The sequence below is a fragment of the Lithobates pipiens genome, unplaced genomic scaffold (assembly GCF_037356315.1).
Source record: "Lithobates pipiens isolate NorthernLeopardFrog02 unplaced genomic scaffold, aLitPip1_a1.2 Scaffold_16, whole genome shotgun sequence".
Taxonomy (NCBI): Eukaryota; Metazoa; Chordata; class Amphibia; order Anura; family Ranidae; genus Lithobates; species Lithobates pipiens.
The window spans coordinates 80,772,301-80,899,054 of NW_027507748.1; the positions used below are offsets into that span (position 1 = coordinate 80,772,301).

General features: G+C 46.0%; 1 protein-coding gene across 1 annotated transcript; it reads left to right on the forward strand.

Moving 5' to 3' along the window:
- Window positions 1-56,866: 56,866 nt before the first annotated feature.
- BTG3 (BTG anti-proliferation factor 3) lies at window positions 56,867-105,418 on the forward strand. Its single transcript, XM_077480056.1, has 5 exons — window positions 56,867-57,032; window positions 82,410-82,652; window positions 84,588-84,725; window positions 97,008-97,215; window positions 104,315-105,418. Exons 2-5 carry the CDS (start codon window positions 82,480-82,482, stop codon window positions 104,537-104,539), a joined length of 744 nt encoding a protein of 247 aa, XP_077336182.1. The 5' UTR covers window positions 56,867-57,032; window positions 82,410-82,479; the 3' UTR covers window positions 104,540-105,418.
- The last annotated feature ends 21,336 nt before the right edge of the window (window positions 105,419-126,754 follow it).

Below are 126,754 nucleotides of genomic sequence, written 5' to 3' on the forward strand. Positions count from 1 at the left end.
AGAAAAAAATATTTCCCTCTGGGTGATCTATGTACATTGCAAGGATTTGAACAAACTTTTGCAAAGTCCTACCTTTTGTTATAATGAAGATATAGCTGTTTGTCTGTGGCCATGTGCTCAGTGAATCTGTATGGAACTGGTTTTGTTTTATTATCAATCAATTATCAATCATCTGCTGCACCTGCAGGGCTCTAACGCATGTTCTATTTCTAGGTCCCTCAGAATGTTTGAAAAAAAGAGTCCAATGAAGCCCACACATGATCAGAATATCCAATGAAGTGATTCTGTCGGACCTTTTCTGCCGGAAAGTCCAATCGTGTGTAAGCGGCATAAAGCTGGGTTTGAAACGGAGAACAGGGATGAACAGCGTTGCTGTGCAATCTGCGGCCGGTTTAGGTGTGAACCGAACCTCAAGCTGAAACAAGGGAACAAATATTTAAGGAATTAATATGAAAATACTGTGCTATACACATAAATAAACAATAGCAGCCAAAACTACAATCTTAACAAAAATTGTGTGAATAAATAAAGTGAAAACTGTGCAGCGCTAAGAATCAAATGTTGGACCCCCCTACCCTTGCCTCGTGGAAGCGATTGGTGAGCTCCCCCGTATAAGCTGACCTATGAAAGTAGGCAATGCCCAGGGAAGTTTGATAAAATCTGGTCCTCCTGGATAGATGCCTCCGCTGACCTTGATCCCCCCCTGCTATGATTCGGATCGGGCCAGTTGAGAATCCCCCTTTCCTGTTGACCAACGTATCTCCTCTCCCCCATCCATTCCCACCCTGACCTCCCTGCCCCCCCCCCCCCCCCCCCCGGAAGGAATCCAGTAGTGTAGGCCTAATGCCCTGTACACATGACCGGACTTTCCATCAGACTAGGTCCGACAGACTTCCGGCTGAGTTCCGACAGACTTTCCGAACGGGCGGACTTGCCCACACATGACTGGACTTTCCGGCGGACTAGGTCCGCCAGTCTTCCCCACGGACTTTCAACGGAGTTACGGAGGACTTCCAAATGAATGGACTTGCCCACACAAAAAGTTTGTTCATTTTGAACGCGATGAGTTACGACAGTTATGCGAGATGTATAGTACTCTGCAGCCGTCAGCAAGCACAATAGTATCGTGCTGGAAACATTCTTGCGGGCAGGTGCTGGAGCTGCCCTTGCATCATATTTGGTCCGTCGGACCAGCATACAGACGAATGGGTTTCCTGCTAGGAACTGGGTTCGGCGGAGTTCCAGCGGAAAAATGTAAAACATGCTCTATTTCTAAAGTCCATCGGATTTTTGGCAAGCAAAGGTCCGATGGAGCCCACAAACGATCGAATTGTTCGAAGGATTCGTTCCGTCGGACATTTGCTGTCAAAAAGTTTGGTCGTGTGTACGTGGGATAAAGGAGTCACCGCCATGTATGCATCCACCACCCAGGGGAGAAGATTAAATATGCTTACCAGAAGGTAGAATCAATCAGACATGTGATATCAAAGCTCTGGATAGCTAGTGGTGCAATTCCTCCTCAGCTCAGCCACCTCAGGCAATCTCGACTCGACATGTGAGAACATGGATCAGGATGGCAATGTCCCAGATGGTAAAAAAAAAACCTTCTTCCACCACAGAACCGTTTGGTAGGTTTATGGTTAACAGCATCCACAAAAAAACAGAAAGCCTCGTACAGCATTTTTGCTTGCACGTGATTGGATGTTGGAAGTCAGCAGAGCTTCTGATCATTTACCAAGCTCTGGAGCAGCTGCAAAATGCACAGTCTATTTTCCTTTAGTAAATCAACCCCTATCAATCAGATGATGGTGTTATGCCCCGTACACAAGATCGGATTTTCCAACAACAAATGTTGGATGTGAGCTTGTTGGCTGAAAGTCCGACTGTGTGTATGCTCCATCGAACATTTGTTGTTGGACTTTCCGCCAACAAATGTTGGCTAGCAGGTTCTCAAATTTTCTGCCAACTTGTGTGTACACAAGTCTGTGGCACAAAAGTTCACGTATGTTCGGAATCAAGTACGAGACAGAAGCGATTGGTCTTGTAAAACTAGCGTTCGCAATGGAGACTACATTAGTAATTGTTGGCCAACATTTGTGTGACCGTGTGTATGCAAGACAAGTTGGAGCCAACACCCGAACAAAAATCACGTTTTTTTTTTGTTGGAAAGTCCGATCGTGTGTACGAGGCATTCAAGTTTTTTGTATAATGACAATTTATTTTGTATATCACAGTGAGGGTTATTTACTAATGGCAAATCCACTTTGCACTATAAGTGCACTTGGAAATGCAGTCACTGAAGATCTGAGGGGGACATGCAAGGAAAATAAAAAACAGCATTTTAGCTTGCATATGATTGGATGATAAAATCAGCAGAGCTTCCCCTCATTTCACATATACCCCTTAGATTTACAGTGACTGCACTTCCAAGTGCACGTTCAAGTGCACTTGTAGTGTACTTGTAGTGCAAAGTAGATTTGCCTTTCGTAAAAAAAAAAAAACATTATGTTGATATGTCAATACTCAACGTTTGATTCTTAGCGATACACTGTTTTCACTTTAACAAATATTTAAATAAAGGCCTATATAAATGCAATTAAAACTTGTAGTAACCACATATATTTATCAGAATGCATTTTTTTGTTATTTGGGTGGATTTACTAAAGGCAAATAGACTGCGCACTTGGTAATGTGCAGTTGCTCCAGAGCTTAGTAAATGAGCTGACTCATTTACGATGCTGAGTTCCATCATCCAATCATGTGCAAGCAAAAATGCTGTTCTTTGTTTTTCTTGAATGTGATTGGGTATTCTTTGCAAAGTGAAGCTTTACCTCATTTACTGAGCTCTGGAGCAACTGCACTTGCAGAGGGCTTTTCAAAGTGCACAGTCTATTTGCCTTTAGTAAATAAACCCCTTTGCTTCAATTATGACTCTGCAGGCTTACTTTAGTTACATATATTTTTCTCTCTATTTACATATAGACTGAAGTCATCAGTTTTGGTTTGGACAAACTTGAAAAAAAACAAAAAAAACACGATCTTTGGTTGCAGTATAGGAAACATCCATCCTAATTAACTTTTTTTCAGTGGTGCAATGTAGCACCTTATTTGCCATCAGGAATGTCCACTTGGTGCAACTGATGCCGCGTACATATGACCGGACTTTCTGGTAGACTAGGTCCGACGGTCTTCCCAACTGACTTTTCGGCGGAGTTCCGACAGACTTCCAAACAAACGGACTTGGCCACAAACGAATGGAATAAGTCTTATTCCATTCGAAAGTCTGTTCGTTTTGAACGTGATGACGTAAGAAGGGACTAAAAAAAGGAAGTTCAATAGCCAGTAGCCGCATGGCTTCACTTCCTGATTCCCTCACCAAAGATAGCGGCGGCAGCTGCCAAGAGCTGACAGACAGATCGGCTTCGGCTGCCGACATCGCAGGCTCCCTGGACAGGTAAGTGTCCATATATTAAAGTATTTGTAGCTGTTGGCTTTTCATTTTTTTTTTTTTTGGCGGACCTCCGCTTTAACTCCCCACTAGCAACAATAAGCTCCCACACAAAAGATAGATCTCCACCAGCGACAATAGAATTCCCAGCAGTCAGCATCAATAGACACTCCAGCACAACCTGAGTTTCCCCCTTTAAAGTTTCAACCAGGCATACTAAGATAGAACACACAAATGGCCACTGCCCCCACCTATAACTGACCTTAGCGGCAAGGAGCACATGGAAGGGCAATGCATGTAAAACAAAACCAAAGAAAATTCCCAGCTCAACTTGTCAGCCAGTCTGCAACCAACTGAATTGTCCTGTCTTATGCCCTGTACACACAGTCGGACATTCCAACTACAAAATCCATCTGATTTTTTTCCAATGGATTTTGGCCCTAACTTGTCTTGCATACACACGGTCGCACAAAGTTGTCAGAAAATCCGATCGTTCTGAACGTGGTGAAGAAGAACACGTACAACGGGAATATAAAGAGGGCAGTAGCCAATAGCTTTCGTCTCGTAATTTATTCTGAGCACGCGTGGCACTTTGTCCGTCGGAATTGTCTACACACGATCGGAATTTAAACGACCAGATTTTGTTGTCAGAAAATTTTAGATCCTGCTCGCAAACTTTGTGTGTCGGAAATTCCAACGGAAAAAGTCAGATGGAGCCCACACATGATCGGATTTTCCGACAACAAGATCCTATCACACAGTTTCCGCCGGAAAGTCCGACTGGGTGTACAGGGCATAAGAATATACGTTAAAAACACACATTTTCAAATACATACGTAATCTGTGGAAGCCGCAACAAGGCACCCCAATATTATCTGCAGTCATAACTCTATACATTTTCGAGGAAGCACATGCATTATAATAGATAGGCAGAAGGCAGGTGAGCCTGGAGGAAGCCCACCCCTCCTTAAAAGCACAAAGGCTCACTGGACACCCAGCATATAGCACAATGGCAGCAAAGGTGTCACCAGGCCTCACCAGTATTCTAACAGTACCAATGGCTGCACATATATGCATAAGCTGCTGAGGCCGCAACACGGCACCTCGTTATTATATATACACTAAGATGGGTAGAACTTGATGCTCATGGCAGTCAAACTGAGGGTGCTCAAGCAACAACAGAAGCAGATATAAGGTAGAAGCTGCCTGTGGAGCAGCCTTTGGTCCCTTTCTCCTAGAGGACTTACTTATGGAAAGCCAAACTGGCAAAAGTAATACAGAATTCAGATTCTGCATGGTATATTCAAGATGATTAAATATTATTACTAAAACTGGTTGACACAGAATCTGATGCAGCTTTGCATAGTAGCTTCTAACTTCAGCTTGTTCAATTAAGCTTTGACAATAAAACCTAGAAGCTGATTGGTTACTATTCAGAGCTGCACCAGATTCTGTGTGCACTGGTTTTAATAAATCTCCCCCATTACATTACTGCCAGGGGTGCTTGCAGATGTGGAGACAAAATGTTAATTTGTGAAATTAGAACCACTTCAATACCAGGCACTCCCCCCCCCCCCCTTCCTGCCCAGACCAATTTTCAGCTTTCAGTGCTGTTGCATTTTGAATGACAATTGCGCGGTCATGCAACACTGTACCCAAAGAAAATTGTTATCATTTTTTCCCCAAAAGTAGAGTTTTCTTCTGGTGGTATTTGATCACCACTAGGGTGTTTATTTTTTGTGCTAAAAATAAAAAAAGACTGAAAATTTTGAAAAAAAAATGTTTTTCTTTTGTTTCTGTTACAAAACTTTGTAAATAAGTTTTCTCCTTCACTGATGGGCACTGATGAGGCTGCACTGATGGGCACTGATGAGGCAGTACTGACTGGCACTGATGATGAGGCACTTATTTGCAGCACTGATAGGCAGCACTGATAAGCACTGATATCCGGCACTGATGGGCACTCATAGGCGGCACTGGGCAATGATAGGTGGCACTAATGGGCAGCACTGGTAGATGGCACTGTTAGGCAGCACTAATCAGGAGGCACTGGCAGGCATCACTGATGGGCACTGAGTGCCATCCCTATTGGGCATTGATTGGCATACCTGGTGGTCCTGGGTGGGCATCCTGGGGGGGAGCTGCAGTGATATTCAATCAGCGCAGACCCCAACTGTCATGAGAGCAGCCGATCGGCTCTCCTCTACTTTTGTCAGTCAGTGCGAGTGGAGGAAAAGCCGATAAAGGGCTCTTCCTATTTAGACTGTGATCAGCTGTGATTGGACACAGCCGATCATGTGGTAAAGAGCCTATGTCAGAGGCTCTTTACCAAGATCGGAGATGCGGTGTGTCAGACTGACACACCACACCACTGATTGCTGCGCCGCAATGCGCGGCGCATGCTAGCGGCTTATCCTGCTGGACACCCAGTCAGGATAACTGAACCACTTTCCAGCCATCATTCTGCATACGGCAGGCTGAAGTGGTTAAAAAATTGGACATACCACTATGGATAAATATTACCAACATAGGTGTGCACAGCCTCTTGCATTAGCGTGTGTACCCTGTTATGGAAATTTTGGCCGTACGCAGAGCACACAGCCAAAATCTGCTGTTTCCCATAATAATAACATTTCCGTCTTAATGATATAATACTTTAGCTTACCTTTCAACCCATTCATCCCAATGAACAGACATGACCATCCTTCTTACATCCTCAGTTCCATCAGCCTGACTGCCTTCACACCAGTCAGCATGGCCTTTTATTATCACAAAAGCTTTCACAAACAGGAAGTGCAGATTCTAGCCAAACACTTCTTACATGGGAAATGACATCACAGGAAATGACATACATTAAAGGGGAGGGCACTCACAAGAGGAAGTGCACACGTCCCCTTTTAGTCAGCATGCAGCACAGCAGCTACTGTTTCAAAGTAAACAGTATCTAATAAGCTCATTCTACTGGTTCTTACAGGCTTGAGACAATCTGCGGGGACATTGCTATTGGTGTTGTCAATATACGGTACGAGTATATTAACAAGGCAGATACCAATGTCCTCTTATTAAAGCAGATATGTATCCAAAAAGGGATAACGTAGCCACACAGAGATAAAATAATATGTTTATCTCGTTATGTGGACTTTGCTTCTCTAATGCGCATAGTCATTTGAAGGCAATAAGCCCAGGGCATTGCGCTTGGTACCTACAAACCAACAAACATCCACAGACACAGAGAACACATCTCAAATCCCATGAGAAGGTTTTCATACTGACCATTTTTACCACTGGTCTTGATTTAACCCAAGTGCACTCTGCTAGAGTGCTCCTCAATTAAACCAGACACAGGGAGACAGATGACAATCTATAAAACACATATCCTAGAATAAAATGTTCACATAAATGTTATACAATCAAATTTCCACAACAACCCCAAAGCTCAAACACACATACCTTTCTCTGCATCCTCAGCTGCATGGGACAATGACTGAATGGGAAGTGCTCTGTGCTGAGCAGCTTCATGTTCATTCACAAACTGAAGCATAGTAATTTACTATGCTTCAGTTATGAATGAACACAATGAGAAAGTGTGTTCACTGTGTTGATTTAGAAAAGGAAAGTGCTGGTAAATGACATTCGCTAGCCCCTGTCGGCACTCTCCATCCTGAAACATCCCCCACAGCAGCTGGGGGGAGAGGCGAGGAGCCAGCAGCACTGCTGGGGGGCAACATAGAGAAAGCCCAGTAGGGGGAATCGGCACTGCACATAGTGATTAGGCACGCTTATGACTACCAATACATGTATACAAGTGGCTCCTGAAGAGCACATGCTATGCGTTTTTCAAAGTTAAGGTTATACCTAAACTGCAGTTTGGTTTGGGAACAATTGTCTAAATTAGGACTTCAGAATGGAACTATGGTCGGGTTGGGTGCTTAAGTTACTCTCTCTCGGAGCCCGCCCAGTGGGAGTGGCACTCTTGCTGTGCTTTCTGGGAGAGGGTATTTAAGATGCGGACGTCACATGGTTCGGTGTTCCAGTCCAGAAGGATGTACTGACTTCATGGTCCTGGTCCTCCTGACCAGCCCCCAGGAAGGCTATGGCCTGGGGTTGCATATCCACCCGATCTTTATGTCTCGGGGCTGGCTAGCCCGAGGCAAAGAAACTAAAGGAGGATTCTGAGGTGGTTGGGTGCCGTCTCTGGTTTGGGAGAGACCCAGTGACTTCAAGCATTCCAGGAGAGGACTCTTCAGAAGAAGGCCACGTACGGGTTGGTTTCTTAGTAAGAGCTTGGAAGGGCTGAAGTACCCAAGAGAATCCGCTCTTGTGGATATCGCCAAGCTGGCTGAAAGATCCAGGTATCCTACGAATGTTCTACAAGTTTCGTTTTCCTACGTGTTCTACAACAAAGTCTGTGGCAGAGACTTGTTCCTGAGTTAAGCACCTTGTTGGCTGCTAGGCCTTGTGAGAGAGGGACTGTCCAACTTGAGTGAACATCCAGTTGCGAATGGCTATTCTCTGGATGCAGTCAAAGTAAGCAAGTTCTTCAACATTTGACTTTGACACGAAGAGTACCTGAACTTCCTTTCCAACCCTCTGATCCCAATTTAAGAGACTGTTTCATTGTCTACATTTTGCAAATAAAATCCATTCAAGTGGATCTGTTGTCAGTCTCTCGAGTTTCTGGGCCATCTAACATGGGACACCCCTAGATGTGAAGAGTGGAGAGAAGAAGGTAACGGTAAGCCCAAATCTAACCAGCAGTTCCTTGAGGGGTAGTGCTACACATGTATTACCCACCTATAGTATCAAATTATTATCTTATCATCATATTACAATAGTGTTCACATACGTGCACATATAAGGCTGAATATTCCGATTCTTGTCTAAACCCAGTGGCATGACTGATTCTTTTTGATGATGATATATAAACTATTCTAATTAGACATAAAATGTGTTAACTTTGAACACAGTCAGAAAATAACTGAAAAGCTCTCTTCTGTACAATGAATGGCGTGAAGGTCCAGCTTTACACTTCATTCATCATGTGCTCCTATGCTTGGTTGTTCCTTCAATGTATCTTCATTTTGTCATGGAGATTTCGACTACTCATCTCCTGTATGCAAATCGTTGTCTTGATGAATCATGCGTGCCCTCACACCCACACAGGATAACTATCATTATTAATGAACAATAGCTCACAGCGAGCCCTAACTGTACCAGCGCGGTACTGGGAGGATAAATGTGCTCAGCTGAACATTTTGCAGAGGGATTTGTCAGTCTATTTGTGTTTAATAAAGCTACTTATTGCCTTTTTAGCCTGAAAAGGTTCAAGTTTCAGATATCTGCACATTATGCAGTTATATCCATGTCCCCCAGTGTTAAATCTCCAGAAAACTGCTCTCATTTTATCATTGCAAATTCTGTTTTCTGCTAATGTGAAAGTATTTTTTCATGGAAGAAGGTTAATGATTTGTCATTGAGCAAAGGTGCCATCTTGTGGATAAAGAATGTTTTGCACTGCAGAAATTTTTCTGTAGTCCTTCCCTATAAGAATGAGCTTAAAATATGAGTTTAACCTCAACCCAAATGATTCGCAGTTTGGGGAAATTGCAAATAAATGTGGTTATTTGCTAGTACAGCAACCAGGTTTCTATATTGTACTTCCTGGCCTCTGAATTGTGGTCAGGTGGCTTAATAGGGCCAAAAATGTTCCAGTGGGTTGCCACCTGTCTGGGATCCGGGTTTTGAATCATGTGTTCGGGTTTTAGTCCACCTTAAACCTGGACACATTTAGACAGCAATGTGGCTCAGAGCAAGGCTTTGCAGGAGGGTGAGGGGGCACCAGGGGCGGACTGACCATTGGGCCACTCAGGCACTGCCCGAGGGCCCCATGCCACTAGGGGGCCCCATCAGGGTTGCCAGCCTCAGTAAACCAGAGACAGTATGAAAAAACATTTTTTTTTTTTTTTACATCTGTCTCTGAAATGTCCCTTACGGACATCCTTTTGGTCTAAAAATCCTGAGATTATAGCTGCCCCACCTCTCCAGTACCTTCTCAGCCAATAGAAATGTGTCTGTGTATACTGTGTGATTGTATACTGTGTGTGTGTGTGTGTTTGTGTCTACTGTGTGGCCCCATAATCTCTGATTTCCTGGGGGCCCCATAATCTCCTATTGCCCGGGGGCCCCATAATCTCCTATTGCCCGGGGGCCCCATGAGTTGCCAGTCCGCCCCTGGGGGGCACTATGTACTCCACATTATTATCCTCTTTGGAGTGCCGAAAGGTGTCCCGGGTCTGTTATCCTATAGTAGCGTATGCTACAAATAAAAATAAAAAAATGATATTTACTGCGTGCTGCTAAAGTGTTTGGGTTCGGCTCAAAGAAAAAGTTGCAAGCCTATATAAAAGTCAAGCTTTGCAGCAGCCTTCTGTCAGGGTGTGAAGGAGACACGGGTGAAGCCCACTATACGTGGGAAGAATGTCGGGAGACATTTACCGATTAAAAAAACAAAGAACGGCTGACATTCTGCCCATGTGTATGCTGTTTGTGCATACTGGTAAACCAGCAGCTGGCCGACTCTCAATCAGCGCTCTCGGCCAATGGCAGAGAGAGCTGATCGGAGTGTTTTGGCGAGGAGGGGGCAACCCAGCAACCTGATGGGTTGCATGAAAAAAAATGAATAATGTCTACCTGGCTTTAGATAGGAAGAGATGATAGAGTATTTGCAGGGAGAGATAGCTGCTACTATGCAATGCTGCTGAAAAGTGTGATATGCAGCCATATACAGTACATTGTCAGTGTGTTTTGGAGGCTTGGAGTAAATAGGGGAGCTGATCATGTCAGATATTTGCATATTTGAGAGATAGTTGCTGCTATACTATACAGTTCCCAAGAGTGATACACACAGTGCTGTACTGTGCTACATTATACTTTTTTTTTTTTTGGTGTTTTATTGCTTTTTTATTACGTTTAATTGTTTTAAACTTTTAGTTAGGTTTGGGGCATTTCTGGGATAGGTTTTATTTTTATTTTTTATATAATTCTGCTAGGGTGTTTTAATTTCAGGATCAGCAGATGAGCACATGAACTTCTTCTACCTGACACAGACAAAGCTGCCTTTGTTTGCAGCACATCAGCACATACTTGTGCGGTACAATTTAGGGCACTGAATCACCACTTTGCTAAGTCCACTAAACTAGCGCATTCTCAAATCTCTATTGTCATAGTTACTTATGCAATCCCCTGTATTAATAAAGTCTTGTAGGCCTAAAGGGAAAAGCAGAGGTTCTGCATTTGTAGCTAATAGGGTTCAAGCAGGTTTTACATATGTAAATGAAAAATGCACCACTGGTGCCCTGTACACATGACCGGACTTTCCAGCAGGCTAGGGCCGACGAACTTCCCACCGGAATTCCGGTGGAGTTTCGATGGCCTTTTCTGAACAAACGGACTTGCCTACACATGACCGGACTTTCCAGCAGACTAAGTCCGCCGGTCTTCCCAACGGAGTTCCGACAGAGTTCCGGCGGACTTCCAAATGAATGGACTTGCAGTCACACTAACTAAAATTCGTTCATTTTGAACGTGATGAGTTATGACATGACTAGAAAAGGAAGTCAATCTCGCCGCTTTTATTGGCGAGATTGACACCTTGCGAGCCCCCTTTCCTGACCGGCCAGGCTGCGTGCTCGGATAAGGGTCTGGAATGGATTTTGGGGGGAACCCCACAATGTTTTTTTGGCGCAGGGGCTTCCCCTTAAAGTCCATACCAGACCTAAAAGGGACATTGTCGCCTCTCGTGCTCCCTGCAATAGGAAAATGTGGTTTTCCTATTGCAGCGAGCGCGAGATGTACAGTACCCTGCACCCGAGAACCAGCATGATAGGATTGCGCTGGAAACATTTTCGCGGGCAGGTGCAGTAGCAGCCCTTGCGTCGTATTTGATCCATCGGAACAGCATACAGACGAACGGCATACAGACGAACTGGGTCCGGCGAAGTTCCGGTGGGAAAATTTAAAACATGTTCTAGTTCTAAAGTCCATCGGATTTTTGGCAAGCAAAGGCCCAATGGAGCCCACACACGATCAAATTGTTCGACGAATTCGTTCCGTCGGACCTTTGCTGTCAAAAAGTCCGGTTGTGTGTATGTGCCCTTAGAGGAATTGCTGTGGAAGAACATCTTGGCCTAATTTCCAGATGGTGGTAGGATCGCTTCCCATCAGGGCCGTCTTTAATATAGATTGGACCCTGGGCAAAAAATTTCCATGCAATTTCCCTCTCCACCTGCTCTGAGACATACAATAAATAGCAGCTGACTTAAAATCAGTTTTCTGTATCAGATCAGGCAGCAATTGAGATTGGTTGCCAGCAGTTACTGTATATCATTACTGCTTACTGATTAGTTGCTAGAGGTTACAGCACATCACCTCCTCACAGCAGGGGAGCATGATATAAGTAGGAATGCCGCCTTTCTTTGCATATCAATGCCGCCGCCCGCAACTATTTACTTAGTATTGTCGCCACTATTTACATAAGAATGCTGGTAATTTACATGTAAACATAGGATCTGCAGGTGAGTCATCTGCACACAACAATAGGGCAGAACTGGGCAGCATTAGTACCAGCACTGCACACTGAGATATTGGGACACAGCACAGGAATAAAACTTCAAGGGACAAGGGAATTTAAACCTGCATAGTTGGCAAGTATGAGGCAGCTGTTTTGGGCCCCACAACAATGACAGGGCCCAGGGCAGCTGCCCCTTTTGCCCTGCCTTAAAGACGGCCCTGCTTCCCATATAGCATGCAAATACCGCTGCACACTGTATGCAACTCTGGTGTGGAGGGAATGAAAGATAAGCTTAAGATCCAGTGGCAGCCACTAATGCAGGGCGCAGTGGCGCCACACCCCCCCCCCCCCCCCAAAGCACCTGGCACCTAATCTACATGCAGGGCGCTGGATGCATGGATTTTTTTTTCTAAGCACATGATTAGAGCCGGAGGTTGGGCTCAGGGCATACTGTCACCAGTACAGTACAATGCCATCATAAAACTGGTGTGGCGGTGATCAGGGACACTTACTGGTTACAGTATTTAAAAATAATAATAAAATAATAATACTTTTTAATTTCTTCATTTTCCATAAAATTGTGACAAAAAAAAATTACAACTTCCAGAAATTTGCCATGCATCTTACTAAATACCCTGGACTGTCTACTTTCCAAACATTTGGATCATTTGGGGGGTATTTGTACTGTCCTGGCATTTTTGGGCCTCAAGAAATGAATACATCAGGATTGATCGATTTTAAGATATATAAACCATAGTTTGTGGACTGTATAACTTTCCTACAGACTAAATAATATACACTGATTTGGGTTATTTTCACCAAAGAAATGTAGCAGTATACATTTTGGCCTAAATGTATGAAGAACAATTATTTATTTGCAAAACTTAACAGAAATGAGAAATGATTAATTATATATACACTATATTGTCAAAAGTATTGTCTTATGCCGCGTACACACAACTGGTTTTCCTGTCGGAATAAACTCTGAAGGTTTTTCCGATAAAATTCCGCTGCAACTGTCTTGCGTACACACGATCATACCAAAGTCCGATCGCTAAGAACGCGGTGACGTACGACAGGACTAGAAAAAGGAAGTTCAATAGCCAGTAGCCAATAGCTGCCGTCTCGTACTTGCTTCAGCGCATGCGTCGTTTTTGGTCCGTCGGAACAGCATACAGACGAGCGGTTTTCCCGATAGGAATTGGTTCCATTGGTAATAGTTAAAACATGTTCTATTTCTAGGTCCATCAGAATTTTTGTAAAAAAAAGATGAGGCATACACACGATTGGCATATACAATGAAAAGCTTCCTTTGGACTTTTTCTGCCGGACATTCCGCTTGTGTGTACGCGGCATCAGTCTGTAAGGTTCAATATTGAGTTAGCCCATCCTTTGCAGCTATAACAGCTTCAATTCTTCTGGGAAGGCTGTCCAGAAGGTTTAGGAGTGTGTCTATGGGAATGTTTGACCATTCTTCCAGAAGCGCATACTATATATGAGGTTAAGCAATAAGCACCGACGTTAGATGAGAAGTCCTGGCTCCTAGTCTCTGCTCTAATTCATCCTGTTTTGTCAGGTTTAGATCAGGACTCAGTGCAGGCCAGTCAAGTTCCTCCACCCCAAACTCACTCATCCATGTTATTATGGACCTTGCTTTGTGCACCGGTGCGCAGTCATGTTGGAACAGGAAGGGACCATCCCCAAACTGTTCCCACAAAGTTGGGAGCATGAAATTGTCCAAAACAGGGCCTAGACAAGGGGTGGGCAATAGGGACGGCTGCCCTGGGCACTATGTTATCATGTAAGATGGGAGTGCACCACAAAGAGGTTGGGGGAGGGGATTTGTGTCAGGAGGGGGAATTTGGAGGCGTGTGCTAGGAGTGGTGATTTATTTTGGGAGGGGGGATGGGGGGAAGAAGATTTGTGCTAGGAGGCAGAATTTTGAGGGCGTTTGTGCTAGAAAAGATAATATGGTAAGAGGAGAGGGGATTTGTGCTAGGAGGGGAGTTTTTTGGGGGGGCGGAGATTTGTGCTAGCAGGGATGATTCTGTACTAGGAGGGGAAATTTGGGGGGGATTTATGCTAGGATGGGGAATTGGGGAGAATTTTTGCTGGGGGTGGGGATTTGGAGTGGGGTAGGAGGATTTGTGCTAGAAGGAGGGAATTTTTTGAAGGGAGGGTGGATTTGTTCTGGGGATATACAGTATGGGGAATGAGAGGATTTGAGCTGGAGGGTGGGGGCAAAGATTTGTGCTGGGAAGGGGATTTCAGCAGAGGGTGTTTTTTTTACTGGGAGGAGGGGGAATTTATGCTTAGGGGGTAAGCATGCAGATTAGTGCTCAATTTTTTTTTGGGGGGGGGTGATTTTTGCTGACACATAATGCTTATACATCTTGCAATTTGGCATGTTCGTCCTGGGCTCTAGGTGACCTTGTCTTGGCACTGGTCCAAGATGTCTTGGTATGCTGACACCTTAAGAATTCCCTTCACTGAAACTAAGGGACCAAGCCCAACACCTGAAAAACAACCCCACACCATAATTCCCCCTCCACCAAATGATTTGGACCAGTGCACAAAGCAAGGACCATAAAGACATGGATGAGAGACTTTGGGGTGGAGGAACTTTACTGGCCTGCACCTCAACCCAATAGATTACGTTTGGGATGAATTGGAGTTGAGACTGCGAGCCAAGCCTTCTCGTCCACATCAGTGCCTGACCTCACAAATGCGCTTCTGGGAGAATGGTCATAAATACTCATAGGCACACTCCTAAACCTTGTGTACAGCCTTGCCAGAAGAGCTGAAGCTGTTATAGCTGCAAAGGGTAGGCCAACTCAATATTGCACCCTACGGACTAATGCCGCGTACACACGTTTGGAATTTTGGTCGGGAAAAGCTCTGTTGGTTTTCCCGACGGAATTCCAATGGGATTTCGCTGAAGCTGTCTTGCATACACACGGTCACAACAAATTCCGACCGTCAAGAACGCGGTGACGTACAACACATACAACGGGACTAGAAAAAGGAAGTTCAATACCCAGTAGCCAATAGCATCCATCTCATAGTTGAATCTGAACATGCGTGAGTTTTTGCTCATTGGAATTGCATACACATGTAGCGCTGGCTCCTGACAAGCATGCGCTATATGTTTTTGAAAGTTAATATTCCTGAAACCACAGTTGGGTTTTAGGGCTAATTTTACTAAAATATGATTTCAGTACCAGTCCAACTGGGTTGCACTGGGTTCTCCTTGGCCGCAGGTGTTGCTGTCACAACCGGCAAGTGGTAGAACGCAGTTTAGCTGGGTGTATTGAGTGCCATGTTTTTCTCGGAACCAGCCCAGTGGGAGTGTTCTCCTGCTGTGCATTCTGAGAGGTGGTATTTAAGGTACTGACATCACGTGCTACGGGGTTCCGTACCAGAGGATTTTTCTGTCTGTTTGGTTTTGGTCCTCCTGACCAGCCCCCATGGCCCTCCAGGCCTGGGCTGCGGTTCCATGCATTTCCAAGTCTCGGGGCTGGATAGCCAGAGGCGAAACAACTGCAGGGACAGGCCTGAATGGATATCGGGGCCTGGTGATTCAAGGGTGGTCCAGTGCTGTCTCATCTAAGGAGGGGCCCAGCAACTGGAGAAGCATCCAGGGGAGGACTCTCTGGGAGGGGGCCATGCACAAGGCTGGTTTCTCTGGAGGAGCCTGGAGGCTCAGTTGAAGGACACGTCATGGATCTACACTCATATGGTATCGCCGGACTGGCTGGAAGATACTGGTACCGTATGATAGCTCTATAAATTTGTCTATGTCCTTCAGTTACGCTCAAGTCTGTGGCATAGACTTTTTCTCAAGTATTCTACGCTCAAGTCTGTGGCAGAGACTTTGCTTTACTTAGCACCCTATCGGCTGCTGGGCCTAGTGGGAGGAGGTCTATCCAGGGGTTGTGATAATCCAGCTGTGAAACAGTTATTCTCTGGACGGGACAGTGACGGGAAAATTTGGAAATAGAAAACTTCTTAGTCAAAGGAAATTTTCAGACAATGTATGTGGTTTTCGTTCAGAAATTACATTCATTTTAAAAACAGAATGTTAAAAACAAGTGAAAATTTCAAAAAAATTCTTTCATTCAGCGAATGTACAAAGATTTTTCATATGAATATTCTCACCTGAAAATTGATCTGTGTGGCCAGCATAAGGCTCGGTTTACACCTATGCAGTTTGCTTTTGATCTGTTTCTGCTGTGCTTTTTGCTGTACGTTTTGATTTTTGCGCACATGATTTTACTGCAATTTGTATTTTTGCATTTTTTTTGGACAGATTAAAAAACACAAATTGCTGCAAAAACGCATTACATGCTTCTCTGCAGCTTCTCCATTGAAGTATATTGAACCAATAAAGAAGCATATTGCGTTAAAAGTCCCTGACCCTTTCAGATGTGAACGTGTCCCATAGAAAACCATGTAAATGAACTGTAGTGCATTTCTGCAAAAAGCACCAATAGACACATAGATGTGAACCAGGTCTTAGCCCTTGTACACACGGCCGGAGATTCCGACGGAATGTGTCCTATCGGACCATTTTGTCTGATAATGCGACTGTGTGTGGTCTCCATCGGACTGTTTCCGTCGGACCAAGTTTTCCAACTTGTCCGTAAAATTTTCAGACAAAATGCTCCAATCGGACATACTCCGATCATGTGTAGCCTACTCCGACGGACAAAGTGCCACGCATGCTCAGATCTAATTCCTAGACCAAAGCTATTGGCTACTAGCCTGAACGTAGTCCCGTCGTAACAAAATAACATCATTACGTTATGTACAATCGGATTTTCCGACAACTTTGTCCGACCGTGTGTATGCAACAGTTTCAGACAAAATCCGTCGGACAAAATCCAACAGATTTGGTTGTCAGAATGTCAGACCGTGTGTACAAGGGCTAAGACGTTTACTAACATAATGGGGTTATAAAAAAAAAAAACTAAAATTAACCCTTTATAGTAGAAAAAAAGCAGATAATCACTACTATAAGGGGTTAATTTTTTTACTGTAGAACAGTAAGAGTAATGTTTTCAGTGGCGATTATTTGCTCTTTTTGTACTATAAAGGGCTAATTTTAGTTTTTTTAACCATATTATGTTACTGGCCGATTAATCGATTATGAAAATAGTAATCGATTAATTTCATAATCAATTAGTTGTCGATTAATCGATTAGTTGTTTCAGCCCTACTCCTAACCCTCTACCCTAAGCTGAGAGACTCTGTTTCTATTTCAAATAAATAACCCAAAAGAAGATTCAGTGTCAGTTTCTACATTTCTATGAGCCATCTACCACAGGAAACCCTAGACAGAGACAAGGTCAAAAAGGTACCGGTAAGCCCAATAAAACCAGCAGCTCCTTCAGGGGTCACTGCTACATGTGGGGGCTCGATTCTGGGATTTACCGTTACCCTTCACAACAAAAAAAATAGCTGTCCACGTGGAATCTATATGGTAGAGGGTTATGTTTTTGGACTGCGTTATTTCTGCAAGGAATGATTGACATCCACTGTTGGCACGTAAGCTGTGGGCGGAGTTGGAAAAAGCCAGCGAGTTGCGTGACCGGAGGAACCAGTGGGAGGAGTCTTGCCTGTTTCTTTTCCCTGCACAAGGCACCACGTGAGTGTTTCGTAGGAGAAAGAGGAAATAGGTTGTGTTTCATTGCGGAAGGAGGAAAAATAGAAAAAGTTCAGAGTGCCAGGGACATCGTCCATCATGGGACCCTTCGGTGGGGAATACCACAAGTGTGAGACTGCCTGGGACTTTATTGACGGATACGGGAATTCACCTGTTACCGCAAGGGCGTTTTGTCCTGTACACGACGGGGGACGTCGAGGCCCTGGGAATGCTTTGCAGCAAGTGGGAGGAACTGGTCGCAAATCCCCAGCCGTTTGTTCGTTGTCTGCAGTGTGGAGAGGATTTGTTCAAGGTAGAGAAACCCACCGTACCACCTCGGGCGTACCGCATGGACTGGACCATGGGCGTTGCCACCGAGGAGTCTGCTGTCTACGCTCCTGTGGCGAGGTCTACAACCTCTACGTTGTCTACTGCTACCAGTGTCCTGGAGGGAGATGCTGTCGCCACTGTTACAGGAGGAGTTACTCCAGATGTCATGGATGCTACTTGGTCCACCGTCACCACCACTACTGTGCCTGCTTCAAAAAGAGTGGGCTAGGTCAAGGCTTCCTGCGGCCGCAGCAGAGGACCATTCCAGAGTTTACCTGGATCGTATCAGAGGAAGGAGATCGTTCCCGAGAAGTCCATCACAGATACCGGTAAGAACTTAGGGGAAATTGTGTTGAGAGGGGCAGTACATAATTATTTACCAGCAGAAGAGTTGCGGGACACAGAGATAGATTCCCTCTCCAATGTTTCAGGGGATGATGATCTGATTGAGACTTTGTCCCAGGAGATGTTGTGGGCAAACTCGGATGATGTGGCCGCAACTTGCAGTGTCTCTGGCTGGCTAGCCCTTAATTCGGGGAGTGCATCGCTTCGGGCAGGAACCCCAACAACTATTGACTTGACTTTGCCGAAACCTGTTAGTTTACCTGAGCCCAAGAAAATGTCCTTTGCAATGGTGCGCAAATCACCAAACTACTGTGTGCCTCTCGGGGATGGAAGGGCTCGAGCTCTGCCCAGGCTCGCACGGTCACCAGCGGCTGCTGAATAAGTGGGTGGCAACAGAGTATGGACTGGAGTTCCCCTACGTTCCTAAAGAGATTATGAAGGAAATTGAGGAAAATCGAGAGAACTGGTATGCAAATGATGTATGGGACTATTTGAAGGTGCCTAAACCATTCAGGAAGCAAGGATGTTCCCCTGCTATGTACGAGCGTTTCACCGGATGTCTTCAGCATTGGAGCTTTGGGAGACACATCTACTTAGACAAGGTTGTTATTTGCCGGCCGGAAAGGACAATGTTGTCTATTTTATCACTACGGGGGCCGCTCAGGGAAGAACACTAACTTTGCCTGATCCAAGATTTTATTGGTAGAATAACTATCAAGACTGTGTTTTTCTTTTTTCAAAAGAGATTTTTTTCAGAAATACAAGGACTGTGGGGCTAGCTAGATAGAGTTAGGTTCGGTTCGCACCAGAACCTTCGAACAGACCAAAAATTCATACGAACTTTAGAACCCTATTAAAGTCTATGGGACTCGAACGTTCGAAATCAAAAGTGCTAGTTTTAAAGGCTAATGTGCAAGATATGCAACAGACAACACCAGCAATAAGGGGTATCTTCAGGTGTATACTGTGCTGGAGGCACACAACACCCACTTTAACTCCTGCAGATGCCTGTATTAGAGAACACCAGCAGAAAAGGGTAGATGCAGGTGTATACTGTGCTGGAGGCACACAACACCCACTAACTCCTGCAGATGCCTGTATTAGAGAACACCAGCAAAAAAGGGTAGATACAGGTGTATACCGTGCTGGAGGCACAAAACACCCACTTTAACTCCTGCAGATGCCTGAGAAAAGAACACTGCCCCTGCCTATATTGCTCTTTCCCTGCATGCCGGAACACACTACTCAAGGCCGCTGCGCTGGCGGCCTAATATAGTGTGGGGTGTGTACTAGACCCCTGAGCTATAATTGGCCACAGGCAATTATGGCTCTCCTCACTGCCGGTGTTGTGATTGGCCAAGCATGCGGGGTCACAGTGCATGCTTGGCCAAGTATAAGCCAGCAATGCACTCTGATGGCTTAGTGCATTGTGGGCCGTCCACAAAGTTCTGAATTCGCCGAACAGACGAGCGGCCGATGTTCGAGTCAAACATGTGTTCGAGTCGAACACCGAGCTCATCCCTATCCTCGGGCCACAGCACTTGTTTTAAAGAAGGACTTGCATTTCATTACTCTTACCACTAGGTGGTGTGGGTTTGCACAAAAGCGCTTGGATTGATGCACACATACTTGTCGGTTTTCAGTATTAAGGAGAGAGAGTCTCATTTTCTGATGAGAATGAGATTCTGCCTTCTAGGAATATGGTCATAGCATGTGTTTTGTTGTTCTTTTGTGTGTTTTTTCTTTCCAGGAGTCACCAAGAGTGTCTATCAAACTACCGGAGAGTGGGTGGTGTAGTCAGGAATTGGGGCTTGGGGTGTAATATGTAACCTGCTTGTGTCCACCGTTAAGAGTATTACATGTTCAATGTTTTTTTGTGTGTTTCCTTTGCATCTCCCATTTCTACCTTAAAGTGGATGGCCACCCTGAAAAAAAAAAAAAGAGCATTAATATTATTAAAAAAATTTGAAAAAAAACATTTGAAAAAAAAAATTGTTTTAACCTGGTCAGAAATCCCTGTTGCTAGGCAGTCTTCCTAATCTGCCTTCTTCCTGGTCCTCGTGATCTTCGGTCTTCTGGGTAATGGGGCGCCCTGTGTTCTGGGAACTGTGTGTTCCCTAACACAGTGCGTCCCATTCACAAAGTGCCGCGCGACTCGCGAAGTAGGAAACAGGCAGTGAAGCCGCAAGCCTTAGTACGAATGGCGGCGCTGGGAACTGAGAGCCGAGGGACATGTCGGCCTCGGCGGCCAACATCGCGGGCACCCTGGAAAGGTAAGTCTCCTTATTAAAAGTCAGCAGCTACTTTTTTTTTAGCTGCTGACTTTTAAAACAAATTTTTTACAGCTGAAACACTGCTTTAAAGTTCAGGTACTTAATTTTTCTAGGACTGAAAAGTGTTTTTTTCTTTCTTCCCAGACGATGAAGACATTGTCTAAATGGGAGGGGCGAGTATGTAGCGCTGGCTCCTGATGAGCATGCGCTAAATGTTTTTGAAAGTTAATATTCCAGAAACCACAGTTGGGTTTTAGGGCTAATTTTACTAAAATATGATTTCAGTACCAGTCCAGCTGGGTTGCATTGGGTTCTCCTTGGCTGCAGGTGTCGCTGTCACCGCTGACAAGTGGTAGAATGCAGTTTAGCTGGGTGTATTGAGTGCCACGTTTTTCTCAGAACCAGCCCAGTGGGAGTGTTCTCCTGCTGTGCATTCTGGGAGGTGGTATTTAAGGTACTGACATCACGTGCTAAGGTGTTCCGTGCCAGAGGATTTTTTCTGTCTGTTTGGTTCTGGTCCTCCTGACCAGCCCCCATGACCCTCCTGGCCTGGGCTGCAGTTCCATGCATTTCCAAGTCTCGGGGCTGGATAGCCCGAGGCGAAGCAACTGCAGGGACAGGCCTGAATGGATATCGGGGGCCTGGTGATTCAAGGGTGGTCCAGTGCCATCTCATCTAAGGAGAGGCCCAGCAAATGGAGATGCATCCAGGGGAGGACTCTTTGGGAGGGGGCCATGCACAAGGCTGGTTTCTCTGGAGGAGCCTGGAGGCTCAGATGAAGGCCACTTCATGGATCTACACTCATATGGTATCGCCGGACCGGCAGAGAGATACTGGTACCGTATGATACCTCTATAAATTTGTCCCTCGCTCAAGTCTGTGGCAGAGACTTTTTCTCAAGTATTCTGCGCTCAAGTCTGTGGCAGAGACTTTACTTTACTTAGCACCCTATCGGCTGCTGGGCCTAGTGGGAGAAGGTCTATCCAGGGGTTGTGAAAATCCAGCTGTGAAACAGTCATTCTCTGGATTTCTTCTATAAAAGACTTTCAATTTTTGACAGTTCAGGGTGCCTGAACTTCCTCCTAACCCTCTACCATAAACTAAGAGATTCTGTTTCTACTTAAAATAAATAACCCAAAAGAAGATTCAGTATCAACGTACAGCCAAACAGCTTACACATAAACAGGAAGCATCAATGAACTACCGCAGCACTCAACAGCACCGTGGTAGTTGTTCTGTCTCTAGGGCAGATAGCTAAACTTTCTTGTCCCAATAACTTCAGATACCATATTTCTTTGATCTCAGTTTTATTAGAACAAGCCAGGAGAAACTACAAAATAACAGAAATAGACCTCAATAAGTACAATATTGCATACAATACAGCATACATTACAGAAACATATGATAGTAAAAACTGACTTTTTAAGTTCTCTAAGCGGTGATGGTGATAAATTGATAAATACATGTGCTGCTTGCTGAGTATCTTCTCAAAGATTGGTGGCTGCTTCACTTCCTGTGAAGATTCTACCTAGAATTCCCTGCTTATTAACATCTTCCTTAACTACAGATAAAAAATCAAATAAAACAGAACAACTGCAGCTATACCAAAAAGGAACGCTAGATGGAGCCTGCACACCACTTATGATTGTCTTATGTAAATTTCACACATTACATGTAAATTTAACAACACAGGTACAAATAATAAGCATAGACATCTGGTGGACAGAACAATAGTTCATTGAGAACCACAAGCCACAAATAACTTTGTGAATGAATGATGCGGCCTGGCAGTGGAGCCCCGCATGGCAGTGTTCTCTGCAGATTCTGACAGAGAGCAGAGGGAAAGGATCCTCCCGCCTTTGACATCAGGGAGCCAGGGAGGTACGGGGGCCAGTGGATTTGTAACATGTTACACCCTGAATATGGGTGTGACATATATGTCACAAAAGGAGAACTTATACTATCCTATGTCCTCATTTATAAAGTAATTTTTCTCCCAGTACAGACCTCTCAGTACAGAGCTCCGCTCCCTAGACCAGATGCAGTGGCAGATAGCTGTGTCAGTTGCTCCTCTGTAGCCAATGAAACAGTTGTTGATTGCTTTAGTCTGCTCAGTGTCTCACAGGCTGCTGGTTGGCTTACTTCCCCCTGCTTTCTAGAAAGTTATGGAATCACAGTGGGAGGAAAGATAGAAGGGCATCCTGAATATTTAGCCCATAAATAGACTGAAGCCTGCAGCCAGAATTAAATTGGTCATCCTCCTGGAGGAGCCCCAGCCCAGAGGGACCCTGCCCCTAGGGGCAATCTGCTGGAACGTTGCCAGAGGGTCATCAAGGTCTCAGCTGTAGCATAGCTGAGGGGCCTATTTCTCAGCCTGGTCTGGGATTTTGGTCTGGAGAGATTGCCGAAGAGTACTGGTGGAAGTTAGTGTAGGGTATCCAGCTTTCCTGTGTTATTGTGAGTCTGTGCCTTCCTCACTGAAGAGTGCCCGGTGGATATCGGAAGGAGGCAACCGATGGTCTTGTGGCATTTTGAATTCAGAACTTTAGTGACTTGTATAGTTCTTTACTCTTAAAAAGCCCCTAATCACTATTTAGTATGCAGAGATCTTTGCAGGAACTTAAAGTGGTTGTAAACCCTTACAAACCACTTTGACCTACAGGTAAGCCTAGATTAAGGCTTACCTGTAGGTCCAAGAAATATCTCCTAAACCTACACGGTTTAGGAGATATTTACTAAAAGGCAGTGACAGCTGTCTACGGCGCATGCGCCGTAGACAGCAGCACGCAGGCGCACTATCGCCGTTAGCAGCATGCCGCTGCTAATGGCGATATGCCGTTAGTGGCGGCTCCCTGCCCATGTGCGCGAGTGACGTCATCGCTGCTCCGGCCCTGTGAGTGGCTGGAGCAGCGATACCTGGAAGAAGATGAATGCTCCGGACTACAGGGGACAGCAGTGACATCGCTGGCTCCTGTGTCGGGTAAGTGACACATAATGGGCTACTATCCGATGCATAGTAGCCCATTATGCTTTACCTTTGCAGGGAGACAAAGAGGAAGTAAACCCATCAGGGTTTACTTCCTCTTTAAAGTGGTTGAAAAGGCAGAAGGTTTTTATATCTTAATACATTCTATGCATTAAGATAAAAAGCCTTCTGTGTGCAGCTGCCCCCCTAATACTTACCTGAGCCCTATCTCTATCCAGCGTTGTCCACGTGTCCCTCAGCCATCCTGGACTCTCCCTCCCGATTGGCTGAGACACAACAGCAGTGCCATTAGCTCCCACTGCTGTCATTCAAAGTCAGTTAGCAAATCAGGAGAGAGATGGGCAGGGCCAAAGCAAACTGCTTGCTGTGGGAGCACTCAACAGCAGGGAGGGACCAGGAGCAGCGAAGAGGGACCCGAGAAGAGGAGGATCCAGGCTGCTCTGTGCAAATCCACTGCACAAAGCAGGAAAGTATAACAAGTTTGTTATTTTTTATTTTTTTAAACAAGCCTTTAGAATCACTTTAATCTCCTCTCCCCTCCACTTGCTCTGTGACACAAAACAGTGGAAAGAAGTGTCCTCTAGTTACTTTCTGGGGTATCCCATTCTCCCTCCACCCTATCCAAGTTTAAACTGCAATAAAAAGCATAAAAGACATTCCCTAGACTGTATTTGAGCCAGAAAGAGAGAGAAAATGTTGTGTACCTGGCTGCTATTGCAGGTTTGGGGAAGGGACCAGTTTATCGCAGCGGTCCATCGGGCGGTGGGCTACATATATAGGGCTGGTGAGGAGCCCAGTAGAAGAATAGCCATGTAGAAGCAGTAGAGTTCAAGAGCTTCCCTCTGGCAAAGACGCTCACTGTGTGAGAATGCCAGGAGACGAGTGCAGTTTAGTGGCTGCAAATATAGCAGAAAGGCAAGGAGTGACAGTTGCCTGGGTCCCCCTGTTGCACTGATGGGGTCTGGGCCCTGTACAGAAGGATAGGTGGTACCCACTTATCAGCAGCCCTAACAGTACCATAACTTCCAACTTTCTGAGATGGCAATGAGGGACACCTATTAGCAAAAGTATGCAGGCACAGGACACACCCTCTGCCACGCCCCCTTAAAGGAAAATTGTACAAAAAAACAATTATTGGTTTAACCCGCAAGTACTTTTTACCATTACTATTCCTTTATATTGGCTTTTGGAATTTACAAATGCAGCAATTTAGAAATTGAAAGAAAGGTTTAGCAGTGGGAAACACTTTTTGAAAGATAAATAGTGCATTTTATATACAACTATATAGATCAGACCAAAATGAGGGTCAAATGAGGAGGAAAGAGGGACAGAGGCACTTTGTTCTGAATCAGGGACAGTTCCTCAAAATCAGGGACAATTGGGAGCTATGCAATACCCAATCCTAGTTTGTAACCAGTGCAGCTTTCCCAAAACAGTACTTAGCAGCCGGAATCGGTTGTGAACAGATGGTGGCCCAGAGACAGAGGGCTTGTCCGTGCAGTGGAAGGGTAGGTTCCCCAGGACCCAGGTGCGCTAACATCATATCTGGGTAACCACTCTGTGGACCTCAGGTAAGGATGAGTTTCCGGCTTAGGGACCAGACCTATAACTAATGGAGAAATCAAGGCCTTGAAAATACATAGTGTATAAGTCTGACTCCCGACCAGGCCTTGGGCCAACAAGCTTCTAAAACCTTTTCACATGTATAGATCTGGTGGTGTGGGGTTTAGGCCATGGCGCTCCACTCCTGCAAAACTGCAATCAAGGCATCGGGGCCAGGAACTGTCTTAAAGTGGACCTCTTTCCTCGGCCAGGTAGCGTGCCCAGGTAAGGGTCTGATATGGACCTGGGGGGGACCCCCACGCCGTTTTTTTCACATAGGGCTTCCCCTTTAAGTCCACACCAGGTGACGGGGCCAGCGACGTGTCAATCTTGCCACCGAAGGCGGCGACATTGACTTCCTTCGCTAGTCCCGGCTACCTAGAGAGAGCGTTCAAAATGAACGGACTTTCCTCCGTGTGTGGGCAAGTCCGTTAATTTCAAAAGTACGGCGGATAGCCCCCGGCGGACTAGGTCCGCCGAAACTAGTCCGCCGCAAAACTCCCACGTGTGGGCAGGTCCGCTTGTTCGGAAAGTCCGCTGGACAGTCCGGCTGTTTGTTCGCCAGAATAAGTCCGCTGGATAGTCTAATCGTGTGTACGCGGCATAACTTAAAAATTTTTTGCTATTACTTACAATTACTGTTTTTCCACTTCCTGGTTGAGTGAGGCACTGGCGATGTAACCACTGACCTCACAGATCCTGACCCATCCTGGGAAATTTTTGTCTCATGTTCCAGGAAGCAGACCCAGACTTCTAAGCAGAATTATAGGAAGTAATAGAAGATCAATTCCTCTGCTCTTAGTAAAAATGGCCACCATGAGAAAAACGGGGAGGAAAGGAATGTAAAAGATAAAAAGCTTGCAAACATTTATGAGTTTGTAGATTTCCATTACCTAACATTACTAAAAGTGTGAGCTCTTTCTCCAATTCAAACCCCTTCACATGTGCTTTCTCTCCCCTGAAGCCATAACACTGTTAGAGAGCTCATTCCTGTCATGGTGAAGGTGAGCATGTAAGGGGGGTCCTCCATGTTTCCCTCTCTTTTTGGGTGTCAAGCAAGGGTCACATGAGAAGTTCCCCCTCGGGGTGGGTCCTTTGGTCACTAACCCTTGCACGGGGTAATACTTAACCCGGGGGTGTGCTGACCAATGCCTGGGGGCCAGGGAAGAGCTGCAGTTATGTGAAAAGTCAAACATTAAGGCAGTCGCCCAATTCCATGATAAGCCACATTTGTGCAGTACCCAATATATGGAGTTCCTCCTTAAAGATGGATTCCACTTACAAAAAAAATATTAAAAGCCAGCAGCTATAAATACTACAGCTGCTGACTTTTAATAAATGGACACTCACCTGTCCCGGGTTCCAGCGATGCCGGCAGCCGAGGCCGATCGATCGCTCGGCTCTCGGCTGCTGCCGCCACCATTCTAGGTGAGGGAATCAGGAAGTGAAGCGAATCGGCTTCACTTCCCGGTTCCCTACTGCGAATGCGCGAGTAACGCAGCGCAATAGGAATTGTCCGCTCTGTCTCTGAGACCCGTGTGTGTCCCAGCAGACATCGCGGCAGGACAGGAAATGCCGTAGACTCCCACGGGAGTCTATGCCCGGAAGTGGGTGTAAATACCTGTCTTTGACAGGTATCTCCACCCCCCTCCCCCCTGAAAGGTGCCAATTGTGACACCGGAGGGGGGGAGGGTTCCGATCAGCGGAGGTTCCACTTTAGGGTGGAACCCCGCTTTAAGCTTCTTTGTCCCACATTATACACACTTGCTCTGATGTATGTGTTGCATTCAGAGAGACAGACTGAGCCTCTGCCCACTCCTCCAGTCAATGTACCTTGGTTACCGCGCTCTCAGTAACAGAATGAGGTCCTGCCAAGTTCATAGAGCGGACCCCATACGTGCTGTCACTTAAAGCGGAGCTACGGACTTTTTTTTAATTTTAAATCACCCACGTAATAGTTTCAGCTTATAAAATATAAATCGGCATATGCTGCATATGAAAACGTTTGCTGTCTTAGTTAGTTTATTTATACTCACTGTAAAGAGGATGGGATGGAGCGCTAGCAGGAGCCACAGGAGCAACAGTTTTAATTTACTTTAAAATGCACTCACAATATGTCAGTGATAATCAGGCATTGGATTGTGGTGTGGTTGAAGGTTCTTCAGCTGTGCTGTGTAGTCCTTCGGTCCTTACATGCTGGGGAGTGGTGATACGTCAGTCCCCGGTCGCTCCAGTGACGTCTGTAGCTCAGAGGCTGGAGGGTGCCACGGCAAGCTCATCAGTAGGTAACTTCCACAGGGCACGTCAGACGCTGTGTCACATACCTGGTTGTTGAGCCCACGGATGCTGGGAGCGGCAACTCGTATTCCTCTGGCTCAGGAACTCCTGGTAGAGAGGACAGAGGTTCGAGAGCGCAGAAGGGGCACAAGCGCCTAGCAGGACACCAGTGCAAGGGCTAGTCCGGCTCCAGGAACTGAGGAGGACCAGATGCAGGCTGGAACTGAGGTCAGCAGGAAGCAGGAGCTGCAGGAACACACATGCTGGAGAGGCGGGGAAGGAGTCTTGTAGTACGGATCACTCTGCAGACCTTCAAGCAGGTAGAGTAGAATACTGGAAGGCAGGAACAGTAGTGGAACAACAGGCTAGACGTAGTCGTGGACAGGCCGGGTCAGGAACAGGCAGGCAGGTAAGGCACCGAATCAGCAGGCAGGAGAATTGTCAGACAAGCCGGGGTCATAGGCAGGCAGCAAGCAAGGAGTTGTCAGGGGTAAGCCGAGTCACAAGAGTAAGCAGGAATCAGACAGGTACAGGGGGGTCTCTTCAGGAACGCTATAGACCAGACAGCAAGGAGGCAAGGTAACAGGTCCCTTTAAATAACCCCTTTGGCGCCAACAGCTGTTACGCCGTGTGCCTGCGCATGTTCACGCGCACGCCCGCGCACATGCCCGCACGCACACACCAACCTCTCCGCGCACCCGCGTGTGCCCAACATCACTAGCGCGCACCCGCGTGTGCCTGGCAGCAACAGCGTGCGCCCACCAGCGTTAATGCGCACCCGCGTGTGCCCACCAGCATTAATGCGCACCCGCGTGCGCCCATCAGAGCAACCGCGCACCCGCGTGCGCCCACCCGCGTTAGCGTGCACCCACGTGCGCCGACTGGCACTTTTACCAAGGACTTTGCGGATAGAACCTCCGGGGACAATCGGACGATTGGGCCGACCTTCTTGACATTGCCCCCCCCAAGGGGCAGCCCCCGGATGCCCAATTGAGCCAACATAGCTGGGTGCCTCTCTTGAAGGCCAGGATCAGTCTCTCAGCATGAATGTTGGATTCTGGTTGCCAAGAATTATCTTCAGGACCGTACCCCTTCCATTTCACCAGGTACTGAACCTGTCCACGTCTCCTCCTGCAGTCCAGAATCGATTCCACTTCAAACTCGACTTCGATCAGAACAGGCTCAGGAGGACCAGTATCTCTGCCAATGAAGGGATCCGGGACAACGGGCTTGAGTAGAGCCACATGGAAGACAGGGTGGATTCGGAAAGACTCTGGCAGTTGTAACTCATAAGTCACGCTGTTGATCTTCCTCTTAACCGGGAAGGGACCAATGAACTTAGGACCCAGCTTCCTGGAGGGACATGCCAGTTTTAAGTTCAGGGTTGACAACCAAACTTGCTCCCCAGGCTCCAAGTTAAATTCATACAAGTATTATGGCGCTTATAAAAACACCCACCCGCCCATCACTATTTTTCAAGAAGTGAAAAACACTTAATAAACACAATATTTAACCACTACAGATCCGCGCTATTGCCAAATGACGGCATCAGCGCGGACCTACATTTCCGGGACTACGTCTATTGACGTCGTCCCGGATACGAGCGGCCTGCGCGCCCCCTGAGGGGCTCGCGCGGCGCGCTCTGTGATCGGCGAGTCCGTGAGACTCGCCTGATCACCGATCCGTGCAAGGGGTCGATCCCGACCCCTTATCACGTGATCAGCTGTCAGCCAATGACAGCTGATCATGTGATAGAACGGAGCCGGTAATCGGCTATTATTCCTCCTCGCGCTGACAGCGCGAGGAGAGAAAAAAAAAGCCGATCACCGGCGGCTGTGATCGGGACATCAGTCCCGATCACGGCCAGCAATACAGCTGACCACCTGCCCCCTGCCAGTGCCCACCTGCCCACCGCCGTGCCATCCTGAATAAAAGTAAGTGCCCCCCATCAGTGCCCCCCATCAGTGCCCATAGTGCCCACAGTGCCACCTACAGTGCCACCCACAATGCCACCCACAGTGCCATCCAGCAGTGCCACCAACAGTGCCACCCACAGTGCCCACAATCTGCCTCAAAGGTGCTGCGACCCAGTGCCGCCCATCAGTGCCCAGCAGTGCCGCCCATCAGTGCCCAGCAGTGCCGCCCATCAGTGCCCAGCAGTGCCGCCCATCAGAGCCACCTATCAGTGCCACCTATCAGTGCCCATCAGTCCCATCTATCAGTGGTACCTATCAGTGCCCATCCGTGCCACCCATCCGTGCCACTTATCCGTGCCACCCATCCATGCCATCTTATCTGTGCCCATCTTTGCCCATCAGTGCCGCCTTATCTGTGCCCATCGGTGCCGCCTTATCTGTGCCTATTAGTGCCGCCTTAACTATGCCTATCAGTGCCCACCAGTGCAGCCCATCAGTGCCCACCAATGCAGCCCATCAGTGCCCACCAATGCAGCCCATCAGTGCCCACCAATGCAGCCATCAGTGCCGCCTAATCAGCGCACTTCAATGAAGGAGAAAAATGACCCGTTTGCAAAATTTTATAACAAACTATTAAAACATGATTTATTTATTTATTTTTTTTGCATCTTTTTTTGTTTGTTTAGCAAAAAATAAAACTCCGAGCTGTAACTAAATACCACCAAAAGAAAGCTCTATTTGTGGGAAAAAAATGATAAAAATTTCATTTGGGTACAGTGTTGTATGCCCGCGCAATTGTCATTCAAAGTGCATCAGCGCTGAAAGCTGAAAATTGGTCTGGGACTGAGAGGGGTTTAAGTGCCCAGTAAGCAAGTGGTTAAAAAACATATTTAAAAGGCATAATGATAATGCTGCAAGTAATAATGCTATCAGCACCAGAGGGGGAATGGAAAGGGATGGGGGGATGGGAGTGAAAGGGGCGGAAGTAAGGAGAGGATCCCTTCCTTAGCTAGGACTAAAATCCGACAGGGAAGGGGTTAATCACTCTCGGGGGGGGGGGGGGGGGGGTAAAAACTCTCAGGGGGGTAAAAGTACGGTCCAAACACGGCAGCCATCCAGTGGAAACTGAAACAGGTTCCCAATTAGTACTGTAAAGATAAGAGAGAGAGGCGCCTCTGAGTGTAGACTGTAAAATTCTTATTTAATGCACAGGTGGTTAAAAACACTCACATTAAGTAGTACATTAACAGGCAATGTAAAGATTCCAAACCGGAGGGAGACCCTCGATGTGTCATCTGTATCCCTTGCGCTGGGGGAGTCCTGTTGGTGTGTGTCCGCTCCTGGGGGCTGTATTAGATGTGCAGAGCCGGCCGATGTAGAGCCGTGAGCGTTAGTCCGAGGCGTTGCATGCCCTGTGACATCATCTCCCATCGCCCGGAGTTCCTCGTGCGTTCCACGCCTCGAACTAACGCTCACGGCTCTACATCGGCCGGCTCTGCACATATAATACAGCCCCCAGGAGCGGACACACGCCAACAGGACTCCCCCAGCGCAAGGGATACAGATGACACATCGAGGGTCTCCCTCCGGTTTGGAATCTTTACATTGCCTGTTAATGTACTACTTAATGTGAGTGTTTTTAACCACCTGTGCATTAAATAAGAATTTTACAGTCTACACTCAGAGGCGCCTCTCTCTCTTATCTTCCAAGTTAAGTTCCCCTCTCCTCTTCTTGTCAAAAATTTGTTTATAATATTCCTGTGTCCTGGAGATTGTTTCTTGAAGAAGCTTGTTGTTGGCACGGAAGAAGGCCAAGGTTTCCTGAGCAGCAGGCACCGAGCATTCCGGAAGGTTATTCGTTAGAAACAGGGGATGAAATCCATAATTCACGAAGAATGGAGTTTGCTTGGCGGCAGAGTGAACAGAATTATTGTAAGCAAATTCAGCGAGAGGTAAGAGAGGGACCCAATCATCTTGGGAGAAGGCGGAGAAACAACGTAAGTATTGTTCCAGAGTCTGGTTCGTTCTTTCCATCTGGCCATTAGTCTGCGGATGGTAAGAAGAAGAAAAGGAAAGGTTAATCTCCAGGGAACCGCATAATGCCCTCCAGAACCTCGAAGTGAACTGCACTCCCTGATCAGAAACAATATCCACAGGAATCCTATGAAGCCTCACAATTTCTCTGATAAACACCCTGGCAGTCTCGGCAGCAGAGGGGGTACCTTTCATGGGAAGAAAATGTGCCATTTTTGAGAGTCTGTCCACAACCACAAAGATGGTAGAATGGTCTTCAGAAGGAGGCAGCTCAACAATAAAATCCATGGAGATCATCCTCCAAGGTCTTTCAGGAACGGGCAGAGGTTTCAGCAGACCCCAGGTCTTGGATCTGCTGCCCTTGTTTTTCGTGCAGACCGCGCACGATTCCACATAATCTTTGCAGTCCTTCGCTAATTGTGGCTACCAAAAAGTGCGCTGGAGAAGTTCAAGTGACTTGTGTACCCCAAAATGACCGGCTAACTTATGGTCATGGCAGGCACCGAGGACAGCTACCCATGCCCCCTGGGGTACAAAGATCTTATCCAGCTGCCACAATAGATTGTCTCTTGCCTGCAGAGTGACACCAGAAGGAGGAGAGACATGGAGCGAAGCCCGTTTGATCTGATCCAGCAAGTTTTCCTGAAGTAAAAGTAAATTTCCAGGAGGCAGGATGGTATCTGGGGATGAAGAGGCCTCGGATCCGCTAAACATTCTTGAGAGGGCATCTGGCTTGGTGTTCTTTGACCCCGGTCTGTATGTTATTGTCACGTACCTTACAGCGGAGTCAGACTGTTGAGGGTGGCCTCTCGCACGGTTCCGGTCTCCACGCCCCTGGAGGTGGGAACAGGGAGCGTGAGGACAACGAAAGGGTGCAGGGGCCTGCAGGTGGAAGTTGAAGACCTGGAGACGCTGGGTCCTCACGGAAGAAGAGGTGTAGACTGGTCACGGAGGTAGGCAGCGGAAGTTCAGCAGGTATGCAGGAAGCACTGCGTGTCTATAACAGGCAAGGTCGGCAACTGGCGGGCAATGCGGTACAGGAACAAGAGGCAGGTGCGTAGTCAAGGACGAGCAAGGGTCTGGTAACGTGCTAGCAAATGAGGTACAGAATCAGGAAGCAAGCCAAAGTCGAAAGTCCAAGCCGAGGTCAGTGGTAGTCCAGGAGATCGTAACAAGGGGTATCCAAGGAATGGGTATCAGGAACAAGGTCACAGGAACAAGGATCACAGGAGCAAGGTCACAGGAACAAGGATCACAGGAACAAGGTCACAGGAACAACGATCAGGTCTTTCAGGAGTAGCTGAAGACGATCCAGCACTGGTGTCAGGCCAGGATCCTGTTTATATAGAGGGAAGTGAGCCAGGATTGGTGGAGGTGGCCGTCCGTGCGTGAATACGTACATACGTTCAGTTTGCGTGGGTGCCTCCGCGTGTTCGGATTGGTGTACGTCCACATGTTCGGATTAGCGTGCGTCCGTTCGTCCCGGAACTCGTACGCCTCTGACGGGGACACCGTGCATGGCGCCTGGAACGAAGAGGAACTGCTGCTATACGGGGACGGGCATACAATTGGTGAGTTCCCTGACAGTGCCCCCCCCTTAAGGGCAGCCTCTGGGTGCCCCTTTGAACCGACCTTTGAGAGTGATGAAAAGCCCGTATAAGCCTCTGGGCATGAAGATTTGCTTCGGGTTCCCAGGAATTTTCTTCAGGACCAAAGCCTTTCCACTTAATCAAGTATTGGTTTTGTCCTTGACGTTTCCTGTAGTCCAAAATGGCTTCGATCTCGAACTCCTCCTCCCCATCTATCAATATAGCTTCTGGAGAGCCTAACTCCCGATCTGGAAAGGAATTAGGTACATCAGGCTTAAGTAGAGAAGTATGGAATACAGGATGGATTTTGAATGAGCCGGGAAGTTCAAGTTCATAGGCCACTGAATTAATTTTCTTTTTAATTGGAAAAGGTCCCAAATATCTGGGTCCCAATTTTTTAGAGGGACACGCCAGTTTCAGGTTTGCGGTTGAAAGCCATATACGATGACCGACCTTTAAATCCAATTCTCCCCTTCTTTTCCTGTCAAAATTTTTTTTATCGTCCTCCTGTGCCTTGAAAAGGGTTTCTTTAAGTACCTGATTGTTGGTAACAAAGAAATTCAGCCTATCCTGGACGGCTGGTACAGGAGAATCCAGTATGGATGTTGGCAGGAAAGAGGGATGAAAACCATAGTTAGAATAGAATGGTGACTGGTTTGTGGCAGAGTGAGTAGAGTTATTGAATGCAAATTCTGCCAAGGGTAGTAATGAGGCCCAATCCTCCTGAGAAAAAGAAGTAAAACAACGTAAATATTGTTCCAACGTTTGATTAGTGCGTTCGGTCTGCCCGTTTGTTTGGGGATGGTAGGCTGAAGAGAAATTTAATTTGATACCCAGAGCTTCACACAATGACTTCCAAAATTTTGACGTAAACTGGACTGCACGATCAGAGACAATATCACCGGGAATTCCATGGAGTCTAACAATTTCTCTAATGAATATTCTGGCTGTCTCAGTTGCAGATGGAGTTCCCTTCATGGGAATGAAGTGTGCCATTTTAGAAAAGCGATCCACCACCACGAAGATAGAGGAGAATCCTTCAGAGGGAGGAAGCTCAACAATAAAGTCCATTGCGATCTTATCCCATGGTCTTTCAGGGATAGGTAATGGCCTCAACAATCCCCAGGCTTTATTTTTGCTATTTTTATTCCGGAGACAGGTTGAACAAGAGCTAACATAGTTTCTGCAGTCCTTTGCAAGGTTTGGCCACCAGAAATGTCTTTGAACTAAATTTATAGTCTTGTGACCCCCAAAGTGACCTGCCAGGGGATAGTCATGACAAGCCTGTAGAACGGAGGTGCGAAGGTTTTGAGGGATGAATAGTTTACTCCCTCGCCAGAGGAGACCATCTTTTTCTTGGAGGTTAGTATCTGGAGGGACTGATGCTCCTCGAGATGACTGCCGAACCTGTGATAGAAAACTGGTTTGTGTTAATAAAAAGTTCCCAGCTTGCAAAATAGTGTCCGGAGGGGATGAGGCTTCAGTTTCAGAGAACATACGGGATAATGCGTCAGGTTTACTGTTCTTGGATCCTGGTCTGTAGGTTATATGAAAATTAAAACGGGAGAAGAAAAGAGCCCATCTTGCTTGCCGGGGCCTGAGACGCTTGGCTGTTCTGAGGTATTCCAAATTTTTATGATCTGTATAGATCAATATTGGATGTGTTGCCCCCTCCAGAAGATACCGCCATTCTTCTAAAGCCAATTTGATTGCCAGAAGTTCCCGATCTCCCACATCGTAGTTCCTTTCTGACGTATTTAGTTTTTTGGAAAAGAACGCTACAGGATGCATTAATAACTTAGGCCCTTGGCGTTGGGACAGAATGGCGCCTACAGCATTCTCTGAAGCGTCCACTTCCAGAGTGTAAGGTAGAGCAGGGTCAGGGTGTTTGAGTATTGGGGCAGATGTGAATAGTCCTTTTAGTTTATCGAACGCAGCTTGAGCCTCGATGGACCATTGAAAACGGTTTTGTTTGCTGGTGAGTTGCGTGATGGGGGCTATAACGCTGGAAAAGTTTTTGATAAACTTCCTGTAAAAATTGGAGAATCCAATGAAGCGTTGTACCCCTTTTTTGTCAGTTGGAGGTGGCCAGGATAAAATGGCTGAAACCTTTTGAGGATCCATTTCTACTCCCTCTGTTGATATCACCAGACCAAGAAAGTGAATGGTCTGACGTTCGAACTCGCACTTCTCGGCTTTGGCATAGAGCCCATTTTGCCTTAATCTCAGAAGAACTTGTTTTACATGGTCACGATGGGTTTCTAGAGAGTTTGAAAATACCAAAATGTCATCCAAATAAACAATTACAAACAAATCCAAAAAGTCCCTGAAAATATAATTAACAAAATGTTGAAAAGTAGCTGGTGCGTTGCAGAGTGCGAATGGCATGACCAGATACTCAAAGTGGCCAAAACGTGTCCGAAAAGCCGTTTTCCATTCATCCCCCTTACGGATTCTGATTAGGTTATAGGCCCCTCGTAAATCCAGCTTTGTAAATATTTTTGCTGATCGAAGTCTGTCACGTACCTTACAGCGGAGTCAGACTGCTGAGGGTGGCCTCTCGCACGGTTCCGGTCACCACGCCCCTGGAGATGGGAACAGGGAACGTGAGGACACGGAAGGGTGCAGGTGCCTGCAGATGGAAGTAGAAGGCCTTGAAGATGCTGGGTCCTCACGGTAGAAGAGATGTAGATTGGTCACGTAGGTAGGCACCAGAAGACCAGCAGGTGTGCAGGGAACACTACGTGTCTGAAACAGGTAGGATCAGCAACTGGCAGGCAATGCGGCACAATGACAGGAGACAGGTGCGAAATCAGGAACAAGCAAGGGGTCTGGTAACATGCAGGCAAAACGAGGTACCGAATCGAGAGACAAGCCGAAGTCAAAAGTCCAAGCCAAGGTCAGAGGTGGTCCAGGAATCCAAGAGTGAGTATCAGGAGCGGGTCAAAGGAGCAAGGATCACAGGAGCAAGGTCACAGGAGCAAGGTTTCAGGAACAAGGTCACAGGAGCAATGATCAAGTCTTACAGGAACAGCTGAAGACGATCCAGCATTGGTGTCAGGCCAGGACCCTGTTTATATAGAGGGAAGTGAGCCAGGATTGGTGGAAGTGGCCGTCCGTGCGTGAAGACGTACATCCGTTCAGTTTGCGCGGGTGTTTTCGCGTGTTCGGATTGGCGTACGCCTCTGACGGAGACACCTCGCATGGCGCCTGGAACGAACGGGAACTACTGCTATACGGGAGCGGGCATAAGTACGGTGAGTTCCCTGACAGTGCCCCCCCCTTAACGGCAGCCTCCGGGTGCCCCTTTGAACCAACCTTTGAGAGCGATGAAAAGCCCGTATAAGCCTCTGGGCATGAAGATTCGCTTCGGGTTCCCAGGAATTTTCTTCGGGGCCGAAGCCTTTCCACTTAATCAAATATTGGTTTTGTCCTTGGCGCTTCCTGTAACCTAGAATGGCTTCGATCTCAAACTCCTCCTCACCATCTATCAAAATAGCTTCTGGAGAGCATAATTCCCGATCTGGAAAGGAATTGGGTACATCAGGCTTAAGTAGAGAAGTGTGAAATACAGGATGAATTTTAAATGAGCCGGGAAGTTCAAGTTCATAGGCTACTGAATTAATTTTCTTCTTAATTGGAAAAGGCCCCAAATATCTGGGTCCCAATTTTTTAGAGGGACACGCCAGTTTCAGATTTGCGGTTGACAGCCATACACGATCACCGATCTTTAAATCCAGTTCTCCCCTTCTCTTCCTGTCAAAAAATTTTTTATCGTCCTCCTGAGCCTTAGAGAGGGTTTCTTTAAGTACCTGATTGTTGGTAACAAAGAAATTCAGCCTATCCTGGACAGCTGGTACAGGAGAATCCGGTAAGGATGTTGGTAGGAAAGAGGGATGAAAACCAAAGTTAGAATAAAATGGTGACTGGTTAGTGGCGGAATGAATAGAATTATTAAATGCGAATTCTGCTAAAGGTAGTAACGAAGCCCAATCCTCCTGAGAAAAAGAAGTGAAACAACGTAAATATTGTTCCAAGGTTTGATTAGTGCGTTCGGTCTGCCCGTTTGTTTGGGGATGGTAAGCTGAAGAGAAATTTAACTTGATACCCAGAGTTTCACACAATGATTTCCAGAATTTTGACGTGAATTGGACTCCACGATCAGAGACAATATCACCGGGAATTCCATGGAGTCTGACAATTTCTCTAATGAATATTCTGGCTGTCTCGGTTGCAGATGGGGTTCCCTTCATGGGAATAAAGTGTGCCATTTTAGAAAAGCGATCCACCACCACGAAGATAGAGGAAAATCCTTCAGAGGGGGGAAGCTCAACAATAAAGTCCATTGCGATCTTATCCCATGGTCTTTCAGGGATAGGTAATGGCCTCAATAATCCCCAGGCTTTATTTTTGCTGTTTTTATTCCGGAGGCAGGTTGAACAAGAACTAACATAGTTCCTGCAGTCTTTCGCGAGGTTTGGCCACCAGAAATGCCTTTGAACTAAATTTGTTGTTTTGTGACTCCCGAAGTGACCCGCCAGAGGATAGTCATGACAAACCTGTAAAATGGAGGCGCGAAGGTTTTGAGGGATGAATAATTTGCTTCCTCGCCAAAACAGACCATCTTTTTCTTGAAGGTTCATATCTGGAGGGATTGATGCACCTCGGGATGACTGTCGAACCTGTGATAGAAAACTGGTTTGTGTTAATAGGAAGTTTCCAGCTTGCAAAATAGTGTCTGGAGGGGATGAGGCTTCAGTTTCAGAGAACATGCGGGACAATGCGTCGGGTTTACTGTTCTTGGATCCTGGTCTGTAGGTTATGTGAAAATTAAAACGGGAAAAGAAAAGAGCCCATCTTGCCTGCCGGGGCCTGAGACGCTTAGCTGTTCTGAGATATTCCAAATTTTTATGATCTGTAAAAATCAATACTGGATGTGTTGCCCCCTCAAGAAGGTACCGCCATTCCTCCAAAGCCAGTTTGATTGCTAGGAGTTCTCGGTCTCCCACATCGTAGTTTCTTTCTGATGTATTGAGTTTTTTGGAAAAGAACGCTACAGGATGCATTAATGATTTAGGCCCTTGGCGTTGAGACAGAATGGCACCTACGGCGTTTTCTGAAGCGTCTACTTCCAGAGTGTAAGGTAGAGCAGGATCAGGGTGTTTGAGTATTGGGGCTGATGTGAATAATCCTTTTAGTTTATTGAACGCAGCTTGGGCCTCGATGGACCATCGAAAACGGTTTTGTTTGCTGGTCAGTTGCGTGATGGGGGCAATAACACTGGAAAAGTTTTTGATAAACTTCCTGTAAAAATTAGAGAATCCAATGAAGCGTTGTACCCCTTTTTTATCAGTTGGAGGTGGCCAGGATAAAATGGCTGAAACCTTTTGAGGATCCATCTCTATTCCCTCAGTTGATATTACCAGACCCAGGAAGTGAATGGTCTGCCGTTCGAACTCGCACTTCTCGGCCTTGGCGTAAAGCCCATGTTGCCTTAATCTCAGGAGAACTTGTTTCACATGGTCACGATGGGTTTCTAGAGAGTCTGAAAATACCAAAATATCATCCAAATAAACAATTACAAATAAATCCAAAAAGTCCCTGAAAATGTCATTAACAAAATGTTGAAAAGTGGCTGGGGCGTTGCAAAGTCCAAATGGCATGACCAGATACTCAAAGTGGCCAAAACGTGTCCGAAAAGCCGTTTTCCATTCGTCCCCCTTACGGATTCTGATTAGATTATAGGCCCCTCGTAAATCCAGCTTTGTGAATATTTTGGCTGATCGAAGTCTCTGGAATAATTCTGGAATTAATGGAAGGGGGTAGCGGTTTTTAATCGTTACTTTATTTAAATCCCTATAATCCACACATGGGCGGAGCGAATGGTCTTTTTTTTCAACGAAAAATATTCCAGCACCGGCTGGAGAAGATGAATGTCGAATAAATCCTTTCTTGAGGTTCTCATCAATGTATTCTTTGAGGACCAGGAGCTCGGGTTCTGATAGAGGGAATATCCTCCCGAATGGAATTTCGGCTCCAGGCAATAACTCGATTGGGCAATCGTAGACCCGGTGAGGAGGTAGTGTGTCCGCCTTTCTTTTGTCAAACACGTCCAGGAATTTGTGGTATGTGGTTGGGACCAACCCCTGGAGCTCAGATGTAGGACCCGAACAGGCAATGACCGGAACCAGGTTGTTTGAGGTCCTGACACAATTTTGGAGGCAGTAAGTGGACCGAAACACTACCTCACCGGTTATCCAGTTTATTTGGGGATTATGGGCTTGTAACCATGGCATTCCCAAGATGATTGGAAAGAGTGGTGAAGAAATGACATCCAAGCAGATTAATTCTTGGTGACCGGATAGAATGTTGGCGAGCAGTGGTTGAGTCTCATGGGTAATGGGACCTGATCTGATGTTGGATCCATCTGCTAACCGTATAGAAAGTTGGCGTTGCTTGAGTGCCAATGGAATGTTGTGTTGCAGAACGAGAGTATGGTCAATGAAGCAACTACAGGCGCCCGAATCAATTATAGCTTGGACCTGTAGTGTTCCTCCTGGCAGCTGTAAGGAAAAAGGAACAGCTATATGAATTGATTTCGTCAGAGGTAATGCATTGGATACAAGAGGTGAGTCTTTGAACTTACGATTTTTATTGGGACATGCATTCGCATAGTGACCAGTTTCCCCACAGTAGAGGCAAAGGTTATTCTGACGCCGGCGTAGCTTCTCCTCTGAAGACAATGGTGAGCGAAGTAATCCTAGTTGCATTGGTTCTGGAGCTTCGGAGATGGGAGCAGGTGTAGAGGTAGGAGGATAATTAGGAACCTTGGGTAACATCCAGGTGGGGCGAAACTGACCAACTCTTTCAGCTCTCCGTTCCCTAAGACGGCGGTCAATTTGGATTGATACCTGTATGAGGTCTTCCAAAGAACTGGGAACTTCGATGCGGGCTAATTCGTCTTTTAATGGTTCGGACAGTCCAATGCGGAATTGGTAACGTAGGGCGGCGTCGTTCCATTGAGTGTCAGAACTCCACCGCCTAAAGTCCGTCACGTAATCCTCTACAGGTCTGCGACCCTGTCGTAGAGCATGGAGACTGGCCTCAGCAGTGGTGGCACGCTGAGGATCATCGTATAATTTAGCCATCTCATTCAGAAAAGAGTCCGTGGTATCAAGCAGGGAGCTGGCCTGTTCCAAGAGGCGATGGGCCCAGGTCTGAGGTTCCCCGAGAAGCAAGGAGACGATGAACCCAACTTTTGTGCTTTCCAAGGAGAAGGTGCGAGGCTGTAGCAGGAAGTATAATTGGCATGCATTACGAAAAGCACGGAATTTGCTGCGATCTCCGGAAAACCGCTCTGGTATAGGAACTCGAGGCTCCGGGGATGGCACCACTATTGCAGGCATGGATGCTGGAGTTGCCGGACTGGCGGACCGAGACGCTGTAGCCCCTTGGGAGGCAGTAGTGTTTGGAGATAATGACTCCACCCTCTGCTCGAGTTGATGGTAACCATCTTGCAAGCCTTGAACTGCTTGGGTAAGGGCAGAGATCTGTTGGCACAAAGCGTCCAGAGGTGAGGCCCCCCTGTCTGACTCCATGTTTCTGGCTGGATCGTACTGTCACGTACCTTACAGCGGAGTCAGACTGCTGAGGGTGGCCTCTCGCACGGTTCCGGTCACCACGCCCCTGGAGATGGGAACAGGGAACGTGAGGACACGGAAGGGTGCAGGTGCCTGCAGATGGAAGTAGAAGGCCTTGAAGATGCTGGGTCCTCACGGTAGAAGAGATGTAGATTGGTCACGTAGGTAGGCACCAGAAGACCAGCAGGTGTGCAGGGAACACTACGTGTCTGAAACAGGTAGGATCAGCAACTGGCAGGCAATGCGGCACAATGACAGGAGACAGGTGCGAAATCAGGAACAAGCAAGGGGTCTGGTAACATGCAGGCAAAACGAGGTACCGAATCGAGAGACAAGCCGAAGTCAAAAGTCCAAGCCAAGGTCAGAGGTGGTCCAGGAATCCAAGAGTGAGTATCAGGAGCGGGTCAAAGGAGCAAGGATCACAGGAGCAAGGTCACAGGAGCAAGGTTTCAGGAACAAGGTCACAGGAGCAATGATCAAGTCTTACAGGAACAGCTGAAGACGATCCAGCATTGGTGTCAGGCCAGGACCCTGTTTATATAGAGGGAAGTGAGCCAGGATTGGTGGAAGTGGCCGTCCGTGCGTGAAGACGTACATCCGTTCAGTTTGCGCGGGTGTTTTCGCGTGTTCGGATTGGCGTACGCCTCTGACGGAGACACCTCGCATGGCGCCTGGAACGAACGGGAACTACTGCTATACGGGAGCGGGCATAAGTACGGTGAGTTCCCTGACAAAGTCTCTGGAATAATTCCGGAATCAATGGAAGGGGATAGCGATTTTTAATCGTCACTTTATTTAAATCCCTGTAATCGACACATGGGCGGAGCGAATGGTCCTTCTTTTCAACGAAGAATATTCCAGCACCGGCTGGAGAAGAGGAATGTCGGATAAATCCTTTCTTGAGGTTCTCATGGATGTATTCTTTGAGGACCAGAAGTTCAGGTTCCAATAGGGGAAATATCCTCCCGAACGGAATTTCGGCTCCAGGCAATAACTCGATTGGACAATCGTAGACCCGATGAGGAGGGAGCGTGTCCGCCTTTCGTTTGTCAAACACGTCTAGGAAATTATGATATGTGGTTGGGACCAGTCTCTGGAGCTCAGATGTAGGGCCTGAACAGGCAATGACCGGAACCAGGTGGTGTGAGATTTTGATACAATTCTGGAGGCAGTAAGTGGACCGAAACACTACCTCACCGGTTATCCAGTTTATTTGGGGATTATGAGCTTGTAACCAGGGCATTCCCAAAATGATTGGGAATAGTGGTGAAGAAATGACATCCAGGCGGAGTAGTTCTTGGTGATCGGATAGGATGTTGGCGGACAATGGTTGAGTCTCATGGGTAATGGGACCCGATCTGATGTTGGATCCATCTGCTAACCGTATGGAGAGTTGGCGTTGCTTGAGTGTCAATGGAATGCTGTGTTGCAGAACGAGAGCATGGTCAATGAAGCAGCTACAGGCGCCAGAGTCAATTATAGCTTGAACCTGGAGTGTTCCTTCTGGAAGCTGTAAGGAAAGGGGACAGCAATATGAATTGATCTTGTCAGAGGTAATGCATTGGATACAAGAGATGAGTTTTTGAACTTACGAATCTTATTTGGACATGTATTTGCATAATGACCAGCTTCCCCACAATAAAGGCAGAGATTGTTCTGGCGTCGGCGTAGCTTTTCCTCTGAAGACAACGGTGAACGAAGCAATCCTAATTGCATTGGCTCTGGAGCTTCGGAGATGGGAGCAGGTGTGGAAATGGGAGGATGATTCGGGACCTTGGGTAACATCCAAGTGGGATGAATCTGGCCAATTCTCTCAGATCTCCGTTCCCTGAGACGGCGGTCGATTTGGATTGATACCTGTATGAGGTCCTCTAAAGAACTGGGAACTCCGATACGGGCCAACTCATCTTTTAATGGCTCGGAAAGTCCAATGCGGAATTGGTAACGTAGGGCGGCGTCATTCCATGGAGTATCAGAACTCCACCGCCTAAAGTCCGTCAACTAATCCTCTACAGGTCTGCGACCCTGTTGCAGAGCATGGAGACTGGCCTCAGCAGTTGTGGCACGCTGAGGATCGTCATATAATTTAGCCATCTCGTTCAGAAAAGAGTCCATTGTATCAAGTAGAGGGCTGGCCTGTTCCAATAGGCGGTGGGCCCAGGTCTGAGGTTCCCCCTGAAGCAAGGAGACGATGAACCCCACTTTTGTGCTTTCCAAGGAGAAGGTGCGAGGCTGTAGCAGAAAGTATAATTGGCATGCATTACGAAAGGCACGGAATTTGCTGCGATCTCCGAAAAACCACTCTGAAGTAGGAACTCGAGGCTCAGGGGATGGCACCACTACTGCAGGCATAGATGCTGAAGTTGCCGGACTGGCGGACCGGGATGCTGTAGCCCCTTGGGAAGCAGCAGTGTTTGGTGTTAATGACTCCACTCTCTGCTCAAGTTGATGGTAACCATCTTGCAGGCCCTGAACTGCTTGGGTAAGGGCAGAGATCTGTTTGCACAAGGCTTCCAAAGGTGAGGCCCCCCTGTCTGACTCCATCTTTTGGCTGGATCATACTGTCACGTACCTTACAGCGGAGTCAGACTGTTGAGGGTGGCCTCTCACACGGTTCCGGTCTCCACACCCCTGGAGGTGGGAACAGGGAGCGTGAGGACAACGAAAGGGTGCAGGTGCCTGCAGGTGGAAGTTGAAGACCTGGAGACGCTGGGTCCTCACGGAAGAAGAGGTGTAGACTGGTCACGGAGGTAGGCAGCGGAAGTTCAGCAGGTATGCAGGAAGCACTGCGTGTCTATAACAGGCAAGGTCGGCAACTGGCGGGCAATGCGGTACAGGAACAAGAGGCAGGTGCGTAGTCAAGGACGAGCAAGGGTCTGGTAACGTGCTAGCAAATGAGGTACAGAATTAGGAAGCAAGCCAAAGTCGAAAGTCCAGGCCAAGGTCAGTGGTAGTCCAGGAGATCGTAACAAGGGGTATCCAAGGAATGGGTATCAGGAACAAGGTCACAGGAACAAGGATAACAGGAGCAAGGTCACAGGAACAAGGATCACAGGAACAAGGTCACAGGAACAACGATCAGGTCTTTCAGGAGTAGCTGAAGACGATCCAGCACTGGTGTCAGGCCAGGATCCTGTTTATATAGAGGGAAGTGAGCCAGGATTGGTGGAGGTGGCCTTCCGTGCGTGAATACGTACATACGTTCAGTTTGCGCGGGTGCCTCCGCGTGTTCGGATTGGTGTACCTCCACATGTTCGGATTAGCGTGCGTCCGTTCGTCCCGGAACTCGTACACCTCTGACGGGGACACCGCGCATGGCGTCTGGAACGAAGAGGAACTGCTGCTATACGGGGACGGGCATACATACGGTGAGTTCCCTGACAGTTATATTAAAAGAAAATCTAGTAAAAAAGAGTGCCCACCTGGCCTGACGTGGTTTCAACCTCTTAGCGACCTTCAAATACTCGAGATTCTTGTGATCGGTATAAATGAGGATGGGGTGTGCGGCTCCCTCCAGAAGGTATCTCCATTCCTCGAGTGCCGATTTGATGGCCAACAGTTCCCGATCTCCCACATCGTAATTCCTCTCGGCTTCAGAAAGCTTACGGGAGAAGAACGCCACCAGATGAAGAAGAGCCTTGGATCCTTGTCTCTGCGAAAGTATTGCCCCTACCGCAATTTCAGAAGCGTCGACCTTTAGAATGTAAGGCAGCGCCGGATCAGGATGCTTCAAGATTGATGCCGAGGTCAACAGGTTCTTGAGGGCCACAAAAGCTTCCTGTGCTTCAGATGTCCAATGGAAACGACAGCCCTGCTTCGTGAGCTTCGTAATGGGGGAGATGATAGTAGAGAACCCCTAATGAATTTTCGGTAGAAGTTTGCGAAGCCCACGAAACGCTGAATGCCCTTCTTATCTGTGGGAGCAGGCCAGTCCAAGATGGTGGAAACTTTCTGTGAGTCCATCTAAATGCCTTCCACAGAGATGATCAGGCTCAGAAACTGAATACTCTGTTGCTCAAACACACATTTCTCGGGCTTCGCATACAGGCCATGACAACGTAGTCTTGTTAACACCTTTTTAACGTGTTCTCGGTGCTCGGACAGAGAAGGAGAAAAGATCAAGATGTCATCAAGGTAAATAATAATGAACAGATCGAGATAGTCCCTGAAGATGTCGTTCACAAAGTGCTGGAACTTAGCAGGTGCATTGCACAAACCGAAGGCGTGACCAAGTGCCCAAACCGGGTGCGGGAGGCAGTCTTCCACTCGTCGCCACTCCGGATGCGGACTAAGTTGTAGGCACCGCGGAGATCCAGTTTAGTGAATATTGCCGCCGTCCCCAGTCTCTGGCACAGTTCGGGTACCAGAGGTAGAGGATACCGATTCTTGATAGTAATCTTGTTGAGTTCTCGATAAGCAACACAGGGGCACAGCGAGTGGTCTTTCTTTTCCACGAAAAAGATTCCGGCTCCTGTAGGGGAGGTAGAAGGTCGGATAAATCCCCTCTCCAAGTTCTCATCAATATAAGTCTTTAAGGTCCCCAACTACAGCTCTGTTAAGGGAAGGATCCTCCCGAAGGGGATTTCGGCTCCTGGAAGGAGCTCGATCGGGCAATCGTAAGGCCTATGTGGAGGGAGAGTTTTCTGCACCTTTCTTGTTGAAGACGTCCAGGAACTCGTGATAAACTTCAGGGACAGATTGGTGAATTTCCTTGTCAGCTTCCAGGCATAATAAAGATGGAGAAACATTGGTAGTCTTTAACAGGCAATGCCGGTTACAATAGGGAGAGGAGAAGTTGATATTTCAGGTGCGCCAGTCTGTGGGTTGTGGGCCTTCAACCAGGGCATGCCTAGGATGATAGGGAATAAAGGGGAATCAATAATGTCCAGGCATAATAGTTCTTGATGGTTCTCGGAAATGGTGGTTAACAGGGGTCTTGTCTCCTGCGTAACTGGCCCGGATTTAAGAGCAGAACCGTCGGCCAAGTGTACTGAATGTCCCTTCGCCCTGGGCCGCAAAGGAACATGGTTCTTGATGGCAAAGGTCAAGTCCATGAAGCCACTGCAGGCTCCAGAATCAATAATTGCGGTGACCCGGATACTCCCTCCTGGAAGCTGTAAGAGAGCAGAAACAGCCAAATGAGAAGCATTGTCAGGTAAAGTGGATACAGGAACAGAGGTAGTGGCTGGGCACTTACGGAGCTTGGCTGGGCAGGTCCTTACGTAATGCCCGGGTTCCCCGCAGTACAGGCACAGGTTGTTAGTCCTCATGCGCAGACGTTCTTCTGATGTGAGAGAAGGCCGCAGGAGGCCAAGTTGCATGGATTCAGAAGAATCGGTGGTAGAAGTCATCGGAGCAGAAGAAGCTGGTTGAGGGTAGCTGGTAACTCGGGGAAGCATCCAAACTGGACGGGAAGGATCGGCAGAGCGTTCTGACCTCTGCTCCCTTAACCTCCTATCAATCTGTATGGAGAGATTAATGAGAGCTTCTAAAGTCTCTGGGATGCCCACTCGGGCCCGCTCGTCCTTCAGGTTCTCAGAGAGTCCCACACAAAATTGGTAGCGCAGGGCGGCGTCGTTCCAGTTGGTATCGGAACTCCAGCGCCTGAACTCAGATACATAATCCTCTACAGGTCTGCGGCCCTGCTGTAAGGAGTGCAAAGCCGCCTCTGCAGTAGCCGTCAGTTGTGGGTCCTCGTAGAGCTGGGACATGGCCTGGAAGAATGAGTCCAGATTATCAAGGGAGGTGTGCTTTTGCTCAAGAAGGCGGTGGGCCCAGGACTGTGGCTCACCCAGTAGCAAAGAAATGACGAACCCCACTTTAGTGGATTCAAGCGAGAAAGTTCGGGGTTGCAGGGCAAAGAACAATCCACAGGCATTACGGGAAGTCCTGAATTTGCTTCGGTCCCCCGAGAACCTCTCAGGCGTGGGGACCCTTGGTTCGGGTGGCAGCATCACCACGGAGGGAGCAGGGGCTGGTCCTGATGAAGAAGGTGAAGGCGCCGACAGAGCTTGAACTTGCCCCTCCAGTCGATTGTACCCTTCTTGCAGGCTCTTCACAGCCTGAGTGAGCCCGGCTAGATGACAGCAGAGTTCATCCATCGGAGAGGCTCCCGGCGTGGGCTCAGACATGGCTGTCCTGTACTGTCACGTACCTGGTGGTTGAGCCCACGGATGTTGGGAGCGGCAACTCGTATTCCTCTGGCTCAGGAACTCCTGGTAGAGAGGACAGAGGTTCGACAGCGCAGAAGGGGCATAAGCGCCTAGCAGGACACCGGTGCAAGGGCTAGTCCGGCTCCAGGAACTGAGGAGGACCAGATGCAGGCTGGAACTGAGGTCAGCAGGAAGCAGGAGCTGCAGGAGCACACACGCTGGAGAGGCGGGGAAGGAGTCTTGTAGGACGGATCACTCTGCAGATTTTCAAGCAGGTAGAGTAGAATACTGGAAGGCAGGAACAGTAGTGGAACAGCAGGCTAGACGTAGTCGTGGACAGGCCGGGTCAGGAACAGGCAGGCAGGTAAGGCACCGAATCAGCAGGCAGGAGAATTGTCAGACAAGCCGGGGTCATAGGCAGGCAGCAAGCAAGGAGTCGTCAGGGGTAAGCCGAGTCACAAGAGTAAGCAGGAATCAGACAGGTACAGGGGGGTCTCTTCAGGAACGCTGTAGACCGGACAGCAAGGAGGCAAGGTAACAGGTCCCTTTAAATAACCCCTTTGGCGCCAAGAGCTGTCACGCCGCGCACCCGCGCGCACACTCGCACGCCCGCGCGCACACTAACCTTTCCGCGCACCTACGTGTGCCCAACATCACTAGCGCGCACCCGCGTGCGCCCGTCAGCAACAGCACGCACCGCGTGCGCCCACCAGCGTTAATGCGCACCCGCGTGTGTCCATCAGCGCAACCGCGTGCGCGCACCCGCGTGCGCCGACTGGCACTTTTACCAAGGACTTTGCGGAACCTCCGGGGACAGTCGGACGATCGGGCCGACCTTGACATGCTGAGAGTAGATGGGGGTGGCTATATTGAATGAATATATGAATATTCTTTGATCTAAACCATTCCATTGTAGCTTCTGATTCTAACAGGTTTTCTTCTAAGAATGCCCTGTATTTGGCTCCATCCATCCTCCCATCATCTCTGAACAGTTTCCCTGTCCCTGCTGAAGAAAAGCATCCCCACAACATAATGCTGCCACCACCAAGTTTCACAGTGGGAATGGTGTGTTCAGGGTGATTTGCAGTGTTATTTTTCCACCACATATACCATTTTGCTTTTAGGCCAAAAAGTTCAATTTTGGTCTCATCTGACCTGAGCTGTGGATCTCTGCAGATCCTCCAGAGTTACCATGGGCCTCTTGGCTGCTTCTCTGATTATTGCTCTCCTTTGTCTGGCCTGTCAGTTTAGGTGGATGGCCATGTCTTGGTAGGTTTGCAGTTGTGTCATACTCTTCCCATTTTCAGATGATGGATTGAACAGTGCTCTGTGAGATGTTCAAAGCTTAGGATATTTTTCTATAACCTTACCCTGCTTTAAACTTCTCCATAACTTTATCCCTGACCTGTCTGGTGTGTTCCTTGGCCTTCATGGTGCTGTTTGTTCACGAATGTTCTCTAACAAACATCTGAGAGCTTCACAGCTGTATTTATACTGAGATTAAATTACACACAGGTGGACTCTATTTACTAATTAGGTGACTTCTGAAGGCAGTTGGCTACACTAGATTTTAGTTAGGGGTATCAGAGTAAAGGGGGCTGAATACAAATGCATGCCATACTTTTCACATATTTATTTGTAAAAAAATTGGAAAACCATTTATTATTTTCCTTCCACTTCACAATTATGTGCCACTTTGTGTGGGTCTATCACATAAAATACTAATAAAATACATTGACGTTTTTGGTTGTAACATGACAAAATTTAGAACATCTCAAGGAGTGTGGAATACTTTCTCAAGGCACTGTATATCCCAGCAGCTAACGGGCGGCAGGATATGACGTACCTTGCTGCTGTGGAGATGGACAGCTAGGGAGGGAGTCCAAGCACTGCCCTCCTTGCTACTGGAGAACCTGCCAACTATCAGGAACCACACCAATAGCTGGTGTCTGTTTCTCCTTGTAGCTACTTATTAACTTTTGCTGTAGTAATGTTACACATACCCCAAATTGTGGTTGAGGACCCAAGTTCTTTAGTAGCATAGACCTCATGCGCACCCTTTGAATAACTTCAGACCAGGCATGGAGCAGTTGAAAAAGTAAAGTTGGTAACATGTATAACATGTACCAACATTCTGTTCCTAACTGAACCTAACTGTGGCTGTCCCAAGTTACCTGCACAGGTCCAATACCATTTTACAGAGCAGGTAAGTATAAACCTCTTTTTTATTTTAAAGCAAAAAAAGTTTTTGGCTTTAACACCTTCCCATCCGGCGTATAGTAAAATGACAGCCGGTCAGGAGCACTGTTGTTCTGGGAGGAGGTCATATGACCTCCTCCCACAACACGTCTCAAATGCAGCCGCAGGGCCACACAGCAGCGTGATACGTCACCGGCTGTGTCCACCAGACACAGCCCATGACTGATCATTGTACCGGCCCTCTGCCAGTACCATGTTATTGCTGTGACCAATCACAGCAGATCACATGACAGTTGTAAACGATGGATGGTTTCCTTCATGGCATCCATTGTATACAATTATGTTGCTAGTTGTGATTGAGAAAAGATAAGCTTGTGCTCAAACCCCAACAGCTTGTACATGTATTTAAACTATCAGGTGCCAAAGGGGTGTGACCACATAGTAAAGCCGCGTACACACGGGCGGACTGTCTGGCCAACTTAGTCCGTCAGACAATCCGACGGACAGTCTGTCATACTTTCGAATGAACGGACTTGACCACACACACCACTTTTTGAGCGGACTAATACGGCGTACTAAGTCCGCCATACTATCCGCCCTACTTTTGAAATGAACGGACTCACCCACACATGCGGAGGAAAGTCCGCTCATTTCGAGCGTGTCTCCAGGTAGGCGGGACCCGCGAAGGAGACGTCGCTGACCCCGCCGCATGGTATGGACTTAAAGGGGAACCCCAACGCCGAAAAAAATCGGCGTGGGGGTCCCCCCAAGTCCACAACAGACCCTTGTCCGAGCACGCTACCCGGCTGGCCAGGAAAGGGGGGCGAGCGAGCACCCTGAGCCGTACCAGGCCGCGTGCCCTCAACATGGGGGGGTGCCTTGGGGAAGGGGGGGCCGCGCGGCCCCCCCACCCCAAAGCACCTTGTCCCCATGTTGATGAGGACAAGGGCCTCTTCCCGACAACCCTGGCCGTTAGTTGTCGGGGTCTGCGGGCGGGTGGCTTATCGGAATCCGGGAGCCCCCTTTAATAAGGGGGCCCCCGGATACCGGCCCCCCACCCTATGTGAATGAGTATGGGGTACAATGTACCCCTACCCATTCACCTGTAAAATAAAAGTACCAAAAAAAACACAACACACGAGATAAAATACTTTATTGCACAGCTCCGGGGGTCTTCTGTCTTCGGGGGTCTTCTCGCCGGACTCCTCCGCTATCTTCTTGTAGCTCTTTTGCTAGCGGAGGAGCCCGGCTTTCTTCCTCGCCGCCGGCCTCTTCTCCCAACTTCGGGGGTCTTGTCCCCCTCTTCGGTTCTTCTGCTGGGCCACCGCGCCTTCTTATAGCTCTTTTACAGGCGGTGGCCCGGTCTTCTGTCGCCGCCGCCTTCCGTTCTTCTTCTTCTTCTTCTTCTCCAGGAGATGTTGCCTCGACGATCTCTCCGGCCGGAATGCCAGGGACGCACTGCGCGGCCACTTATATAGGGACAAGGGGCGGTGTCACATGGCTTTATGTCACATGGGTTGGTGTCACATGGTGACCCCGCCCCCTTACGATGTCATAGTCCCCATGTGACATCAACCCATGTGACCAACCCATGTGACATAAAGCCATGTGACACCGCCCCTTGTCCCTATATAAGTGGCCGCGCAGTGCGTCCCTGGCATTCCGGCCGGAGAGATCGTCGAGGCAACATCTCCTGGAGAAGAAGAAGAAGAAGAAGAACGGGCCACCGCCTGTAAAAGAGCTATAAGAAGGCGCGGTGGCCCGGCAGAAGAACCGAAGAGGGGGACAAGACCCCCGAAGTCGGGAGAAGAGGCCGGCGGCGAGGAAGAAAGCCGGACTCCTCCGCTAGCAAAAGAGCTACAAGAAGATAGCGGAGGAGTCCGGCGAGAAGACCCCCGAAGACGGAAGACCCCCGGAGCTGTGCAATAAAGTATTTTATCTCGTGTGTTGTGTTTTTTTTGGTACTTTTATTTTACAGGTGAATGGGTAGGGGTACATTGTACCCCATACTCATTCACATAGGGTGGGGGGCCGGTATCCGGGGGCCCCCTTATTAAAGGGGGCTCCCGGATTCCGATAAGCCCCCCGCCCGCAGACCCCGACAACCAACGGCCAGGGTTGTCGGGAAGAGGCCCTTGTCCTCATCAACATGGGGACAAGGTGCTTTGGGGTGGGGGGGCCGCGCGGCCCCCTCTTCCCCAAGGCACCCCCCATGTTGAGGGCATGTGGCCTGGTACGGCTCAGGAGGGGGGGCGCTCGCTCGTCCCCCCCTTTCCTGGCCGGCCGGGTAGCGTGCTCGGACAAGGGTCTGTTGTGGACTTGGGGGGGACCCCCACACCGATTTTTTTCGGCGTTGGGGTTCCCCTTTATACCAGGCGGCGGGGCCAGCGACGTCTCCTTCGCGGGCCCTGCCTACCTGGAGAACCGCTCGAAATGAGTGGACTTTTCTCCGGGCGGGAAAAGTCCGCTCATTTCAAAAGTACGGCGGACTGGCATACACACGGGCGGATTGTCCGCCGAAATGCGAGTACGACGGACAGTATTTCGAACATTCCGAAATACTTAGTCCGCCGTACTGCACGCTGAAAAAGTCCGCTGAAGCCCACACACGAGTGGACTGTCCGCTGAAATGTGTTTCAGCAGACTAAGTAGGCCATACAGTCCGCCCGTGTGTACGAGGCATTACACTACAAATTCTGGATGAACCCTCTGTACACTGCTATACCCTTCCCAGCAAACTTTGCAATGAAAAACAGGGATTTTTAATCCACACATATTGAAATACATGCTTAAGCTGGCCAACTGCATAAAAAAGAATCTCTCTTATGGCCAGTCCTACACTGCTTTGCTACTGCAAATGATACGGTAGACACCAAGCCAACATGGGGCATAAGGACACAATGTGGGGGAGAGCTACTAGGTTCAGGTCTGGTCACTGACCTGCGTTACAACAGAGAAAAGATTTGAACACAGGTATATCTTTTCTCTGTTGTAACGCAGGTCAGTGACCAGACCTGAACTTAGGAGCTCTCCCCACCTTGTGTTTTGATGCCCCATGTTGGCATGGTGCCCACTGTTGCATTTGCATTGGCAAAGCAGCATAGGACTAGCTATAAGAGGGATTACTGTGATGCAGTTGGCCAGCTTAAGCATGTATTGCAATATTTGTGAACTAAAAATCCCTGTTTTTCATTGCATAGCTGTGATTGGTCACAGTGATCACATAGCAAAGAAAGGGTAAATAACAGTCCACATGTACCATGTGATTAGCTTTGGCCAATTACAGCCACTCACAACAAAAGACACTAAATAAACCAGTTTATTCAGTAAAAATGGTTGCTTATACCAGTGAAATTCACTGGTATAAACAATCATAACGTGTAAAAAAAAAATGTAAAACCCTGATCACTTCCCCAGAGTAGTACAGTGTTAATATTGTATACTATTGCTCTGCTCACAGTTTGTTAGAAAAGAAAATCGTTAAAAAAAAAAAAAAAAAAAAGTAATACAAAAATATTTAAGAAAATGATCAAAAAATTATTACTATTATTTTTGTTTTTACATACTGTCACCAGTCATTGTCCCTGTCTGATCACCGCCACACCAGTTATATAATTACGCTGTACTGCACTGGTGACGAGTATGTAAAAAATAAATTGTGAATCTTTTTTTTTTTTTATTTCTTCATTATCCAAGAAACTGTGCCAAAAAAATACAATTTAAAAAAATTGCCATGCCTCTTATTAAATACCTTGGATGGTTACTTTCCAAAAAGGTGTCATTTGGGGGGGTACTGTTGTACTGTTCTGACATTTTCGGGCGTCAAGAAATGAGATAGGCAAGTCAGTACATCAGGATTAATCGATTTTCATATATATATATATATATATATATATATATATATATATATATATATATATATATATATATATATATAGTTTGTGGACTATAACTTTCCTACAGACTAAATCAGGGCACTCAAAGGCTCTTTTGCTGGTGTTCTGACGAGAAGAGTCCCCCCATCGGATAGTGTCTGCCCTATACTGTGCAGGCGCAGTGCTTGCGCAGTACGGAGGACAAAGGAGACGCCGAAAGTCTCAGAAGATGAACGCGCCTGCGCATTTAATAGTACATTATATCACACGCTGCCGATGTTGTAAAAGAGCACTTTGTAACAGGGCTCCTCGCAGGCTCGCTTGGCTTGCCACGCTTCGGGCATGACCTCGCTTTGCCCGGCATATTTTTATTCTAACTCTATGTCCACTTGGATGGTGGAATGGATGGCTTGAACCTGGACTCAGGGCAGAATGTACTATTAAGTGCGCAGGCACCGTTCATCTTCGGAGACGTTCGGCGTCTCCTTTGTCCTCTGTACTGCGCAAGCACAGTATAGGGTGGACACTATCCGAAGGGGGGGACATTTCTCGACAGCACACCAGCACTCGAGTCCCTCCCCATCAGCAGAGCAGCACAGGGAAGTGTCAGAGAGACACTAATGCATTCCAATTTCAGAATTGCCCCCACCGCAATTGCACTGAGGGGGCCCATAGCTTTTGTGATGGGGAAGAGAAGAGATTGGGTGCAGTTCTGCTGGGGGAGCGGTCCCTGTTTTCAGGAGGAGGACTGTCATTGGCCACTGCTAAAGCCATTCACAGTCCTGCTAGCCCCGTCCACCATCTGGAGGAAGATGACTCACTTGGTTGCCACTACCAATCTCAGAAAGAAGGGATTTAACTCTGATTGAGAAAACCACAATCAGGTGACAGTTTGTGGAATTACTGTTGAGCTTCTGGGAACTTTGTTGAAATTATTCCTGAACCTTTGCATCACCTACTACCAGTGGCGGTGCATCCATAAGGGCACACAGGCACCTCCCCCTCTCTCCTGCCACCCCCCAGCACCAATAGATAGATGCATGGCGCTCGCAGGTCATTCAGCTGTGTTAGAAAGGCGAATGAGTATTTGCTTTCTTAACACTAAACCGCCTCGTTTGATGGGCATAATGGCTGAATATGATGGGCACAAGTGGCTGCATATGATGGGCATAAGTGGCTGCATTTGACAGGCACAAGTGGCATAATTTGATGGGCACAAGTGGCTGCATATGATGGGCACAGTGGCTGCATATGATGGGCACAACTGGCTGCATATTATGGGCACACGTGGTTACATATGATGGACCCAATGGCTGCATATGATGGGCACCGTGGCTGCATTTGATGGGCATAATGGCTGCAATCGATGGCTGCAATTGATGGGCACAGGGGCTGCATTTGATGGGCACAGTGAGGCTGCAAATGATGGGCACAGTGAGGCTGCAATTTATGGGGGGGGGGGGTTTCCGTATTTTTCAGTTTGTTTGCTCCCCCACCCAACTTTTGCTGTGCCACTGAGCGCCGCACTTTTTCTCAGCTGCGGGGGCCCAACTTATGATCCTGCACACAGGCACACTGCTTTCAGAAAATACCCCTGACCTCAGCTCATCATTGCACATCCATTCCATATGCTTGTAGGTGACATCACATACATCACATACAAGCACGTGGGCTGGATGCGAGAGGTGGGTCAGCAGGATGAGTGTGCCAGGACAGGTAGATGTGTCTCATCCCTGCTTCCTTTCACCACTCTGCACATCATGTATGAGAAGAGGGTACAGCAGTGGAACAGATGAGCAGGAGGGTATACCATTGGGGAAAATGAGCAGAAGGGGTTCAGAGGTGGGACAGAAGAGCAGGAGGTCCAGCGGTGGGGCAGATGTGCTGGGAGGTACAATGGTGGAAGAGATGAAAATGAGCAGAAGGTGTTTCAGCAGTAGGACAAAAGAGAAGGGGGGTACAGTGATGGGGCAGATGAGCAGGGGGGTACAGTGTTTAGCCAAATGAGAAGGGGGTTATAGTGGTGGGACAGGTGAGCAGGTGGGTTCAGTGTTGGGGCAGATGAGAAGAGGGTTCAGTGGTGGGAAAGAAAATCAGGGGGTAGAGCAGTGGAGCAGATGTGAAAGGAGGTGTATTGAAGGGATAGATGAGCAGGAAGAACAGAGGTGGGGCAGAAGAGCAGGGGGTACAGAGGTGAAACAGATGTGCAGGAGGTACATTGGTGGGGCAGATGAGAAGGTGGGTTACAGTGGGTGGGACGATGAGCAGATGGGTTCAGTGTTAGGACAGAGGAGAAGGTGATTCAGTAGAGACAGAAGAGCATGGGGATACGTTGGTGGAGCGGATGTGCAGGGAGGTACTGTGGTGGGGCAGATAAGAAAAGGGGTACATTGATGGGGCAGATGAACAGCGGGGTTACAGTGGTGGGACAGAAGAGCAAGGGGGTACAGTGGTGGGGCAGATGTGCAGGAGGTACAGTAGTGGGAGGGAACAGAAGGGGGTTCAGTGGTGGGACAGAAAAGCAGGGGGGGTCAGTGTTAGGGCACATGAGAAGGGTGTTCAACGGTGGGACAGATTAGCGGGGGAGGGGTTCAGTGTTGAGCCAGATGAGAAGGGGGTTCAGTGGTGGGACAGAAGACCAGGGGGTACAGCAGTGGGGCAGATGTGAAAGGAGGTGCATTGGTGGGACAGATGAGCAGGGGGTTACAATGGTTGGGCAGAAGAGCAGGGGGTACAGAGATGGGGCAGATAGTGGTGGGGCAGAGAAGAAATACGGTACATTGGTGGGACAGAAGAGGAAGGGGAACAGAGGTGTTACAGATGTCCAGGAGGTACAGTGGTGGGGCAGATGAGCAGATAAGTTCAGTGTTAGGACAGATAAGAGGATGGTTTAGTGGTGAGACAGAAGAGCATGGGGGTACAGTGATGGAACAGATGTGCAGAGAGGTACAGTGGTGTGGCAGATGAGAAAGGGGGAACATTGGTGAGGCAGATGAGCAGGGGGTTAAAGTGGTGGGAAAGAAGAGCAGGGGCTATAGAGGTGGGGCAGATGTGCAGGGGGTTACAGTGTTGGGGCAGATGTGCAGGGGGTTACAGTGGTGGGGCAGATATGCAGGGGGTTACAGTGGTGGGGCAGATGTGCAGGGGGTTACAGTGGTGGGGCAGATTTGCAGGGGGGGGACAGTGATCTGGGGTGTGAAGGTGCATGATTTGGGGCTGATCTGAGGTGTAAGTGAAGGATAATTTCTCACTACTACTCAAGTAGTTTGCAGAATTTACATTTTTTTTAAAAACTTTTCTTGATTGAATATGTGAAGTTGACATTTTTTTGTTATAAAGTTTAGCTTTAACGTGTCTGTAAACCCTGTTACACCACTTGTACCTACAGCTAAACCTATAAAAAGACCTATAATAAGGCTTACCTGTAGGTACAATAAATATCTCCTAAACCTGCACGGTTTAGGAGATATTTACCATAAACGCTTGCGCCGACATCATCGGCACGAGCACTGAAGAAACGCGCGGTTTCTTCAGCAGCCATGCCATGGTCGCATGTGCGGGAGTGATGTCATCGCGGCTCCATCCAATGAAAGCGCCAAAGCCCACGAACCCGGGAAATATCTCCGAGAGACGTGTCACAGCGGTGTGCGGGGACCGCTGCGGGGGCTTCGATCTAAGGGAAGTAATTCATAATGAGCTTGTATGTGATGCATATTAGCTCTTTATGCCTTTGTCTTACAAGGTTTTTTTTTTGAGTTTACAACCACTTTAAATGCAGGTTCTGTCTTCAGCTTCTGTGTTTCACATGTGAAAATAAATCTGTGTTTATAAACAGTAGTTTTCCTTTACAATTTCACTCAATGCAGCTCGCTAACCTCCAGCTATTGGCTCTCTGCCCAAAATAAAGATGGCATCCGCGGTTTTCTCAGCCGACCCGCGATTGGGTGAAAGCGAGTCCTGGCAGCGGCCTCTAGCGGTACAAACCAGCAACTGCACCTGAGCGCGTCCCCTCAGATGGCCGCTTGACGTCATCGAGCGGGAGGGCAGGCGGGAGCTGACCGGACGCGGCTGAGACAGGAGGAGAGCTTCGGCAACATCTTGTTATTCCCGGGCAGCGAGCAGCGGAGTCCGACTTCCATGAGGGCAACTTGGGGTAAGGCGGAGAGAGTGAGCCGTGCTGGTGGGGGGAAGTTTTCTATCACTCTCTCATAGACTTCTATGAACTTCTCACACTAGGTGAACAATGCAGGAAAGGTGGGACTGTTGCCCCTAGCAACCAAGTCTGCCCTGTTTTCTGATTGGCTGATCAGCTTCATACATTCATGGTTGCCCTGTCAGATTTTTTTCTTGCACATTGAGAAAGAGTTGTTGCCCATAGCAACCAATCAGGTTTAGTCTGGAATAAGCTGGATTCTGGAATGCTGTGGGCACCTGTCAGGTAACACAAACTGGAAATCTATCTCTGGAAGTTTTACTCGGCTGCCCCATTCATCTCTATGGAGCGTGGGGGGAAAAAAATGACTCAAAACATGGCGGCCGGCGTACCGCTAATCAGTGCGAATTGTGAGCGGCGCCATTCCACCAATGGAACATTGCACCTTGCCAGGCCTTGGATATGGTGGCTGCATTCGTTTTCTGTTTTTAGACTTTATTTTTTTGCTTTAGGCTAAGTTTACACTTGGGATTGGGAGGTAAGATCCCAAATCCCTCATCTGCCGGTGTCCTATCACATAGTGTCCCCCATCGGATAGTGTCCGCTGTGTACCGCGCATGCGCAGTACTCAGGACACACAGATTACGAAAATATGAGAAGATGAATGGAGCCTGCGCTGTGAATCTAGGTTCTAGCCCCATCATCCAAGTGGACATAGAATAAAAAGAGCCGAGCGAGGCCGTGCCCAAAGCGTGGCGAGCGGCCCTCTAATATTTACAGCCCTATGTCCACTTGGATGATGGGGCTAGCACCTCGACTCACGGCGCAGGCGCCGTTCATCTTTGGAGATTTTCCGAATCTCCTTCTGCTCCGTGCTGCGCCTGTGCAGTACGGGGCGGACACTATCCGATGGACGGATGATGTATGGCAGAACACTGGCTCTAAAAAAAATAAAATAAAAAATAAAAAAACAGTACCCGGGTAATGCCTGCAGGCATCAACTCAGTACAACCCCCTTAAATACTGATGATGTACCAGGTACGCAACTGGTCGGCAAGTGGTTTTTAGGCTACACCAGGACAGGGTTATGTACATGCTGCAATGCTTTGATTCACAATGCAGAAAGAATTCTACCTCCTGTAGCCCTTAGTGGGCAGGACTGCACACCCAGAGATGGTGGGGGTTTGTACCAACCATGGGCAGTCATGCGGGCTTTTAGGGGGCAAAACAAGGGTGAGGAGGTCATATAATGCATTTAAAATAGTACTCCTTATCATGTTTGGCAGCAATGTCAGTATTTTTGCCATTGGGAAGATTGCCTTTCATTTCCTGTCCTATAACCAAAATGGGAAGTGAGTGGAAATCCTTCCAAAATAAGGAAGCTCCTGGTTGTCACCAGAACTAGTATCCCTATAAGATTTCCCTTTCAGTTCTGGGGACTAATAAAATTTGGGGATTTTCTTTCACTTTTAGAATGGTTACCAGGAGAAACCGAGAGTGAATCTCCTTAACTCCTTACCAAGACTTGCGGCCACTCATTAAAATTGGAAGAAAAGAGGTTTAACCTTAAACTATGTAGAGGGCTCTCTACTGTAAGAGCGGCAAAGATGTGGAATTCCCTTCCGCAGGAGGTGTTCTCAGTGGGGGGCATTGATAGTTTCAAGAAACTATTAGCTAAGCACCTGAACGACTGCAACATACAGGAATATACAATGTAATACTGACATATAATCACACACATAGGTTGGACTTTTGTCTTTTTTTATTTTTTTTTTATTTTTATTTTTTTCAACTTTACCTACTATGTATCTAACTAGGACATAGCAATTCATATCTGACAGGTGATCTACTCCCTTTTTTTTTTAAATAACAGACATCTTATACTTACCTCCACTGTGCAGCTCATTATGCACAGAGTGGCCCTGAACCTGGTCTTCTGGGGTCCCTCAGCAGCTGTCTCTGCGCACCTCCCCCCCACAAGGACTCAACACCTTTATGCAAGCTCTCTCACATGGTGTGGAGTGTTTGTGGGCACGCTCCCGCGATACAGCCGTAGGCCATAGCTGCTCACTGTATCACTCAGCCCCGGCGCGCTGCGTCATTGGATGTGATTGATGGCACCGTGCGCTAATGGCTGAACTGCTTTCAATCCATCCACTGTAGCCAATAAACGGCCAGGCTGAGCATCGAAGAGTATGTCGGGGGGGGGGGGGGGGGTGGTATTGTTGGATGTTTTTCACCTTAATACATTAAGGTGAAAAAACATTTACCTTTACAACCTCTTTAAGCCCAGCTCGGGGCACAGCAAAAAAAAAAAACTCCCAGTGGGCACAGCACAAACAAATACTCCTTAACCACTTCAGGACCGCCGTATTGCCATTGTACATCAACACAATGGCACAGGCAGGCACAATCACGTAGATTTACGTGATTGCCTTCCAGCGGGTGGGGGGTCCGATCGGACCCCCTCCCGCTGTTTACGGCGGTCCAGTTCGGTCCAGGAGCGCTCCGTGATGAGGGGATGGCCGTTGGTTTTCGGCCACCCCCTCTGGATCGCTCCTGGCCAATGAGAAGCTTCCTCCCCTGTGTATTGTTTACACAGGAAGGAGGAAGTGATGTCATTCTCCTCGGGGCGGTCTTTTTGACCGGACTACGAGGAGAAGACTAATAGTAAGTGTGCACCAACACTACACTGACATGTAGGTACACACAGGCACACAAACCCCCCTCCCCCCCCAGTCACAGTGTCACTGATTGCATTGATCATTTCTTTACTGATCAATGCATTCAGTGTCAGTTGTGACAGTAAAAACTGTCAGGACAGTTAGTGTTAGGTCCAGGGTAGCCCCCTATCACCCCCCAATAAAGATTTAACCCCCTGATTGCCCCTAGAGTTAACCCTTTCACCCCCTTTTGCCAGTGTCACTAAGCGATCATTTTTCTGATCGCTGCATGTGTCGCTAGTGTCGCTAGGTAGCTAGTTATTTTTTTAGGTTCACCGCCAGGTTTTTATATCGCTAGGTACCCCGATATACTACCCAATAATGGTTTTAACCCCCTGATTGCCGCTAGTTAACCCTTTCACCCCCTTTTGCCAGTGTCACTAAGCGATCGTTTTTCTGATCGCTGCATTAGTGTCGCTAGGTAGCTAGTTATTTTTTTAGGTTCACCGCCAGGTTTTTATAGCGCTAGGTACCCCGATATACTACCCAATAATGGTTTTAACCCCCTGATTGCTGCTAGTTAACCCTTTCACCCCCTTTCACCAGCGATCACAGTATAAGTGTCACTGGTGACGCTGGTTAGCCAGTTAGTTATTTAGGTTCCCCGTCAGGTTTTTATATAGCGCCAGGGACCCCATATACTACCTAATAAAACTTTGAACCCCCTGATTGCCCCTAGTTAACCCTTTCACCACTGATCACCGTATAAGTGTTACGGGTGACTCTGGTTAGTTTGTTTTTTATAGCATCAGGGCACCCACAATTTATTACCCAATAAAGGTTTAACCCCCTGATCACCCGGCGGGTGATATCAATTAGGTTTTAGGGTCAGGGTCTGCGTCGCCCCAGGCAGCGCTAGGTTAGTGCCAGTACCGCTAACACCCACACGCAAAGCATACACCTCCCGTAGTGGTATAGAATCTGAACAGATCAATATCTGATCTGATCAGATCTATACTAGCGTCCCCAGCAGTTTAGGGTTCCAAAAAAACGCATTGTTAGCGGGATCAGCCCAGATACCTGCTGGCACCTGCGTTTTGCCCCTCTGCCCAGCCCACCCAAGTGCAGTATCGATCGATCACTGTCACTTACAAAACACTAAACACATAACTGCAGCGATCGCAGAGTCAGGCCTGATCCCTGCCATCGCTAACAGGTTTTTTGGTAGCATTTTATATTCAAATCCGGAAGGCAGTGCTTGGTTTTCGGGGTCCCGTACGTGGCTAGGCTCCCAAAAAGTCCCCCACATGTGGTATCCCCGTACTCCGGAGAAGCAGCAGAATGTATTTTGGGGTGTCATTTCACATATGCCCATAGCATGTGTGAGCAATATATCATTTAGTGACAACTTGGTGCAAAAAAAAAGTTTGTAATATTCCCGCAACTTGTGGCAAAATATAAAATATTCCATGGACTCAACATGCCTCTCAGTAAATAGCTTGGGGTGTCTACTTTCCAAAATGGGGTCATTTTGGGGGGTTTTGTGCTATTTTGGCATTTTATGGCCTTCGAAACTGTGATAGGTAGTGAGGAGTGAAATCAAAAATTTGCACCCTTAGAAATCCTGAAGGTGGTGATTGGTTTTCGGGGTGCCGTGCGTGACTAGACTCCCAAAAAGTCCCACACATGTAATATCCCCATACTCGGGAGAAGTAGCGGAATATATTTTGGGGTGCAATTCCACATATAACCATGGCATGTGTGAGCAATATATCATTTAGTGACAACTTTTTGTAAAAAAAAATTTTTTTTGTCATTATTCAATCCCTTAGGACAAAAAAAATAAATATTCAATGGGCTCAACATACCCATCAGCAATTTCCTTGGGGTGTCTACTTTCCAAAATGGGGTCACTTGGGGGGGGGTTGTACTGCCCTGCCATTTTAGCACCTCAAGGAATGAGATCGGCAGTCATAAATTAAAAGCTGTGTAAATTCCAGAAAATGTACTCTAGTTTGTAGACGCTATAACTTTTGCGCAAACCAAAAAATATACGCTTATTGACATTTTTTTTACTAAAGACATGTGGCTGAATAAATTTTGCCCTCAATGTATGACTAAAATTTAGTTTATTCGATTTTTCTTATAACAAAAAGAAGAAAATATCTTTTTTTTTTTTTCAAAATTTTCGCTCTTTTTCCATTTGTATCGCAAAAAAAAAAAATCGCAGAGGCAATCAAATACCATCAAAAGAAAGCTCTATTTGTGGGAAGAAAAGGACGCAAATTTCGTTTGGGTGCAATATTGCATGACCGCGCAATTACCAGTTAAAGCAGCACAGTGCAAAATTGCAAAAAGACCTCTGGTCCTTAAGGTGTTTATTGGTCCGGAGCTGAAGTGGTTAAAGTGGTCCTAAAGGCTGAAGGTTTTATATCCACGGGTGTCTTAGCCATCTGGGACTCTCCTCCTGATTGATTGAGACACAGCACTGATGCCATTGGCTACCGTGACCCTCAGTCAGCCAGCCAAGGGAGAGGGGGCGGGGCTGGGCTTTATGTCTGAATGGACACACGGAGCTGTTACTCGGTTTGGGTGCCCCCCCCCCCCATAGCAAGCTGCTGGCTGAGGGGCACTTGACAGGAGGGAAGGGACAGAAGCAGCGAAGAGGGGCCTTTGTGCAAAACCAACTGCACAGAGGTGGTAAGTATGTTTTTATTTGTAAAGTCGTTTTTTTTGTTAACACTTTAGGATAAAAAGCCTTCTGTGTGCTGCAGCCCCTCTAATACTTACCTGAGGTCCATCCAGCCCCAGTGATTGTTGTAGGAATATCTTTTCGTCCAGCACGCCCCTCATTGGCTCCTGCTGCAGTCAGTCAATAATAGAAGTGGGGCGGAGCCGCAGATCTGTGTCTGAATGGACACGGCAAGCTGCTTGCTGTGGGGGTACGCAACAGGAGGGAGGGGACAGGAGAGTGCAAATCCACTGCAACAGAGCAGGGAAGTATAACATGTTAAGTCTCACTGTAATTGGCTCACTGTAATGCACCCCCAGCTGCCAAGAACACTTTTTTGGTACATCCAAGGATTTTGTGCCCCTGGGCACATTCTGTTTTGATCTCTGGCTGACCCATCGTGCAATGGTGGCGTCTCCTTTTGTCAAACGATGGATACCAACATTGCACTATAGGGTACTGGGTGGAGCAGTTCAATGTAGGGCGTTTTGTAGCTTTATTTTATTGTTTGTTTTTATTTTTTCATGCTAGGTTTTGTGTAGAGTAACACAATGTCATTTCCATAGGATTTTGTGGGAGTGGAATAAGCAGACTGGGCCGTTACTCGCTGTGCTGGTAGAAAAGGCCCTGGTGCCTACTGGAGTTTCCTGGTTCTGTTGATTATGAACAGAAGTTTCCTTTCAACTGTGAAACATTGCTAATAGTACATATTTATATGCTTGATGTGGATCATTTCCCAACTGTGAAAAGTTATAAATTCCATATTTTTGCCAGCAGAGGCCATCAGTCATCAGATAAGCACACGTTTTTTAATTTAGTGTCTGCAGCAATGGAACTGGAACTGTATGGAACTTAAAATACTTCACCGCACCACACCACCCCCTACTATTTATTTGCAATTATTCATTGTCCTGTCATGCCTCAAGTATGTGGCCTAGATGGGGTTTGTGGTAAGGGTTGATAAATGGCAGCCTGTGTGTCATCTATTTTATTCTTTTTCCCCTCAGATTGCCATTCACACCAGTGATTAATGCTTGATATTTTTGGCTTGTTTAGTTGAATACGTCCTTATCTTGGAGAAGCCTTGGTTGTGAAGGATATTATTACTTAGGGCTGGGTGTGCAGAATCTGTTCTGTCAGGAGACACTTTAAGTGCTGCCGTTACACTAAGACCTCTTTCACACCGGCATGAACCCACCAGCGGATCTGCCCGCTCAGGTGGAGATCTCTCCGCTGATCCCCATTAAGCAGTCGGATGACAGGTCTGTTTGCTCCACTGATGCAAAGCGGGCACAGCCCTCTGTTCTCTGAGGTTGTTGAATGGAAATGGACCGCCTGTTTGTTTTACATCTGACTGTTATCTGATCTGCCAGATGTATAGGGAATGGATCCCCCATTCACCTGTTTTTAGTGGATCAGATGTTGGCAGGTGTCTGCTCCATAGAGAGCATAGGGTAATCCGATCGGATCCACCTAACTGGCGGACCTGGTCAGCGTGAAAGAGCCTAAATGGGCATGATCCATATCCACATTTCATTTTAGTAAAATTAAGGAACAAGGCCAGAATTATGGAAATCTCAGTGTTAGGTTTATTGTATTTAGCCAGTTGTAGACAGTTTCTATCCGTAGGCCAGGCCCCTCCTGACATGTATTGCCCCACCTAGGGCTTAATCATAGAGGGGTCAATCTGTCCAAGCATATTGCTTTATAGTGTGTACTTGTCTCAATCCAGAGTACTGTCATTTTTGTCTGCTGCCATGTTCCTCTGCTATTTGCAGGAGTAGGGCTGATACGATTAATCGATATTGTCAACGATTTTCATTATCGATTAGTTGGTCCGCACCATGTGATCCGCGGAACGGGCCACCGCCTTAGGAAAGACCGCGGCTTCGGCCTAGCTTCGGAGCTGGCGGCCATCTTGGTACACCCGGCGGCGGAGAGCTGCACGCTGACGTCACCCCCAGCACGGCGTTCAGCCTGTCAGCCCAAGTGAATGAATTCTGGAGGAGTCACGGAGTTCTTCTGTCCCCGCACATCCCCCGTCCTCTTCTTCTGTCCCTGCACATCCCCCCCCCCCGTCGTCCTCTTCCTCTTTCCCCGCACAGCCCCCGTCGTCCTCTTCCTCTGTCCTCTTCCTCTGTCCTCTTCCTCTGTCCTCTTCCTCTGTCCTCTTCCTCTGTCCTCTTCCTCTGTCCTCTTCCTCTGTCCTCTTCCTCTGTCCTCTTCCTCTGTCCTCTTCCTCTGTCCTCTTCCTCTGTCCCCGCACATTCTCTCTCCCCCCCCCCCCCCCCCGTCGTCCTCTTCCTCTGTCCCCGCACATTCCCCCCCGCGCCCCCCCCCCCCCCGTCGTCCTCTTCCTCTGTTCCCGCACATTCCCCGCTTTCCAGCGCTGCCGTGATTGGAGGTTGGGCTCTGCACATGCGTGCATCCATCTCCCAGCTTCGGGGTGCCCTTCACTCCATTTGGAGGAGTCGGCCGAGTCACGTGTGGCGGGTCCGGACTGAGACTGCCCCGGCCCACCGAGGAGGAGCCGCTGTCACCATGAAGGGGTGAGAAAACCAGAGACACCGGAGGGGGGGGGGGGGAGGGGAGCACTGAGAGGGGGTGGGGCTGTGAGAGGGGAGGAATGTGTCATCTATACTGGAGGGGGGGACACGTGTGTGTGTGTGTGTGTGTGTGTGTGTGTGTGTGCGTGTGTGTGTGCGTGCGCATATATATAATTTCTCCCCCCCCCCCCTTTTTTTTTTATCCGATTAATCGAAAAAATAATCGGACGATTAATAGATTATGAAAATAATCGTTAGTTGCAGCCCTATGCAGGAGTACCTTCTGGCAAGTTCTCCTGACACCAAGAGGAAAAAAGTGACAGGAAAGGGAGCACCAGCATGCAACCTGTGATTGACAGTTTCAGCTCTTTTCTTGTGGGGTGTCTCCCTTCCTTTCAGTCAGCTCTCAATGAGCTCTGCAGAGTAACTTCAGCTCCCCCCCCCCCCCCCCCCTGCTGTCTGGAAGCTTAGACAAGCTGTATAAATTCTGTTTCTTGAATTATGTAGCGAAGAGCAGACGGCAGATAAACAGGTACAACTTATGTAGGAGGATTTGTTTCATCTTGGTGTATCACTTGAGGCCAGTCAACGATTTACAAATCTTATAAACCTATATTTTATTCACAATCAAACATGGAAAATGTATCAAATGTTTAAACTGAGAAAATGTACCATTTTAGGAAACAAATCATGGCTGCAACACGACTCAAAGTTGAACCGGGTCAACATAATGCTGGCAAAGTAAATGGTACTAACAAGGAAGAGCTGGAAGAACAAGCGGTGCACCAAAAGGGATTCTGGACCCAAAACAAAATTTCAACATGTACTTGGCCAAAAACCAAAATGGACTGTTTAAAAAATTATATATATTTGAGTTTTTAAATCGCTTTCAATAAAAATGTATCCCTTTTAAATTCTATGTTTGTCTTCACACTTGTCCATTGCGGTGTTAAAAAAAATCTTGCTTGCTGCATATTTGGTCAGCTACAAGATCGAAGCTCCCTATTCAAATGCATTGAAAAAGTGGCAAAAAACACAACAGTGTTGTGTTTTAATGCGGTTTTTGAGTCATGTGACCCATGAAAAACCCTCTGTAAGCACAGTAAAATTGCGTGTGTTTTTTATATATATATATATATATATATATATATATATATATATAACACATACACACACACACATCCCTAGGAAGAATATTTTGCAATTAATTTAGGTTAATTGGCAACAGGTCAGTAGCGTGACTGGATATATAAAAGGGGGAAAAAACAAATCTTAGAGTGTCTGAAAGGTAAAGATGGGCAAATGTCCAACAATTTCAGAATAATGTTGCTCATCCTCCTGGGTACACAATATCAAGACATTCAGAGAATCTGGAAATATTTCTGTGTAGAAGGGACAAGGCCAAAACAAAATATTGGATACCTGTGATCTTATGGCCCTCAGAAGGCATTGAATTAAAAACTGGTATTAGTCTGTGATGTCACTGCATGGGCTCAGGAATACTTCCAAAAATTGCTGAACCCAGTTTGTCATATCCAAAAAAGCAAGCTAAAGCTCATGCAAAGATGGTGTATCTGAACATGATCCAGAAATGTTGCCGCCCTCTCTGGGCCAAACACGTTTAAAATAGTCTGTTACAAAGTGGAAAACTGTTCTGTGGTCAGACAAATTGAAATTTGACCTTCTTTGTCAACCATGGGTGCCGCATTCACTGGACTGAGGGACCTTCCAGCTTGTTAGCACTTAGTTCAAAAGCCTCCATCCTTGTATCTCGCGGCGTCCTAGTCTCGCAGTCCATCTACTAACAGTGAGTGACTTTAGGAACACAGTTTCTTTTATCTGCACCTGTCAAGTTTTTTGTTTTCCATCAAGTACCGTCATTTCCCCTCTCTGGGTGAGGATTGTTTGCAATCACTAACCCCCCACGTCCCAGCGGGTTGGCGGCAGTGCAGTTATTTTTGTTGCCTTAAAGAGGAAGTAAACCCCTTCAAACCACTTTGACCTACAGGTAAGCCTAGATTAAGGCTTACCTGTAGGTCCAAGCAATATCTCCTAAACCTATATGGTTTAGGAGATATTTGCCCGAAAATGGGCACCGCTGTCTACGGCGCATGCGCCGTAGACAGCGGCGCGCAGGCGCACTAAATGCGGCAAGTCCAAGAATGGATTTGCCTAATTTGTCGACTCCCGTGCGCATGCGTGGGAGTGACGTCATCGCGGCTTCGCCGAATGGCAGCGGCGGAGCTGCGAGATGCGACTCCCGTGCGCATGTGCGGGAGTGACGTCATCGCGGCTTCGCCGCTGTCATTGGTCGGAGCTGCGAGACGCCACCAGCAAGATGGATGTGGCGGACTACAGGGATCAGCGGCGACATCGCTGGCTCCTGTGTCAGGTAAGTGACACATAATGAGCTACTATGCGATGCATAGTAGTCCATTATGCTTTACCTTTGCAGGGAAAAAAAGAGGAAGTAAACCCATCAGGGTTTACTTCCTCTTTAAAGTCACAAACACAGACTTCAGGGGAGATTTATCATATAAAAAAAATCTGTCAGTTTACATTTTGATTCTGTTACGATCGATGGATTTTGTGCTTTTAAGATCCCAGGAGGATCAGATGTTTTTGTTATTATTTTTTTTTATTTTTATTTAATGATTTTTATGTTTTATCATATCACATCATAAGTCTCTTCACTGTGCTGTATTTTGTTTATTTCCTCCCAGTGAATCCCCCATTAAAGTGGTTGTAAAGTCAGAAGGTATTTATTTTTTAAATATCAACGCATTAGGCTAAAAGTTTCTGTATGCAGCAGCGCCAAGCCCCCCCCCAAATTACCTATCTCAGCCCATCAATGAGCAGGACCGCCTTGGCTGGCCGAGACTGTCCTGGGTCTCCTGACTGATTGAGACAGTATTGGAGCACCATTGGCTTCCACTGCTGTCAATGAAATTCAGTAAGCCAATAAGAGTGGGCATGTCTGATCCACAGCTCTGTGTCTAAATGGAGGCAAGCTGCTTTCTGTGGGGGCAATCAGGAGGGGGGTCTGAGCTGCTCTGTGTGCAAAACCACCTGTATAATGTGTGTGGTGGATTATTTTATTTTTCTTAGACCCGGTTCACACAGGGGCGACTCATCAGGCCACTTGACAAGTCGCGTCCCTTTCTGTGCAACGGAACAGTTGAGTCGCTTCGACTTAGAAAAAGGTTCCTGTGCGACTTTTGGGGCGACTTGCATTGACTTCTATACAGAAGTCATTTTATCCTCACTTGTCTCCAATACCACAGACCAGACAGGTCCCGATTGCCTCTGCTGCTACTGACGGCTCTGGTAAGCGGCCAGAGGGGGGGGGGGGGTGGCACCTCTCCTGCCGCCGATAATGGTAATCTTTAAAAAAGTCTTCCTTCTTAAAATTTACTTTTTTTTTTTTTTTTTTTTTTTTTTTTCTGAACATTCGTTGGATTTTCTAATAGTGGGGTCAAATCGATGTTAATTTTCAACCACAGTGATGGGAAAATTTGGAAATAGAAGACTTCTTGGTCAAAGGAATTTTCAGACAGTGTATGTGGTTTTCGTTCAGAAATTACATTCATTTTAAAAACAAGTGAAAATTTCAAACATTCATCCATTGAATGTACAAACCAAATACGTCTGAATATTCTCGTCTAAAAATTGATCCATGTGCCCAGCATAAGGCTCCATACACACCTATGCAGTTTGCTTTTGATGTGTTTCTGCAGTGCTTTTTGCTGTGAGTTTTGATTTTTGCACTCGATTTTGCGATTTGCATTTTTTTTCCCATCCCAACTATATTGTATCATTTATGTACAAGTTAAACAGGATTGGCGGCTGAAAAAAGGCATCAATGCATCTCTATGGAAAAAAAACTGATGATCATCAATTTTACAACAGTTTACATCAGCTTCCATCAACATTATTTTAAAAAAAGATGGGGAGGGCACGGCGCATCAGATGAAAAAAATGTAATGTTATTGGACAAACAGTGTGTGTGAGATATAGATATAGATTTATATATTTTAGCTGCGGCTCCTGAAGCTTTTTTTTTTTTTCTAAAATTAAAGTTGCCTAAACTGCAGTTTGGGTATATTTGTCTAAATTGGACCTTTGCATCTGTCTGACTGGACTGAGATGTTCAGCCTGGCCACAGGGGGCACTGTCTCTTTTGGCAGGCATGGAACTATGGTCTGGTCAGGCGCTTGGGTTACTCTCTGAGCCAGCCCAGTGGGAGGGGCGCTCACGGACATCACGTACTTTGGAGTTCCGGTCCAGTATGATGTGCTGATTACATTGTCCTGGTCCCCCTGACGAGCCAACCAGGAAGGCTACGGCCTGGGGTGCGGATCCAACCGACTTTGATGTCTAGGGGCTGGCAAACCCGAGGCAAGGAAACTAAATGAGGATTCTGAGGTGGTTGGGTGCCGTATCTGGTTTGGGAGAGACCCAGGGGAGGACTCTTTTTAGAAGAACGCCACATACGGATTGGTTTTCTTAACAAGAGCCTGGAAGGGCTGAAGTAACCGAGAGAATCCGGTCTTGTGGATATCGCCAAGCAGGATGAAAGATGCAGGTATCCTACAAGTGTTTCAAGTTTAGTTTCCCTACATGTTCTGCAACAACGTCTGTGGCAAAGACTTTGTTCCTGAGTAAGCACCAAGTTGGCTGCTAGGCCTTGTGAGAGAGGGACTGTCCAACTTGAGTGATCATCCAGCTGCGAATGGCTATTCTCTGGATGCAGTCAAATTAAGCGAGTTCTTTAACGTTTTTAGGCTTTGACACTAATGCCGCGTACACGCAATCGGACTATCCGCCTTAGAAGTTTTAACTCAAAATTGTCCGGCGGGCAATGCGCCCGTCTGTCCGCTAGTTCGCCGGACTTTTGAAATGAACGGACTTGCCCATGCATGGAGAAAAGTCCTTTCATTTTGAACGTGGCTCCAGGTAGACGGGACTAGCGCAGGAAGTCAATGTCGCCGCCTCCATCTGCGAGATTGACCCTTTAATAAGGAGACCCTCAGATACTGACCACCCCCCACCCTATGTGAATGAGTATAGGGTACCATACACCCCTACCCATTCACCTGGCGAAAAAAGTGTAAATAAAAAAACACAACACAAGTTTTTAAAATTTATTGGACAGCTCTGGTGGTCTTCTCTTCTGCCTTGGGGGGACTCCTCCACTATCTTCTGCTCTTTTACTAGCGGAGGAGCCCGGCTTTCTTCTTTGTCGCCACTGTCCGGGGGTCTTCTTCCGACTTTGGGGGTCTTGTCCCCCTCTTCGGTTCTTCTTGCCGGGCCTCCGCTAGAGGTCGACCGATATATCGGGCAATATTTGCCATTTTTTTTATTTATTTTTTTAATCGTCACCAGCCGATTGTGCTAATAAAAAGGCAGATTTATAACTACAGCGCGACTTGCAGATGACTTCTGTAATAGAAGTCAATGCAAGTTGCCTGAGACTTTAGAGCCCGTTCACACTGAGGCAGCACGACTTGCAGCGCGACTGCCTCAGGCGACCGGGATCTGACTTTAGCGGCGGCTTGTGAAATGACTTCTGTATAGAAGTCAATGCAAGTCGCCCCAAAAGTCGTACAGGAACCTTTTTCTAAGTCGGAGCGACTTGAGTCGCTCCGATTAGAACGGTTCCATTGCATAGAGCGGGACACAACTTGTCAGGCGGCTAAGTCGCCTGACTGGTCGCCCCTGTGTGAACCGACCCTTAGTGAAGACTTTCCTCCTCTCTGGGCAGTCTGCCAAGAAAAGAGTAAAGAGATATAATGTTTACACTTGAATGAATGAACTCAACTCTATGTGTAGAGTTCTCAGTTTAACCATTTAAAGACTAAATCTTTTCTGACACTTGTTACTTACAAGTAAAAGTCCTGTATTTTCTGCCAGAAAATCACTTGGAAACCCTAAAAATTATATATATTTTAGCAGGGACCCTAGGGAATAAAATAGCAGTTGTTGCAATTTTTTATGTCGCACAGCATTTGCGCAGAGGTCTTTCAAATGCAATTTTTTGGGGGAAAAAAATACACTAAGAATTGAAAAAAAAAAACAGTAAATTTTTGCATTTTTTTTTTTTTTTTTTTTTTTTTTTTTTTTTTTTCAAAAAGTTTTGATTACCTGTTTATATTTAATATATGTGTGTGTGTGTGTGTGTGTGTGTGTGTGTGTGTGTGTGTGTGTGTGTGTGTGTGTGTGTTGTTTTTTTTTTTTTTTTTTTTTGTTTTTGTTTTTTTTATCTAAATTATACATACAAGTGAACTGATTGGAGGTTTGTTTTGTTTAATAAATGTCAGAAATTTTCTGTATCACTTATTAAGGCTGCTTTTACACTGGAGCGGGCAGGCGTTGACGGTAAAACGCTGCTAGTTTTAGCAGTGCTATTTGGCTGCTAGTGGGGCGCATATAACCCAGCTAGTGGCCGAGGAAGAGGTTAAAGGGGTTGTAAAGGTAATTTTTTTATTTTCTACATAGGTTCCTTCAAGCTAGTGCATTGTTGGTTCACTTACCTTTTCCTTTGATTTCCCTTCTAAATGTTTTTTTGCTTTGTCTGAATATCTCACTTCCTGTTTCTCCTTAGTAAACTTCTCACCATCACCAGAGCTGGTGGTTAGTCAGCCAGAACAGCTTACTGAACAGCTTACTGAGGAGGAACAGGAAGTGAGAAATTCAGACAAAGAAAACAAAGAAAAAAAAACATTTAGAAGGGAAATCGAAGGAAAAGATAAGTGAACCAACAATGCACTAGCTTAAAGGAACCTATGTAGAAAATAAAAAATTTACCTTTACAACCCCTTTAAATGCGCCCGTGAAGCGCCGCTGCCAAATCGCATTGCATGTGCTTCGGCAGTGGTGCCTATTCATATCAATGGGCAGGAGTGGTGGAGAAGCGGTATACACCACTCCAAAGGTGCTGCTTGCAGGACTTTTTTTTTTTTTTTTTTTTTTTGTTACATCCTGCCAGCGCATCGCCTCAGTGTGAAAGCACTCGGGCTTTCACACAGACTGCAGGGGAGCTGTTTTGCAGGCACCTTACAGGGGCTATTTTTAGCCCGTAAAGCGCCTGAAAAACATCCCAGTGGGAAAGGTGTCTGTTTAGATTTTATGAGATGAAAGGGGGAGGGGAGGAAAAGGAGAAAAAAATCGGCATCATATATCTGCCATCGGCCACAGTGATTTCTAAGCATCGGCCAGAGAAAAACCCATATCGGCCGACCTCTAGCCTCCGCTATCATCTTATAGCTCTTTTACTAGCGGTGGCCCGATCTTCTGTTGCCTTCTTCTCTTCTCCCGACTTCGGGGGTCTTGTCCCCCTCTTCGGTTCTTCTTGCCGAGCCTCCGCTTTCTTCTTCCAGCACTTTTACTAGCAGTGGCCCGGTCTTCTGTCTCCTCCCTCCTCTCCCCTCCAACACTCTCTGGCCTCAATGATAGGGATGTGTTGTGCGGCAACTTGTATAGGGACAAGGGGTGGGGTCACCGGTGATGTGATGAGATCATCATGTGACATCACCGGTGCCCCTGCCCCTTGTCCTTATATAAGTCGCCGCACAACGCGTCCCTGTCATTACGGCCAGAGAGCGTCAAAACAACATCTCAAGGAAGAGGAGGAGAAAAAGCGGCGGTGACAGAAGACCGGGTCACCGCTAGTAAAAGAGCTATAAGAAAAAAAAAGTGGAGGCCTGGCAAGAAGAACTGAAGAGGGGGACAAGACCCCCGAAGTCAGAAAAAAAGGCGACAGAAGACCAGGCCACCGCTAGTAAAAGAGCTATAAGATAGCAAAGGCCCATCAAGAAGAACTGAAGAGGGGGACAAGACCCCCCCCCCCCAGACGGCGGTGACGAAGAAAGCCGTGCTCATCTGCTAGTAAGAGCACAAGATAGCGGAGGAGTCCGGTGAGAAGGCCCCCCAAGACGGAAGAGAAGACCACCAGAGCGGTCCAATAAATTATTTAAAAAATTTGTGCTGTTTGTATACACTTTTTTTTTTTTTTTTTTTTTCACCAGGTGAATGAGTAGGAGTACGTGATGCCCCATACTCATTCACATAGGGTGGGGGGCCGGTATCTGCGGGCTCCCTTATTAAAGGGGGCTCCCGGATTCCGATAAGCCCCCTGCCTGCAGACCCTGATGATCAACGGCCAGGGTTGTCGGGAAGAGGCCCTTGTCCTAATCAACATGGGGACAAGGTGCTATGGGATGGGTGGGCCGCAGGGCCCCCCTTGCCCAAAGCACCACCCCCATGTTGAGGGCACGCGGCCTGGTACGCTTCAGGAGGGGAGCTCGCTCGTCCCCACCCCCTTTCCTGACCGGCCAGGCTATGTGCTCGGATAAGGGTCTGTTTTTCGGCGTAGGGCTTCCCCTTTAAGTCCATACGAGGTGACGGGGCCAGCGAGGTGTCAATCTCGCCTATGGAGGTGGCAACATTCACTTCCTTCGCTAGTCCCGGGTACCTGGAGCCACGTTCAAAATGAATGGACTTTTCTCCGTGTGTGGGCAAGTCTGTTCATTTCAAAAGTCCTGTGGACTCCCACCATAGTCCGGCGGATTGTCCGCTGGAAAAGTCTGGTTGTGTGTGTGTGTGTGTGGGCAGGTCTGCTCCTTCGGAAAGTCCGGCGGACCCCCGCTACAAAGTCTGACTGACTGTCCGCTGGACAGTCCGATCGTATGTACGCAGCATAAGAGTACCTGAACTTCCTTTTCCAACCCTCTGATCCCAAGTTGAAAGACTGTTCAATTGTTTGAGTTTTGCAAATAAAATCCATTCAAGTGGATCTATTGTCAGTCTGAAGTTACTGGGTCATCTACCACGGGACATCCCCTAGACGTGCAACAAAGAGAACGGAAGGTAACGGTAAGCCCAAAAATAGCCAGCAGCTCCTTCGGGGGATATATATACATTCAACAAATCTCAGCAAGAGGCTCGGTCCTTAAGTGGTTAATCATTGAACTATATCCACACTGGTTGGTACCATGTTAGCATTTTGCCAATCTGCTGGCGCCACTCCCATTTCTATTTATTTTCTTTAAATGTGGTAAATTTTCTCAGTTTAAACATTTGAATGTGTTCTATTGTAAATATAAAATATGGGTTTGCAAGATTTGAAAATCGTTGCATTCTGTTTTTAATGTATATTTTACACCGCATCTGGGGCAGTCATTTTATTTTAAATCTATCAAGATTATTAGGTCGGCTAGCATTTTCAGAGTCAACAGTGGCAGCTCAGGATGTATCATAACTGGTTTACTTTAAGCTGTCTATGTGGCAGTCTCAAAGTTTGCGTGTAAAGGAACCTCCAGATCCAAAACCACAGCTATATCATTTACCTTGTGTCTGTCATATTACCACAGCATATCCCTCAGTATCTGGCCTCTACATAGAACATTGCAAAATCTACGTCCAGGCCTTTCCTGAAACACTTCAGTGCTGAATCTGTTAACATTGAACTCTGGGTAACTTTTATTTGGTTGTTTTCTTGTTTAGAAATCATTGCATGTATTTTGTAAATCCTAAAAGGAGGCGGAGAAGGATGTAAAGCTGTGAAATCTGTGTTTTAACGTGGTGCTCTAGGTGTCTATATAGTATATTACATAGGTAAGATTGAAAAAAAGACAAGTCCATAAAGTCCAACCTGTGTGTGTGATTACATGTCAGTATTACATTGTTATATCCCTGTATGTTGTGCTCATTCAGGTGCTTATCTAGTATTTGTTTTGAATCTATAAATGCCCCTCGTTGAGACCACCGCCTGTGGAAGGGAATTCCACATCCTTGCCGCTCTTACAGTAAAAAACCCTCTACGGAGTTTAATGTTAAACCTCTTTTCTAATTTTAGTGAATGGCCTCATGTCTTGTTAAACTCCCTCAAGTTTTATCCCTATTGTGGGGTCACCAGTATGGTATTTGTATATTGAAATCATATCCTCTCTCAAGCGTCTCTTCTCCAGAGAGAATAAGTTCAGTGCTCGCAACTTTTCCTCATAACTAATATCTAGGGCTGAAACAACTAATCGATCGGCCAGTAACATAATGGGGTTAAATAAAATGAGCCCTTTATAGTACAAAAATAAAACCACCACTGTAAATATTACTTTCACTGTTCTACAGTAAAAAAAAAATGAACCCCTTCCAGTGGTGATTATCATTTTTTTTTTAACTGGGTTTACTCCCGCTTTAAATGAATGGGGGGCGGTTTTCAGACTCCTGAAAACCATCCCAGTGTAAAAGGGGTCTAAAATGAATGGGACTGTTGGCGAGTCAACAGCGGGTCAGAGGAGGAGCCGCTGAGAGACAGATGACAGTTGCACTTTTTTTTAAATTTGGATTTAAATCAAATCCCCCCCCTGATTTAAAGCCTCGGCCTGCATAGTTTTTGGGTACTTTTTTTAGCCAACAGTTTGGTCTGAGGGTTTGACATTGTGCCTGGTGCAAAAACTGTTATTGGCTGTAGGGAAGAACCGAAATTTCAGCCTCCGAAACAACATATTGGCTGAAAATGGCCTTTTCGGCAATTTGCCGAAAGAGAAAAAGGCAGATAATGGATCTGAAAATGAGGTGGGGCTCTGCCCCCTGCCCCTGGTGCTGCCCATTACAGGGGTGTCGTATAGCGTAGATTTGAGAGAAGAGCCACCTGGTTGATTAGAGTGCCGGGAACATCACAGCTTTCATTTCAATAGCTGTGTGTTCCCCATTGTGTGCCGTCGCATAAAGCCCCTCCCCCTTGTCCGGACACTTTGCTAGACAGGTCACCTGTCCCAGGATTGGACGGGTGATCTGTCTATCAAAGTTCCCTGGAGGGGGGGGGGCTGTATGTGGCGGCACACAACGGGGAACACACAGCTATTGAAATGAAAGCTGTGGTGTTCCTGGCGCTCTAATCAACCTGATGGCGGCTCTCCTCTCTCTTCCTCTGCACAGGCAAGGCTGCACTGATCTTGTACCATGTCCCCAGTCTCTGATCATTTCCTGTATAAAAAAATATATATTTTTTAAAAACTGTCATTTTCTGTATCGGTCATTTTTGGTATCTGTTTCGGTCTAGTGTCGTTTCGGTGCACCCCTAGTTATTTGGGGTAGTACATTTTTATAATATGGCTTTATTAGTAAGCTATAGCCTCCATTCAGCAGAGAGTTGTAAAAAAGCTTTGGTAAATAACACTTCACTATGGCTTGATGCATAAAGTCTGCAATGAGACTATAAATGTCTGAGGTTACCCAGAGAAGTGGCACAAGTACACTGCTAGTGATTGTGTGTGAAAATGAGCTGTGTGTTTTTTATTTTATTTTTAATTTTTTTTCTCAATGCATAGAATGCATTAAGATGAAATCATTATGCCTTTAGAACCAATTTAATGTGGAACTACAAAAATAAAATTTTGCATCCTCTCCCCTTCTCCTTCTTTACTCCTCCCCCCCTTTTTTTTTTTTTCCTCCAGCTCTAACATCTCTGGGTAGTGGCTGTAGAACACAACATAAAAAATGTACATGAACTCCTTTTCAATGTGCCTTTCCCTACTGGCTGACCTATACCTGACTTTACCTTTGTACAACCACGTCCCGTAATTAAGGGTGGCTGTACACAGCAGCTATGAATCGTAGACTGGAAAATACACCAACCAACGTTTTCGATCTCGGCCCCACTCACCCGTGTGCACAAGGGTCAAGTCTTTTATTTCCAGTTTGAGTTTTTACAGCTTCTATCTAGCAATGGCTACACGGCTATGACATGAGAGAGGGAGCAGTAAAGTATTTCTTACAGTATTAGACCTCATGCACACGTAAAATATACCTGTCCATGCTGGATCATTCTGTCAAAAAAAAACCTGCATAAAAACAGCTTGTTTTGCCACATTATGCGCATTTACACGCATATAGCGTTTTGAAGCTTATGCGTGTAAACTCCTTCTTTTGGGTAGAATTGATTTATTGTGGCCACTAGAATGATTTTGTGTGTGAATTATGCCAGTGAGCTCTCTGAATGCAGGTTTGGAGCTCCCCCCCCCCCCCCCCACTTGATTTTTCAAGAATTCTAAATGGTTTTATAGAAACAAAAAATGATTGAGAGGTATGAAGCTGCACATAGTAGTTGATGACTAGTAAGAATCATTGGTAAGACATCTGTGAGATGTATGAGTCAGACGGAGCATGGAGTTTCTGTGTTCTCAGATAAGCTATTGAAGGCTTAGACCATGAAAGGAAGAATGGGTGACTCAACAAAAGTACAGTATTCTTTATCATTCAGGATTTATATAGTGCCAACACTTTACACATTACTTGTAAGAGCTTAAATCTAAAAGACCTTATTGCTTCAAGGTGGTAAAACTACTAGCTGTATTGGAAAAGGAACTCTTGAAGATCTTGCTGCTAGATTCCCCTAATGATATACATTAGATTCTGAAACCCTCCCAGAATTTTCTAAATGGCGAAAGACCTGTACTGGGGTCTTCTAGCCCTTTAAAGCATTCATAAAAGAGAATTAATGACCAAAACTATTTTGGCCATACCTCACTTGTGGGTGACAGGAGTAGAATTACTTTTGTCCTCCCGTGACTCAGAGTCCACTGATGGACGATTGCCCTATATACCCTATTCATATCTATGGTGCCGCTTCTCAGAACATCTATGTAGTAAGAGCACGTGCGTTACAGTGCACAGTTGGCTAGGGATTGCTTGCCGCAGAGGCTATTTTTCTTTGGGCACAAGAAGACCCATCATGCACGGGTGGCTACATGGGGCCCTACAAGGGAAAGGAGCCACCAAAAAAAGCTGCAATCGGGGAAATGAAGGAGCAGCAAAAACTGTAAGCTAATTCAACAGCATCAAAAATAACGACTGTGTGGGTGCAATGCTTTCCAGGCGTCTCCAGGAAAAAAAAATAACAAATGCACTTTTATTTTTTTATTTTTTTTCCTTCTGAAATGTGTATTACATTTTTCTGCAACGGTGAACTTAGACTTTTAAAGAGGAAGTAAACCCTGCAAACAAAGCCTGTGCTATGTATGCCCCTCTTCCTTCCGGGGCCACAGACTCCGGCTCTGTGACTGGCCGAAGTCACGTGACATCACTCCCGCACACGTGTGCTGGAGCCGCCAGTCACAGGACTCGCTAGTGAAGAAGCAGCACAGAGGGCCATACGTTCATAGCGCATGTGCCGATGATGCCATCAGGGCAGTACAAAGTAAATCTCTCCTAAACTGCGCGTGTTTAGGAGATATTTACTGTACCTATAGGTAAGAATTATTATAGGCTTATCTATAGGTACAACTTGAAATGGAGATTTACAACCGCTTTAAATACTATAACGGCAAAAGACCATCCACTTGATCGGCTGTAAACCCGATTAATGAATTTTGAGCTGGGCACATATCTGTAGTGTTTACTTATCTCTCTCCAAAGCACTATGTTCTGTAGCTGCCTAACTTCTGAGACAGGAGCTAGAAGTGTGTGTGTGTGTGTGTGTGTGTGTGTGTCGGGGAGGTTGCTATAAATTAGCAGTCCGCATGCTACCTAACCCTAGGGTCACATGTATGCATTTTTTAGTTTCTTTTGCAGAGACGCACTACAGTACATTTTAACATGGTTTCCTAAGGTAAAAGTTCACATCTTTGCGTTTTGTGGCCGGTACATTTTTGGAAAGGGTTGGACTTTTTTTTCTCGTGATTTGTGAGTAATAGACTCAATTGAACCACTCCAGAAACCCAAGTGTTGTTGTGTTTGATGCAATTTGTGATGTGTTTTGCATCTTTTTTTTAACACTGTACATAGCTGGTTGCTAAGGAGGGGGCTGGGAAGCTGGGTTTCCCCGTTGACAGCTGAATGTAAAAAAAAAAAAATGCCGGGGGGGAAAAAACTGTGTGGGCTCCCCCCAGGTCCATGCCCGGCCCTTTGGGTCTAGTATGGAATCAGAGGGGGAACCAACCCCCCCCTGGGAAATCCATACCAAACGCTTATCAGTGAATCAGGTCAAGATAAGGAGGGGACATGGAGGTTTCCTGGGGGGGGGGGGGGAGGGGAGCAAGCAAGAAAGCATGTTAATGGGGGGAAAAGGGCCTCTTCCTGATGACCCTGGCCGGTGGTTGTGGAGGTATCGCCCTCCATATGTAAATGGATATCGCTACCCATTCCCCTCAAAAAGCAGTGAAATGTGAGGCCTTTATTAATAAAATAGCTCTGAGCCGTCTTCTGCCACTGGTCACTTGTTATAAAAGAAAATTAAAAGCCTCCCTCCTTCTGTGACTGTCTTCCCCCATTGTGCTATCGCTCGCTGTGATGTAGGGGGGCTGGGGGGGCTTCCACATTACGGTAAGGCCCCTGCGCGTGGACCCTGACAACCACCGGCCAGGGTTGTCGGGGAGAGGTCCTTCTCCCCATCAACATGGGGGCAAGGTGCTGGGGGAGGGGGCTGTGTGACTCCACCCCCCTCCCCCAAATGTTGAAGTCATGTGGACTGGTATTGTTCAGAAGGGGAGGGGGGGCGGCTCACTTGTCTTTTCGTGACCTGCCAGGCTGCATGCTCGGATAAGGGTTTAGTATGGATTTTGGGGGGACTCCTGCGCCGTTTTAAAAACTATTTTTGGCGTGGAGGTTTTCCCGCCGACTCCATACTAGACCTGGGGGACCCCATGATCCTCCTTTCTTCCCAGCCCCCTCCTTGGCAAGCAGCTACATAGTGTTTTTGTAGTGTGTTTTTAAAGAGAAAAATAAAAATGCAAAATGCATAACTGCATGCAAAAACGCACTGAAGACAGCAGATATACATGTAAAACTTGTGTATGGAGATTTGCTTTATCTCTGTATCATCTGAGGCTGTTCGCTTCACTGGGTATATGTGCGGGTTTACATCCACTTCATGTCCTTATGGCATTCAATAGAATCTGGCCATCCTTTGGAACCAGTACTAAGCACCTGTTGCAGCAGTGGAGAAACCAGACAGAGCAGCAGTATGATTATTTCTTTATTTTTTTTGCAAATGAAACTTGCCAAAGTAATTGTATCAACAAACACCTGTTGACTCAATTGTTGAGTGCAATGTACTGAAACCTTGAGGAAAGTCCCGGTGCTTTTCAGCTGGCCTCCTAAAAGTGTTCTGGGCTTTCCTCAGCAAAAATGACTGGTCTTAAAGCGGTTTTATACCAATGGAAATGCCTATAGTATATGTATATATGTGTGTGTGTGTGTGTGTGTGTGTGTGTGTGTGTGTGTGTGTGTGTATGTATGTATGTATGTATGTATATATATATATATATATATATATATATATATATATATATATATATATATATATATATATATATATATATATATATATATATATATATATATATATATCTATCTTATTTTTTTTCAAAGACACAAGTCCAAGCTATGTGTGTCAGTATTGCAGTGTATATCCCTGTATGTTGTGGTCATTCAGGTGTTTAATAGTTTTTTTGAAACTATCGATGTTCCCTGCTGAGACCGCCGCTTGTGGAAGGGAATTACACATCCTTGCCGCTCTTACAGTAAAGAAGCCGCTACGTAGTTTAAGGTCAAACCTCTTTTCTTATTTTAATGAGTGGCCACGAGTCTTGTTAAACTCTTCTCCAGAGAATAAAGTGCAGTGTTCGCAACCTTTCCTCATAACTAATATCCTCCAAACCCTTTTATTAGCTTTGCTGTCCCTCTTTGTACTCGCTCCATTTCCAGTACATCCTTCCTGAGGACTGGTGCCCAGAACTGGACAGCATACTCTAGGTGCGGCCGGACCAGAGTCTTGTAGAGCGGGAGAATTGTTTTATCTCTAGAGTTGATCGACTTTTTTAATGTATGCCAAATATTTGCTTTCTTAGCAGCAGCTTGGCATTGCCTGCCATTGCTGAGCCTATCATCTACTAGGGGTGCAATGGATCAAAAGACTCTCGGATCGTGTCACGGACCGGATCATTTTTTGGATCAGTAAATAATTATTGAATTTGCAAAAACCTATGAAAATTCCAACACCATATAGTCCCCACTGTAATATCCACAATCTCCCCCACTAATATACATCTCCCACGCTAATATTCACATCTTCCCCCAATGTAATATTGGCTGAGCATGGATCGGTATGGCTGGGTGAGTATTGGCAGGGTATTGCAGGGATGGCTGTGACTTGTCATTGTAAACAGACGGGTGCACCAAGATGGAACTAAGCTGAAGCCGCGGCCTTTCCTAAGGCCGAGACTGCGGAGCGCTCCGTGGAACACGGCGTGTGCCGATCCGAGCGGGGTGACCCGGTGCCGATCTGTTGCACCCCTATCGTCTACTAGGACCCCCAGGTCCTTTACCATCCTTGATTCCCCCCCCACCCCCCGTGTATAAATTGCTGTCCTATTTTTACATTTTTCTACATTGAACCTAATTTGCAATGTAGTTGCCCACCCCTTTAATTTGTTCAGATCTTTTTGCAAGGTTTCCACATCCTGCAGAGAAGTTATTGCCCTGCTTAGCTTGGTATCGTCTGCAAATAGAGATCAAACTGTTTACCCCATCCTCCAGGTCGTTTATGAACAAATTAAATAGGATTGGTCCTAGCACAGAACCCTGGGGGACCCCACTACCCACCCCTGACCATTGCGAGTACTCCATTTATCACCACCCTCTGAACTCGTCCTTGTAGCCAGTTTTCAATCCATGTACTCACCCTATGGTCCATGCCAACGGACCTTATTTTGTACAGTAAACATTTGAGGAACTGCCAAATGCTTTTGCAAAATCCAGATACACCACGTGCCTGGGCCTTCCTTTATCTAGATGGCAACTCTCCCCCTCATAGAGGGTTAATGGCGAGAATGATTCTTCATGAATCCATGTTGGCTAATGATACAGTTCTCATTACTAAAACCTTGTATAGAAGAGAGGGGGGACACGGAGCAGCATGGAGGGGGACAGATGCACAGAGGAGCGGAAGACACGGAGCAGCATGGAGAAGGATAGGGGACAGTCAGCCGTGATAGTGTGTGGGAGAGAAGCACTGCGCTGAAAGCCGTGGTGGGGTTATATTGACCTGCAACTCGCAATGTATGACGCGTCGACGCCTTTCGTGCACGTCGACGTATTTTCGTAATCCATTATGTCGACTCGTGGTGCGTGTGTGTGTGTGTATATTTTTTTATTTATTGTTATTGTTTCGAAGGTGTTTGTAGCATTATTCTCCCCAAAGGAATGGTTTACAAATAAAAGAAATCTCCCTAAAAAGAGTAAATGCCTTAGCTGTGCCAAACCTGGGCCTGCTTGCTTTTTCTCCCTTACATGACTAAGTAGCAAGAAAATGGTGGTATGTGTGTGAGAGATGATGCAGTTTTATAAGCCTAGGCGTACCTCAGAACGTATCTTTCCATGCAAGTCTTCCCATTGCTGTGTTGTAGTGTACCAATGCTCTTTTTGTTTTTTCTTTCAGATCCTTGCAACAATCTCATTTTTTATTTTTTTTACTTTTTTGTTTTTTACTCTCTTGCGTGTGGTTAAAGATGAAGAACGAAATTTCTGCAGTCGTATTTTTTCTGTCAAAGCTATTAAAAAATAATAGAAATTTAAGTGAGGAGGATATTGAGATCTTTTCTGAAGAACTGAGCAGAATTCTGTATGATAAATATGTTAATCACTGGTACCCGGAAACGCCAACGAAAGGACAGGCCTATAGGTATGTGTATACCAGTGAAAAATGGGGCCCTTGAATGAATCTACAACTTGTTTTTGCTTTTGACAGGTTAATTAAACCAGAGTTCCAGCCAAAAATACAACTAGGTCTTAAATATAAGACAGTCCCCCTAATTTGTGTGTATATGTGTGTGTATATATGTGTGTGTGTGTGTATATGTATGTATAGATATATATATATATATATATATATATATATATATATATATATATATATATATATATATATATATATATATATATAAATTAAAAAAAATTGTGCCTAGAGTGGATTATGTTTGTAGACCTTTTCTAATACCATTATAACTGTCCAGCGTATGTTACTGTTTTTTCTTAGATTGATCTAGGTCAAGGCTGGTGTTTTTTCTTTTATTTTTTTTTATTTATTTTTTCTGTGTTTTATGTCCGGTAGGATTAAATAAAGCAAAATGTGCACTATTGTTTTTTGGCAGTACTATGGGTACATTCAACAACTAACGTGGTATTGCTGTGATCACCAGAAGCAGGAGATTTTAATTTTGGGTTTACCTTTTGGAAGGGTATGGCAATACTTATATATATATATATATATATATATATATATATATATATATATATATATATATATATATATATATATATATATATATATATATATATATATATATATATATATATAATTATTATTTTCTGGATGCACAAAGTATAACGCATGTCAAAGTTGCCAAATTTTGCTTGGGCATTTCGATTTGTTTTACCTGTAGGTTTGCAGGGGATAATGTTTTCCACCCCCCAGCCTGCTGATTGGACAGTGAAGATGAAAAATCACATGTGATAATCTCTGCTCACTCGCATGTCTCTTGTCAGCACATGGCATGCTGCATACCTGATTGGCTTTTTATCCTGCCTTTTCCTATATCGGTGATATACAGATCGATATTAGAGAGTTCTAGACACTAAAGCCAAGTCAAATTCTGGTACTTGCATTGAAAAAGTGTTGCAAGATTTTTGTCTTCTATCTGCCTGGAGTTTCAATCAGTGCCTGTAGATTTAATCTTCCCTGAGTTTAGAGCACTATAGACAGACTGATCAGTTTGGTTAAAGGGATAGTCTATCATTTAAAAAAAAATGCATCTACATTGATTTGCATATGCTCCTATATTTACATCCAAGGCCAAGGTTAACGCAGAAGTACAGACCTTCTGTTCTGGGGCTGGAGGAAGTAAACCATGGACTACAAGTGCGGGTCGTCGCCATACTTGTTCATGGAAATCTAGTTCCTCCTCTGCAGTGGAAGATGGGACTTGTAGTCTTTCCATTCACAGTGGTCTGTATGTATCGGTGTACTCTGGAATGTAGAAGACCTGGTAAGTTATGTCCCCACCCCTTTTCTGTGCTATAAAGCCACACCCCCTCCCTTTCTCTGCAATACATTGCGTGTCTGTGTGTGGACACTTGTGCAGCAGGGTACAGCGTATGCCCATGTTTACCTGCTCGTGATTGTAAAGGTGTTCTGCTCATCCCCCGGGCAGGAAGTCCATTTGATGTCCATTGGGATGCAGTGCGTGTCCCCAAGCTTACACTATCAGTGTTCGGGGCCATGCACCCACACAGCTGTCAAATTTGGAGCAGCGCCTGTCTCTGCATCTGCTACATCCCAATAGACCTTAATGGGACTGTTTGCACAGCGACTAACAGAACACCTGTACATCTCCGTGTGGGTAAACATGTCCTTGCATGAGCATAGGCTCTACTTCTAGTATATCTATGTGAACGAAGCCTAAATGTTAATAACTAGGCTAATTGTTGTGTACCGAGAATGTAACAAACTTCCATTGGTTTTCATTCCATTCCATTCCAGTACATGTAAAATGTGTGTTTGTTTTTTTTTTTTGTTATTATTATTTTTTTTTTTCTCCCTACTTTCCTCCTATTTAAGATGTATCCGTGTGAATCGATATCAGGGTGTTGATCCAGACCTCCAGAAGGCTTGTTTCAACAGTGGCTTACTGTATGAAGAATTGGGGTTACCCAAAGAAATGACATTATGGGTGGATCCATGTGAAGTGTGTTGCAGGTGAGTTAATGTAAGGTGGTCGCAAACCTCCGAAAGTATTTGTTCAAGCACAAATTTGACAATCCCCATGTTCTTTTGATCCTCTTTAGCAAAACACAGGGATGCCCTGGTTGTACAACCATTTTATTTTACGTTTGTGTGGGATGGAGGAGAGGTATAGTAAAGCAGTGGTTTTTGCCTTGGAAAAGCACTTATTTTTTACAGAAAAAAAAATCCTAAATGGTGTTGGCTGCCCTAGGTAGTTGGAACTGCTGGTCTGTAGGACTGTGTGCTTTACTGACCTATATAGGCCATTAGGAGGCGCCAGTGTTAGACTTGGCGGCAGGAGGAGGTATGTATGTGCTGTCTTCTTTGCGGGGGGTCATTTTGACTTTCAAAGTCATTCTAATGATGGGGTTGCTTTAAAAGTATTTTAAAGTTAAACTTAAAGTGACACTTAAATCATCCACCGTACCAACCGCCCTGTGTCTGCTACTCCCCTCTGCCAATCCCTCCACTTACTTCCACTCAACTAATTACATCTTGGCCCACAGCTACATCACTAACCTTGTCTGAAAATATCAACCTAATCGTTCTCTTCGTTCCTCCCAAGAACACCTGCTCTCTAGTTCCCTTGTCACCCCCTCCCTCCCCATCTCTTCTGCTTGCCTCCGGGACTTCTCCAGAGCCTCTCCATTCTTCTAAAACTTCCTACCCCAATCTGTCTGACTAACTCCTACTCTGTCCACTTTCAGACGAAAACTGAAAACTCATCTCTTCAGAGGCTTATCCTACCACACCTAACAACTGTACATTTATTTTATCCGTTAGCCCATCCCCCAGAGTTATTACATTTTTTTATTTTTTTTTGTATTTCTTGATCCTCCCTTTTTATATTGTAAGCTCTGACGAGCGGGGCCTTCTGATTCCTCCTGCATTGTAACTGTACTGCCTGCCCTTATATTGTAAAGCGCCACGTAACTGTTGATGCTATATAAATCTATTATGATGATTATGCTGTAATTTTACCACATTTGCTAAGCTCTGAGGAAAATTCCCTGGCAAAGTGAGCAGTATTTGCCTTTAGTAAGTGTCAGTGGCAGCTGTAAAGATTTAGCTTTTTTTTTTTTTTTTTTTTTTTAATATAAAAAGCCTGTCATTGCCTGCTCTGTGCAAGGACTTTGCAAGGATCCTCTTCTGGGATGCCCGCCTAGGCTTCTGGCTCCTCACCTTCATCAGATGGCCCCATGGTGGGCCGCTTTCCACGGGGGCATCCGTGCAGGCGCACTCCTGCATCCTGCTGCTGCGTCTATTGAGACAGACAGCAGAACTTTGCATCGGGAGCCAATGGCTCTGGGGGCAACCGCAGCAAAGGTTTCTAGGTTTATCTTCACCGACTGACACCGCTCCTCTCTGTAACTAAATGGGTTTGTCAGCCTGCCATTAGGAGAACTAGGCAAAAATTGTAACACAATACACAGAACTTTAGTCCCGCCCCGGGGGGCGGACCCTGGGCTAACAACCCTCCCTGCCCCCAGGCAGAACTCAGTTTTATTTTGCCTAGTGAAGGAGCATGACCTAGGAAGCTTGCGGTCCCTTTGGTCCACTTTTTTTTTTTTTTTTTCGTTTGATGCAGGTTTGATGTTTTTTTGCGCAAGATAGAAGATCCCAGGATCTTTCATCAACTGCCGGCTGGGTGACAGGCTGGTTGAGTTATCTTTTGTAGTCTTCCCAGGTGTTCTTGCTGAATGCAGGCAGCGCTGTTCTCTGTGTGTTTTTTTTTTTTTCTTTATGGCGCTGCCCGGCGGCCATTTTGACTGTGGGAAAAGCAGGTTCCCCTTGTGAGCCTCAGCAGCCATTTTTTATAGGATTTTCCGATTTTTTTATTTTTTTTGAAGCCCGAGAGCTCTTTTCACTGCAGTTCCCTTGTGACAGCTTTACATGTGCTCGCACATGCTGTTTCCTGTGTCCACTGTGTATACAGGACACTGGATAGCTCTTCCCTGAATGCTGGTGCAAGTCTGCAGATCGTTTCACCGCTATTCTATACAGCTGCTGCCGACAGTTTCTTCACTCTGCAACTGGGTAACCCCCTAGGGACTACAGGCATGGCTAGTGACAGTCACAGAATGCCCCAGGGTGGTGAGTCTGGCGCTAGATACCCCCCCCACACGGCGGCAGCAGGAGGGTGGGACCTTCACTATCCTAAGTCCCCTCGCAGGTGGCAGACAGGGTAGGGTCAGCATGGCTTCAGAAACTGGTGTTTCTTCCCCCAAAAGCTAAGCTATTGCAACCGGGTCACCTGCGGATGGCGCTGTGCCCATGGACACCCTGACGGCGGTCCTTAACTCTTTTGTTGCTAAAATAGAGGTGGTGCGTGGAAGGAAGGGTACGCGTAAAAGGCCCCATTTCCCCCCCCCCCCCCCCATCCTCTGGGGAGAGCTCTGATGCAGACTCAGGCCCTGCTGCAGCTGGTGACCCCTGCTCTGACCTATCAGGACCAATCGGACAGTGAGGATTATTCCGGGCAGGACAAAGCGCTTATTGGAGCACTTATCACAGCTGTGCGTGATACCGGAGCCAGCGGATCCCTCTGCTGATGTATCGGTTCCTTTTGGGTCCCGCAAGCTAGCACGGTCACCTAAGGTGTTCCCATATTTAACTTATTTTGACAAGTTAATCTACAGGGAATGCGGTCGGCCGCAAAGGACCTTTTCGGTCCCCAAAAACATGGCGGTGCGTTACCCCTTTGAGGAAAGCCTTCTCAGAAATGGTCGGCTCCTCCTGTCGTCGTGAACCCCCCCAGTATCCAGGTTAAATAAAGTAACCACGATCCCGGTAGAGGGGACTCCTGCATTTAAGGATCCCAAGGACAGGAAGGCCGATGCAGTGGCTCGTTCCTTGTTTACGGTTGTGGGGTCAGCCGTGCGACCAGTACTGGCATCCGCACTGGTGTCAGACACTGAGTGGGCAAAACTTTTGCACCGCGAATTGGGAGAGCAAAACGCCTCCCCTGTCTGCGTGGAACCAGCAGACCAAATAGTGCAAGGCCTTAAGTACGTTTGTGATGCGGCCCTGGATACTCTTCCTCTGCTATCCAGGGTTTTCAGTGTCCGCTGTGGTGCTGAGGTGCCTGATTTGGCTAAAATGCTGGTCTGCTGACCAGGCATCCAAGAAAGCCCTGACCGATCTTCCCTTCCTTGGCGAGTGGCTCTTTGGAGCCTCGTTGGATGACATTAAGAATGCCACTGGTGGTAAGAGTACAATACTCCCACAGGCCAGAAAGGCTAAGGAGTCACGCCGCAGGCAAGGGCCCTCTTTTTCCGCTCTGCTTTGACAAAACGTTCCCAGCCCGACAGGACGTCCACGGACGGTCAAAAGCATCCCTGGAACCGTAAGCCTGAGAACAAAAGTGCTACTGCATGAAGGTTTGCCCCCACCCACGTATTGGGTGGGGGGGTTGCCTTCGGGAGTTTGCAGCCTGGTGGACCTCCCGGTTATCCGACCAATGGGTCTGCGACCTGATTTCCACAGGCTACAAGATAGTTTCTCTCTTGGCCGCCAAACGGATTCTTCCCCTCCAGCATACCTGCGTCCCCGGTTCGCTGGGAGACCCTGCTGGGGCAGTAAGGGACTTTCTGAATCGGGGGGTGATTGTATCAGTTCTGGATTTGGAACGCTTCCAGGGGTTCTACTCAAATCTGTTTGTGGTTCCCAAGAAGGAAGGGGTACGTCCAATCTTTGACTTAAAAGCCCTTAATCACTTTGTAAAAGTGCGGAGGCTCAAAATAGAATCAGTTTGCTCAGTAGTCGCTGCACTCCATCAAGGGGACTCCCTGGCATCTTTGGACATCCAGGATGCGTACCTGTACATACCCATATGCCTTCGGCATCAACAATTTCTGCGTTTTGGCAGTTGGGGAAGCCCATTACCAGTTTGTGGCTCTTCCCTTTGGCCTGGCATCAGCCCCCAGAGTCTTTACCAAAGTACTGGCTCCAGTATTGTCGTTGCTACGACAACACAGGATCGCGATCGTGGGTTACCTAGACGATCTCCTCCTGAGAGCATCTTACGCCTCAGAATTAGAGGAGGATGTGGCGATCACCATGCAGACTGCGAGAATTTGGGTGGCTGTTGAACCTAAAGTCTATGGTTGTACCGACCCAGCATCTGGAGTACCTGGGTTTATTATTGGACTCCAGGGAAGCGAGGGTCTTTCTCCCCTCAGACAAATTGCAGACTCTCAGATCTGCGGTCAAACTACTGATGAACCGCAAGTGGTCGTCGCATGTTTTTGCATGCGAGTACTGGGGCTCATGGTAGCCTCCTTCGAGGCAGTACCTTATGCCCAGTTCAACACCATAGTCCTGCAGAGGGAGATTTTGACAAAATAGGACAAATCTCCATTGTCCCTGGATCGACGGGTCCAGATGAGCCAGCCATTCAGGGATTCTCTGATCTGGTGGTTGAGGTCCCCGGTGATTCAGTCCGGAAAATTGTTCCTTCCTCTGCAATGGATGGTGATAACTACGGACGCCAGTCTCTCAGGCTGGGGTGGAGTGATGGGGATTCAGTCGGCTCAGGGCCTCTGGTTGACGGAAGAATCCAAGTTGCCAATCGATCTGCTTGAGTTGAGTGATCATGCTGTATCTCCACACATGGTCGACATGTCTTCAAGGACGTCTGACCAGGATACAGTCCGACAACGCCACGGCTGTGGCGTACATAAATCACCAAGGGGGTACAAGAAGTTCAGCCGCTGCTTGGGACGTCGCTCACATGCTTCGGTGGGCAGAGCATCAAGTTCCGGCCCTGTCAGACATTTACATCCTGGGGGTGGAAAATTGGCAGGCGGACTATCTGAGTCGTCAGATGCTGGACCCAGGAGAATGGGCATTGAATCCGGAGATATTCAGGCTTCTGTGTCTGAAATGGGGCACACCAGATGTGGATCTATTGGCCTCCCGTCTCAATCGGAAGGTGCCTAGATTCGTGTCCAGGATGAGATCCGTAGGCAGACGTGTCAGATGCGTTGGTGGCTCTGTGGGATCAGTACCAGCTGAACTACGCCTTTCCTCCACTGAAACTGTTGCCACGTCTGCTTCGCAGAGTGGAAGCTGAGGGCATTCCAGTAATCCTGGTTGCCCCAGATTGGCCTCAGCGGCCCTGGTACGCAGACTCGGTGCGTCACGCGGCCCCGGTACGCAGACCCGGTGAGTCTGGTGGCAGACGCTCCCTGGCGACTGCCGCTGTGAGAGGACCTCCTGTCTCAAGGTCCAATCTTTCACCCTGCTTTACCATCGCTGGCTTTAACGGCATGGCTATTGAGAGCCAGGTGCTGAGGAACCGGGGTCTGTCGGACTCTGTGATTCCTACTATGTTGAAGGTGTGGAAATCTTCATGGAAGATATACCATCGTACCTGGAAGGCCTACATCTCCATGTGTGAGGAGAAAGGATGGCATCCACGCTCCTTTTTCTGTATCCAGGATCCTGCTGTTTCTTCAGCACGGAGTAGACCAGAAGTTGGCGTTGAGCACCATTAAGGGACAAACTTCAGCCTTGGCTGTCCTTTTTAAGCGACCCCTGGCGTCTCACTCATTAGTGAGTACCTTCGCTCAGTGGGTGCGACATGTAGTCCCTCTGATGCGTCTATTACCCCCATGGGATTTGAACCTGGTGTTGGCGCTTCAAAAGCCACCGTTTGAAAACATCAGGGAGATTCTCCTGTTGAGCCTTTCACAGAAGGTGGTTTTTCTAGTGGCCATCACATCAGCCAGGAGGGTTTTGGAATTGGCGGCCTTGTCATGCAAGTCGCCTTATCTGGTCATCCACAGGGATAAGGTGGTTTTGCGTCCGCAACCGTCCTTTCTACCAAAGGTGGTTTCAGATTTTCATATCAATGAGGACATTGTATTACCATCGTTGTGTCCTAAGCTGAAGCACCCCAAAGAGGTGGCACTTCATGCTATCGATGTGGTTAGGGCTCTGAAGGTGTACTTGTCTGCCAAGGCTCCCTTTCGGAAGTCAGACTCACTGTTTTTTCGGTGGCTGGTCCAAAGATGGGCAAGGTCTTGTCGGCCACCATTTCCAGGTGGATCAGACAGCTTGTAGTCCAAGCCTACGCCTTGAAGGGGCAGGTGCCCCCCTTTCCAGTCATGGCCCACTCTACAAGAGCTATCGGAACGTCCTTGGGCTTTCCGACACCAAGCGTCTGTCGCGCAGGTGTGTAAGGCGGCGACCTGATCCATACGTTTACCAAGTTCTACAAGGTAGACTTCAGTGTATCGGCTGATGCCTGTTTTGGCCGCAAAGTTTTGCAGGCGGCCGTGTAGTTGAAATTGCGTTTTTTTTTTTTTTTTTTTCCTGTTTTTTTGATAAAACGCAGTACTGTTTGTTAATGCACTGTTGCATTACTTCCGCAAAAGAGGTTGCGGTGTTGGGGATCTCTCTTGAGAATGCCCGGTTATGACACTGCTGTTTTTTTGTGGGTTTAGTTTCACTAGTTCCCACTTGCCATGGTGGATGAAGTTTTAATGCTGTTTTTTTCCCACCCCTCGTTTGGCACTGCTTGGGGACGTCCCATTTAGTTATAGAGGAGCTGTGTCGGTCGGTGAATATAAGAGAAAATAGGATTTTTGTACTCACCGTAAAATTATTTTCTCTGTAATTCACCGACTGACACGGCACCCACCCCTCCTTTTCTCTACGTTATACTGCTTGTTGACGTACTGAGTTCTGCCTGGGAGCAGGGAGGGTTGTTGGCACAGGGTCTGCCCCCCGGGGCGGGACTAGAGTTCTGTGTATTGTGTTAACATTTTTGCCTAGTTCTAATGGCAGGCTAACAAACTCATTTAGTTAGAGAGGAGCTGTGTCGTCGGTGAATTAGGGAAAAGGATTTTATGGTGAGTACAAAAATCCTATTTTTTTTTTTTTTTTTTTTTTTTTTTCACCTTTATGCAGTGAAACTGGGACTTTACAACCTCTTTAATAGAGACATGGTCAATGTTATGTGCAGTGTAGTAGCCATTATCAGTTATTGTGCATGAATCTGCCTGCGGTATGTGGTATCCTAAATGGCACATTGTACGTCAGCATTGCCGTTTGCATGGTCTTGCAGAATACTGTATGCCTGTTGTGCTGCTTCTTGCAATTCATCAACAATAATTGTTACAATTTTTCTTTTTTTGTTTGCTGTTACAAAAAGTCCAAAAGAAATCTAGTGAAATAGGAACTCATCTAAGCAGTGTTTGGTCATGTTTTATGGCCTGCTGAGATGCACAGTGAGGAATCGGGAAAAGCAACATCCCATTCTGTAACAATCTATTTTCTGCCTACGAGGCTGCTGTGCCTCCAACAGGGAGATGCTTGGAACAGGCATCCAGCAGAGGTAGCGAGTCTGTCAACAGTAAGTGAATTCAAACGTGCTTGGGACAAACCAAGATCTATACTTGGACATTAAAGGTAAACCAAAACTTGTATCATTTTTCTTACGCAGCGCCCCCCCCCCCCCTTTTTTTTATTTTTATTTTTTTTTCTGCCATCTTTTTCGATGTTTCTATGAAGATATGGAAGAGAGGGAAACATTGAGATATACGTATATTTTCCTGTGCTTCTCAGCAGGTTTTGCCAGAGAAGAGAAAAAAAAATCTGTTTCCATGACACATTAGAACAATAGATACCTGTGTTATTAGGGTCTGATATGATTATTTAACACAAATAAAAAAATAACAAACATACCTATCCTTGCATGTTCTGTGCAATTGTTTTGCACAGTGCAGCCCCGATCCTCTTCTTTTGGGGTACTGCAAAGCCTGGCTCTCCAGGCCCCTTGACACAGACAATGGGACTCTGCCCCGCCCTGTCTCCTCATTGGCTCCCACTGCTATCAATGAAGAGAGTTACAAGAGACATCTTTTGAAGGGATAAAAGTTCAACATATTTGAAAAAACTGAGCACATTGTTAAGGTATCTTGGCCGGACATGAAGCTCTTGGAGTGGTAGTAAATGGTATAAAACCCAGAGGCTGTAGCATAGAGGAATGGCTCAAAGTATCCATGTCACTGTACAGAAATCACAGCGGGCCCTTGTGCTTCAGCATGTTGTGGACACGTCTCTTCCTCCTTTTTGGCCATTCCTTGGAAGAGACTAAAAACACACAGGAGGGTGCAAACGCCTAATGCATTATCAAGGGTTTATTGTACGTATAAAAATTACAGAAAATGGTAGAACACCATCCAGTGCAGGAGTCATGTGACCTGACAGTACCATTGTGCCATCTGACTTGTTTCTAGAATGTTCCGCCTTCTTCAGAGCCAAGAGCACACATGTCAGTTTTTGGGTCTTCATCCACTTCTATGGGCTGCCTGCACGCAGCTCCTGAGGTGGTTTTTTTTATTTTTATTTTTTTCTTCTCTCACAGTGACTCAGATCAGAGCACGAGTCTGATCACCCACCCGAATAAGCCTTAAAGCAGTGATTCTCAACCAGGTTTCCGTGGAACCCCTAGGATTCCTCCAGAGGTTGCTGGGGGTTCCTTACAGGGTTATCCTGTACAGATAAGTTCCCACTGACACCATTGATCTTTTTAGCTACCTGTAAGGAGTTAATTCTTCCCAATGACCACAAGTGTAAGGACCATTCTTCCCACTGACCATCACACTAATGTATCATGAGTTGTAGCGTTCTAATTTGTAGCAGGGGTTCCCTCAAGACTGGAGAACTATTTCAAGGTTTCCTCTGTGTTGAAAAGGTTGAGAGAGGCTGCTTTAAAGCGTATGTCAAGCCAATGAGTGGGAAAGATGAGAATACCTATCGGGATTTTACTACTATCTGGGCCTCTGTTAGAACAATCTATCCTCAGCTCATGCCCTGCTGACAAGCTTCACAAGACTGGAAGTGCGGGAAAATCTGCGTCGCATATTCAAAGCATCCTGCTGCTCTTCTAATGAAAAGGTGTGTGTGTGTGTGTGTGTGTGTGTGTGTGTGTGTGTTTTTTTTTTTTTTTTGTTTGCCTGTATTGCTGTGGGAAGGTTGCTGTCACTTTCTGCATGGTAAAAAGTTATCAGCGGGACAAGTGAGGACAGATCTCTAAAACAGCCTTGTATAGCAGTGAAAGGCTGACTGGCGGTCTATTACTTTTCCACTCAATACAAATCAGAGAGACTTGGCTGAACATCTATTTTAAGAAAGTCGTCATCTGATTTTAGCTCGCAGTATACTGGAATGTTGCACTAATACTTTGGTTTTCTGGGTAAACCAGTGAGTCATCTGCTGGGACTTGTAGTTCTGAGGTAGCTAGAGAATTAACTGTTAAGTGCATTTCAATTACACAAATGTCCTTACACTCTGTTTCTGGGGAAATGGCTGTTTTTGGTGTGTGTTGTATTGCTTGTCTGGCTCAGCCGCCTCTACCTGGAACATTGCTCAATCTAATATTCTTGTGTGGAAAATTCTGTAATGTGGCACTTACAGAGCCTCATAATGGCCGGATTAGAAAGGTACGGCATGTAACAATGTATTTGGCAGCCACATTACAAATGTTCACTGGAGTCCAGAAAGTTTGGCCCAGGCAGTTGTTACGTTAAATGCTAAACCTCTCTTGGTGGTGTAAAAAATAAAGGGCTACATTTTTAAAGTGAAAATAAACCCCAAATCATAGATTTTTATTTATATTGCAGCTTACTAGTTCTTAGATGTGGTGACTAAGAAGTTTTTTTTTTCTTAAGTATATCTTTTATTTTTACCTGGTGATCCTGAAAGTAAGTCTGCAACGCATACTAGCACTTTATGGGATAAAAGGACGCTTTAAAGGTTACACAAGCCTACGGTCTTCCAACCTGATGCTGACTGTCTTAAGCTATGGAACATATAGTTTCTCACAAAAGTGAGTACAACCCTCACATTTTCGTGAATTATATGATATGTGACAACACTGAAGAAATGACACTTTGCTACAATGTACAGTAGTGAGTGTACAGCTTGTATAACAGTGTAAATTTGCTGTCCCCTCAAAATAACACGCAGCCATTAATGTCTAAACCGCTGGCAACAAGAGTGAGTACACCCCTAAGTGAAATTGGGCACAATTGGCCATTTGTCCTCTACTGTGTCATGTGACTCATTAGTGTTACAAGGTCTCAGGTGTGAATGGGGAGCAGGTGTGTTCAATTTTGGTGTTATCGCTCTCTTACTGGTCACTGGAAGTTCAGCATGGCACTCTGAGGATCTAAAAAAAAAAAAATATCTCTATATCTATAGATTATAAGTTTAGAGTTATGCCAGGAGATTAAAGGCTTGTAAGTAGCTGTGATCAGTGGAAGCGAAGGCTGTGTGAGCTGGGACTGGGAGGCACATTGCCAAACCATCTGTAGTCCCTATAGGAAACCATCTACAATCCGGCTTGTGTTCTCTGTTACTATGAAAGTGCTTAAAAGAGAGGAAACCACATTAAAGGTGTGTTCAATGTTGAAGAATCCCTTGCTGTGTATTATATAGGGCCCGGGTCCAACTAGGGGTGCTTAGTTTTGATGGACTGACTCTGGTACCAGTTTTTCCCAACAGTAACTCCAGGATTTCAGAGCATGCCCCCTGCAATAGTTTTCAGTCAGTGCAATCTTAAAGTGTGCCCCGAGTTGTATCAACAGCACCCTTGAAAGCACCTACTGGGATAAAGACTGGCACCAACGCACCCACTCCTGCTGCAGTGTGATTAAGGACCTCTTGGCTCAGCCTGTCTCGCACAGTATGCAGTTTGCATAGTGCTTATTTTTGGGTGAGACATGTCTAGGCCTGCTGTAATGCCCTAGTTTAGTTTGTTGGTGCAAATCCTCTAAATAAGCATTTGCTTGTAAAATGTTCCCTGCCAGCTGCAATTCTATATATGCCTAGAGTATTTTGAACTTTGATCAGCAGGTGACATTGGGGTTGGTGCCGCTCTGCATAGAAACCAATCCGCTTCCAGGTTTGTGTGTTTTGTGTGTGTGTGCGTTTTGTGTGTGTGTGTGCGTTTTGTGTGTGTGTGTGCGTTTTGTGTGTGTGTGTGCGTTTTGTGTGTGTGTGTGTGTGTGTGCGTTTTGTGTGTGTGTGTGTGTGTGCGTTTTGTGTGTGTGTGTGCGTTTTGTGTGTGTGTGTGCGTTTTGTGTGTGTGTGTGCGTTTTTTGTGTGTGTGTGTTTTGTGTGTGAGGTGGGAGGCCGATGTCCTAATCATATTGTGTCCCCCATCGGATAGTGTCCGCTGTGTACTGCACATGCGCAGTACAAAGCACACACAGATTCCGAAAATAGCTGAAGATGAACGACGCCTGCACCGAGTCCAGGTTCTAGCCCCACCATCCAAGTGGACATAGTTAGAATAAAAAGAGCAGAGCATAGAGAGGCCGTGCCCAGCGAAACGAGCCCGCGAGAGGCCCTCTAATATCGGCAGCCCTATGTGCACTTGGATGGTGGGGCTACCACCTCCACTCACGGAGCAGGCGCCGTTCATCTTCTGAGATTTTCCGAAGCTCCTTCTGCTCCGTACTACGCAAGCGCTGCGCCTGCGCAGTACGGGGCGGACAGTATACGATGCCCGGACGGTATTTTGCCAGAACACCGGTTAACACAGGCAAAGTAGCTGACTTGCACATGCTCAGTTGTCTTTTATGCTGGAGAGAACAGTTGTTCTCAGATAGCCAGGTCACATGATATTGACATCACACATGTGGGCGTGTATACAGGCTGCAGTGGATCTCTCCTTCCTGAAATCTCAGCACTGGAGAAACTGCAGTTTATTATGTAACCATGGCATACAGATCATCCATAAAGGTATATAGTGCCATTTTTTTAATGTAAAAAGATGTATAAACTGGGGTGGGGGGGCGCGCGCCTGAACTGTTTTCATAGTACTGGTTTTAGTAACTCTTTAATGAACAAGCTGAAGTTAGAAGCTGATTGGCTACCATGCACAGTTGCACCAGATTTTGCATTCCAGTTTGAGTAAATCGACCCTGTGGTGTTCCGAAAATAGGAATTTCTTTTTTTTTTTTGTTTTTTTTTTACAGGTTTCCTATCAAAAGCTGGCCTAAGTCCTAATACATTCCTGGTGTAAAAAATTACTTCATAATTCTTTTTCCACAGACGGAACAATCAATGTTCCTACCAACCAGGATCCTGCTTAGGATATGTTCTGCTATTACCAATATAGCTAAAGTCTATCCATGTTTGGGCAGAGTGGGAATGGTAGGGTGTAAAAGCTCTGACCGCTATCCAGTGGTAATGATTGCGTTGTCTGTTTACGGCTGTTTTACTTTCTTGTCATACTAGGTATGGAGAGAAGAACCCCTCTTTTGTGGTGGCCAGCTTTGACAGCAAAGATGATGAAAAGATGGAGATTTCTCAGAAAGTGAATTATGCCATGGACAAAGTTACATCCGATTACCATTCCGGATCTTCATCAGAAGATGAAGTGTATATAAGTCATAAAAACACCGCACCCACTCCAGTAATACCCAGAACATGTGACATCTACCAGGTATTTGAATGAATCCGTTTTTTTTTTTTTGTTTTTTTGCATGCTTGGGGGTTATTGATCTAACAGTATAATCACCTTTAGGGAGGGATGGGCTAAAGGTTGGCTACATAATCTAAACTAATTGTGTGACTAGTTGGGTGGGGGGGTGTGTGGTGTTTTTTTTTTATTTATTTATTTTTTTTTTTTTCATACCTACCTTTTAGAACCCTTTCACACCGTGGCGGAGTTGGCTGCTCATTTTAGCAGCACTTTAGCTCTGTGTAAGCTGCGCTTTTCGGCCGCTAGCATCCCAAACAAGGTGTTAAAAGAGCCAGTGTTGTGGCACTGCCAAATCGCTTTTCAGGCACTTTAAAAGTGCTGCATATTCATTTCAATAGGCAGGGCGTTTTGGGATCGCTAGATACAGCGCTCCTAAACAGCCCCAAAGATGCTGCTTGCAGGACTTCACCTGATGTCCCACAAGCACACCGCCGGTTGTGAAGTTACACTGAAATTAATGGGATGCGGTTTTCAGGTGCTATTTCTAGCGCTAAAACATCTGAAAACTGCCTGTGTGAAAGGGGTCTTTCAGCTGCCTGCTGGCCAGTCCAGTGACATCTACATCGGTGTTGAGCAATCCTTTCTGAAGGATGCTCACATGAGATGTGCAGTGCCACTCCCCTCCTCCGCATTAAGGTGTGTCCATGACATCCTGGGCTCAGCGGAAGTATGTTCAATCCTGGCTTCTACCTGGCAAGCATTTTGTTTTGCGCACTACTTTCCCTTGCAGTAAGGCATGATATAATGTGTTTTACAGCCAGCCACTAGTTTGAAAGGGTCTATATGTACGTGGGTGGAAGGACTGTGTACGCAAAAAGATGGACACCATCCCTCAAGTGTATATACTTAAAATAAAGCAAAAAACACTCCAAGCTTTCAAAAATAGGAGATTGACGTTGGGAGATGTAGTGAGTGTCACTTCACACAAAATTTAAAATTACAAACAAATACAGCTTTAGTAGTACAATAAAAAAAACATAAACTGGTTAAAAGGAGGCCATATCTTAAATGTACAGTCAAAATGGTATAAATGCAGAGTGAAGTGGATCTAGTGTGAAAGAGGCCCTAAACCAAGTGCTTTCTGGACAGCAATACTGGCTCCCCTGCAACTTACAAACGGACAGTATAAGACCAGCACGACACAATTACACTACCCCTAAACTTATTACTCCAATCTAGCTAGCTGTTTGATCATTTCAGAGCAGTTTGGACCCTGTTTAGCATATAGGACCAAATGGCTGATGATTCCTTTCAGTTAACCATCATTATTGCATAGACAGTGCCTGCCAACATTTTTAAAAACGACAAGAGGCATTAAAACTCCTGCCCTATCCATGAAACCCTGTCCATAAACTATCCACATTTAAAACAAAATGTAACCCTTTTACAAAGTCTGCTTCAAAATAAGAACATTTAGGAGATGTGTGTCTGTCTGTCTGTATTTGACCAATTTTTTTGTGCTAAACATGTACTAGCATATAACCCTTTTTTTGCTGCCAGTCCCTGTGCTCCATTTGTACACTCGGATGGAAGCAATTTTCCATTGCTTTATTTTCCCTTACAGCGTTCAGAGTTTAAGACCCCCCCCCCCCCCCCCCCCAAAAAAAACATCTATTTTCTGAAGCATATGACCGGTACAATACAAATAAGGTGCCATGGCTTTTTAGGGCACAATATTTGCGCAAATGTTAATCAAAACCAATATTTTCATTTTAAAAATCCCTAAAATCATTCGCAGATAAACAGTACATTTTACAAAATTCCTACTAAATATAAAAGCTAACCCGTATTGCATTAACAAATAACAAATATTTGTAATTTTTAAATTGCGCCTTTTTGCAAAATGTTGAAAAAAACTGAACGTATACAAAAATGTAAATCATGTTTCTGAAAATCCTGAAAGATTTCATTGTTCCCTTTACAGCTTTCAGAGTTTAATGACCCCACCCAAACCATATTTTCTGAAGTCATAGGATCAGTAGAATAAAAAGTACTACTGTTTTTTTAAGGCCCCATGATATTTGTGCAAATGTTTATCGAACAATATATTTGCGAAAAATGTCCTAAAATTTTCGCAGATATAAACAGGAAATTTTACAAATTTCCTGCTAAATTACTACTAAATATAAAAGCTTAACCTGTATTGAGTTAATGAATAACAAATATTTGTAAATTTTCAATTGCACCTTTTTGAGAAATAGTGAAAATTGGACATAAGCAAAAATTTCTTTAAATTTAATTAAATTTCTTAAAAAAATTTTGACGTTTTCCTTTTTCACTTGCAGCTTTCAGAGTTTGTAAAGTCCCCCCCAAACCATACATTTTCCAAAAGCACATGGCCAGTAGACTAAAGACGGTGCTACTGATTTTTAAGGCACTGTGATATTTGTGCAAATGTTTATCAAAACAATATTTTATCTAAAAATACACTAATTTTTTTAATAGCGGATTCATACATGGCAAAATGTACAAAATTCCTAGTAAATATAAAAGTTAAAACTGTATTGAGTTAAAAACAAATATTTGTAGATATTTTAAAATTGCACCTTTTTTGTTAAATGGTGAAACCTGAAGGTACGCAAAACTGTAAATAAACAATTTACTCAAAATCCGAAGGTTACCATTTTTCACTTACAGTTTTCAGAATTTGAAAAGAGCCCCTCAAACTAGACATTTTCTGAAAGCCCATGACCTGTAGAATAAAAAAAATTCTACAGATTTTTTTTGGGCCCCGCAAGACTCACGCAAATACACTAAAATCATTACTAGCGCACATAAACGCAACATAACTTACAGGTGTTCCGTGCATCCGTGTACAGGCAGTCCCATTTATGTCAATTGGGATGCAATAGCTGCACAGGCATAGCTGCTGTTTCCAATCTGACATCCGCGTGGGTCGCCACCCCGAACGCAGACAGTGTTGGGTCAGGGACATGCATGCGGACCTACATGGATGTAAAATTGGGAGCAACAGCTCTATTCGTGCAGTTGCTACATCTCAAATGACATCGAGGGGATCGCCTGCACAGAGACGCGGAGAGGCTGAGTGCGGGTGTACCAAGGCGGGGTTGCCGTCCCCCAAAAGTCACTAAGTTTTACTAATATATAATATAATTTTTTTTGTGGAGGGGAGGCTGGGGCGGTCATATCTGAGGTTAATAACTTATCAGTGGGTTGTAATCAGAATTATAGAATTGTTCAGCACAGTCTGCTATAAATTTTGCTATGCGTTTATGGTCATTGTAGTGACCATGGCTTGTAGGAGAGGGAGAAATGAGGTTTGTATGGCATACAGGCCTGGCAGTGAAAGACGTACATTTTTCTTTTATAAGGCTGGTGTGTAGGGACACCAATTTACCACACTGGCCACAAACCGTTTTTGCACTCTTCCATTATGCACTTTACTGTGCAAGGAATAGTTGACAAGCTGTGCAGAAAATGGAGCTGAGGTCATGTTTAACCACTTTCAGACCGGACCAATTTGCTGGTCAAAGACCAGACCACTTTTTGCGATTCGGCACTGCGTCGCTTTAACTGACAATTGCGCGGTCGTGCGACGTGGCTCCCAAACAAAATTGACGTCCTTTTTTTCCCACAAATAGAGCTTTCTTTTGGTGGTATTTGATCACCCCTGCGGTTTTTATTTTTTGCGCTATAAACAAAAATAGAGCGACAATTTTGAAAAAAACGCATTATTTTTTACTTTTTGTTATAATAAATATCCCCCAAAAATATATAAAAAAACATTTTTTTCCCTCAATTTAGGCCGATATGTATTCTTCTACATATTTTTGGTAAAAAATCGCAATAAGCGATTGATTGGTTTGCGCAAAAGTTATAGCGTTTACAAAATAGGGATAGTTTTATAGCATTTTTATTAATAATAATTTTTTTTTTTTTTTACTAGTAATGGCGGCGATCTGCGATTTTTATTGTGACTGCGACATTGTGGGGGACCCATCGGACATTTTTGACACATTTTTGGGACCATTGTCATTTATACAGTAATCACTGCTATATAAATGCAGTGATTCCTGTGTAAATGACACTGGCAGTGAAAGGGTTAACCAGTGGGTGGCAGTGTAGGGGTTAAGTGTTCCTAGGGGTGTGTTACTAACTGTGGGGGGGTTGGGCTTTCATTTAGTGTACACTGATCTCTGCTCCAATCACATGGAGCAGAGATCAGCGTCACTAGTTGCTAGGCAGAATGGGAAAATGTTTATACAGCATTTCCTCCATTCGGCCGCTCCGTGAGACGATCGCGGGGATGCCCGCGGCGATCGAGTCCGCGGGTCCCGCGACCGGACTCACGGGGGTCCCGACCAGCGCGGGAGCGCGCCGCCGGCGGCGCGCTCCCGACGGCACGGCGGCAACGAATATTGGACGTACATGTACGCCAATATGCCTGCCCGTGCCATTCTGTCGACGTACATCGTCGTGCGCTGGTCGGGAAGTGGTTAAATCTCATATCTTCTCATTTTCCTTTTTTTTTTTTTTTTTTTTTTTTTTTGCATTTGAATGTCAGGCTCATTTTGCTCCTAAGCAACAGCAGTAACTGGTTCTAAAATAAGCTGTATGTAGAGGACTGCCTTTGTACAGCAGTGTGGTGTGAGGCTGCCGCCTGGAAAGAGCTTGGTGTAGACAAATCAATTCCTAATAAACATTCTGTATCCTGTAACCATAAGAAATCTGATGGACATGAGATCACTGAAGGGCATCATAAAGGGAACCTGTAGTGGCAAAAATATGGGAATTGTCTTTGAAGGGCGAAGCTTCAGGACTGTTGGACTTATCCTTGCTAAGCCCTTGACCAGGAACAAGCATATGTATATTAGGTGGTAGGACAAATATGATATACAGTTGTGGCCAAAAGTGTTGAGAATGTAAAATTTCAGTCTGCTGCCTCAGGTTTTTATGATGGCAATTTGCATATGCTCCATAATGTTATGAAGAGTGATCCAATTAATTGCAATGTCCCTCTTTGCCATGAAAAGGAATTTAATCCCATAAAAAATTTCCACTGCATTTAAGAATGCTTTAGGGTGCCCGAGAAAGCCCAGCAAGCGCCAGGACCTAGTTGATTGAGCTGAGGTATCGGGGCACCACCAGTGCAGAGCTTGCTCAGGAATGGCAGGCAGGTGTGAATGCATCAGCATGCACAGTGAGGCGAAGACTTTTGAAAGATGGATTGGTGTCAAGAACAGCAGCAAAGAAGCCACTTCTCTCCAGGAAAACCTCAGGGAAAGCATGATATTCTGCAAAAGGTACAGGGATTTGACTGCTGAGGACTGGGGTAAAGTCATTTTCTCTGAACCCCCTTTCCGATTGTTTGTGGCATCGGGGAAAAAAACCTTGTTTGGAGAAGAAAAGATGAGCGCAACCATCAGTCCTGTGTCATTCCAACAGTAAAGCATCCTGAGACCATTCATGTGTGGGGTTGCATCTCAGTGGGCTCATTTACGATATTTGCCTGAGAACACAGCCATGAATAAAGAAACAAAACGTCCCCCGAGAGCAACTTCTGCCAACCATCCAACAACAGTTTGGTGAGGAACAATGCCTTTCCAGCATGATGAAGCACCTTGCCATAAGGCAAAAGTGATCACTAAGTAGCTTAGGGAACAAAACATCAATTTTGGGTCCATCCCCTCATTTGAGAACTTCTGCTCAATCCTCGAGACAGGTGAACAAAAATAACACCAATTCTGACAAACTCCAAGCATTTATTATGCAAGCATGGGCTGTCATCAGTCAGATGTGGCCCAGAAGTTGATTAGACAGCATACCAGGGCGAGTTGCAGAGGCCTTTGAAAAAGGATCAACAGTACAAATATTGACACTTTGCATAAACTGAATATAATTTTGTCAATAAAAGCCTTTACACTTATGAAATACTTGTAATTATACTTCAGTATACCATACTAACATCTGACAAAAAGATCGAAAAACACTGAAGCAGCAGACAGTGAAAATTAATAATTGTCATTCTCAAAACTTTTGGCCACGGCTGTACTGTATGTAGTGGTAGATTGGGTGGTAGAACATATGGTGATAGGCACATGCAAGATCCGTAAGCCAGAAAGTTGTGATAGAAGGATCAAGATGTCACTCCTGGAGTTTGTACCATCAGAAACGCGTAACAGGTTATTTTTAGTGTGGTGTGTGTGTATGTGTATGTGTGTGTGTATGTGTATATGTGTATATATATATATATATATATATACCCACACACACGATTGCTGCACAAACAAAATTAACTTTTGTGTCGCAATCCCTTTTCTGCTTTTTTATATTGAGTCTTTGGGACAGACTCGATTTTGCTGGCACACTTGTTTCACTGACCGTGTGCATCTCACCTACTACTTTTTGTGTGTGTGTGTGTATATCTATATCACTACGCCAGACCTGCATACAATGATGAGATTACATGAGACAGACCATTCCTATAACGCAGTGGTCATCAACCCTGTCCTCAGGGCCCACTAACATGCCAAGTTTTATGTATTACCTTGGGGAGATGCAGACTAGAATTCTGTAATCACTGAGCAGTAAATGATATCACCTGTGATGTATTTCAGTTATCTTACAAACCTGGCCTGTTAGTGGGCCCTGAGGACAGGGTTGATGACCACTGCTATAATGGAAACTTCACAGTGACCTCATTACAGGGTCTCACCAAAACAAGCTCCATACATTTTAATTTGGCCCATCGTGAAATGCATGCGCTTCACTGCTTCCTGACAACTGCAGGTACTCAAGGAAATGAAAGTGTGTGGCAGAAAACCACTCTCATCCAAAAGTTTAGCTACTGGTAGCTGCCAGGGAGCACTGAAGCAGTGGCACTTAGACAGGCCATTGGAAAGAAAGTGTAGCTTTTTTTTATTTATTTTTTTTGTCTAGTGACTGAGGGCAAATGCCTGCTCATCATTCTGACCCTTTAGTTCCATTACCAGGAGTCTGCATACCAGTGTCCTGACTCAAGAAAAACTTAGCCAGCATCTGTCTTGACTAGTTTCCTTTACATTCTTGATTTTTATTTTCTGTATTTATCTTTGTCCAGGTGCCTGAATTTGTGCCACAACTGACTCTTCCTGCTTGGAACAAGAACCCAAAGAGAAGGCAGAATTCCCATTTCCAGTATCAGCCACAGTTTGTGCCTAGCTATCAACAAGGAAGGAATAAGGTATATGGGCAAGTACCGTGGATGCCGCCTATGATGCAGAATGAACAGAACCACTGGACTAATCTACATATGCTGAGTGCTGGCCGTCAGTGCTTGGCCTAAGGATGAAGTGTAGTCACAATATGGATGGGCGTGTACACGTGTGTAACACAGGTTAAAATGCTAACTACTTGTGTTGCCCTAAGTGCACTATTTCCCAAGCAATTATAACCCCCCCTTTTTTATTTAGCACTTTTTTTTTTTTTTTTTTTTTTTTTTTGTAGTACATGGAGGGTTTTTTTCTTCCTCCTCCAGCAACATATATCAAGACTTTATTTTTCTAACGGCATCATCTTTTGGCCAATGGTAATTTTGCAGTGGTTGGACTGTGGTCGTCCTGCCTGGGGTTGCAGTGCCTCCTGGATTACTGCAATGATGTTCCAAGCAGATTGAAGAATTCTGTCATTCACTCACTTTGCCTCATGTTAACACAAGGAGTTGTCCAAACTGCAGAACTGTATGTTGCCACCATAGAGATAATGTGTAGTTCAGGGTGCATTCACTACACCATGAATACATCTCTATGCATTGAAGCTGGACCAAACTGCATAAGCATTTTTTTTTTTTTTTTTACAATATTTGTTGCACTTTTTGTAGAAGTAATTTGAGAAGCACTCTTGTTGGGGTTCTAGTGAAGTGCCTGGGTATTTTTTAATATTTATATATTGTGACTTGCACAAAATCATGTTAATCAATTGTTGTCCTGGAAGTTTCTATACCAAATATTTATTTTCAAGCTCAATTTAATATTTTATGTATTAGACTAATAAATGTCATTTTATTGTAATAGAAATAATATAATAAAAATAATGTATTGCAGCAACATTGAACCATGTTGAAATGATTGAGCAGATGTTACAAAGATGCTATTTGTATCATATTTATGTATTTTTGTAACACACTGATATAATACTACATAAAAGTTGTTGAATTAACACCGCACCTCCTAGATCGTGTATCATTTCCCAATTTCCAAGCTATGAGATGACATCTTCACTACTACTAGTGGGCTTTACATCAGAACTCCAGCCAAAAAAGATCTAAAATGACCCCGCTTTTGCAGCATTTGCCTTTTTAATGTATAAATTTCCCCCTTGTAGTATTTTTTTTTTTTTTTTTTTTTTTTTTTTTTTTTGCGCCTCTAGAGATCCTCAGTTTGTGTCTACCCCCAGCCTGTGACTGAACAGTAAGACCCCTTTCACACTGGGGTGTTTTTCAGGCGCTTTAGTGTTTAAAAAAAAAAAAAAAGCACCTGAAAGAAGCCTCATCTGCAATCCCAATGTGAAAGCCCGAACGCTTTCACACTGAGGCACTACTCTGGCAGGGCGTCAAAAAAAAAAAAGTCCTGCAAGAAGCTTCTTTACTCTTTCTACCTCTCACTCCCAGCTATACAAGGACGGCAAGAGGCTGGTACTAGGTAAAATCCAAGTCTTTACACTCCTTGCATTTACTGATGTACAATTACCAGGGTTGGGTTTTAATGCAGCTCTGTAATCACTAATACAACACCTAACCTTTCAGTGCACCTTCTCCATAACCCATCCCCCCTCAGCCCTTGTAATGCAAGGGTCCGTGCTAGTTGAGTCTAGGGGGCAGAGCAATTGGGTATAATTGCAAACAGGAAAATACTGCGCTTGTTGTCAGCTACCAAAATATTCAAGCTGCAAACACATTAGTACAATATTGGTCACCAAAATGGAATGAACATACACAAAGTGCTGCACTGTAAATCATTAGCATCAAACAATGTGACAAATTAAATGGGGGGGGGGGGGGGGGAGTTTTAGTCCCAAGTGCACATACAGTGCCTTGCGAACGTATTCGGCCCCCTTGAACTTTTCAACCTTTTGCCACATTTCAGGCTTCAAACATAAAGATATAAAATTTTATTTTCCCAAGGCGTCTTTCAGGACAGCACCTGAGAGATAGCGACTCCACCCTCCTCGTTAGGAAACACCTTCTTCCTCCAGACTTTAAAGGGAGGCGCCTCCCTACCACACATCAGTTTTTGTGTTTCCTCCGGCCCGGAGGGAACACCTTTTGGGAAGGAGTCTGTTTCTCTTAGGTGTTCCTGAGGGACTAGGCTTCTTTCCCTTTTTTTCCTCCTTTAGAGACCCGCTGTCCTCCCGACCTACCCACGCCTCGTCAGCGGTAGCAAGCGGGCTCCTCTTCCCCTCTTGTGCTCGGAGAGAGCCGAAGACTCGGTGGCCCGCACGTTCGTAGGCGCGGCGGCGCGCGTGTGCCGCCGCCATGTTTGTTTTCGGCGGTCGCGCCGGAAGTGACAGAGCGGGTCATCGGGTCAGCTGAAACGTCGTTTCCGGCGTGGACGCAGGGGGGAGGAGGGAGGACAGGTGCTGGTGCCTATTTCCGCTTCCGGTCCGGTGCAGCTGCACGGCGTGACTCCGGAGGCGGCGTTTAGCCACAAGTGGATCTCTGCACAGCTGATTATGGAAGATTCAGCGTCTGCAGCGGTGGGGACAGGCACAGGCACCAGCAAGGCCCAGGTAAGAGGCAGCAGTTAAAGTCTGCCTTTCTTTTTCTATTTCCTGGCGTTTGGTCTCGCTCTCTCCTTTCTTTTTTCCCCCCTGGTGGCAAGGGGCCTGTCTGGGCACTAGAAGCTGACTGGTTTCTTCTCAGTGCACCTGTGTGGTGATCCCTATCAAAGCTGAGACTGGGTCTCACTAAGGGTTCCCTGGTTTTTTTTTTTCCCTTTTTTGTCTTTTTCTTCATAGGCTAAGAGCTCTGACCCAAAGAAAAGATGTCCTTCTTGCAGGGCCAAGCTGGGAGAAAATTGGAAGAAAACCTTATGCAGTCCCTGCATTACTTCTTTAGTTAAAGAGGAATCTGCCTCTGTGTGTGAGGATCTGGTGGCCTCTGTAAAGAAGGAGCTGTACGCCACGATCCAGAATTTTCGTGACTCACTAGCAAACCCGGCGGCTAGTCAGCCTTCCACTTCAGAGTCTTCCCAGGGGTCTCTCTCAATCCCGGTGTTAGAATCTCTGCCTGAAGACCCTTCAGATAGGGAAAAGCAGTCCACTGCTCTTTCCGTTAAAGATTCGGAAGAGGAGTTGGAGGATTCTGAGGTAGCCCCCTCTAAATTCAAACTGTCCCTTGAAGAGGTCGATGGGCTCCTTAAAGCCATTCATGCTACGCTTGGTTTAAGTGAGGAGAAAAAGGAATTATCACTCCATGACCGCATGTATGCTGGGTTGGATGAGCCTAAGGGCCGAACATTCCCAGTTCATCCGGTCATCTCTGAGGCCATTAGGAAAGAATGGCAGGATCCAGAGAAAAAGCCCTTTTTCTCCAAAGCCCACGAAAGGCGTTTTCCTTTCGAGGAGGACCCTGCAGCAGTATGGAACAAGGTGCCCAGACTGGATGCCGCCTTTTCCCAGGTTTCAAGGTCCACAGATCTGTCCTTTGAGGATATGGGAGTTTTGAAAGATCCGATGGACAAACGCATGGATCTTTTGCTCAAGAGATCATGGCAATCAGTTATGAGCAATTTAAAACCAGCAATGGCCACAACGTGTGTAGCCAGAAATTTAGAATACTGGATTAACCAGTTAAAGTCACATATAGCTGCAGATTCCCCTAAACAGGAAATCTTAGATTCTTTTCCTACCCTGATTACGGCAGTGGCCTATGTTGCAGATGCCTCAGCTGAGGCAATTAAGATATCGGCCAGGTCAGCAGCTCTAACTAATGCTGCAAGAAGAGCCTTATGGCTTAAAACCTGGCCGGGTGACTCGGCTTCAAAGAATAAGCTGTGTGGGTTACCCTTTTCAGGAGACTTGCTCTTCGGCTCTGACCTCGATAATATTCTTGACAGGACAGCCGATAAAAAGAGATCCTTTCCGGTCAAAAAGAAAAAGCAGGTACCAAAGCGTCTTTTTCGACCTCAAAAAACTCAGGATCAGGACAGCAAGTTGCAAGGGAGAAGGAAAAGTTGGTCCGCCCCGAAGCCGAAGGGTAGAGGCGGAATTCTCTTCCGTCCTCCTACACAGGCCGAAAAATCGCAATGACTCGTCTCTGCGGGTGGGCGGAAGACTACAAGAATTTCTTCGGCAGTGGTCAGGGATAACTTCAAATCAGTTTATCCTGACCACTCTCGCGCAGGGTTACTCACTCGAGTTTGTCAACGACCCCCCAAAAAGGTTCCTGATTACCAACACCCCGCGGGATCCAGTAAGGGCCCTGGCCATGAAGTCCTCTCTAGAGGAACTGATGCAACAGGGCGTAGTAGTACAGGTACCCCTGCAAGAACAGCAGGAGGGGTTTTATTCCCATGTTTTCCTAGTAAAGAAACCGACAGGGAAGTTTCGGTTGATTCTCAACCTAAAACCTTTAAACGAGTCCATAAGGTACAGGAAGTTCAAAATGGACTCAATTTTTTCGGTCAGAAACCTGTTGACGCCAGGATGTTTTATGGCGTCAGTAGATTTAAAAGACGCATACCTACATGTTCCGATCTCTCCCCAGTCTCAGAAGTTTCTCAGGCTGGCGGTGAGGTTGGGGGGTATGGTTCATCATCTCCAGTTCAGGGCCCTACCCTTCGGCCTGTCATCATCTCCCCGAATTTTTACCAAAATAATGGCAGAAGCTTTAGCGCCACTGCGTCTTCAGGGAATCGCAGTTATTCCTTATTTAGACGATCTGCTGTTTTTCGCCCCATCCAGCGAGGAATTGCAGACCAATCTAGGCAAAGCTCGCAGCCATCTGGAGGCGTTGGGTTGGATTTTGAACCTCCAAAAGTCGTCCCTAAACCCATCTCAGGAGATTCGGTTTTTAGGGTTTCTAATAAATTCGGTGGAGCAAAAAATCTTCCTTCCCTTAGACAAAAAGGACAGGATTTCCGGTGCAGTGTCTTTATTACAGACCAGCCAAAATCTGACAGTAAGACAGGTTATGTCAGCTTTGGGAGTTCTGACTTCAGCAATGCCAGCAGTCCAGTGGGCAAGAATGCATTTCAGGTGTCTGCAGGCTTTCCTTCTAAAATCTTGGGATCACACAGTGGCATCCCTAGAGGCAGAGGTGAGAATGTCAACCCAGGTAAAAAGGTCCCTATGGTGGTGGAAAAGACAGGAGGTCTTATCGGAAGGGTTAGTCTGGGCTTTTCCAGTCGGGAAAAGACTAACAACCGACGCCAGTTCCTGGGGGTGGGGAGCCCATCTAGGAACACGTTTCACTCAGGGGTCCTGGGCCAAAGAGGAGACAATAAGGTCCTCAAACTGGAGAGAACTCAAGGCGATTGCCTTAGCTCTGGAGTTGTTTGTTCAGGAACTGCAGTCCCATCACGTCCAGGTCCTAACAGACAATGCCACGGCAGTGGCTTATTTAAACAGACAGGGGGGTACAAGAAGCAGGTCGCTTCAGGTACTGGCCATGGAGATTCTTCGGTGGGCGGAAAAACATTTGTTATCCCTATCAGCAGTCCACCTAAAAGGGGATCTAAACAGGGTAGCGGACTTCCTAAGCAGAAACGCTATTCGGGAAGCAGAATGGTCTCTAAACCCGGAGGTATTCACAATGATTGCCGGAAAATGGGGTTTACCAGAAGTAGACCTGTTCGCCTCAAGGGTGAACGCCCAGGTTCCCCAGTTCTTTTCCCTGGACAGTCGCGATGGCTCGCTGGGCACAGATGCGCTAGCTTATCCATGGGAATTTCGTCTTTGCTATGCTTTCCCCCCATTTCAGTTAATCCCGTTAATTTTAAGAAAAATTCAGAGGGAGAAGGTACCAGTTATTCTAATCACGCCCTTTTGGCCAAAAAGGGCTTGGTTTTTCGACAGTTCTAGGCCTGGCAATCAAGCCTTGTTGGCGTCTGCCCCTCAGACACGATCTGTTGTTGCAGGGCCCAGTGAACCATCCAGGAGTGGCCAGCCTGGCCCTCACGGCCTGGTTTCTGAAAGGCAGCTCCTTAGGATCTGTGGCCTCAGATCCGCTGGTGATCAGGTTCTTTAGAGCTCTTAAAAGATCTAGGCCAGCTCCTGTTAAGGTTTTTCCTAGATGGGATTTGTCGGTAGTCCTACAGTCTCTAACAAAAGGGCCTTTTGAGCCTCTTGTGGAGGCTTCCCTTAGGTTTCTCACATTAAAAAACGTGTTTCTGATTGCCATTGTCTCTGCACGCAGGATCAGTGAGCTAAATGCTCTGTCAATTAAAGAACCATATCTTTCCATTTTTCCTGACAGAGTTATTCTTAGAACAGATGCAAAATTCTTACCGAAGGTAGCTTCAGTTCAGAACCGTATACAGGACATAGTACTGCCAACGTTTTGTGTTAACCCCAAAGGAAATAAGGAGACTTCTTTCCATACTTTGGACGTCAGAAGGACTCTGCTGAGTTATTTAGAAAGGACGGAGTCCTTCAGGCATTCAGATTCACTGTTTGTACTTTTCTCAGGAAGAAAAAAGGGTTTTCAGGCTTCTAAAGTTACTTTAGCTAGATGGCTGAAATTAGCTATCTCAGAGGCATATTCCCAGGCAGGGTTATCTCCTCCAGCAAGAATTTGTGCACACTCAACCAGAGCTCTGGCGTCTACGTGGGCAGAGAGAGCTGGTGCCACCCCTGAGCAGATCTGCAAGGCGGCGACGTGGTCGAGTTTTCACACATTTGTGAAACATTATAGACTGGATCTCACTTCTGCCAGCGATCAGGCGTTTGGCAGAAAGGTCCTGCAAGCTGTTGTCCCGCCCTAAGGGGTAAGTCTCTGTTATCCTCTCAGGTGCTGTCCTGAAAGACGCCTTGGGAAAGACCAAGTTAGACTTACCGGTAACTTGTTTTCCAGAAGTCTTTCAGGACAGCAAGCATCCCGCCCTATGGTATTATATTATGCTACGCTGTGACTAACGTATGTGTTTATGTGTTCCAGCCGGGGCCGGAGGTTCTCTTCTACAACTGATGTGTGGTAGGGAGGCGCCTCCCTTTAAAGTCTGGAGGAAGAAGGTGTTTCCTAACGAGGAGGGTGGAGTCGCTATCTCTCAGGTGCTGTCCTGAAAGACTTCTGGAAAACAAGTTACCGGTAAGTCTAACTTGGTCTTTTTTGTGAAGAATCACCAACAAGTGGGACACAATTGTGAAGTGGAATGAAATGTATTGGATAATTTAAACTTTTTTAGCAAATAAACTGAAAAGTGGTGTGTGCAAAATAATTTTGGCCCCTTTACTTTCAGTGCAGCAAACTCACTCCAGAAGTTCAGCAAGGATCTCTGAATGATCCAATATTGACCTAAATGACTGATGGTGATAAATAGAATCCACCTGTGTGTAATCAAGTCTCTGTATAAATGCACCTGCTCTGTGATAGTCTCAGGGTTCTGTTGAAAGTGCAGAGAGCATCATGAAGGCCAAGGAACACACCAGGCAGGTCCGTAATACTGTTGTGGAGAAGTTTAAAGCCGGATTTGGATACAAAAAAGATTTCCCAAGCTTTAAACATCCCAAGGAGCACTGTGCAAGCAATCATTTTGAAATGGAAGGAGTATCAGACCACTGCAAATCTACCAAGACCTGGCCGTCCCTCTAAACATTCAGCTCAGACAAGACTGATCAGAGATGCAGCCAAGAGACCCATGATCACTCTGGATGAACTGCAGAGAACTAAAGCTGAGGTGGCAGAGTCTGTCCATAGGACAACAATCAGTCGTACACTGCACAAATCTGGCCTTTATGGAAGAGTGGCAAGAAAGCCATTTCTCAAAGATATCCATAAAAAGTCTCGTCTAAACTTTGCCACAAGCCACCTGGGAGACACACCAAACATGTGGAAGAAGGTGCTCTGGTCAGATGAAACCAAAATCGAACTTTTTGCCCACAATGCAAAACTATGTGTTTGGCGTAAAAGCAACACAGCTCATCATCCTCAACACACCATCCCCACTGTCAAACATGGTGGTGGCAGCATCATGGTTTGGGCCTGCTTTTCTTCAGCAGTGACAGGGAAGATGGTTAAAATGGAGGGGAAGGTGGATGCAGCCAAATACAGGACCATTCTGGATGAAAACCTGTTGGAGTCTGCAAAAGACCTGAAACTGGGACAGATTTATCTTCCAACAAGACAATGATCCCAAACATACAGCAAAATCTACAAAGGAATGGTTCACAAATAAACGTATCCAGGTGTTAGAATGGCCAAGTCAAAGTCCAGACCTGAATCCAATCGAGAATCTGTGGAAAGAGCTGAAAACTGCTGTTCACAAATGCTCTCCATCCAACCTCACTGAGCTCGAGCTGTTTTGCAAGGAAGAATGGGCAAGAATTTCAGTCTCTCGATGTGCAAAACTGATAGACATACCCCAAGCGACTTGCAGCTGTAATCGCAGCAAAAGGTGGCTCTACAAAGTATTAACGCAAGGGGGCCGAATAATTTTGCACGCCCCACTTTTCATTTTTTTATTAAAGTTTAAAAAATCTAATAGATTTCATTCCACTTCACAATTGTGTCCCACTTGTTGGTGATTCTTCACAAAAAATAAAAATTTTATATCTTTATGTTTGAAGCCTAAAATGTGGCAAAAGGTTGAAAAGTTCAAGGGGGCCGAATACTTTCGCAAGGCACTGTAAATAGTCCTTTTAACAAGTAAAAGTGTGATTCTTCTCGCAAATCACAGGTGAAACATGATCAATTCCCTTCACTATAGAGACCGACCACATGATAAGCGTACACCTTGTCAAAGGCCAAGACACCCTAATTACCACTTCAGCCCCAGAAGAATTGGCCACTCAATGACCAGAGGACTTTTTACAATTTGGCACTGCACTGCTTTAACTGGTAATTGTGCATTCATGCAATTTTGTACCCAAACTAAATTTGCGTCCTTTTATTTTTTTTTCTCCCCACAACTAGAGCTTTCTTTTGATGGTATTTGGTTGCCTCTGCAATTTATTTTTCTCCTTATATTCACTGACCGACACAGCTCCTCTCTGTAACAAAATGGGTTGTTAGCCCTATCACTGGACATTACTAGGCGAAGTTGTAATACAACACTTCAGAAAATTGTACTGCCCTGTAATTGTAGCACCTCAATAAAAGCTGTGTAAATTCTAGAAAACGTACCCTAGTTTGTAGACCTTGTGCAAACCAATAAATATACGCTTGACATTTTTTACCAAAGACATGTGGCTAAATACATTTTGGCCTAAATGAATAACCAAAATTGAATTTGGTGGATTTTGTTTTTTATAACAAGTGTTTTTTTTTTCCAACATTTTTGGTGTTTTTACGTTTTTTTATATTGCAAAAATAGGATTTTTGTACTCGGCTTAAAATCCTTTTTTCTGTAATTCACCGACTGACGCAGCTCCTCTCTGTAACAAAATGGGTTGTTAGCCCCGTTCACTGGAGATTACTAGGCAAAGTTGTATTACAACACTTCAGAACTTTTTGTTCTGCCCAAGGGGCAGTCCCTAGGCTACAATCCCCACAGTCTGCCCTAGCAGCCTCAGTTTTATTTTGCCTCGTGAAGGAGATACACCTAGGAACCCTGCGGGCCCATAGGTCCGTGTTTTTAATGTAGAAACTTGGCTTTTTGAGCAAGATGAATGATCCTGTGATCTTCTATCAACAGCTGGCTGGGTGACGGGCTGGTTCACTTATCCTTGTAGTCTCCCCAGTCCGGCCATCGAGTGCGTGCAGGTCGCAGCTACGGCTCGGCAGGCCACGATATATCTCTGCTCCAGAGGTGGTCAGTGAGCTTTTATGCTCCGGGGCATACATATGACCGGGCTACTGATGTCTGTGCCACAGTATGCCAGGCCAGTAGACTTCCCTGTACTGATCAGGAGTTGGCTACAATGGAATGTCTCCCAGCTCTTCAGGACTGGTAAGTACAGCTCTCCCTGTCTCGGCAGGGTTGAGCAGTTGGGAAGTCCCTGGGAGGTTGATTCGGGGCCCCCCCTCACCTCCCCTCTTCTCTCCCCTGTTCCTAACTCTCCTCCTTCCCCCCCCCCCCCCCCCATGGGGTGTGTGTGTGTGTGTGCGTGCGTGCGTGTGTGTGCGCGTGTGCGGTGGGCTCTGGGCTCTGGCTGTACTGGGGTGCCTGGGTCCTGTGTGATTTAATCAAGGAGGGTGCCTGTGAGGTTTGCCCCTGTGTTGGTGCAGCGCTGTGTCTACCACATGTTTTCATTCTGCCTCTCATGGCGCTGGCTGGGCAAGGGACAGCATGCTTCAGGCAGTTATTTTCCCCTGGTGATTCCCTATTCAGAACACCGGTTGCCATTTTTCGAAGCTAAGCCACGTTTTTGTGCTCTAGCAACAGCTCCTGTGCACTCAGCTTCCTGTTTTGTCATCAGAGTGCTGGGAGGCCTTCTGTGTAATCTGGACACGTGTTTAACCACTTCCCACCCGGCTACTGCATATAAACGGCCGTCTGGGAGCTCTCTACTTCTGACAGGACGTTCCTGAACGTCCTGTCAGAAGTAGAGGGATCGCGCGCAGCTGCGCAATCCCGATGAGCGTGTTCCCTGCACACGCCACATCTCGGATCAGCAGGAGGGCAATGTAATTTGCCCTCCTGATCCGCACGATGGCTGTGTCTAATCACAGCCATCGTAAGGTAAACAAAGGGGGATGGGTGGCAGATAAGAGGTGATCGCGCCGCCGCGCGATCCCGATCTGCCTGTGACCCCCCGGAGACTGCAGAGCAGTATACAACAGGAGGGCCATGTGATTGGCCCTCCTGATCACGTGACTGTGTCCAATCACAGTCGTCATGTTATGTAAATAGAGAGCGGTTGTAACTGCTCTCATCTCTTCCTCTCATCACACATAGCCTGTCAGTGAGGAGAGGAAGAGAGATCTGTGCTTCAGCCGGGAAGATCAGTGAGTTTATAGCTGTTTGTCTGCTGTTTACCCACTGATCACCCAAAACAGTGTCCCCCCCCCAACACACACAGTTCATACGGAACAGCGGGCATATCTGACCGCCGCCGTCTGACATCTGCCTGTCAACATGACTAAAAGGTCGTACAGCGCAGAGGAGGCTTTCCAGATACTCTAGTATGTAGTACGAGAGTAGCGGGGAACTGTCTCCATCAGACTCGGATAGCGATTATGAGCCAGTGGAAAGCAGTGGCTCCGAGATGGAAACTGTGGAAGATAGAATCCTAACAAGGAGAAAAGAGCAGGCGCAGACATCCACCAGCAGTGCAGCACTCCAGGATGATATGCAGGCATCCACCAGCAGTGCAGCACTCCGGGATAGGCAGGCATCCACCAGCAGTTCTGCAACCTTCCTTGAAGATAGGCCAGATGCTAGCAACGGAGCATCCCATCAATGAGGCAGTGCCCATACTAGCCTTCCAGATGTTCTACTGTATCCAACATGGCTGCCCGATACATCAGTAGAACCTGTAATTCCCCTTTTTACATCCCAGCCAGGCCCTCAGATACAGACGGAAAATGTAACCCCACTTTATTATTTTAATTTTTTTTTTTTTTTACCAAAGATCTCCTAACCGACATTGTAGAGCAATGTAATCTATATGCCAGCCAACATATAGCCAAAAATCCAAGTTCTTCCTATGCCCGTCCTTTTGTTTGGAAACCCCTCACCGTGGAAGAATTTTAAATTTTCCTTGGCCTAACCCTCAACATGGGGCTAACAAAAATAAATAATTAATGAAGTCAATGCCTACTGGTCTACCCAAACCTATCCACCACAAGCCGGTCTATTCATCAATTATGCCCAGAAACCGTTATGAGATGATCATGAGATTTTTACATTTCAATAACAATGCCTCCCTTGAAATCATCCCAGTTACGATAAATTATTCAAAATTCGGCCCCTAATCAATTTTTTTTTTCCACCAGTTTCAAGCAGATGTTTACCCCGATAAAAATATTTGTGTGGATGAATCCCTATTACACTTCACTGGACGACTTGGAATTCAACTATACATGCCCAGTAAAAGAGCCAGACGTGGGGTAAAATTTTATAAGGCGTGTGACAGGGCCACGGGTTACACATATGACTTTATAATTTATGAGGGAAAAGACCGACAGCTAAACCCCCCTGGATGCCCTACCTACATGGGAACAAGTGGCAACATTGTCTGGCAGCTGATCCAACCATTGCTTGGGAAAGGTTACCACCTATATGTAGATAATTTCTACACAAGTCTCCCACTTTTCCGCCATCTGTACCTAAAGCAGACTGTGGCCTGTGGGACAGCATGGACCAACCACAAAGGCTTCCCACAGATATTGGTCACCAAGAAATGAAAACCGGGTGAAATGGCCAGTATGCGGACTGACAAGGTACTAGCGGTGAAGTGGAGAGATAAAAAAAGAGATGTCTACATCCTTTCCACAATACACAATGACACCTTGGTGGAACTGCAGAGAAGAAAAGGCCCCATCCAGAAGCCAAAATGTATCCATGAGTATAACTTATACATGGGGGGGGGGGGGTGGATATGAATGACCAGATGATGCAGCCCTACTTGGCCACCAAGAGATCACTGTTTTGGTACAAGAAAGTCGCCGTTTATTTGATGCAACTAGCCATGTTCAATTAATATATTATTATACATATATCTAAGATTCCAAGAAGATGTTCTCACAGCCCTTGTCTATCCCCATGGCCAACTCACTCAACTAATTCGCTCTGATGCAGTATCCAGACTCCATGAAAGGCACTTTCCCGAAATCCTCCCTCCTACCCAAACAGGTCGCAAACCCCCAAAAAAATGTCGCGTGTGTACAAGTAGAGGAATTTGCCGCGACACCCGATACTACTGTCCAGACTGTCCCTCCCAGCCAGGCCTCTGCATTGGAACTTGCTATCGAAGCTATCATACTTCACTACACTATTAGTAAAGTGAAGATGATTTCTTTCCAGTTTCCACTTTCTGCCATTTATGTGTATGACCTGGACTGTTAAATGACTATGCCTCTGCCAAACATGTTTCTGCCTCCAATGTAAATTGACCTCGGCCTGTTAAATGACCATGCTTTTTGCCTGCCTCCTGAACTTATCATTTGCCCTGCCACTGTACAGCACAGGGGTCTCACATGTGAGGGGCTCCAGAAAAAGTTTTCCGAGTGGAGTAAACGTTTTTCTCCAGGTTTTTCGTTTTCTTGGATTAGGGTCTGGAGACTCGGAGGCTTCGTAGAGATTTGGGTGGGAAGAACCCTGTCCTCGGGTCTTACCTGACCAAGGCCCAATGTACAAAGTGCAGCCTTCTGCCATCTGAACTGGCCCTGCCTTTGTCTGCCACCTGAACTGGCCATGCCTGTGCCTGCCACCTGAATTGGCCATGCCTGTGCCTGCCACCTGAATTGGCCATGCCTTTGCCTGAACTGCCTGCTAAACCTTGGACTGTACTGAACCATGTTCATAATTTTCCATATCTGTCTGCTGCCTGATAATTTCCTTTGGCTGTCTAGAAAATGCTTTGACTGCTCTGGAACGGTGTCCTTGCCTGCTAAAACCACAGGTGAGCCTTTTTTTACCCTTTGCTCAGCAGAATGTATTTTGGGGTGTAATTCTTGGTGTGTACATGCTATATGTTAGAAGCCTGAAGGTGGTACTTGTATGTTGGGCTTCTGTATGTGGCCAGGCTGTGGAAAAGTCTGACACATGGGGTATCGCCATACTCAGGACGAGTAGCAGAATGTATTTTGGGGTGTCATTTTGGTTATGTACATGTTATGTGTTAGAAAGATCTTCTAAATTGACAACTTTGTGAGAAAAAAATAGGTTTTCATTTTCTTTCCACATTTTCCAAAAACTTGTGGAAAGAAATTATATGTTCAAAAGACTCATTATGCCTCATAGAATATACATTGGGGTGTTTTCTTTCCAAAATGGGGTCACTTTGTGGGTAATTCCATTGTCCTGGTGCTCCAGGGCCTTCAAAAATGTGATAGGTACTCAGGAAATGAAATGTGTAATTTATGCCTTTAGAACGCTTGATGGTGCTATTTGGATGTTGGGCCTCTGTATGTGGCAAGGCTGTGGAAAAGTCTCACACATGGGGTATCTTCATACTCAGGACGAATAGCAGAATGTATTTTGGGGTGTAATTGCAATTATGCCTGTACCCTGTGTGAGAAATAACTTGTAAATATGATAATTTAGTGAAGAAAAAAAATATATATATATATATATATATATTTCTTAATTTTCCAAAGCATTGTGGGGGAAAAATTGCAACTTCAAAAAATTCACTATGCCTCTTACTAAATACTGCAGACTGTCTTCTTTCCAAAAATGGGTCATTTGGGGGCTTATTGTACTGTCCTGACATTTTAGGGCCTCAAGAACTGAGATAGGCCATCAGTGCATTAGGATTGATACATTTTCAATAATGCATAGCATGGCTTGTAGGCTCTATAACTTTCACACAAACCAATGATCATACACTTATCAGGATTTTTTTTTACCAAAGACATGTAGTAGAATACATTTTGGCCTAAATTTTCGCCAAAATTCGATTTTTTTTTTGGTTTCTTTTAAAAGAGAAAGTAGAAATTTTTTAGTTTTTTTTTTTTTAAATATTCGCTCTTTTTTCGCTTATATTACAAAAAATAATAAATGAAGTGGTGAATAAATACCACCAAAAGAAAGCTCTATTTGTGTGAACAAAATGATAAAAAATTTATTTGTTTACAGTGTAGCATGACTGAGTAATTGTCATTCAAAGTGAGAGAGCACTGAAAGCTGAAAATTGGTCTGGGAAGGAAGGGGGTTTAAGTGTCCTGTATTGAGGTGGTTAAGATCGCTCAGCGATCGTTCGCCGATCATGCTGATGGGTTGCCACCGACACAGCTTTGGTCCCTCTGCATCTGGGAGCGCTAGGGATCTACAGGCACTGCTGTAAAACAGCGCAGAACTCCTTAGGATGCCAGTCTATCCGGCTGGGGTGGAGTGATGGTGGATGAGTCGGCTCAGGGCCTCTGGTCGACGAAAGAATGCGAGTTAACAATCAATCTGCTCGAATTGAGAGCAATCAGGCTGTGTCTCCACACATGGTCGGTGAGTCTTCAAAGGCGTCCGATCAGGATACAGTCGGACAACGCCACAGCTGTGGCGTACGTAAATCACCAAGGGAGAACAAGAAGCTCAGCCACCACTCAGTAGGTCGCTCACATACTTCGGTGGGCAGAGCGACACGTACCGGCCCTGTCAGCCATTTACATCCCGGGGGTGGAGAACTGGCAGGCGGACTATCTGAGTTTGACAGATGCTGGACCCAGGAGAATAGGCATTGCACCCGGAGACATTCAAGCTGCTGTGCCTGAAGTGGGAAACACCAGATGTGGATCTACTGGCCTCCCGTCTCAATTGGAAGGTGCCAAGATTTGTGTCCAGGACAAGATTCATGGGCAGATGCGCTGGTGGCTCCGTGGGATCAGTACCAGCTGATTTATGCCTTTCCTCCACTGAAACTGTTGCCACGTCTGCTTCGCAGAGTGGAAGCCGAGGGGATCCCAGTAATACTGGTTGCCGCAGATTGGCCTCAGCGTCCTTGGTACGCAGATCTGGTGCGTCTGGTGACGCTCCCTGGCGACTGCCATTGTGAGAGGACCTCCTATCTTAAGGTCCAATTTTCCATCCTGCTTTATCATCGCTGGCTTTAACTGCATGGCTATTGAGAGCCAGGTGTCGAGGAACCAGGGTCTGTCGCACTCGGTGATTCCAACTATGTTGATGGCACAGAAATCTTCTCGGAAGATATACCATTGTATCTGGAAGGCCTACATCTCCATGTGTGAGGAGAAAGGATGGCATTCGCGATCCTTTACTATATCCAGGATCCTGCTGTCTCTCCAGCAGGGAGTGGACCAGAGATTGGCCTTAAGCACCATCAAAGGGTAAATCTCTGCCTTAGTTGTCTTTTTTTTCAACGACCCCTGGCATCACACTCCTTAGTGAGTACCTTCGTTCAGGGGGTACGACACGTAGTCCCTCAGGTGTGTCCACCATTACCCCCATGGGATCTGAATCTGGTGTTGTCGGCGCTTCAAAAACCGCCATTTGAGAATATCAGGGAGATCCTCCTTTTGACTCTTTCCCAGAAAGTGGTCTTTCTAGTGGCCATCACCTTGGCCAGGAGGGTTTTGGAATTGGCGGCCTTGTCATGCAAGTCGCCCTATCTGGTTATCCACAGGGATAAGGTGGTGTTGTGTCCGCAACCGTCCTTTCTACTGAAGGTGGTCTCGGCTTTTCATATCAATGAGGACATTGTATTACCATCGTGTGTCCTAAGCTGAAGCACCTTTAAAGTGGTCACCCTTCACGCCTTGGATGTGGTTAGGGCTCTGAGGGTGTATTTGTCTGCCACGGCTCCCTTTCAGAAGTCAGACTCACTGTTTGTTTCGGTAGCTGGTCCCAAGAAAGGCATGGCGGTCTCGTCGGCCACCATTTCCAGGTGGATCAGACAGATTGTAGTACAAGCCTACGCCTTGAAGGGGCAGGTGCCCTCCTTTCCGGTCATGGCCCACTCCACAAGGGCAATCGGAACGTCTTGGGCCTTCCGACACCAAGCGTCGGTCGCTCAGGTGTGTAAGGCAGCGACCTGGTCGTCTGTCCATACGTTTACCAAGTTTTACAAGGTAGACGTCAGTGCATCGCTGATGCCTGTTTTGGCCACAAAGTTTTGCAGGCGGCCGTGTAGTTGCAATTGAATATGCAACCGATATGTTTTCCTTGTCTTTCGAAAAAAAAACGCAGTACTGTTTTTTTAATGCACTGTTGCATTACTTCCGCAGTTGGCTGCGGTCTTGGGGTTCACTCCTGTTGAGGATACCTGGTGGTTTTTCCACGCACTGCTGTTTTTTGTGGGTTTAGTTTCACTAGTTACTACCTGCCATGGTGGATGAAGTTTTTATGCTGTTTTGTTAGACAGGAGCTGTGTCGGTCGGTGAATATAAGAGAAAATAGGATTTTTGTAGAATCCTTTTCTCTGTAATTCACTGACCAACACGGTTATACTGCTTGTTGACGTACTGAGGCTGTTAGGGCAGACTGGGGATTGTAGCTTAGGGACCGCCATCTGGGCGGAACTAAAAGTTCTGAAGTGTTGTATTACAACTTTGCCTAGTAATCTCCAGTGATAGGGCTAACAACCCATTTTGTTACAGAGAGAAGCTGTCGGTCGGTGAATTACAGAGAAAAGGATTTTACACTGAGTACAAAAATCCTATTTTTGCGATATAAACATAAAAAGACCAAAAATTTTGAAAAAAATTATTCTTTTTGTTATAAAAAAAAATAAACTCAATTTTGGTTATTAATTTAGGCCAAAATGTATTTAGCCACATGTCTGGTAAAAAATGTCAAGCGTATATTTATTGGTTTGCACAGGGTCTACAAACTAGGGTACGTTTTCTAGAATTTACGCAGCTTTTATTGAGGTGCTAAAATTGCAGGGCAGTACAATTTCCCGCCCAAATGACCCCATTTTGGAAAGTAGACACCCAATTGCTGAGAGGCATGTTGAGCCCATTGAATTATATAGATAGATGGATAGATCTCTCTCTCTCTCTATATTGATATATAATTTCTCAAACATGCCATGGGCATATGTGAAACGACACCCCAAAATAAATTCTGCTGCTTCTCCTGAGTACAGGGATACCACATGTGAGACTTTTTGGGAGCCTAGCCGTGTACAGGACCCTGAAAACCAATCACTGCCTTCAGGCTTTCTAAGGGCGTAAAATGGTGATGTCACGTCCTCACTACCTATAACAGTTTGAGGCCATGAAATGTCAAGATAGCACAAACGCCCCCGCCCCCCCAAATGACCCCATTTTGGAAAGACACTTCAAGCTATTTGCTGAGAGGCATGTTGAGTCCATGGAATATTTTATATTTTGCCACAAGTTTCCGGGAAATTACATTTTTTTTTATAAACTTTTGTGTTAAAAAAAAAAAAGTTGTCGCTAAATATATTTTTCAAACATAGCATGGTTATATGTGGAATTACAACCCAAAATACATTCTGAGTATGGGGGAATACCACATATGTGGGATTTTTTGGCAGTCTAACTGCGAACAGGACCAGCCAGGCGTACATTTTTTGATTTCACTCCTCAATGCCGAACTCCTCCTCAATGCCTAACACAGTTTCAGAGGCCATGAAATGCACAGATCTCTCGCTGTTTGTCAGTTTTGAAAATTAGGGGAAATTTTTTATTTTTTTATTTCTTTTTCAAAAACACAAATGAGAGATGCAAAATACTCCACCGTGCCTCTTGGATAATACCTTGGGGTGTCTACTTTCCAAAATGGGGTCATATTTGGGGGTGCTTTGTTGACATTTCAGGGCCTCTGAAACTGATGGTTAGTGAGGAAGTGAAATGGTATTGATTGGTTTTTGGGGTCCTGTACATGGCTAGGCTCCCAAAAAGTTCCATACATGTGGTATCCCTGTACTTGGGAGAAAGCAGCAGAATGTATTTTGGGGTGTAATTCCACGTATGCCCATGATATGTTTGTGCAATATAGAGTTACAACTTTGTGCAAAAAAACTTAATTTTCCCGGAACTTGTGGCAAAATATAAAATATTCCATGGACTCAACATGCCTATCGGCAAATAGCTTGGGGTGTCTACTTTCCAGAAATAGGTCATTTGGGGGGTGGGGGTTGAACTGTCCTGGCATTTTGTGTACAACATTAGAAGCTTATGTCACACATCACCCACTCTTCTAACCACTTGAAGACTAACCCCTTTCTGACACTTTTTTTGTTTACATGAAAAAACATTTTTATATATTATTTTTAAAGAAAAGGCCCTACAGATTAAAATGGTGTGTATTGCGATTTTTCAAACTGAAAAATTTGAATGCTCTAAAACACACTATATTGCCCAAATGTTTGACATAAAAAAGGTCAGGTTACCATACACGTCATGCTTTAAAATTGCGCACAAACGTGCAGTGATTACTAACTACATACATTTTTAAAAGCCTTTAACCACTTAAGGACTGAGCCTCTTTCTGAGATTTGTTGTTTTCAAGTTAAAAACAGTTATTTTTGCTAGAAAATTACTTAGAACCCCCAAACATTATACATTTTTTTTCCCCCAAACACCCTAGAGAATAAAATGGTGGTCGTTGCAATACTTTCTGTCACACTATATTTGTGCAGCAGTCTTACAAGAGCACTATTTTTGAAAAAAAATACTACTTATTTTTTAATAAAAAAAAAAAACAAATAAAAAAAAAAAACAGTAAAGTTAAAAAGATAGTGTTATGGCTGCTTTTTACATTTTTTATATTGCAGTCTATTAGACCCTAGATCTCTCCTCTGCCCTCAAAGCATCTGACTACACCATGATCGGTATGATAAAATGCTTTCTCAATGGAGCGGTTTATATTTGGCGAGACCTAAGTCATGAAATGCTCGTAGCTTCCAGTTTATTGGGCCATAGAAATGATTGGAGCCGTTCTGGTCTCTGATCAGCTCTATGGTCAATTAGAACCACCGGCTGCATTCTCTGGGGGGGTGTTGTAATGTTCTCTTTTTCATGCAGCCTGTGGGCTGAACAAAAAAGATTGATCAGTGGGTATGTCCACCATTAGACTACCGCCCTTCATCCACCCACTTCTAATGATGGGCATACATGCAGCATTAGTTATTTTTTAACTGGTGGGTGAAATCACCTCCAGCGCTAGAGTCACTGCTGTAAGTATTATGGGAGCAAATGCTGTTGTTGTCAGAATAAATAAACCCATGCTGCAGTTGAATTGCGTACCTGCTAAGCAAATGATGGTTAACAATCTGTGTATCCCTCTATTTCACTGCTAACAAATTAAATTTCAAGCAGTGACTAAAAAGTGGCGCTTGTGTAATGTCCATGTACCCCTTTCTGAATGTGTGGGACTTGGCGTCACTCTTAATCTTACCAGCGCTCCCTGTGTAGTCTGGGCAGTTCTCTGTTTCCACGTGCCTATCTCTTCCCTCGTAAACCATAAAACTATATGTATAGCCTGTTGCCCTGTCACAGAGCTTATACATCCTGACCCCATATGTGGCACGCTTGCCAGGTAGGTATTGTTTGATAGACAAGCGGCCAGAAAACTTGGGACTCATCAATGCAGACAACTTGATGGGGAGTAAACAAGGCTGCAAACTGTTGGTTGAAGTGATTTACGAGGGGCTGAATTTTGTAGAGCCGATCGTATCCAGGGTCACCCCGAGGGCGACAGAGTTCATTGTCATTGAAATGTGTGAATCCCAAGATCTGCTCGTCTCATGTCCTGGTCATGGAGGCAGAGAACACAGGCATATGGTTAATTGGGTCAGTGGACAAATATAACCGCAACTTTTTTTTTTTTTAAACTGTGCCCATGAGGAGGGATGGGCCCAGGAAGGTCTTTCATTCTGAAACCGTAATAGGTTTCCAATCTCTGGCAAGGATCAACTGGGGATTATTGGCGATGAATTGATCAGCATACAAATTGCTTTGCAACAGATCTTCTGTAAAAAACAGCAAATAAATATCAAGTGACATAAAATCAACTGTTTCCACCTGAATTCCGGGTTGGCCAGTGAATGGAAGAAGTACGGGTGCTTCAGAAGTGGTGGACTCCCAATTTGGATTGGCAAATGCAGCAAGAAGGGCACTATGGGCTCGACGGGCCTTTGTTGTCTTGGCTGTGAGACTCTACTTGTGCTAGCCACCTCACCAGCTTGAACTGCACTTATGGGACTCGCCACGTCACCAAGTGTTACTGCAGTGCTGGATGTATGACCAGGATGTACTAGGCCACTGGTGCTTGCCAGTTCACCAGAAGGATGAGCTGCACTAGTACTGGCTCTCTGAAAAAAGAGCACCTGCCTGTCAGTATAACTGACAATATAAAAAGATAACTACCTAACCAGCGTCACTGGTGAATGGTTGATCAAGGGGTTAAACCTTTATTAGGGGGTTTGGGGGGTGTCCCTAGACCTAACACTGATTGTCTCAAATGACACCAGTACAGTGATCAAAGAAAAATATAAACACTGCACTGGGTGACACTGTGACAGGGAGTGAAGGGGTTAACTGGGGGGGGGGGGGGGCTGGTCGGGGGGGTGACAAGTGTATCTACATACACTGGGGTTAGTGTAGTGTTAATGCAACTTACTGTGAGATGTCTGCTCTCCTCTCTCTGGAGTGGAAATGGGTTCCACGAGGGGAGATGACATCAATTCCCCTGCCTGTGATTACACTTACAGGCAGGGGAAGGATTTCATTCACCAGAACTGATCACCAGGTCCAGGCCAGAAATCATTGGCGTGGGCCTGGAGACTGATCGGTTCTGAAACAAATCTGATCGTCACAGCCCTACAGTGACATCGCTTTACCCAGCAGAGCCAACCTGCCTCAGTAGCTGGTGTGGAACTGGTTGAAGGCAGGCTTTGGGGATTTCCCCTTTAATATCCACATTCCGGTGTGCAGCCTTGAAGTAGGAGCAGATGCAGCCTAGGACAACCTCCACTTGATGTCCAAAGCTCCCACAAGGGTATAAAAAAAGCAGAAAAATGCCAGATATTGAATAGTGATTTTAACAGGTTATACAGTAAGAAATACACTTGCATTGATAAATTAGGATGCAAGTGCATATCTCCAAAAACATCCGCCTAACAGACAATTTGCGTCTGCCGACCCTTCCGGTAAGATGCGATAACGTGAACACGCAACGGAACCCCCACTGGTAGCTTTTGTGTAATGCTCAGTGGGGTTTCCTTTGTGTCTATACCTGAATTAAAGGAAAAAAAAAATACTTTAGATCCTCTGGTCACTGTGGTTGCTGCCAATAAAATTATTATTTTTTTTTTTTACAGGGCTGTTTGAAATGTATTTACCTTGCAGTGTAAACCTTTCAAACTTGGCGCTAAAACTCAACCACTGAGAACTTAAGTGGATGACCAGGTTTTACATCACATCCCTGGTCACACACTTTACTGCCACTGCCACCTCCACTTCGAGCCCTTATAAGATACTCTGGCACTTCCTCCCAACCTTTTGCTGGGAGGATTCACTACAGGACAGTCTACCACAGGGTTACCGTCTATTCCTTTTGGGCATGCTTGCCCAAAAGCTGTACCCTATTCCTTGAGTACCCCACAAGGGAATACCCTCACTTGTTCAGTGGCTATGGCAGAGACCACGCAAAAGGGAGACCAATGTGAAATTGCAGGCAAATATTTGCTTTGCCAAAGGCCTGCACAACATTCATACTGTGAGTCCAATCCTAGTCTCTGCACCCAATTCTAGCTCTTCCAGGCATGCAGCAAGTGCTGTCTTTTTGATTAAAGCAGAATTCTCTGCATTTTTGTC

What these genes read in the sequence shown, in the direction of transcription:
- BTG3 (XM_077480056.1), top strand. Translation starts at nt 82,480, where the DNA reads ATGAAGAACGAAATTTCTGCAGTCGTATTTTTTCTGTCAAAGCTATTA. An exon ending in ACGAAAGGACAGGCCTATAG is followed by an intron (nt 82,653 to 84,587) that starts GTATGTGTATAC and finishes CTCCTATTTAAG; the next exon opens with ATGTATCCGTGTGAATCGAT. An exon ending in GAACATGTGACATCTACCAG is followed by an intron (nt 97,216 to 104,314) that starts GTATTTGAATGA and finishes ATCTTTGTCCAG; the next exon opens with GTGCCTGAATTTGTGCCACA.